The sequence below is a fragment of the Schistocerca nitens genome, chromosome 5 (assembly GCF_023898315.1).
Source record: "Schistocerca nitens isolate TAMUIC-IGC-003100 chromosome 5, iqSchNite1.1, whole genome shotgun sequence".
Lineage (NCBI taxonomy): Eukaryota > Metazoa > Arthropoda > Insecta > Orthoptera > Acrididae > Schistocerca > Schistocerca nitens.
In genome coordinates this window covers 351,358,291-351,480,186 of record NC_064618.1, presented here as the reverse complement: position 1 = coordinate 351,480,186, position 121,896 = coordinate 351,358,291, and the positions used below count along the sequence as shown (strand labels likewise).

General features: G+C 42.1%; 1 protein-coding gene across 1 annotated transcript; it reads left to right on the top strand.

Moving 5' to 3' along the window:
- The first annotated feature begins 792 nt into the window (after positions 1-792).
- LOC126259966 (trypsin-1-like) lies at positions 793-62,867 on the top strand. Its single transcript, XM_049957080.1, has 7 exons — positions 793-898; positions 11,899-11,972; positions 13,776-13,867; positions 26,099-26,240; positions 44,592-44,705; positions 57,763-57,912; positions 62,477-62,867. Exons 1-7 carry the CDS (start codon positions 844-846, stop codon positions 62,654-62,656), a joined length of 807 nt encoding a protein of 268 aa, XP_049813037.1. The 5' UTR covers positions 793-843; the 3' UTR covers positions 62,657-62,867.
- Positions 62,868-121,896: the final 59,029 nt, after the last annotated feature.

Here is a 121,896-nt window from a genome sequence, read left to right as displayed (position 1 = left end):
GAAAAAGTACAAAGAAGGGCAACTCGTTTTGTATTATCGCGAAATAGGGGAGATAGTGTCACAGACATGATGCGTGAATTGGAGTGACAATCATTAAAACAAAGGCGTTTTTCGTTGCGACGCGGTCTTCTCATGAAATTTCAATCACCAGTTTTCTCCTCCGATTGCGAAAATATTCTGATGGCACCCACCTACATAGGGAGAAATGATCATTACAATAAAATAAGAGAAACCAGGGCTCGCACAGAAAAATTTAAGTGCTCGTTTTTCCAGTGTGCCGCTCGAGAGTGGAACGGTAGAGAGACAGCATGAAGGTGGTTCATTGAACCCTCTGCCATTCACTTTATTGTGAATAGCAGAGTAATCACGTAGATGTAGAAATAAAACCGCAGTGATAAAGCGTAAAATCAGATGTCCCTTATCTGCATTAGGCCTCCAAGAAATCTATGGACGTAACCGCGAAGGAAAGACGTAGGAACCACTTCTGTGAAGTTGGTTGCTTATCTTTGAAGACGTTCATGAACTTCGGAGCCAGATGGCTTGATACATAGAGATACAGGAAAATGATAACCTCTTTCTAACATGCCTGTATTGTCTTAAGGCCATTACTAAGATAATAATCTTAGCATGACGAAAGAAGTCCATACAGGCCTCATTAATTGATGTTGATTGAAGAACAAAGATATTATTATTCGCTTTTATTAGCGAAAATACGTTCTTGTTTGCGTCATTTCTGGGCTGTTATTTAACGGTATGGATAAGATTAAGCTCATATATTAATGAGCACGTATAATTTTGGATTCGTTAGTTTCATAGAAGCGGCCGACCACAGAGACAAACAGCATGACTCCTTTGTTTCTGTTCCTTTTGTCGTCGCTGGTAGCTACCACCTGCTGCGGTATGTAGAAATGGTGGTGAAAAAGGTATTTCCTGTGTTCTGGTAATATGTTTACCTAAATTCGCGATGTGGAACGTTTCTGTCTTCCAGCTGAGCATTGTGTGTGGAGAGATTCCCTGCAGATTTTCATTCTATCTTTTGCTGTTTCTTTCTAAGTTTCATGTGTACATTTGCATACATACCCTTTACTTTCAGCGTCTGTCTCTCCATTTACGTTTCTCTGTGGTTGTTAAAATTGTAATCGCTATCCTCGTAGCACTTGCTTCAAGTTTCATATGTTAAATTCGTAACTTACCTTCTTATAATAACAGTGATTCTTTCTGTGTTTTATTGAATTTACGCTTCTTAGTGAGTCCTTCTCGCAGTTATAAGTAAATTCAAATACTTCATGACGAGTATTTTGTAGTTATAGTCGTAGGTCTAAAAACGAATTTCATGAAGTATTCAACACTTAATTATCGTTTCTATTTCGGTACAGATTCTGCAACCGTTTCAACTTTCGCTGTAATTAAATTATTTTGAAAAAATGAAGTAAAAATGGCAATACCAGAAAGTAATTGACGAACAGTAATTAAATTTCTGGAATACATTTGTCTAGGTAAAATACTTAAATGTTAACACTGCAAGATTAGTCTTCAACACTTAATTATCGTTTCTATTTCGGTACAGATTCTGCAACCGTTTCAACTTTCGCTGTAATTAAATTATTTTGAAAAAATGAAGTAAAAATGGCAATACCAGAAAATAATTGACATACAGTAACAAAATTTCTGGAATACATTTGTCTAGGTAAAATACTTAAATGTTAATACTGCAAGATTACAGGTTAATGTAAGCATGAGATAAGCCAATGCGTATGTGAAACTAAGGTCCATTAATAGCCGATGTAACCGCCAGAATGTTGAATGCAAAAGTGCATCGATAGTGTCGTACGTGTGCCGGATGTCAGTTTGTGGGATGGAATTTAATGCCTGTTGCACTTGGTCGCTCATTACAGTCCCGGTTAATGCTAGTTGTGGATGACGCTGGAGCTGTAGTCCGATGATGTCCCATATGTGTTTGATTGGAGACGGATTTCGTGATCGAGCAGGCGAAGCCGACACGTAGATACTCTGTAGAGCATATCGGGTGACAACAGCGATACGTGGCCGAGCATTATCCTCTTGGAGAACACCCCCTGGAATGCTCTTCGTGAATGGCTGCATAACGTATCAAATCAACAGACTGACGTACAAATTTGCAATCAGGTTGCGTGAGATCAGCTCCTTGTGCTGCGATTTTTTTTGTCAGTGTATTTGCATTCTACGTTAACAGTTTCTCAGGAAAGTTTCTCCTTCTATAGCCTGCCTTCATTTTATATTCTCTTCACTGCCATAGTCGTTTATTTTCCCACCAAATTACCTGAAGTCGTCTGCTAGTTATGTTATCTCACTAGCTGACAAAAAAATCGCTTTTGTTGGTCTTCATTTTCATTTATTTTCTGAGAATGTTCCACATCACTCGACCGCTTGGTAAAAGTGAACATTAAATGAATCTTAAAAATGTTAGTATACAAGGCTTAATAATTCTCTCGAATGCTCAAAAATGGCCTTAAACACATTTGACTTCATTTAAGTATTCACAATACCCTTCAGAGAGGGAATTTATTAACGTAAAAACAAGATAGTAGAACCTTCTTCATGAATCAGAAATGTACGCGTCCATGCAACACTCATGGGACTACGGGAGTTGGTTATATAGGGTGTTAGAAGTACAAGAACAAATTTTGTGGTTGTTGTAAACTTAATATGTACCCTCTTCAATGTGTTAGTTGTTTTTTCTTCGTATCTAACAGTCTTCCCGCAAACATGTGACGTAATTTATTACCTGATATTTTCTGTGCGGTCATAACTACACCATGAAGTAGACTATGCTTCTCCACGCGTCCCCACTTCAGCACCTAACCTGCTGACCAGGGGAAAATAGCTTTAATGGCTTGCTCTTGCCACACATACACTCCTGGAAATTGAAATAAGAACACCGTGAATTCATTGTCCCAGGAAGGGGAAACTTTATTGACACATTCCTGGGGTCAGATACATCACATGATCACACTGTCAGAACCACAGGCACATAGACACAGGCAACAGAGCATGCACAATGTCGGCACTAGTACAGTGTATATCCACCTTTCGCAGCAATGCAGGCTGCTATTCTCCCATGGAGACGATCGTAGAGATGCTGGATGTAGTCCTGTGGAACGGCTTGCCATGCCATTTCCACCTGGCGCCTCAGTTGGACCAGCGTTCGTGCTGGACGTGCAGACCGCGTGAGACGACGCCTCATCCAGTCCCAAACATGCTCAATGGGGGACAGATCCGGAGATCTTGCTGGCCAGGGTAGTTGACTTACACCTTCTAGAGCACGTTGGGTGGCACGGGATACATGCGGACGTGCATTGTCCTGTTGGAACAGCAAGTTCCCTTGCCGGTCTAGGAATGGTAGAACGATGGGTTCGTTGACGGTTTGGATGTACCGTGCACTATTCAGTGTCCCCTCGACGATCACCAGTGGTGTACGGCCAGTGTAGGAGATCGCTCCCCACACCATGATGCCGGGTGTTGGCCCTGTGTGCCTCGGTCGCATGCAGTCCTGATTGTGGCGCTCACCTGCACGGCGCCAAACACGCATACGACCATCATTGGCACCAAGGCAGAAGCGACTCTCATCGCTGAAGACGACACGTCTCCATTCGTCCCTCCATTCACGCCTGTCGCGACACCACTGGAGGCGGGCTGCACGATGTTGGGGCGTGAGCGGAGGACGGCCTAACGGTGTGCGGGACCGTAGCCCAGCTTCATGGAGACGGTTGCGAATGGTCCTCGCCGATACCCCAGGAGCAACAGTGTCCCTAATTTGCTGGGAAGTGGCGGTGCGGTCCCCTACGGCACTGCGTAGGATCCTACGGTCTTGGCGTGCATCCGTGCGTCGCTGCGGTCCGGTCCCAGGTCGACGGGCACGTGCACCTTCCGCCGACCACTGGCGACAACATCGATGTACTGTGGAGACCTCACGCCCCACGTGTTGAGCAATTCGGCGGTACGTCCACCCGGCCTCCCGCATGCCCACTATACGCCCTCGCTCAAAGTCGGTCAACTGCACATACGGTTCACGTCCACGCTGTCGCGGCATGCTACCAGTGTTAAAGACTGCGATGGAGTTCCGTATGCCACGGCAAACTGGCTGACACTGACGGCGGCGGTGCACAAATGCTGCGCAGCTAGCGCCATTCGACGGCCAACACCGCGGTTCCTGGTGTGTCCGCTGTGCCGTGCGTGTGATCATTGCTTGTACAGCCCTCTCGCAGTGTCCGGAGCAAGTATGGTGGGTCTGACACACCGGTGTCAATGTGTTCTTTTTTCCATTTCCAGGAGTGTACTTGTAGATACAGAGCAACCTAAAAGCATGCTGCTCCTGATAGCTGCAAGTATCATACGTGTTGGTGTGCAAATGAAATAAGTACTGATGTAATGTTGTTCAGGTCACCAATTATACCACACACTGTATGTATACACATTCAGTAATTGTAGGAACAAATTAATGATGTAGAAGTGGAAGTGTTTGTAGGAGTATATTTGTATTTTCACGACTTTGGGTTGGCATCACGGTAATGAGCAGAGAACGGGAGATGGATAATTCATTTTCTTATAAAAGTTTTTGTTTGTAGGCTCAACTCTATACTTAACGAAGGAGTGTCCGCTTGAAGCTTCCACATAATTTGAAAATCGTTCATTGATCCTTGTTTTCATTTCTGAAAGTGAAAAACCGGCTAAATTATTTTCTGGAATGATTTTACAGCATGGTGAAAGTTGTATGAACTGCGGAAAACTTCATAAGTTGGAAGATCAACGCAAAAACAGTCGAGCCTTACTGACTGGCTAGCAACGTCCTGGCCGGCCAGTTGAAGTGTCAACCCCTTCGCTTGAAGCCCTCATTGATGTCATTATTCGTGAACACCGACTTTTTACACTTGACAATATAGAAAATTCAGTTGCAGTAAGTGTCGGCATAGCGTAGTTAGTAACAAGCTCAAATACAGCAAAACAAGAAAAAGGTGCGTCCCGAGAGACTCAGAGTTTGTACATACTTTAAAGAAAGTTATGATCATATTTAAACGTGTGAAGATAGTTAGGTTCCCCATTTTTAATCAACGTCCAAATGACAAAGAATTTGTGTGAAAATGGTTCAAACAACAAAACAATGACCTCTTTGCATCAGATAAAGAAAACCTAGTTCGTCGTTGGTAGAAGAGTATTAATACTAGTGTGGGTAATGTTGAGAAGTAGAAAAAATCTCATTTCATAAAAATGCACAATGTTAGTTCTACATTAGTTTGTCTGTTTTATTGCTGCTGGTCGTATATATAGATATTTCCCATTCTAATTCCCTCAACGTTCCATGGCCTAATTCTACTACCCTCCTTGCCGTTGTTCTATTTTTGTTGGTCATTTTATAACCTCTTTTCACGACACTCTCCATGCCGTTCAGCTGATCTACCAAGTAATTTGCCCACTCTGACAATAGTACAATGCCAGTGGCAAACCTCAAAGTTTTTATTTCTTCTCTCTGACTATAATTCTTTTTCCAAAGTTCTCCCTCGCTTCCTTAACCGCTTTCTCTGTGTATAGTTTGAATAACATGGATGATAGTGTTGGGTCTTATTTCAGGCCCGTCCCAACTGCTGCTTTCATGTCTTTCGACTCTTAACATTGCAGTCTGATTTCTGTAAAAGTTCTACCTTCCGAACTTAAAAGAATGTAATGAAGTCATCATTCTCAAAAGAGTTTTGTAATTCGCAGTTGTTTCACACGTAAATTTGTCTTTATTCAATCTACCTTGGTTAGGTCGTAGGAACAGTATTACCTCCTACGTTGCTTAGATGTTACCGGAATGCAAACTGATCGTCTCCCAGGCAACTTTCTCCCAGTCGATCCATTCTATAGATGTTGTTGTGGTCTTTAGTCCTGAGACTGGTTTGATGCACCTTTCCATGCTACTCTATCCTGTGCAAGCTTCTTCATCTCCCAGTACCTACTGCAACCTACATCTTTCTGAATCTGTTTAGTGTATTCACATATTGGTCTCCCTCTGCTATCTTTACCCTCCACGCTTAATGCTAAATTTGTGATCTCTTCATGCCTCAGAACATGTCCTACCAACCGGTCCCTTCTTCTCGTCAAGTTGTGCCACAAACTGCTCTTCCCCCCAATCCTATTCAATACCTCCTCATTAGTTATGTGATCTACCCATCTAATCTTCATCAATCTTCTGTAGCACCACATTTCGAAAGCTTCTATTCTCTTCTTGTCCAAACTACTTATCGTCCACGTTTCACATCCATACATGTCTACACTCCATACAAATACTTTCAGAAACGACTTCCTGACACTTAAATCTATACTCGATGTTAACAAATTTCTCTTCTTCAGAAACGCTTTCCTTGCAATAGCCAGTCTACATTTTATATCCACTCTACTTCGACCATCATGTTATTTTGCTCCCCAAATAACAAAACTCCTTTACTACTTTAAGTGTCTCATTTCCTAATCTAATTCCCTCAGCATCACCCGACTTAATTCGACTACATTCCATTATCCTCGTTTCGCTTTTGTTGATGTTCATCTTATATCCTCCTTTCAAGACACCGTCCATTCTGTTCAACTGCTCTTCTATGTCCTTTGCTGTCTGACAGAATTACAATGTCATCGGCGAACCTCAAAGTTTTTATTTCTTCTCCATGGATTTTAATACCTACTTTGAATTTTTCTTTTGTTTCCTTTACTGCCTGCTCAATATAGAGATTCAATAACATCGGGGAGAGGCTACAACCCTGTCTCACTCCCTGCTGCTTTCCCAACTGCTGCTTCCCTTTCATGCCCCTCGACTCTTATAACTGCCATTTGGTTTCTGTACAAATTGTAAATAGCCTTTCACTCCCTGTATTTTACCCCTGCCACCTTCAGAATTTGAAAGAGAGTATTCCAGTCAACACTGTCAAAAGCTTTCTCTAAGTCTACAAATGCTAAGAATGTAGGTTTGCCTTTTCTTATTCTTTCCTCTAAGGTGAGTCGTAAGGTCAGTATTGCCTCACGTGTTCCAATATTTCTACGGAATCCATAATGATCTTCCCCGACGTCCGCTTCTACCACTTTTTCCATTCGTCTGTAAAGAATTCGCGTTAGTATTTTGCAGCTGTGACTTATTAAACTGATTGTTCGGTAATTTTCACATCTGTCAACACCTGCTTTCTTTGGGATTGGAATTATTATATTCTTCTTTAAGTCTGACAGTATTTCGCCTGACTCATACATCTTGCTCACCAGATGGTAGAGTTTTGTCAGGACTAACTCTCCCAAGGCTGTCAGTAGTTCTAATGGAATGTTGTCTACTCCCAGGGCCTTGTTTCGACTCAGGTCTTTCAGTGATCTGTAAAACTCTTCACGTAGTATCGTATCTCCCATTTCATCTTCAGCTACATCCTCTTCCATTTTCATAATATTGTCCTCAAGTACATCGCTCTTGTATAGACCCTCTATATACTCCTTCCACCTTTCTGCTTCCCCTTCTTTGCTTAGAACTGGGTTTCCATCTGAGCTCTTGATATTCATACAAGTGGTCCTCTTTTCTCCAAAGGTCTCTTTAATTTTCCTGTAGGCAGTATCTATCTTACCGCTAGTGAGATAAGCCTCTACATTCTTACATTTGCCCTCTAGCCATCCCTGCTTAGCCATTTTGCACTTCCTGTCGATCTAATTTATGAGACGTTTGTATTCCGTTTTGCCTGCTCCATTTATTGCATTTTTATATTTTCTCCTTTCATCAATCAAATTCAATATTTCTTCTCTTACCCAAGGATTTCTACTAGCCCTCGTCTTTTTACCTCCTTTATCCTCTGCTGCCTTTACTACTTCATCCCTCAAAGCTACCCAATCTTCTTCTACTGTATTTCTTTCTCCCATTCCTGTCAATTTTTCCCTTATACTCCCCCTGAAACTCTGTACAACCTCTGCTTCTGTCAGTTTATCCAGGTCCCATCTCCTGAAATTCCCACCATTTTGCAGTTTCTTCAGTTTTAATCTATAGTTCATAACCAATAGATTGTGGTCAGAGTCTACATCTGCCCCTGGAAATGTCATACAATTTAAAACCTGGTTCCTGAATCCCTGTCTTACAATTATATAATCTATCTCATACCTTCTAGTATCTCCAGGCTTCTTCCATGTATACAACCTTCTTTCATGATTCTTCAACCAAGTGTTAGCTATGATTAAGTTATGCTCTGTGCAAAATTCTACCAGGCGGTTTCCTCTTTCATTTTTCCCCCCCAATCCACCTACTATGTTTCCCTCTCTTCCTTTTCCTACTATCGAATTCCAGTCACCGATGACTATAAAATTATGGTCTCCCTTCACTATCTGAATAATTTCTTTTATCTCATCATACATTTCTGGGATTTCTTCGTCACCTGCAGAGCTAGTTGGCATATAAACTTGTACTACTGTAGTGGGCGTGGGCTTCGTGTCTATCTTGGCCACAATAATGCGTTCACTATGCTGTTTGTAGTAGCTTACCCGCACTCCTATTTTTCTGTTCACTATTAAACCTACTGCTGCATTACCCCTATTTGATTTTGTATTTATAACCTGTATTCACCTGACCAAAAGTCTTGTTCCTCCTGCCACCGAACTTCACTAATTCCCACTATTTCTAACTTTAACCTATCCATTTCCTTTTCTAAATTTTCTAACCTACCTGCCCGATTAAGGGATCTGACATTCCACGCTCCGATCCAAAGAACGCCAGTTTCCTTTCTCCTGATAACGACGTCCTCTTGAGTAGTCCCCGCCCGGAGATCCGAATGGGGGACTATTTTACCTCCGGAATATTTTACCCAAGAGGACGCCATCATCATTTAATCATACAGTAAAGCTGCATGCCCTCGGGAAAAATTACGGCTGTAGTTTCCCCCTGCTTTCAGCCGTGCGCAGTACCAGCACAGCAAGGCCGTTTTGGTTATTGTTACAAGGCCAGATCAGTCAATCATCCAGACTGTTGCCCCTGCAACTGTTGAAAAGGCTGCTGCCCCTGTTCAGGAACCACACGTTTGTCTGGCCTCTCAACGGATACCCCTCTGTTGTGGTTGCACCAACGGTACGGCCATCTGTATCGCTGAGCAAAACCTCCCCATCAACAGCAAGGTCCATGGTACATCAGGGGAGATAATACATATATATTACGAGTTATTTGATACCCACGACTGATGCATTGGTAATAGTCACACCTTCCAGGTCATGGCTTGTTGTTGGTAACAATCTTAGATTTGATATAATAAAACAAAACACTTTGTGCTCATATTTTATTTAGAACATAGCTTAGACCCTACACTATTCTTAGGAATCTGTGATCATAAAATTAGACTGTGTAGTCAAATCTCCGCCTTCTTCTTTCCCACCTGCAAATGAGGTGCCGACGAGGTGTAGATTAACTGGGGCTCATTCAGCGCAACAACTGCGATAATGATATGAAATTTTTAGTAAAATATAACGGAATTCCAGGAGGGAATTTTATCCATTTTCTTTCCTAAACAGATGGGAACCGCCAGTCTTCACTTCTGCATCATCTTATTCGATGCACAGATGGGAGAAAGACAGTAGTAAAGCACTGAAGCAGGTGTGGCAGAAATGTATGAAGAAAGCAGTGCAATATTAAAATGACTTTGTTAATGATATTTACTTTTTACTTAACATTTGTACGACCTTTTTCCTGCCCCTTGCTGTGTCAGAGTTTTTTGATTAAGCCATCACAAATATTTATGTAATAGCATGTTTGGTATACCAATTCTGGTTCACTTCGGATTAGCCAAATGAACAAGTGTGGATATTGGATTCGCCAATGGGTAGTAAGAGTAGAGCAATATTGAATCTTAGTATGAATCAGTGCTTCGTTGGCATGAAAATACGAGTACTATACAGGGTGTCACAAAAAGGTACGGCCAAACTTTCAGGAAACATTCCTCACACACAAATAAAGAAAAGATGTTATGTGGACATGTGTCCTGAAACGCTTAATTTCCATGTTAGAGCTCATTTTAGTTTCGTCAGTATGCTCTTCCACCTACGCTCAATGGAGCACGTTATCATGATTTCATAGGGGATACTCTACCTGTGCTGCTAGAACATGTGCCTTTACAAGTACGACACAACATGTGGTTCATGCACGATGGAGCTCCTGCACATTTCATTCGAAGTGTTCGTACGCTTCTCAACAACAGATTCGGTGACCAATGGATTGGTAGAGGCGGACCAATTCCATGGCCTCCACGCTCTCCTCACCTCAACCCTATTGACTTTCATTTATGGGGGCATTTGAATGCTACGCAACCCCGGTACCAAATGTAGAGACTCTTCGTGCTCGTATTGTGGACGGCTGTGATACAATACGCCATTCTCCAGGGCTGCATCAGCGCATCAGGGATTCCATGTGACGGAGGGTGGATGCATGTATCCTCGCTAGCGGAGGACATTTTGAACATTTCCTGTAACAAAGTGTTTGAAGTCACTCTGGTACGTTCTGTTGCTGTGTGTTTCCATTCCATGATTAATGTGATTTGAAGAGAAGTAATAAAATGAACTCTAACATGGAAAGTAAGCGTTTCCGGACACATGTCCACATAACATATTTTCTTTCTTTGTGTGTGAGGAACGTTTCCTGAAAGTTTAGCCCTACCTTTTTGTAACACCCTGTATATGAAATTAGTTTCATACAAAGTACAACCTGGAAGTACAAACTGATATGAAAAATATGGCCTTTTCTAAACGTGAGCATACGTTCTTGGGTTAGCGCCCATACTGGCAAGTCATTCGTAGCCATTTGTGGAACACTGAAGACACAACTGTGGACAGCAAATAAAAGAATCAATTGATTTTTTTATTCTCCTACGTTATTTCATAGATATTTATTATTCCTACTCTAGTTCTCCTAGACTCAGGTTCGTAGATTGTTGGGACAGGTTTAGTAGTGTGCTTAAAGAAAGAGAACTTTTAAGAAGAAGTAGAAACCAGTGTCTTATAATGAATAAAGATGAAGCAAGTGTTAACAAAAAAGAGAACGTTTTATATCTCAAGAATGTCTAATACCTTTCGTATATTACCCGGCGTGTTCTTTGACTTATGTAAGATTAAACTGGGCTGAAAAGTCTGTGCTGTAGGTATAAAAAGTCAGCGACTTAAACTTAAGTAAAAGGGTGAAAACCGTAACTGCTGGCCTTTTGAGGTTTTCGTCTGAGTTATGCTATATATATGACCGTATGAAGCGTGAGACTACATAGATAAATAGATCAGAACTAGTTTTACATCATTTGTCTTTCTTTCTTTGTGTGTGAGGAATGTTTCCTGAAAGTTTGGCCGTACCTTTTTGTAACACCCTGTATATATGCCTGTTTAATGCTCTCCAATTAGTTTTGTGTTTTCTTTTGAGACGGTATTTTACCTTCAAAAGTACTGAGAAAAGCAAAAGTAGCCACTTTTTTAAATACGTGGTGGCATAGTGTGACATACACTGTTGAGTATTTAAATTACAGATAACTCCCTAATACCACGTAGCATTCTATAACCTTGAGGATGCGCACGGTGAGAAGGGGGAATCAAAACATGTCTGCTATCCATATTTTATACACGTTATTGATCGGATGAGTATTTTTTGTTTAAATTTATAATTTTTTATAGTTACACACATTTTTGTTTCTTTAAGAATAAGAATCACAGTCGCAGATATGATTTGTCCTTGCAATATATGCCTTATATCCTCAACTTATAAGTCAAATACACGAAATGAATTAAGAGTTCAATGCTTTTAGTTGGAAACATCTTCATGCAGTCATTTGTTCATGTGCGGATATGTGGATCACGATATTCTGATTGAGCAGAGAATAAGAAAATAAGGTCGTGTGTTTACTGTTACAGGATTACCTCCAGGAGATCATCAGTCAAGAATAGTGAATGGCACAGACGCTGCAGACGGCGAATTTCCTTTCGTGGTAAATTAATATCGACATTCTAAAATGAAATATTTGTAACGGCACATTTGTTAGCCTCGCTGAATTCCATTGTAATTACAGAGACGGAACAAAATCGCAACACCAAGAAGGAGTTGTGCAACATAAACGAAAGTTCGTACGCGTTTTTCTATTTATGAAAGATTATATCTACTCAAATTTCGCATAAGAGTGGCGCTAGTAGCGCCACTATGAAAATGCAAATCAATTTTGCTTTAAATACAGATTGTAGCGGCCGTGAGCGTTTGTTACCTATGAATTTGAGGTGATGAGTTAACGTTAGTCAAGAATGCCTTTAAGGTGACAAAGACGCGATTATCAACACATCACTGAGATTGAACGACGTCGTGTAATAGGGCTACGAGGAGCTGAATGCTCCTTCTGCGATATTGCAGAAAGACTTGGCAGGAATGTAGCGACTGTACATAATTGCTGGCATTGTCGGTCGTGAGAATGTAAAGTAGGAAGAAGCCCGGCTCCGGCTACCGAGAAAGGAGACCATCGTCTTCAGCGCATGGGCCTGGAGCACCGTACTGTATCTGTACCAGCAAACTGAGCAGCAGTTGGCACCGTAGTGACACAACGAACTGTTACAAATCGGTTACTTCGACAACAACCGGTCTGCGTGCTAGATACTCTGGACCTACACCTAGATTATGCTCTGGTGTGTGATTTCGTATGACAGCAGGAGCACTCTCGTGGTGATGAACTGTTGTGCTGTCATTCGTGAACAGCATTCCAGTTGGTGTTTTCTAACAGCATAACGCTCGCCCACATACGGCTTTTGCAACCCAACATGCTCTACAGAGTGTCGACCTGTTGCCTCGACCTGCTCGATCACCAGATCTGTCTCCAGTCGAGCACATATGGTACATCGTCGGTCGACAACTCCAGAGTCATCGTCAAACAGCATTAATCGTCCATTTACTGACGGATCAAGTGCGAAAGCCATGGAACTTTGTCCCACAAACTGACATCCGAAACGTGTACAACACAATGAACGCTCGTTTGCATACTTGCATTCAGCATATTAATGTACCAGCATTCCTCATTTGGAGTGGCTTATCTCACGCGCCAATAACTGGTGCTTGCAACGTTAATCACTTAAATATGTTACCTATACTTATATATTCCCTAAATTTCATTATTGTTGGTTAATTATTTTGTGGTGTTGCGATTCTTTTCCGTCAGTGTCTTAAGCAAACAGAGCGTATGATAAAGAACAAACGTTCTCTTTAATTTTTCCGTAGATAGACACTCATAGTCAGGGCTTAGTAGTGCCCTGTGTAAAGTGCAACAAATTTCTTCGTCTTCGTAATCATATTCTGCTTTTCTTTCTCAGAGTAAGCAGGTCATTCATCACGAACAACAACAGCTGCATTTTATTTCATTTGATTTCTGCATAGAAGCATTTTCCGTGGTGTTGTACTATCAAAATTTTACTGTAGGACTTTTTTTTTAATTTTGTGTTAATACAATGAAAAAAGTTCGCTGGACATACACATCGTTCATTTAGTATTTACGACCCACATATTCCTGCCGAACATGAGTTACATAGTAAGTGCGACATAACCTATAGACGAACCTGTGTAGAGCATAGTTTTGTACTTGGCAATGTATAGATGGAGCTATTCTTGAACTCAGCAATGGTAATGAGAATCTTGAGTGGAATCCAGTTCAGTACAGTACAGCACGCCGATACGGGGTATGAACTGGTTGAAATAAATTCAGACAGCTAAATCGTAGAGAGCAGATTACCGTCTAAAGGCCTTTCATCTGTTGCAGGTGCAGTACGTTTATCTGCTTGGATCACCGGAATGCGGCGCCTCTGTCATCAATGAGTACTGGGTGATGACTGCAGCCCACTGTGTATACCTGTAAGCAACTGAAAAATTATATGCATGCTTAAATTGTTATTAGTGAAAACTGGCATTTTAACCGCGTTCATCGTGGCAGATAGTTTCCAGAATTATTTAGTTAACTAATGGAAAGCTCTCCAAAGTCTAGTCATGTGGCAGTGTTAAGATACCACGATGTTTCGACGAGTGTCATTATCTTCTGGAGAAGTTCATACACTCCATTAGCTATTTAGGTTTGAAACGTCACGTGGTCAGCATTTTATCAGAAGTTAATATTCCAAGGTCTGACACTTTGATTTTCGAAGTAATCACATTTTCTATTACGATTACCTTTGTTGAATTTTACTCTTAAGAGATAGCTCGAAATTTATGGAATTGTAAACTTGACAGATGAGAATCGAATACTCTTCACACTTCGCCCAACCGGGACTTACAATTTCATATCGTGAGAAAACTAAATAATCTTTCGCGTCAGAGGCCTGGTGTTATTAGCGAATGGCGGTTTGATACGGAGATTTGCGTAGCAAATGATCGCACAACTAGTGTAGCGATTTCCTTACACTACAGAGAGTCGCGATGCCCCAGCGTGGCACAGGATTCAATTTCCATTCTTCTGTCCTGATAATATCTGTATCTCGTTGTTTTATCATCTCTAGGAAGAGATACTTCGACCACGTCTCAAAAGTTACAAACTTCGTGAACTGACGCTGTTCAGATCTGCAGATTATAGAGCTGTGATTTCATCACCAAGTAGATCTCACTGAATTAGCAATTCTTACCGTTGTATTCGCGTATGTAGTGCTGATAGAATCAGTATGTGTGCGCTGCAATTAATTTAATTCTGTCTTCTCGGTACCTACTGTGTGGAACTGGGCCCGTAGTGCATTCCTAGGTTCCGAACTTAATAATGATTCTTGAAACTTTGTAAAAAGCCTTTCGCGGGATAGTTGATGTTTATCTGAAAGTGTCTGCCCGTTCAAGTGCTTCAGCATTTCTAGATCGCTCTCCTGTGAGTCAACATCCTGTGACCATTCGTGCTGCCCTGCTCTGAATACGTTCAGTATTTCCTGGTATCTTACACAATATCCTAGGATGGTTCACACGAGTGTTTGTAACCAGCCTCCAGTTCCGCGTTTTGTGAAGTACTTCATTTTACATTTCAAAAATTTTATGCAAGTTCCTAATTTTTGTACCACTTTCAAATAAAAAGCTTTCTTTCAGACAGCACTTCATTATTGATAACTACGTCATCTGCAAACATTCTGATATTACGATTAATATTATCTACTCGGTCATTGACATTGAACATGAACTGAAGGGCCCTAATGCCCTCACTCTAGGATCTTGCATCAAGACAAATTCTGAGTCCATCTTACCAAAAAATCCTACTTTCGTATGTAGTATCACATATTATCGCATGTGTCTTTCTTCCAACCAACACCCATCGTTGTTTTTAGACGGATCTCTGGTATATTATGGTTAAGATAGCAGCTACCTCAGTTGCTAATTCTGCTTAGAATGTGACAGGACTCCGACGCTTATTCAGTTTTAGCAATTTCATCTGTTTCTCAACGACACTGACACTAACCTTTCTATCACTCATCTATTTACCGGTATGGTAATGAAACTGAACAGTTCTCGATCTTCTTTGTATTGTATTTTAATACTTCGTCATATCTGATTACCTTTGTCTTTCCTCATTTTTGGTCCCTTGTCATCCGTGATTGTACTTCGGCCGCACTGACACATGTAACCGTCAAAACAGCCACATCCCTCTCATTTCGCACCTACCTATAGTCCAGCGTCTTATTCTATAGCTATCGTGTAGTGGTAGACTATGTATCATGTACTTTCCCTCCCATCGCAAATCCTCGTACTACATACTGTTCTTCTAAACTTTAGCCGGCCGCCGTGGCCGAGCGGTTCTAGGCGCTTCAGTCTGGAACCGCGCTGCTGCTACGGTCGCAGGCTAGAATCCTGCCTCGGGCATGGATGTGTGTGATGTCCTTAGGCTAGTTAGGTTTACGTAGTTCTAAGTCTAGGGGACTGATGACCTCAGATGTTAAGTCCCATAGTGCTTAGAGCCATTTGAACTATTTTTTCATCTTCTAAACTTTAAACTTGAGCAATAGTACCTCTAGATGCTGCTGACGGTAGATAAATGTTTCAGCTTTTCAGATTCGAGACAATTGTTCAACTAGTCTACTATATCAATTGCCCATTATACTACAGTAACTATTGAAGCGATAACTACGTCATGATTACTGATATTAGTTTCAATGTGGAAAGCCTGAACGCGGTTGGTCAACTCGTTGTAATTAGAGATGATACATTTCTAAGTATGACCATGGATCACAGTTGACATGCAACGTTCATTCCATCGTATGTCACCACCAGCTACTCACTGTACCCTACTCCCTTGAGAGAATGGCCCCTGTAAAGAGCCTCTTCAACTACTTGAATGAGGTGTCCAGACGCACACACTATGATCGCTAGGTGCTCCTTCTTACCCCTTGCTGCCATTTACTAAAAGGGTTAAATTATTCGTCGTACTTTGTATTTGTTGACAATTAACAGACCCTCACCGTCTGTGCCTACTTGCCCCTTACAGGCTTTCCAATAGTTGAGATACGTCTCCCTGGCTCAGTTTCAGTTTCAGTGGGAAACAGCACTTCGGACTTGTTGGAAAGACGACTGAATATAGAACCTACAGCCAAGTCGGCGAGCAGTGATAGGTACTGTATTTTCTACAGAGGAGAGTACCCATGAGACATGGTAGTACATCAGGTATTTTTGCTGCTATTACTGTATGTCCCAATATATCCTACAGTATTTCATAAGCAGGAACCTCAGTGGTGCAGTCCAGTCCATTCCTTCCTGAGACGTTAAATTAAGTCTTAAATCTTCCGTTCGGCCGCCCTTCTAAAACGCCCTGATTGGTGCCTCACGTTTAGTGGATCTGTAGCTATATCCGGCTCTGTCATCTTCCTTGTCATAGTCTAAATGGCTGTTTTCGTTGGAGCTTCCTAACCAACTACAGTAAAAGAACCCAACTATGAACCTCTGCACTTATTATCTTGAAACAAAAAATGCACGAGTCTTACTATTGTCTTCTTTCTAAACCTGTTTCCATGAATGAATAAATAAAGAATATTTACTTATGTTTCACTAAAATATTCCTGGCATAAAAAATTGGCTTAATTAATCTACCTTTTGATGTCAAAACAGACACAATATTGAGCGCGAGAAGTTCTACGGAATCTCTATATGTAGCGCGAACTTCAATGCGAAATGCTTTTAATACTTTCCACAAAGTAACTCTCTCTCGAAATCTGTATGAAAATCCACAGAGATTCTGGTCGTATGTAAAGTACACCAATGGCAAGACGCAATCAATACTTTCACTGCCCAAAACAATGGTGATGTTACTTATAACAGAGCCACTAAAGCAGAGTTACTAAACACGGTTTTCCGAAATTCCTTCACAAAACAAGAAGAAGTAAGTACTGCAGAATTCGAATCAAGAACGACTGATAACATGAGTAACTTAGAAATAGATATCCTCGGCGTAGCAAAGCAGTTTAAATCACTTAATAAAGGCAAGTCCTCCGGTCCTAATTGTATACCAGTCATGTTCTTCTCAGAATATGCTGATAGAATAGCTCCTCATTTAGCAATCGTATACAGCCGATCGCTCGTTGAAAAATCAGTACATTGAGATTAGAAAGTTGTACAAGTCACACCATTACCCAAGAAAGGAAAAATGATTAATCCGCTAAATTACAGATCGTCGATTTGCGGCACATACACTGTGTTGGAACATTATGAATTATCTCGAAGGAAACGATACGGATTCAGAAAATATCGTTCTTGTGGAACACAAGTAGCTCTTATATTCTCACGACGTTATGAATGCTATTGACAGCGGATGTCAATCTGATTGCACGTTTTAGATTTCCAGAAGCGCCTTCTAATTAGATTTCGTACCTATGGACCATCGTCTCAGTTGTGTGACTGGATTCGTGATTTCCTATCTATAAAGGTCACAATTCGCAGTAACTGACAGCAAGTAACATCTGGCGTTCCTGATCTACATAAACGGTTTAGGAAACAACCTGAGTAACACTCTTAGATTGTTTGCAGACGATGCTGTCATTTGACGTCTTACAAAGTCATCAATTGATCAAAACAAATTTCAAAACGATATACACAACAGATCTGTATGGTGTAAAAAGTGGCAACTGACTCTAAATCATGAAAAGTGTGAAGTCATCCACGTGAGTACTAAAATGAATCCATTAAATTTCGGTCACACCATAAATCACATAAATCTCAAGGCTGTAAATTCTTCTAAATGCTTAGGGATTACAATTACGAATAACTTAAGATGAAACGATCACATAGATAATGTTATGGGCAATGCAAACCAAAGACTGAACGTTATTGGCAGAATACTTAAAAAATGCAACAGGTTTGCTAAAGAGATTGCCTACATTACGCACTTACGTCCTCTTCTGGAGTACTGCTGTGTGGTGTGGGATCCGCATCAGATAAGATCGACGGAGGACATCGAAAAAGTTCAAAGGGCAGCTTCTTTTGTACTATCGCGAAACAGTGGAGAGCACGCCACAGATTGATATGTGAATTGGGTGACAATCATTGAAACAAAGGCGTTTTTCGTTGCGGTAGGATATTCTTAAGAAAATTCAGTCATCAACTTTGTCTCAAGGTGTGAAAACATTTTGTTAGTGCCCACCTACACAGGGAGAAATGATCGTCATAATAATATAAGAGAAATCAACCTCGCACAGAAAAAATTAAGTGTTCGTTTTTCCCGCGCGCTGTTCGAGAGCGGAAAGGTAGCTTGAAGGTAGTTCTATGAAACCTATGCCAGGCACTCAATTGTAAATTGCAAATGTGGATAACACCCCCCGAATCTCTCACCTGTAGCTAGTTTCAAAAGAAGAATTAAGATTAACTTGAAAGACTGTATCAAGTTTGGCAATGATGCCAGTTTGGCTACGTGTAAACAAAAACAACACTCACCTTTATCACGCTTGTAACCGCTTATTTTGTACCGACTTAGATATATACTGTCAGGAGAGTGAATTAGTAGTTGCTTTGTTCTCACAGAATTCGCGTCACCAAGATTATTGGTCACTTTTTTAAAATATTTTAAATCGGAAAATTTAGGCCTAGGGTGCGTCTATCCAGCTAGCAACTGACAGAAACGTGTTCACATTGGAAACTACTTTTATGGAGAGCGTGAACGCTACTGAAACTAGTAGCTGCCTTGTGTTAAATAAATTTTTGCTATTATAAATGCAAATGTAATATTCTATGTTTATAAGACACAATTTTTAGACCTGCATCGCAGCTTTCGGTATTTCAAATAACACAAGTTTTTTTTTTTTTTTAATACTCTTAGAACACTAAATATTCACTTGAGCAAGAAGAATAGACACTACAGGAAGTATGTGATACAGAATAAAATTGATTTTACACTATTTACTCTCAAATAATCATGTTTTTATGACGGGCTATAACTGTGCACCTCACTGGGCCCCCGTCTTCAAACTTTTGTGTCACCTATCAAAACAATACTGTTAATGGCAGTATACCTTGTCTGTCTGTTCTCGTGTGTTTCAGTGGGATCATGTTAGTTAATGCCACAGTTCTCTTTTAAAGCTCTAAAAGTCGTATCGCTAAACAAACAGTTGTATTTATCTTCTTCCTGATTATTTGCTCATGCTCTCTTGGGGTTTAGAATATTACTAGAGTCGGCTGCTGCTAGCAACATCGTGATGTCATCCTGGCATGTGTGTGCTGTAATTGGGGAGTTGGTAACACGTTTGTTGTGGACACCGTTTGTTAGCAAATCATAGAAATCTTTTCCCAAATTTTTAAAAAAGTGACCAAACAATCTTGATGGCGCGAATTCTATTAGAACAAAGCAACTATTAATTCACTCTCCTGACATTATATCTCTAAATCGGTACAAAATCAGCGGCTACCATCGCGATAAAGTTTAGCGTTGTTTTTGTTTATACGTAGCCAAACTGACGTCATTGCCAAACTTGATACAGTCTTTCAAGTTAATCTTAATTCTTCTTTTGAAAATGACCACGAGTGAGGGATCCAGGAGGTGTTATATGATAGTAAGTAGCGGAATTTGTTGGTAATATTTACACTGGGGAGGGAGTGGGGGGAGGGGGGCGTAGTGTGGAGAACATTGGGAAAACGGAAGTGCTCTCTCCAGGAACTGCAGCGTATGCAGTAATAATGTTTTGATTGGGGAGCAGGAAGGGAAAATTTGTGCCCTTCAGGCACGCTTGGAGGAAGAGAAGAAGGAATTGAACAGGATCAAGGTAGACAAAGAAGAGGGTGGTTAGCGCGAACTTGCAGTTGGTAGAAAAGCAAGAAGAAAGAGAAAGTGATATGATAGTTTCATTATCAATACTAAAAACAGATATCAACCACTACCACGGTTAAGTGCAGCCACGAGGAGGAAGCCTAGAAATGTGCAAAACGTTAGGAAGAAGTAATTGTTGCTGCTAGGTACGAGGGCAATTCAATAAGTAATAAAACACATTTTTTTTCTGAAACAGGGGTTGTTTTATTCAGCATTGAAATACACCAGGTTATTCCCCAATCTTTTAGCTACACAACACTATTTTTCAACGTAATCTCCATTCAATGCTACGGCCTTACGCCACCTTGAAATGAGGGCCTGTATGCCTGCACGGTACCATTCCACTGGTCGATGTCGGAGCCAACGTCGTACTGCTTCAATAACTTCTTCATCATCCGCGTAGTGCCTCCCACGGATTGCGTCCTTCATTGGGCCAAACATATGGAAATCCGACGGTGCGAGATCGGGGCTGTAGGGTGCATGAGGAAGAACAGTCCACTGAAGTTTTGTGAGCTCCTCTCGGGTGCGAAGACTTGTGTGAGGTCTTGCGTTGTCATGAAGAAGGAGAAGTTCGTTCAGATTTTTGTGCCTACGAACACGCTGAAGTCGTTTCTTCAATTTCTGAAGAGTAGCACAATACACTTCAGAGTTGATCGTTTGACCATGGGGAAGGACATCGAACAGAATAACCCCTTCAGCGTCCCAGAAGACTGTAACCATGACTTTACCGGCTGAGGGTATGGCTTTAAACTTTTTCTTGGTAGGGCAGTGGGTGTGGCACCACTCCATTGATTGCCGTTTTGTTTCAGGTTCGAAGTGATGAACCCATGTTTCATCGGCTGTAACAATCTTTGACAAGAAATTGTCACCCTCAGCCACATGACGAGCAAGCAATTCCGCACAGATGGTTCTCCTTTGCTCTTTATGGTGTTCGGTTAGACAACGAGGGACCCAGCGGGAACAAACCTTTGAATATCCCAACTGGTGAACAATTGTGACAGCACTACCAACAGAGATGTCAAGTTGAGCACTGAGTTGTTTGATGGTGATCCGTCGATCATCTCGAACGAGTGTGTTCGCACGCTCCGCCATTGCAGGAGTCACAGCTGTGCACGGCCAGCCCGCACGCGGGAGATCAGACAGTCTTGCTTGACCTTGCGGCGATGATGACACACGCTTTGCCCAACGACTCACCGTGCTTTTGTCCACTGCCAGATCACCGTAGACATTATGCAAGCGCCTATGAATATCTGAGATGCCCTGGTTTTCCGCCAAAAGAAACTCGATCACTGCCCGTTGTTTGCAACGCACATCCGTTACAGACGCCATTTTAACAGCTCCGTACAGCGCTGCCACCTGTCGGAAGTCAATGAAACTATAAGAGACGAAGCGGGAATGTTTGAAAATATTCCACAAGAAATTTCCGGTTTTTTCAACCAAAATTGGCCGAGAAAAAAAATGTGTTGCATTACTTATTGAACTGCCCTCGTAGTAGCCATGGATGAGATGTAGGCCCTTAGTTACAGGAAAGCTTGGGGTCAGCTTTACAGGACACCAGAATTTTCAAATGAAATATAGAGCTAAGTCACAGAGGATTAGGGTTTTTAAGTAAGGAATTTTCAGAAGAGCACCTTGCAGTGATACTGGGTGGCGTAGGAAACAATTTGGTTAAGGATGAGTCATATGGCATAGGACATGATAGCTTTCCTGACTTCCCTGACTCATGATACACTTTTGTCGATCTGTTCGGACGTCGTTATCGGCTACGCCTTAATGAGGCAGGTTAATGTGGGGCTAGAATTGGCACTGGTGGCATCCCAACTTGCGCATGTTGCTTTGTTATCAGTGAGCACTACCAAGATATGAGGTTTCACGACACTTGGTCTGCACCTAAAAAGTAACAGGAAGGGAAAATTGTTACAGCTTATTAATGAAAGTATAGGGGGTGGATCTTGGGCCATGCATGGTGAATTACCTGTCGTCATGGGTAAGCGAAGTGCTTCTCTTTTAAGATAAATCCAGACAAGGGGTTCCCCTGCCTAAACAGCATCTCCAGTGGTTTAAAAATTTCCGAAATAAGCACCCACAAGACATAGTCTAACACACCGAATGGCATACATACTGCAGTGCTAAAAGTAACGTAGCACATTGCACAGACTTAACAATCCTTCATCAAAATATGCAATCAACAAAAAATAAAATACAGCAGTTTGAAGTTGAGCTCCAATCTTTCAGCTGCACATAAGTTTATGTCAATGTGAACCAGTGTAGAGAGACAGAATTCCATCATGTAGTGTTATCGTTGTATCGAAGGACTGACTGTTACTGTAGGACTACTGTAAAAAATGGAGGATCATGCTTTTATGTCAGAAGAGGAACACAGTTCAGAAGAGATTACGACCTTGATACAGAAAAAAAGACAAATACTATGAAGTATCAGCCATTGAATAAAAGGGCTTTACATCAACAAGAAATTAATCCAGAGTTGAAAATACTGCTGTAGTTGTAAGGTTCTTATATTTAGAACACGACCGGTTTCGGACTCTTATACGTTCATCTTCATGAGTTACAAATTCGTACTGTAACCCCGAGCGCCCTGGTGGACTTGTAGAGGACGCGGTATATTATCAGCGAGAGCAGAGTAGGACCATTTCATAAGTGTACCGTGAATATCAGGAATACGGTAGAACGTTAAATCTCCGACATCGCTGCGGCCGGCAAAAGGTCATGCAAGAGCGGGACCAACGACGATTGAAGAGAATCGTTCTATATGATAGAAGTGCAACCCATCCGCAAATTGCTACAGATTTCAAGGCTGGGCCATCAACAAGTGTCAGTGTGCGAACCATTCAACGAAACATCATCGATATGGGTTTTCGGAGCAGAAGGCCTGTTGGTGTTCCCTTGATGACTGCACGACACAAAGCTTACCGCCACGTCAGGGCTCGTCAACACCGATAGTGGACTGTTGGTGACTGGAAACAAGATGCGGACGAATCTCGTTTCAAATTGTATCGAGTGGATGGTTGTGCACGTATATGGAGACAACCTCATCAATCCAAAGAACCTGCATGTCAGCAGGGGTCTGTGCAAGCCGGTGGAGGCTCTGTAATGGGGTGAAGCATGTGCAATTGGAGTGATATAGGACTCCTGATATGTCTAAATACGATTCTGACAGGTGACACGTACGTAAGCATCCTGTCTAATCACCTGCATCCATTCATGTCCAGTGTGCATTCCAGCTGACTTGGGCAATTCCAGCAGGACAATGCGACACCCCACACGTTCAGAATTGTTACAGAGTGGCTCCAGGAACACTCTCCTGAGTTTAAACACTTGTGATGGCCACCAAACTCCTCAGACATGCATGAACATTATTGAGCATATCTGGGATGCCAGACAACTTGCATCCGTACTCTTATGGATTTATGGACAGCCCTGCAGTATTCATGGTGTGAATTCCCTCCAGCATTACCTCAGACGTTAGTCGGGTCCATGCCACGTGTTGTTGCGGCCCTACGTGATCTTAGTCAAGTGTGCCATTTTCTTTGGCTCTTCAATGTATTAGAGGGTAATTAAGTGATTTATGAATTTGTGCGTATGTTGTATTAGCGAACTATGCTTTCTATGTGGGTCTACATAATTTTGCATTATTTATTCTCAAACATTATAAAACTTATTTCCTCAGATGTTTCGTTCACCTGTTATTTGAAGCAGAGAGTTTCCCTTCATTTTACTCTATTACCATGTGGCATTATTCATTCATAATGTTACGAGGTCACCTCATGGCATCGATCCCCATTTCCTTGACGAGTTTGGTTAAGAACCAAAGCACAGCTTGGAATCATATCTTAATCCTTCTCAGATCCACAACGGCCCATTGCTTAATACTTTTAAAACGATACCTGTAACGAAAAGGCAAGCACATTTGCTCCTAACGAATGGAGCGCATAATGTAATATTCGGTGCACTTTTAGTCTTCGTGTAGGCGTCAAGTATGCACAATGTTCAATCAGTGCTGACTGGGAACGCTTTGCAGACAAAAACCCGTTGCTCTTACGACAGTTCTGTCACGTCTTCATATGGCTTGTACGTTCCAGTTTGAGTTATCCAGGGATGGATATCTGAAAAATGATAAAATTCAGGGTCAAATTTATTCAAAATTGAAACTTCCTGGGAGATTAAAACTGTGTGCCGGATCGAAACTCGAACTCGGGACCTTTACTTTTCGCAGGCAAGTGCTGTACCACCTGAGCTACCCAAGCACGACTTACGAGCCGTCCTCGCAGCTTCAATTCTGCCAGTACCTCGTCTGCTGCCTTCCGATTTTCACAGGAGCTCTTCTGCGAACCTTGCAGAACTAGCACTCCGGGAAGAAAGGATATTGCGGAGACATGGCTAACCCACTGCCTGGGGAATGTTTCCAGAAAGAGATTTTCACTCTGCAACGTAGTGCGCTGATATGAAACTTCCTGGCCGATATTTCGTTCACCTGTTTGTTGAAGCAGAGAGTTTCCCTTTATCTTACCGTATTACCATGCGGCATTATTCATTCATATTGATTCGAGGAGGCCTCATGGCATCGAACCTGTTTCGCGGGCAAGTGCTCTACCAAAATTTATTTGAAGTTGCATTAAGTTTCTTACAAAGATGTTGATTTCAATGTGAGCACGTTTACAAGGCAGTTGTGCACATCAAAGACGACATTGATAATTACTGTATTAAGAGTTCTGTCCGTGGCAATAGAACAATATTTAAGACCAGATTTACATTCACCAAGAAAGAGCAAGCGTAAACCCAAAACAGAATTTTTCTGCCAAGGAGATAATCTGAACAATAAATTGTCCAATGAGCTTAAAGAGATTTTAAAACTAACTTATTTAAAAAGGCAGTTAAAAAGTACCTGTCAACAATATATTCTCTACATTGAAGTGTTACTTAGGTAACACACAATAAGCGTTTGCTAAAAAGTATAACGCAAATAAATAGTAATAATAACAGTGAAAAAATCTGTCATTTCACAGATTTGTTTCGCAAAGCTTTTTCCTTCTTTCTTCTTTTCTTTTTTTCTAGAAAGTCTTACTCTAAAAACTATTTAATGTTTAATAGTAACACCTTATCGTGTTTCTGAACTCTGCAGCTTACTTGGTTTAGATAGATGCTGGCTCCTTTTCCCTACATAAAATGGAAACCAAACCTCGTCGCAGTTGTCCTGGCGTCAGCTGACTGTGTAGTGTGTGTAGTGTGCACGGTGACAAGTAGCGAGAAATGAACGTACAGTGTAGCACCAGCCGTTTCTACCACTAAATAACTTCTTAGCAAAGGAGTACTGCACACCAGGGATAAACCGAATGAGGTAATACTGTTTTAAACAGGCTGGCCTTGTATCGTAATGATGGAGGCGTCAGTTTTCATATAGCCACCCTGTTTTAGGTTTATGTCGTTTCCCTAAATTACTTCAGACAAATGTTCTGATGGTTCCTACTATCTGTCCCATCCTTATCAAATCAGATCCATAAGCATGTAAATGCCTTGACATGTGAATACGTTTATTTTGAGGGATTTAAATTAATAGACCGACATGTCTAATATACTTGCAAAAGTGATGTATGGATGAATAAATTGAATAAAACTACTTCTACTACTACTGTTAGCACTACCAAGCTTGTGCGTTATAGTGCATGTTGTTTATTCTAGCAAAATACCAAGTTTAGTGTGGGACGCTAAATACGTTCGTGTCTCCAAGGTGATTCCAGAGGAACAATTTGGAGCCTGTAATCAAAACTGTTTTGAGATTTGTTCAGGAAGGTTGCGCAACTCATATGCTAATGTTACAGCTCCGATGTGGAAAATATGTACATCCGTCCTGGCACCAACGACGGAAGAGATGATGAAGCACCAATGATCCATGCCAGTGAACGAGTCGTCCACGAGAATTTCAGTATGGTGAGCCTAGAAAACGATATTGCGCTGTTGAAGGTAAATATTTGTCTCTCCGCCTCGTGATCTTAAGGATTTCTTTGCGCAATTGCCACAACTGCTCATCATTGATTGTGTGTGAGTGTGTACTCGCGCGCACGCACGCGTGCGCGAGGGAGCGTGGGGCGCATGTGAAATGGACAAGGAAAGAAATCACCACTCTTACGTAAGAACTGTAATATTGTAATGTATTGATTGATGTACGGGACCAACAGAAGAGCATCTTATTCCTGTGATATGCCTAATTCATGTCTCTGGCTACAAATCAGCAATACCGGATGATCAAAAAGTCAGTATAAATTTGAAAACTTAATAAACCACGGAATAATGTAGATAGAGATGTAAAAATTGACACACATGCTTGTAATGACATGGGGTTTAATTAGAACCACCCTACATTGCTAGACGCGTGAAAGATCTCTTGCGCGCGTCGTTTGGTGATGATCGTGTGCTCAGCCGCCACTTTCGTCATGCTTGGCATCCGAGGTCCCTAGACCTCAGTCCGTGCGATTATTGGCTTTGGGGTTACCTGAAGTCGCAAGTGTATCATGATCGACCGACATCTCTATCGATGCTGAAAGACAACATCCGACGCCATTGCCTCACCATAACTCCGGATATGCTTTACAGTGCTGTTCACAACATTATTCCTCGACTACAGCTATTGTTGAGGTATGATGGTGGACACATTGAGCATTTCCTGTAAAGAACATCATCTTTGCTTTGTCCTACTTTGTTAAGCTAATTATTGCTATTCTGATCAAATGAAGCGCCATCTGTCGGTCATTTTTTGAACTTTTGTATTTTTTGGTTCTAATAAAACCCCATGTTATTCCAAGCATGTGTGTCAATTTGTACCTCTCTATGTACATTATTCCGTGATTTATGCAGTTTTCAAATACATACTGATTTTTTGATCACCCTGTATATCGATCGCTGTTTGGGACGGAAAAGTAACTCATCTCATATGTTTTAAAGTACAGGTTTCAGTCAAGTATGCTGGGCTGCTAAATTGTTGAATCTACTGTGCAGAAGGAGGACACTTGCTTGTTTGCAACAGACATTAATTACAAAAACTATGGTAATGGGTAACAAATAACACAACTCAACTTAAGCTACTGGCAAGATGGCGTGAAAATCGTATTTTTAATTGTCCCACACTGACGAATATTGGCGTTAAAAAGCAAAAATCGGTGTTTGAGGTGTTGTATAATAGTTCCATTAAACTATCTGAAATGTTTGACTCACCTATACTAATCAGTAAGAATTACAAGCAGATTCCGCAAAGTCTGTCATCACGAATGAAGACCGTGCAGTTCTAGGAGCTACAGTCTGGAGCCGCATGACCGCTACGGTCGCAGGTTCGAATCCTGCCTCGGGCATGGATATGTGTGATGTCCTTAGGTTAGTTAGGTTTAAGTATTTCTAAGTTCTAGGGGACTGATGACCACAGCAGTTAAGTCCCATAGTTCTCAGAGCCATTTGAACCATTTTTTGAAGGCGTCTGTCTCTGATGCCCCGATAACCTCATATCCATGTACACAGTCCAGTCATATTAATGTGACCACCTGTCAAAAGCCGCAACGCCATGCGGGATTAGCTGAGTGCTCTAGGGCGCTGCAGTCATGGGCTGTGCGACTGGTCCCGGCGGAGGCTCGAGTCCTCCCTCAGGCATGGGTGTGTGTGTTTGTCCTTAGGATAATTTAGGTTAAATAGTGTGTAAGCTTAGGGACTAATGACCTTAGCAGTTAAGTCCCATAAGATTTCACAGACATTTGAACATTTTTGAAAAGCCGCAACAACCATCTCTTGCGGACCGCTTCGAGACTTACATGGATAGAGTAAAAGAGACTGTGGAAGGTACCGACAGGGATGTGGAGCCGTGCCGATTCCTGCACTGTGCCAACTGTGCTAGATTTCTCGGGTGAGGATCCATGGCGAAAACAGTCCGATCGTGGTGGCCCCACAGATTTTCGGTTGGGTTTAAACCCGGGAAGTCTGGTGGCCAAGTGAGTAGGGTTAACTCATTGTGGTGCTCTTCGAACCACGCATGTAGACTGTGAAACGTCATCGTGCAGAGGAAAAATAAACTACATGTGTGGATGGACATGGACGCCAATAGTAGATGAATACTTGTGTTGATCCATTGTGCCTTCCTGAATGACGTATCGCCCACAGAATGGGACGAGAACATTTCTCAGACGCTAACGCTCCCTCCTTCGACCTGTACACCCCCGACGATTATCGAAAGGTGTTTGATTTCAGTCCGATGGAGCATAAAATGTGATTCAGCTGAAAAGGCTGCCTGTCGTCATTCAGTGGACGTCCAGTTGCCGCACTGTCGTGCATATTCCGGCCTTTGTCACCAAAGAACAGCAGTCCCCATTGTTGCATGAACCAGGTGCTAGTTGTGCAGGCCCATACACAGCAGCCTTCGTTGAGGAGACATTGTTGGTAACCCCTTGGTTCATCTCGGAGATCAGTTGTCCAACAGTTGCCCGTCTATATACTCGTTACGCATCTCCGCACCCTCGTTCACCCCTGTTATCTATGGCCCGTGGTGCACCTCAGTTACCTCGGTATCGGTTGGAGCTCCATTTTGCCACGGCTATACGCGAACAGTTCACATACTTAGTCAACTCGGAAGTGTTTCCACTGTTGGCCTGAGAGCCAATGACCTTGGCCTTTTGAAAGTCAGATAAACCACTCCGTTTCCGAAATGCGACAACGAGTGAACTGTTTTCCCCATGCCGCCGGCCCGCTTTATACAGGGTGAAAAGTACTTAAACCGACAAACTCTGGGAGGTTGTAGGAGACATCAAAACAAATATTTTTCCCTAATGTCATTTTTTCCTATGAAGATTATCTAAACCGGTGGAGATCGTATTACGCTCTTCAGTTGTTAGAGGCCGTATTACGATCTTCAGTTGTTGGAGGGCTTATTTCGCTCTTCAGTTGTAGGTAACTGCTGTCCACCAGTGTAGTAGTGCATTGTCTCTGTTTACTAATGGAACAATATACCTGGAGTGAGTATACTGATATGGTTGGTGCGTGCTACGTAGCGCACCACAACGGACGAGCTGCACAGCTGGTTTATCAACAGTAATATCCTAATCGCCGTATCCCGCATCATACGACCTTGGCTGCCGTGTACCAACGTCTGTGTGAGACCGGGTCATTTAGAAGATTACCTGGACAGGGACTCCGTCGCACGGTAAGAACGCTGCCATTTGAGGAAACTGTCTTGCAGGATGTGGAGCGGGACCCTTCAATCAGCACTCGTGCACTTGCACGTAACATGGGGATGAATCAGACGTATGTAAGACCAGTCCTTCAGGAGCATTTGTTACGTCCATTTTACTTACAGCGTGTCCACAACCTGGAACCAGTTGATTGTCCACCCAGAGCCCAGTTTCCGCAGTGGTACCTGGAACAGTGTGAAATGCATCCTACATTTCCAACCTCTGTGTTGTTTACCGATGAAGCAACGTTCGGGCGTGATGGAGTCTTCAACATGCACAATTCGCATGTTTGGAGTGAGGATAACCCACATGCCACAGTTACTAGCGCTCATCAAGTGCAGTTCTTCGTTAATGTGTGGGTCGGTGTTGTTGGGAACTGTTTAATTGGGCCGTATCCGCTACCTAGCCCATTAAATGCCAGTCACTATTACAATTTTCTCGCCAGAGCATTGCCAGAATTGCTGGAAGGTGTCCCGCTCCCTAAAAGACAACGCACGTGGTTCCAACATGACGGGCGCCTGCACAGTTCAGTCTTCGTGTGCGTCGATTCCTGGACCGACGGCTCTCATAAATGTGGATTGGCAGAGGTTGTGCTGTACCATGGCCTGCTCGATCCCCAGATATGTCTCCTCTGGACTTTTTTGTGTGGAGAGAGATGCGCAACCTTGTTTACGCCAGTCCTGTTGCATCAGAAGAGGATCTGGTTGCCCGGATAGTAGCAGCAGCAGGAACAATTCAGGATATTCCTGGGGTTTTTGCCCGTGTTAGACAGAACATTATCCGACGGTGTAACCTTTGTTTACGTGTCAATGGAGAGATTTTTGAAAATCTACTGTAATTTAAATTGGGTTGTGTTAATGTGTTGTCTCTTGGTCGTAAAAAAATGGATAAGTGTTTGTTGGTTTAATTAATTTGCCGCCAGATAAATTTTCCTCTACCGATTTAAATACTCCTCATAGGAAAAAATGACATTAGGGAAAAATATTTGTTTTGATGTCCCCTACAACCTCCCAGAGTTTGTTGGTTTAAATACTTTTCACCCTGTATACCCCAATTACTAATGCTGTCACCTGGCGACTGTGTGTGCTTACTGCACACTGACGTCAAATACAGCACTGTTCTCGAGTGGCACTACAGTATCACACTAGTGACTCGCGAGAAGTTAGTGTTGAACACATATACCAACAAAATGATCTCAACATCTAATTTGTCCCTAGAAAAATGTTAGAATACCTCTAACACTTTAGTTGAACAATTACTCGGCGTCCTATTTACGACCGGTCTAATCACAGTTCAGGGAATGAAGTCTAAGACGACAACCAGCAAAAGAAAATGGGAAAAAGACCACGAGCGAAAGACATGGGTGAAAGGTTCTTTATGAAAGAAGACGAAGCGCTTGTGCCGGTTCTTAAATATCGTCGATGACAACACATCTACTCCAGTATCAACCATGTTTAGTCTAAAACGAGAAACGTCTGCGATGTTCTAAACCCACAAGCGTTAAACTTACAGTCATCATACAAAAAGGTGCATTTTAGCGTCGGAAATGTTTGGATCTGGTAAACTAACCTAAGTTAAATAGCCAAATAACCAATTTAATAACCACATACTTGGCATATCAAACAAACAAACAAAGTACGCAGAAAGTAATGATCTGTTTGTGATGTCTGCTCATTTAAAGCGAGGTTACACAGTTTTTTTTTAAGCCAGCACATAGACTTTACGTCCTGGTGATTGCATTATTGGCCACTTGAATTAATCTGTGAACTAACGAAAAAACGCTTCTTACAGCCGAGTATCTCTGATGTAGGACCAGACCGATGTTAAAGGATTACGCAATATTGTCATTATACACTGAGGTGACACAAGTCATGAGAAGCAGTATGCAGAGATACAGATGGCGGTGTATCACGCACACAAGATACAAAGGGGCAGTGCATTGGCGGATCTGCGATTTGTACTCAGGTGATTCACGTGAAGAGGTTTCCGGCGTGATTATGGCCGCACGACGGCAGTTAACAGGCTCTAAACGTGGAATAGTAGTTGGAGCTAGACAGATGGGATATTCCATTTGGGAAATAGTTAGTGAGTTCCATGTGTGTCGAGGATACCACATTTCAGGCATTTCCTCTCACCACGGGCAACGCAGTGGCCGACGGCCTTCACTGATCGTCATAGAGCAGCGGCGTTAGTGTAGAATTGTCAGTGCTAATAGACTAGCAACTCACGTGAAGTAACCGCAGAAAACAATGTGGGTCGTACAGCAAACGTATTCGTTAGGCTAGTGTGGCGGAATTTTGAGTTAGTGGGCTATGGCAGCAGAAGACCGACGTTACAGACTTTCCTAACAGCACGGCACCGCCTGCAGCACCTCTCCTGGGCTCGCGACGATATCGGTTGGACCCTGAACACTGTAAAACCGTGGCCTAGTCAAATGAGTCCCGATTTCAGTTGGTAAGAGCTGCTGGTCTGGTTCGAGTCTGGCGGGACACCACGAAGCAAGTGGACCCAAGTTGTCAACAGGGCACTGTGCCAGCTGGTGGTAGCTTCATAATGGTGTGGGCAGTGATCACATGGAATGGACTGGGTTCTCTGTCCAATTGACCCGAATATTGACTGGAAATGATTATGTTCGGCTATCTGGAGGTCATTTTCAGCCTTTCATGGATGGAATTTTTATATGACAATGCTCCAATAGAGCGTGCCACAATCGTTCTGAATTGGCTCGAACAACATTCTGGCGAGTTAGAGCAAGTGATTTGGCCACCTAGATAACCCGACATGACACCCAGCGAATCTTTATGGTACATAATCCAGAGATCAGTTCGTGCACAGTATCATGCATCAGCTACACTTTCGCAGTTATGGACGGCCATAGAAACAGCATGGCTCAATATATCTGCAGAAGACTCCAAAGGATTTGTTGAGTCCAGCCCACAGCGACCTGCCGCACTACGCCGTGCTAAATGAGGTGCGAGACGATATTAGGGGGTATCCCAAGACTTTTTTCACCTCAGTGGAATACGTGTTTGTTGTTGGATTCTGGTTAGTTACCATCTCAAGTGATATCAAAATCCGCCGTCGTGTGAAACTACTTGGCTTACCTCAAACTGTGGCCACTGTTCATATATCTTTCATTTGATACGTCGCATGTCAACGAAATTACACGCTTTTGCGCGCAGTCACCTTTTGAATCAATATCATGAAAACATGGATCATAAAAATTTCCACAAGTTGCAGAAATTTTGCTAACAAAACCACTCCAAAACTTCAATGGCTTCGTCTCGTTAATGCAGACAAATGGTGTGCTCAAATTTTCTGTAGCTTTGTTAGAGTAAGTCAGACTTGAATCACGAAGAAAATAATACTCATGAATAGGCGAAAGTGGTCGTCCTCAAATCCTCAAAACAGCAGAGAATTGATCTACATTGAGTTAACCACGCCGGCCGCGGTGGTCTCGCGGTTCTAGGCGCGCAGTCCGGAACCGTGCGACTGCTACGGTCGCAGGTTCGAATCCTGCCTCGGGCATGGATGTGTGTGATGTCCTTAGATTAGTTAGGTTTAAGTAGTTCTAAGTTCTAGGGGACTGATGACCACAGCAGTTGAGTCCCATAGTGCTCAGAGCCAGTTAACCACCTCCCGTCCATTCGAAAGAGGAATTCAACTGTCAAGACTTTTTCGCCCGTCTCAGTGGCTTGATACCTGCTAACTCCATTCGACATCGACCTATGTCTACCAACCTCCGTCCTGTCCCTCCAACTGGCGGTCGAAAATTGTCGTTAACATACATGCGGTAGTTACGTAGGCACATTCGGAGAGAACCTTTCTTCGCTTTAGTAAGAGCTGTAACTTCCTCCAAAGTGGCTTTTGAGAGGTTCTCCATGACGCACAACAACTTTTTTTGTAGCGTCAGCCACTGCCATTTTTCGAGCATTTCTGTGACATGCTGGCTAAACGGACCCTGATGAAGTGCGCTCCTCCTCTTCCGGTAACTTAACTTCGGAGAGTAACGGACTGTCGAAGAATACTCGAGAATAGGTCGAGCTAATGGATTACAGAAAACTTCCTTCGCATGTGCAATAAATAATCTTACATTTATTCTGATAAATCTGACTCTAGACTCCACATTCTCCTCGGACAGGTGATCTTAGAAACTTCAACCACTGATTCCAGCAACCGCCAATCACATAGGTGAACTATGCCGAATCTTTTCGTCCTTTTATATTTCTCCCAACAGCCGCCATCGCGTTTTCTGTGGTGTTTCGGCAGGTATTGATAAATTACTTTTTGCATTGTGTAACTGGAGTCAGCCCAAAAAACTGCTGCTAACCACGTCTTTGACGCGCCAACCAGAGCCAGCGTAAAACCAGCGTAAAGCGTCTGTAATAAACAAAATGATTTTTGAAGCGGAATCGAAGTGCCCATTGGACGTAGTGATCTCAAAGTAGTCCAGCACGATATTCGGTCTATCGATGCGTATTAACAGAGACAGCGGATCAGTAAGAATAATCAGTATTCCAGCAGTGACTGGGTAGTGCTACTGCTCTGCGCTGTCTGCTATCGCTGTGCGGAAGTCCAATTCAGTCGTTGCTGGATTGCTGGTTGTTGTTCCTATTTCTTTGTCCTTGTTAATAAACATCGATAAAACGAATATTACACAAGACTAATTTGGAACCGCTCTATCGAATGGGCAAGTAAGATTTTTCTTTAAAAATCATTTTGTCTGTGAAGGCATTATCAGTAGTATTTCTTTGGGCTAACAGATCGCAAAAACAAAATTGCAGATATCTACCGAAACTACAGAAGAAACGTGCTTGATGACTCTTAACAGAGACGCCCTATATACAGTATATATACAGGGTGGTCCATTGATCGTGACCAGGCCAAATATCTCACGAAATAAACGTCAAACGAAAAAACTACAAAGAACGAAACTTGTATAGCTTGAAAGGGGAAACCAGATGGCGCTACGATTCGCCCGCTAGATGGCGTTGCCATAGGTCAAACGGTTATCAACTGCGTTTTTTTTCTTTTAATGGGAACCCCCATTTTTATTACATATTCGTGTAGTACGTAAAGAAATATGAATGTTTTAGTTGGACCACTTTCTTCGCTTTGTGATAGGTGGCGCTGTAATAGTCACAAACATATGGCTCACAATTTTAGACGAACAGTTGGTAACAGGTAGGTTTTTTAAATTAAAATACATAACGTAGGTACGTTTGAACATTTTAATTCGGTTGTTCCAATGCGATACATGTACCTTTGTGAACTTATTATTTCTGAGATCGCATTCTGTTACAGCATGATTACCTGTAAGTACCAGTGGCGTAGCGTGAGGGGAGACTTTGAGACTTAGTCTCCCCTGTATTCCTGCTTAAAAAAGATGCAATAGTAATTCATAACAAAAATATAAATAACTTTCTGCTAAGAGCTCTAAATGTGCGAAGACATCAGTTTTGTAACCCGCGCCGCACCCTGAGTATTGGTGTATTTGCCTGCTTGAGACTCGGCTGCTCCCAGTCTCTGCCTCCCTTCCCTTAACTGGCTGTGTGCGCCTGCGCGCTTTAGTGGCTTTCTCGGCTCCCCTCCACTTTCCCTCTTCCACGAAGGCTGGTGCGCTGCACTTGCTAGCAGGTATCGAGACTAGTCTCTGCCGCTTCTATGCCGTCTTTTAACACGGAAGTAAACAGTCGCACGGTTGGTGTTAATAGTCATTCTTGTGTGATTTTAGCGCATATTTTCGTTGTGTCGCCAACATGAGTGAGCCAGCAATTGAACACCTTATAGAATTCTTATTAAAAACGCCTTTTTCTACATTAAGGAACGAAAAAGTGCGAACTGAAAGACAAACGACGTATTCCTATACTCAGTGTAGTTTTAAGTGAAGCCAAACAAAAATGCACTTTTCAGACAGCCTCGAACGAAAAGTATACTTGGCTGACTGCGAATGCAGTTAATAACAGATTATATTGTTATATATGTCTTCTTTTCGGTGGTGAAAAGGAATGGCGCAGTGAGGGCATTTGTACAATAAAGAACTTTGACAGGAAAGCACAAAAGCATCAGATATCAAAACGTCACCTGCAGAACAAAGAATCATTTCAGTTATTGGGCAAAAGTAGAATTGAGCACGCCCTTTCTGAAGCCGCTCGTCTGACGGCAACAAAATAAAATGAACAAGTTGCATCCAACAGGAGAGTACTGGCTCGTCTTATTCAGGCAATTTTATTTATTTGTAAACAAGAACTAGCCATTTGCGGCCATCGAGAAGACAAATCCTCTAGCAACTACGATAACTATCTGGAATTGTTGGATTTACTAGCTCAAGGAGAGCAGTTAATCAGAGACCATTTGTCATCATCTTCAACCTTTAAAGGAACTTCTCCAGATATACAGAATGATATAATATAAACGATAACTTTTGCAGTTAATGAGAAAATAAAATCTGAAATTCAGAACTGCAATTTCATTTCGATTCAGGCTGATGAAACATTAGACGCGTCAAATGATTATAATATTCAGATACTGTATTGCAGACAAAACTGAGGAAAGATTCGTTGGATTTTACGATGTTTCTGGAGATTAAACTGCTGAAGGTTTGTCAAACATTATTCATGCAGTATTGAAAGCATGGAATGTGGAAGGAAAAGTGGTTAGTCAAACAGATGATGGCGCTTCAGTAATGGAGGGCAGAGAAAGAGGACTACAGCACTTGGTGAAGCAGTTCTGTCTCCATGCGCTGTTTATTCATTGTTAAGCACACCACCTGAATTTGGTACTGTTACATGCCTCCAAAATCATATGACAAGAATGCATATTTGTAAGTGGTAGTACTACATTCCATTCGTTTTTCAGCAAATCATCAAAACGAACTGTATTGCTAACTGAGAAAGGATTTTAGCTGCCAGACGCGAGCAACACTCGCTGAAACTTTCGTTCCAGGGCAGTTTCAACAATATCTAGTCATTTCTCCGAGTTACATGGTGCTTTTAATTATATAATTGATGATACAGACTCTCAATTGGACCCAGAATCTTTGAGCTGTGGTGCGGGAATGAAACGACGAATGGATGATCCTACGTTTGTCTACTTGCTTTGCATCTACCGAGGGTGTTTTGTTTACGTCGATCATCTCTTTAATGTTCTTCAGTCAAAATCTGTCAGTATAATTGCTTGCCACGACGAAATAAGAACTGTTTTGAGAAACTTATGACAATTAAGAACGGAAACATTCGTTGATGAATGCATTAAACGCAGCTTCTGTTTGAATGGCAACTTATCATCCTGTGACAGTCAAAAGACACCTCTCAGGGCATTAACTTACGAGATAATGGATTTGCAAATTATTCAGATGGAAAGAAGATTTTAAGAGTTTATCCCAAATTCAGCTTGCTGAACTTCTGAACGAAAAGTGTTTCCCAAACTATCAAAAAGAATTCCCAAAGTTGAAAGTGCTTCAGTTATTAGAACAGTATCCTTTTTACGAACAAGAACAACTTGAGCATGAACTGTGTAACATATATGCTGATGAGAAAAAACACTTATCTCCAAGAATCCTCTTAAAGTACATTGTCAACAATGATTTAAACTCTGTTTGTGAAGAAACAACGAAGTTCCTGCTTTTGGTTTTGACCCTACCCGCAATTATAGCAAGCATAGAAGGAAACATGACTACTCTTAAATGAGTGAAGAATTATTTAAGGAATTCAATGTCCAATACCAGGCTGTCGTGTTTGAGCAAGTTCGCAATAGAAAGACACTACTTGGAGAGCTATCCAGTGATCAGATCTTTGTAGACCGAGTTATAGACTTATTCGTGTAAAGAAAAGACAGGCGCATTGCACTTGTGTACAAGAAAAAACAAGTGGTTCTTCTCTTGCTGCTGGAGTTCTACAAATTTGTCATCCTTTCTTCCACAAGTTAGTTATTATTATTATTAATATTATTATTATTAGTGGTAGTTGTAGTGGTAGTGGTAATAGTTGTTGTTGTTCTTTTATTTGATGCATTTTGTTTCATTTGTTTAAATTATTGTTATTGTACTATTTTGTCTCCCTATAATAACTGTAGTCTCCCCAACCTTTACAACCACGTTACGCCACTGGTAAATACCAAATTAATGCAATAAATTCTCAAAATTATGTCCGTCAACCTCAATGCATTTGGCAACACGTGTAACGACATTCCTCTCAACAGCGAGTAGTTCGCCTTCCGTAATGTTCGCACATGCATTGACAATTTGCTGACGCATGTTGTCAGGCGTTGTCGGTGCATCACGATAACAAATATCCTTCAACTTTCCCCACAGAAAGAAATCCGGGGACGTCAGATCCGGTGTACATGCGGCCATAGTATGGTGCTTCGACGACTAATGCTCCGGACATCTGTCATGTTGGAGGTACATCGCCATTCTGTCACCTTGTAGTAACATCGGTAGAACATTACGTAGGAAATCAGCATACATTGCACCATTTATATTGCCATCGATAAAATGGGGGCCAATTATCCCTCTTCCCATAATGCCGGACCATACATTAACCCGTCAAGGTCGCTGATGTTCCACTTGTCGCAGCCATCGTGGATTTTCCGTTGCCCAATACTGCATGTTATGCCTGTTTACGTTAGCGCTGTTGGTGAATGACGCTTCGTCGCTAAATAGAATGCGTGCAAAGAAATTGTCATCGTCCGGTAATTTCTCTTGTGCCCAGTGGCAGAACTGTAGACGACGTTCAAAGTCGTCGCCATGCAATTCCTGGTGTATAGAATATATGGTACGGGTGCAATCGATGTTAATGTAGCATTCTCAACACCGACGTTTTTGAGATTCCCGATTCTCGCGGAATTTGTCTGCTCCTGATGTGCGGATTAGCCGCGACAGCAGCTAAAACACCTGCTTGGGCATCATCATTTGTTGCAGGTCGTGGATGACGTTTCACATGTGGCTGAACACTTCCTGTTTATTTAAATAACGTAACTATCTGGCCAACGGTCCGGACACTTGGATGATGTCGTCCAGAATACCGAGCAGCATATACACTCCTGGAAATTGAAATAAGAACACCGTGAATTCATTGTCCCAGGAAGGGGAAACTTTATTGACACATTCCTGGGGTCAGATACATCACATGATCACACTGACAGAACCACAGGCACATAGACACAGGCAACAGAGCATGCACAATGTCGGCACTAGTACAGTGTATATCCACCTTTCGCAGCAATGCAGGCTGCTATTCTCCCATGGAGACGATCGTAGAGATGCTGGATGTAGTCCTGTGGAACGGCTTGCCATGCCATTTCCACCTGGCGCCTCAGTTGGACCAGCGTTGTTGCTGGACGTGCAGACCGCGTGAGACGACGCCTCATCCAGTCCCAAACATGCTCAATGGGGGACAGATCCGGAGATCTTGCTGGCCAGGGTAGTTGACTTACACCTTCTAGAGCACGTTGGGTGGCACGGGATACATGCGGACTTGCATTGTCCTGTTGGAACAGCAAGTTCCCTTGCCGGTCTAGGAATGGTAGAACGATGGGTTCGATGACGGTTTGGATGTACCGTGCACTATTCAGTGTCCCCTCGACGATCACCAGTGGTGTACGGCCAGTGTAGGAGATCGCTCCCCACACCATAATGCCGGGTGTTGGCCCTGTGTGCCTCGGTCGCATGCAGTCCTGATTGTGGCGCTCACCTGCACGGCGCCAAACACGCATACGACCATCATTGGCACCAAGGCAGAAGCGACTCTCATCGCTGAAGACGACACGTCTCCATTCGTCCCTCCATTCACGCCTGTCGCGACACCACTGGAGGCGGGCTGCACGATGTTGGGGCGTGAGCGGAAGACGGCCTAACGGTGTGTGGGACCGTAGCCCAGCTTCATGGAGACGGTTGCGAATGGTCCTCGCCGATACCCCAGGAGCAACAGTGTCCCTAATTTGCTGGGAAGTGGCGGTGCGGTCCCCTACGGCACTGCGTAGGATCCTACGGTCTTGGCGTGCATCCGTGCGTCGCTGCGGTCCGGTCCCAGGTCGACGGGCACGTGCACCTTCCGCCGACCACTGGCGACAACATCGATGTACTGTGGAGACCTCACGCCCCACGTGTTGAGCAATTCGGCGGTACGTCCACCTGGCCTCCCGCATGCCCACTATACGCCCTCGCTCAAAGTCCGTCAACTGCACATACGGTTCACGTCCACGCTGTCGCGGCATGCTACCAGTGTTAAAGACTGCGATGGAGCTCCGTATGCCACGGCAAACTGGCTGACACTGACGGCGGCGGTGCACAAATGCTGCGCAGCTAGCGCCATTCGACGGCCAACACCGCGGTTCCTGGTGTGTCCGCTGTGCCGTGCGTGTGATCATTGCTTGTACAGCCCTCTCGCAGTGTCCGGAGCAAGTATGGTGGGTCTGACACACCGGTGTCAATGTGTTCTTTTTTCCATTTCCAGAAGTGTATAACACACACCTGTTGGGCGTTTTGATCACAATTGCCATACATCAACACGATATCGACCTTTTCCGCAATTGGTAAACGGTCCATTTTAACACGGTTAATGTATCACGAAGCAAATACCGCCCGCACTGGCGGATTGTTACGTGATACCACGTACTTATATGTTTGTGACTATTACAGCGCCATCTATCACAAAACGAAAAAAGTGGTCCAACTAAAACATTCATATTTCTTTACGTACTACACGAATACGTAATAAAAATGGGGCTTGTTATTTTAAAAAACGCAGTTGATATCCGTTTGACCTATGGCAGTGCCATCTAGCGGGCCAACCATAGCGCCATCTGGTTTTCCCCTTCTAGCTAGACGAGTTTCGTCCTTTGTAGTTTTTTTCGTTTGATACTTATTTCGTGAGATATTTGGCCCGGTCACTATCAATGGATCACCCTGTATATTGTGGGTCAGCTGCCAATCTGTTAGCTAGGTGCTGGTAACTTCTGATTTTATCCACATTTCGTAGCAGCTTTCTAACTACGTCACCTGCGGATTGTATCTACTAGGCCTTTTGGTGGTTTTTGTACAGTGTGAAGAGTAGCATTCATATCATACTGTATTGAGTTTTTCCCGGATGACAATTAATTAAGAACCAAGCAATTATTTTGACTTGCCAGTCCATTCGTCTATCAGTTGAGATATGACAGATGCAAGTATTCTGTATACTTCTAGACTTTACGGTATTGCACTGAATCTTTGCTGGAAATCATGAAGCACCACATCAACCATGCCTCCACTATCTACTCGTAAGCCAAGAGATAAATCTGGGTGCTGGCCGAACACGAGTCAGTTATTCAAAAGGTGTGATTCTGTCCTGACATCTCTGTTACACACTGGCAGAGTTTGCATGCTTTTTCCTGATAAATGACAAATTTCGTTGATCCTAGATGAACCCTTTCTAGAAACAGGCTAGAGCCCTCGTGCATGCGGTATAAATTATAACGATCACACCTTAAGATCCAGAGCCTTTTTCTTTATCAACTGACTTGGGCTGATCTTCAGTTCCGTGATAAGTTATTTGTACATAAATTATTTTCGCATCTGTATTAGGGCTTCATGATTGAACTTTTTACTGATTTTCGGTTGTCCAAACTCAGAACCTACAATTTTTAAATTTTCGTTTTATATCTTTTATTTTGATGTCATAATGATGAACGACAATCTGGAGAGATTGACTGATATTACGTAGGACTAAATCTTGTAGTTTATTTGACCACTCGGTAGTTAATGTCTTCCACTTGAATTCATTGAACGCTTCTTTCATAGCTGTCATTACAGATGACCTTTTTTCAGCAGCTAAGTTTCATTTGAATCTAAACTATAATTTCTCTCAGCAAACAAGCTCACCAAGAAGCAATAAAATGCAGTTTCAACTGGCAAGTTATGGTTCTAATGTTATCAGTGAGTAACATACTATTCAGAACAGGGATAATATTTTCCCATACAAGCAAGACAATTCCAATTTCTGAGAATACCTTGGCAGTCATTTGAATTTGCCTTCTCTTATCTAATTTGCCCCTTTTCCCAAGTTTTAACATTGGAAATAACCATAGTACTGTTTCCTATTAGCCTCCATTTCTACTTCATGTTACATTGTGAACTTTCTTTTGTTATTTGTACCAGAAGCGAGCGCAGTTTAATAGCTGCGTGGTAGGCTCAGGTGGACAGAAGATGACACTCTCAGGAATTCCAATACGCCAAGTAATAATTTCAGGGTCGTTCAAATTTGAAGGACTTTAGGGAATCTGTTTGCATTTGCTAGTAACTACTAGGACAATGTGAATCTTTAAACGTATAAAATTATCTTTAATCACTTACCTTGTCAACTGCCAATCTAATTTTGCATTCTGTGTAAGAAAAGTCGACCCAAAAAAGGCAAAAAGAAATTGTTCTCTTTAATAGTATGTTAGGGCTTTCTAAGTATGTTGCCAATGTTTCATAGCTAAATAATGTAGTAAAGTATATTTCTTTCCCTTACCCACGCACTACAGCCACACCCACCCGTTTGTGCATTTCTTCTGCTTTCAGACTGGCAGCGGCTTGCAGTGGCTTTTCAGGTAAGCCACAAGCTTGAGTCTAGAAGGCCGTGAGTTTGTTTACATGTGAATGATTAGTTTGTTTGGGAGGGATCTATGACTGTTGATATTGCTTTGATTGCTAAATAGTCTTTTTATCTCCGTTCTTGCTTTCCACCAGCGATGGGAAGCTGATGCAGAGTTTTGGTGAAGAAGAAAAAGACTCTAATAGCGAGTATCTCAACTTGAAATACGTGTGGCATGAGTAAGAACAAATATCTTTTTCACCACAAATTTCTTCAGAATACACTCTATCGCGAAGTGCATCTAATCACAAGTTCCAGGTTGTAGCAGGAGCGCGGTTCCGGACTGAAGCGCCTAGAACCGCTCGGGCACAACGGCCGGAAATGAAAAGGAAAAAATCTGAAAATTTTTGAGAGGGTACTGAATAATATTTTTTTTTACAGCAACCAAATTTCATTTCTATGGCTTTAAAAATAAATAAGAGTAAGATATTTTATTATGGTAGTGTAATTTTCGCTACTTTCTCCTGTAATGCCATGATTCGCCAATGTGGGATAGGTAAAATTTAGTTAATGCATTTGAGTGTAATGAAAGAAATTAATATTTATTTGCAAATTAACTAGACTCTCCATTTTCAACATTCTTCGCTGCTCATTTAGCATCATCAGAAGTTCTATTGTCGGGCAGTTGCGTACGGGTTCATGATCCCCTCCTGCAGCTAGTGCAAATTATTTTTTATTTATATTTATGAGGAAAGTCTAAATGTAATTGAAGCACCTCGCGAAATTTTATTGAAAAGAAAATTACAGATTTGCCCCACAGAAAATACATCAATTTACTATTTAACGACATCATAGTACATATAATTGTTAACTTTAAATATCTATACAATTTTACTACCCTTACATTGCAATTCCTACATTAATTTTATCCAATATTAGGTTCATCCCGAAACAGCATGTAACCACGAACAGGTTTAAGGTAATTTGTTATCTACACTCATGCTCATAAATTAAGGATAATGCTGACAAATGATGAAACAACACTCTTGTGGGCGCTTTGCGGGTTTAAATCATCTCGGTATATGACCATGCGGTGCATTTGACCTGCGGTCGTCGCACGGTGGCGCTGGCAGCAGTCCACATACGCAGAGGTGTATTGGTGCATATCAGAGTACGGTGCAGCGAGTAAGTGTGCAGACGTTTTCAGACGTGCTAATGGGGATTATGTGTTGAAAATGGCTCAAAGAACACGTATTGATGACGTTATGAGGGGTAGAATACTAGGGCGACTGGAGGCTGCTCAAACACATCAGGTCGTTGCACGGGCCCTCCGTGTACCACAAAGTGTGATCTCAAGATTATGGCAACGATTCTAGCAGACAGGAAACGTGTCCAGGTGCTACAGTACGGGACGTACACAGTGTACAACACCACAAGAAGACCGATATCTCACCATCAGTGCCCGCAGACGGCCACGGAGTACTGCAGGTAGCCTTGCTCGGGACCTTACCGCAGCCACTGGAACAGTTGTCTCCGGAATCACAGTCTACAGACGACTGAACAGACATGGTTTATTCTCCCGGAGACCTGCAAAGTGCATTCCACGGACCTCTGGTCACAAGAGAGTCCGTAAAGCCTGGTGTTAAGAACACAGTACATGGTCACTGGAACAGTGTTCACGGACGAGTCCAGGTATAGTCTGAACAGTGATTCTCGCCAGGTTTTCATCTGGCTTGAACCAGGAACCCGATACCAACCCCTTAATGTGCTTGAAATGGACCTATATGGAGGTCATGGTTTGATGGTGTGGGGTGGGATTATGATTGGTGCACGTACACCGCTGCATGTCTTTGACAGAGGAACTGTAACAGGTCAGGTGTATCGGGACGTCATTTTGCACCAGTAGTCCGCCTTCTCGGGGGTGTAGTGGGTCTCACCTTCCTCCTGATGGATGATAACGCACGGCCCCACCGAGCTGCCATCGTGGAGGAGTACCTTGAAACAGAAAATACCAGGCGAATGGAGTGGCCTGCCTGTTCTCCAGACCTAAACCCCATCGAGCACGTCTGGGATACTGTCGGTCGACGTATCGCTGCACGTCTTCAAACCCCTACGACACTTCAGGAGCTCTCACAGGCACTGGTACAAGAATGGGAGGCTATGGCCCAGTAGCTGCTCGACCACCTGATCCAGAGTATGTCAACCCGTTGTGCGGCCTGTGTACATATGCATGGTGATCATATCCCATATTGATGTCGGGGTACTTGCGCAGGAAACAGCGGCGTTTTGTAGCAAATGTGTTTCGGGACGGTTTTCTCAACTTATCACCAATACCACGGACTTACTGATCTGTGTCGTGTGTGTTCCCTATGTGCCTATGCTATTAGCGCCAGTTTTGTGTAGTGCCACGTTGTGTAGCACCACATTCTGCAGTTATCCTTAATTTATGAGCATGAGTGTATATTCGATGCACTACTGGAAATAAATACAGCAACATGAATATTAATAACAAGTCTGCACAAACTTGTAAAACTGAAAAATTTTTACTTTCGCAGCTGGAGCAGCCCCTGTCATTTGGCCCTAAAATACAGCCAGCGCTTTTGCCAGAACCATTTGAACAGACTGCGGCCGGAACAGAAGCCACCGTTGTTGGATGGGGAATGACAGAGGTAAGTTAGCAAATGTGCTACCATGAAGGTAGGACCATGTAGTGACGAAGCAGCCACTCAGCATTAATATTCTCGAACCCAACAGAAAAACGACATATGAAAATTTGTCTCTTAGCACAAAATGGATGTCATTAACTTCAAAGTGTGTCTTTCATTGTGAAAAAAGGTATCGCTCCCGAAAAGAAGCAAAAAATTGGATCGCAATACGTTGAACACTCTGTGTTCGGGCGTCAACAAGAATAAAATCGAGCAAATTGATTAAAATGCAGAAGATGCATGTGCGATATCGGAAAATGCCTCTGAAGGTGATCATCATCATCATCATCATCATAATCGTTGTCGTCGTCCTCGTCGTCGTCGACACGAGCGAGGCTATCTGGCCTTTTCCAGTTTCACAGTCGTTATGTGACTTACCACACTACGTCTTTCTGAGGGGTTTAGACAAAGACAGGTATCGGAAGAACTGAAGATTAGGAAGGACATTTTAAGGTTCAAATGGTTCAAATGGCTCTGAGCACTATGGGACTTAACATCTATGGTCATCAGTCCCCTACAACTTAGAACTACTTAAACCTAACTAACCTAAGGACATCACACAACACCCAGTCATCACGAGGCAGAGAAAATCCCTGACACCGCCGGAAATCGAACCCGGGAACCCGGGCGCGGTAAGCGAGAACGCTACCGCACGACCACGAGCTGCGGGCACATTTTAAGGCTATTACTAACAAACATTACAGTAAGTGGAAGACCTACGTCGCACAGATTGGCTGACCAGTAGAAGGTGATTCAATGCGACTGACGAGCGTGACACAAATTGACTGACGAGCACAAAGCAACAGAAACTGATAAACCACTGATCGGATCCCCTCCATTATACCTCACGACTAAAAGTATTGACAAGGCATATGGTGAAGTGGACCGCTGTATAACCCCTAAGCGAGCGTTTTATTAACCAGCTCGCGCAAAAGGTAGGAACAGCTGATATTGTGACTGTCTGACCGGTATATGATCAGGCAACTAAATACGATGCTCATTACGGTCGGTAACACCTAACCTGTCACTCAATACCTCGGGAAAAATACACATGTCTAGCAAGACATGAGTTTGACTGGGAGGTAGGTGCACCACATGTAAGCCCATACTACAAGTATGGTTATTACATGGGCTCATACCCTTAGAATGGTGGTACAAACGGAACTTCACTTCTGAGAGAAATCCAAAGTAAAATCAGCGGCATGTGTAATTTAACAATATCACATTTCAGTAAAAGATAGGTGCTGAGACCCGCCGCCACTAAAACTTCTGTAGGCCAAGAAAACTCGCCAATGGACAAAAAACGCGTACATGGCGATTTGGGGCAAAAGCTTGACCATCAACGGTCCTACAATGTATGCCTACGAGTTTTAAACTGGCGAGCTTACAAATGTGCTGGTATCTGGAATTCCACCGATTACTCATTAGCGAACCTCTACACCCAGACGATCAAAGCGTGCAAGGGCTCACGATTAACGTAAGAGCAAACGAAAGGAAGAGAATAGTTATTATCACTTTAAGTTTATTACATTGACGTCGCAATACTGAACCCATACCACACTGGGCCGTCTTCTAGCGTGGCCTGTTACGACGTTCCTTGCCGCCGAACTTTGTATTGGTGGGGAAAATGTCCCTGCCTATCACAACGATATCAACGACCTTTAACGGCCGACACCTTATTAGCGGAACTCACTCCTGGAGTAGAAATGGCCAAAGCTTCCGACTACGACCTCTCGCCAACTCTCCTTTGGTTAGCTTTCTTAGGCCCCAGACCATCCAAGTCATTATAGGTCACGGGTCCCTCAGCAAATAGAACCCTTGAACGATTATCCGCCTTAATAGCTTGCAAGATAGTATTAACTACCACATATCAGACTGCTGTAGGTCAAGAGCTACGGCTGCCGTTCGTACTTCACGAATATTGTGAACTAGACCCTTATCCCTCTTCTGATGCTGAAAGAAATAATAACTGACTTGGTCGCTCTTTATCTTAATGGACAAACGCCCCCTCAGAACCCGCACAACGCAGTTCTTTTAAGGACCCCATTCTACTCGTATCTGAAACCGCGCCGACCATTTCGGCCAGGGGCCCCTGGCACAAAGGATAGATCAGCGGGAAAACGGTTTCCCACGACATCTTGAAAAACTTTGCCTTATTCCTTTAGTTTAACGGAAAACCACCAAAAAACTAAGAAACCACTGCTGTGTGTCAACAGCGAGGCGATCTACGCACGCAGCACACTCAGTAACAGATTGGGTAATCCAACGGGAAGTATCTCTATACCTTAGTTGATGGGGAGAGTTCTTGATATCTGGTAACGTTCATTTCCCTGTAAAGGCGCTCAAAGCAATCTGTAAACTGACCGCCCTGTTATAAAGCCGGTCAATGTCAGGTTTGATCTGAAGATCAGTAACCACCGTTGCTAAATGTTCAGCCCTTCTTAACCAATGCGCAGTTTGCGCCTGCATTCGATACGCTTGGCCACAAGATGGAACACTAGTTTTTACGAAGTGAGTGGTTTGCTCAAGCTCAGAGAGCCAATCGGCCCAATATTCAAGGGCGTCACCACCTGTCCTTTCCGCTCCTTCGTCACCAGGATTGGCGACCCCACAGCCGCACGAGGTCGTGCCCATAGTTTGGGAACGTCTTCATCTTCGGTCAATACAGGGATGCGACACTCATACTTTACCTCTTCCTTCCTCAAACAGCCGGCTCCGACCACGAATCTAGACTCCATTTGGAAGGGAACGCACCTGTGGCCCAAATTTCAAAACAACAGCAATTGTGTCTAAACAGAAAAGATACAAAATATAGTATTAAACTGTATCTAAGCGTAGTAACGCGAATGATGCTCAGTAGATTTCAGTCCTTCACTCCAAAGAAAACCATGCTCTCGCTGCCAGAATGGTACGCAATATCAGCGTCAGGCTGTCTGTGGTAGGAATGACAGGGCGGAAGGCAGACTGAACATCATTCGTGTTGTGAATTTTCTCTTTATTTTAAGAGAAATCACTAAGTTTGATTTATTAAATGTCCACTGGAAAAACACCTCCAGTTCCGCTGACTACCAAGAAACAGAATAGTTTACAGTCATAAAATTGTACCAAATTGATTCATAGCAAACAGATTAAATAGTATAATAAAAAATTTGGCAGTAGAATAAAACAGGTAAAAATTCTTTATAGAAAAAACTTTAAAATTTACAATCCAAAATAGAAGTATTCCCCGCAATAAAGCACTACATAAAAAAATCATTGTATCACCGGAAGGCGAGCAAAAGAAATAACCAAACAGAATTGGTGTTAGGTATTGCGTCTTCAATGACAGATCTTAAACCTCCTACTGTTTGGCCAGTCCAAATACCAACAGTGTATTTAACGAGTAAGATTAATAACCATTCAGTTGGCCGACTCACCCTTCCAAAAACACATCTAAGTAAATAAATATAGTAATTACTTAATTAGTAAATTTGCCGGTTAACACCTCAATAATTAAGACGAGCTAGAAAAAAATTTAAAAGGAGACCCGTAGTAGGCCCGCAGTGATTGAGACACAAATCAGTACATCGACATGCTACACAACCCCGTCTTGGCAAGGCGTAGTCCGCTCAGAAAGATTACGTGGTGCGGGGACATCTGCACCCGGCTGGCCGTTGGTCGGACACGGGCTTGGCTCAATTCGGACACCTCGCCTCCTCAATCAACCACGCAGATTTCATCCAAGTTCCACGAGAAGAAACACAAGTGTTAGCCTAATTAACTGAGAAATACAGAATTTTGTACAGGAATTGGTCCAGGCCTCTACTTCGTCGCCGCACGATAGTCAAAATTACAGCATTAAGGAAAACAAGTAAATAATTTTTCAATGAGTTAATGGAATGAGATTAATTAAATTTGTTAGGTATATATGAAGATGATATCTGTTCTTTCGGACATGTCTGAAAGAGCAGATACCATCTTCATATATACAGGGTGTCCCAGCTATCTTGTCCACATTCTAAAACGAAAGCATATGTGTTTTTTAACACAAACTTATGTTTTTTTAAATGGACCTCCTGTATTTTTTCTTCAGCAATCCATAGCATGACAAAGCACATACACAATGGCGTTGATTACATCGCAATATTCCCATTACATCCCGAGATATTACGACGCGAACTTGACACTTGAACACGCGACATGCACTGCTAGCGCATGTCCTGAGGCTCAGGCGTGAACCCCATGCTGCCCGTAATCGCGATGTCATTGACATGCGTAATCACATTTCCATACTTATCAAGAGGCCCGAAACGAATAATACGGTCTGCTGCGCGATTACGGGCAGCATGGGGTTCAAGCCTGAGCCTCAGGACGTGCGCTAGCAGCGCATGTCGGGTGTTTCAAGCGTCAACTTTGAGTCTCAATATCTCGGGATGTAATGGGAATATTGCGATGCAATCAACGCCATTGTGTATGTGCTTTGTCATGCTATGGATTGCTGAAGAAAAAATATAGGAGGTCCATTTAAAAAACATAAGTTTGTGTTAAAAAACACAAATGTTTTCTTTTTAGAATGTTTCCAAATATGTACATTCATTGGCCCCAGCCCTACATTGGTACCGGTGAAAGTCGTTTTCGAATAGCTGTTATTGTTCCAGAGATATTTTGGGTGGACAAGATAGCTGGGACACCCTTTATATAGTTAAGGCTCACCGACCATTTGAGCATCTTCTGTGCGGATGCACAAACAGTGCCCAAATTCTTACGGGAATCGGTAAAGCCGCGAGTAATGAGTGTAATGTGCAGGGGCCCTACGAATATAGTGTGGGATAGTAAGCTGGGAATTTGGGTCTCACAGGAGGCGTGCCAAAGCTAATTCCCTGCAGTCGCACTATCCTCTGTGTCCTCGGCGGCTCAGATGGATACAGCGTCTGCCATGTAAGCAGGAGATCCCGGGTTCGAGTCCCGGCCGGGGCACACATTTCCAACTGTCCCCGTTGACGTATATCAACGTCTGCATGCAGCTAAGGGTATCCATTCCATTGTATTAATTTAACTGTAATTACATTTGTAAGGTAGCCAAAATCTAAATATAGTAAACGAGGAGAAGTTCGACTGCCAACCACAAACTGTACAAAACTCGCACCATTTGGACGAGGGCTGGCTCTGAGCACTATGGGACTCAGCATCTTAGGTCATAAGTCCTCTACAACTTAGAACTACTTAAACCTAACTAACCTAAGGACATCACACACACCCATGCCCGAGGCAGGATTTGAACCTGCGACCGTAGATTTGGACGAGGGGTAAACAAGTAATCGCCACGTGGAGCTAAGCAGTAAACCCCAAGATTTGGCTAAGAACCCCCTACTAACAGCAGGCGGAACATAACCTATCGAATAACTCTACATATACAGTAAGACAGTAGTACCAAACGCAATGTACAAGTTTATGTATGTCCGTTCTTTTGACTGGAGTTCTTGGGGACCACGGCCGTTCACTATCGTAAGAAAATGAAACGCCTACAACCGCCCTTATGATCTTATTTATTGTGTAGCTACCAGTTTCAGCACTTCAGTGCGCCGTCTTCAGGCCTGCGTCACTAAACAGTGATGACAGCGTTATCAACTTATCAACCGTGCAACACAAAGACAGATTAAAAACAGAATGAGAATCAAGGACAAGACTATACAAGTGAATTTACAATAATCATTTGATAGAACAAAGATACATCCATTGGCACTTACCTAAGGTATACCGTAACGAATTTCCACGCAATCATTGTACAATTATGTTACTTATTAATAACTTCATTAAACAATCGTTCTATGATTTTTATTAGCCAGTCGGACATACATTATCCACACTACCCTGAAATAACCTACTGAAAGACAAAACAACTCTATAAAATGATAAATATTTGAAGGAGACAACCACCTCAGAAACAAGTAAAGCGAAAAAACATGATCTATGCGTCGTGTCAAAGTATAAAATGCTGAGTTGTAAACAGTTGAGGGGCATACCTACGTCATTGCATAAAATGAATGTCCAAGACATGTTCAAAAATGTTCAAATGTGTGTGACTTCCAAAGGGGCAAAACTGCTGAGGTCATCGGTTCCTAGACTTACACACTACTTAAACTAACTTACGCTAAGGACAACACACACACCCATGCCCGAGGGAAGACTCGAACCTCCGTCGGGAGGGGCCGCACAATTCGTGACATGGCGCCTCTTACCTCGCGGCCACTCCGCGCGGCTCCAAGACATATCAGAGTACAAAATATAGTACCTCAGACCATAACGTTTGTAGAACATGTGAGAAATCTCCACAAGAAACTGTTTATGGTGAACTACATTCACGTGCGAATACATCCATATGTTATGTACTCCTATGAATCAATCACACACAAGTACACTAAGTAGCCTGCGAGGATGCAGTGCACCATAATATGACTCAACAATATATAAATATGAAATATTACAAAAGCTTTCTGACTAGTAAACCACTCAAAAAGTACTCCTGTGTATTAAACACAAATGAACACAAAGAAATAAAATGACATCTAAAATAACATATGCTTACGAATAAATGTACTGTAACCGGTACACACCATGGCCTTTCCACCACATTAAAAGCAAAAGTCATTACATCCAGGAATTTAAATTTCCAATGGAACATACCGGCCATACATATCGTTAAAAGACAAACCACATTATTAACTGACCAGTGAGGAGGCCATATAACGTGCCAGTAATTAAATCATAAGTAAATCTAATATGTCTGTTAAATGTAAGACTATAAATGCGTGACAGAAGTCTATAAGTTGGCAATACATACACTATTACAACAAAAACACTGGCAATGCCACAAGTCGTATCTAGCGGAACTTAAGTGAGGGAAGTGTAAATCCATGTAAAATTGAAGACAGGTACATACCCACTAAATGTGTCACATATAATTAAACTAATTATATGTTAAAGAGAAGGAGACATTCAAAGATATCTAGTTATAATTCTAGGGCCAACTGACACAGTTCTACCACCAAGCACTTAACTAGTGGCCAATGACAGCAGCGTTCACGTCAGCTAGATTCCTGACCAGTAAACAGCTCAAAAGGTACTCATATGTATTAAACACAAGTGAACACACAATAAATGCAATGAAATTTAAACTGCATATACTTATGAGGAAATGTACTGTAAACAGTACTCACCTTGGTCTTTCAGTCGCATCAAAACTAAATACCATTACATCCATGCAATCACGATTCAAAAGAACCATACTGGCCATATATATATCGTCTAACAGACAAATCACATTACCACTTGATCAGTGAGGACGCCACACAACATGCCAATAATTAAATCGAAATTAAGTCCAATACTTGTGTTTGATGTAAGACTATGAACATATAACAGCAATCTACAAGTTGACAATACATCCACTATTACAACAAAAACCCTGGCAATGCCAAAGTTCTGTCCATTGGAACGTGAATGAGGGTACATGGAGACCTATATAAACTTGAAAAGTCCGCAGTTCGTGGTCGTGCGGTAGAGTTCTCGCTTCCCACGCCCGGGTTCCCGGGTTCGATTCCCGGCGGGGTCAGGGATTTTCTCTGCCTCGTGATGACTGGGTGTTGTGTGATGTCCTTAGGTTAGTTAGGTTTAAGTAGTTCTAAGTTCTAGGGGACTGATGACCATAGCTGTTAAGTCCCATAGTGCTCAGAGCCATTTGAACCATTTTTGAAACTTGAAAACAGGTGCATAACCACTAAATGCGTCACCTACGGCTACGATAATTTTATGTTAATAAGAAGGAGACATTTAAAGATGTATAGTTATAATCCTAGTACTAACACACACTGTTCCATCACCAATCGTCTAACTGGAGACCAATGGCAGCGTGAGCAGATAACCCAAACTAACTCCAGTAACAATTTATCATGAAACAACCAACTATCAGTGTGAGTGGGTAAGAGGCATGTACCTAGAGAATGCTTTGGCCGCCAAGAAAGGACGGAAAAGTGACTTTTAATAGGTAGTGGGCGGAAGGAGGGGTGAAGAAGGGAGAAAAAAGAGAGTTATCGTAACCGCACAGGCACAAGACAGATTGTAATAGACACCCATCAACCCACAATTAAAAATGCTGTGCCATTAATATCAGAACAAGCAGAGACCCGAACAATCACGATGCATTATCGAGAAAGCAAACGTCAATACTGAAAAGCCCTCCCCACTCACACGCCAAATGCGTACGAAAACACCGATAACGCTGAAGTACTCGCCTTGGTTGATGCTGAAGGGGTTATCGCGATCCATATATATGCTTCATCAGTCTCCAAAATAACTGGTTTACGCAGACTGTCTACAGAACGACATAAAAACAATGAATACCAGAAGGTACAACTCAAATAATAACCATTAAATGAATGCCAGAAGCACCTCTAACTGTGTTGTCAGCACTCCAACCATCAACTGCCAAATGACAGGAGAAACATGTAAAATACAACGTCCAAAGAAATGAGTCAGCGAATACTAAAAGAAGTCGGTCGACATCAAACAGTGAAAGTTTGTTTGACTACACCCCGTTTTTGGATTTCATTCTCTTATTTAAATATGTCAGTTACGATATTCCTTGTACATGGCTTTGTTTGCGATTACTGATGTCGATAATGAGACACTAGCAGTCTCCGGAACAAATCTGCCAGGGTCCTAACGACACCACCAGCAAAATCTCGATGTGACAACTGCTGCCAGTCCGGTTAACGCTGTTGATTTATCTAATCCCGAAAATGCAGAAAGTAATTAAGTGCTCTACTTCCATTGTATCTATGGCTTTAACGTCATTGGATGACTTTCCTCCATCATTGCTTGAACTGAAAACTCAGAAGAACCCTATCACAGGTAGTGGAAAAAGTTTCATGACCCTTTGGATAAGCATCGCATGAGGCGTTTCCAACGTGAATTCTGCCACCGCCTCGCTGGTTGGAAAACGGAGCCAATGGAGGACGAGATGTCCGCCTCCTCCAACATAAGTCAAGATGGACTGTTGTTTGAGCTCTGAGGCACTCCGCAGTGAGGACCAACCATCCCACCCACATGGTGAATGGCTGAATTTACGATACCCTCAGTATGGTGGAAACCCTGGCCGATGCATCTGAGCCTCAGAATCAACTGCTCGTCCATGACCTTACGCCTGATAAACTTCAGGATCGAATGATATTCTGGCAGCTGCTGCTGCTCTCAGGCACTGATCATCTCTTACTACACCTCATATTACATCTCACGAAGATGTCCATAGGATCCTCAAAAATGGATCAAATGGCTCTGAGCACTATGGGACTTAACATCTGAGGTCATCAGTCCCCTAGAACATAGAACTACTTAAACCTAACTAACCCAAGACCACCACACACATCCACGCCCGAGGCAGGGTTCGAACCTGCGACCGTAGCAGTCGCGCTGTTCTGGACTGAAGCGCCTAGAACCGCTCGGCCACCGCGGCCGGCCATAGGATCCTCCGGCGGAAGCACGGGCAGCTGGCTCCCAGTTCAGACAACATCTTAAATGAACACCTCCGTCAGCTCCCTCGCAAGCCGTTTCCCCCCACAGCGGAAGCAGGCAAAACTAACTACCACCTCCAAGCCCTCAAAGGATCCTACAATCCCAACCTACAACAGGCCCGTTAGCCTTCTGAATGCCTGGCGAAGGTCCAAGAATCTTTGATCCTGCAAAGAATTTCCCAGCCTCTGGCGGCTGAGACGATTCAACCGGAACAGTTCAGTTTCAATGCCCTCCTTATGGCCGAACTACAAGTTCTTAGGGTCACAGAACACATCAGCAATGACTTTAACTCCACTATGTAGACGCCAGCGGTTTTCTTGGACTTGCAAAATGCTTATTTCAGGAATTGGCAGGACAATATCGTGTACAAAATGCTGACACAGACGACTATCCCCGACACCTCTATCAAGGTCGTAGATGATATCTTCCGTGACGCCACCTTCTTGGTTACTCAGCAGGGAAAACGCTCGAGCATATATCACATGTACCCCTCAAGGCACTGTGTTGTCTCCCATCCTCTTTAACATTTGTGTTAATGACATGCCAGTCATCCCTCACTGCCAGTTGATGCAATACGACGACGATACTGCGCTGTATACGATTGGATGCAACACTGACTAGCTCATCCCTGGTCTCCAGAGACAGGAGGACGCAACAGTCACCTCATATCGTTCAAACAAGATGACCCTCAATGCCGTCAAAACTACTTCACCAAATGGCGCCCTACCCTCCGCAACAACATCACGACTGTGGGCATTCTGGTACCGTAGTCCGCAGATACCAATAACCCAGGAGTCCAGATGAATAAAAAAGTGCTCTTCCATCGACATGCGAAATACGTCACTTATAAGGGACAGAAGTCTGTAAAAGCGTTGTGCACGCTCTTCAACAGCAGGAAACTGCCCTGGGACACCAAGCTCCGACTTTAACACACGGTTTTTCACCCTTCCCTCACCTTTGGCTCCTCTGCGTGGGCCATGTTTAGTGCCCCTCATATGCGGACTCTCCAGCGCCTGCAGAATAAGGTGCTTACACTGAGTGCATGCTCTTCCACTCACAAGGACTTTTACTCTACACGAGGAGACCAACATTGTCCCTCTAAAAGCGTCCATTCGAGAGAAGTCAAGGGGCCTATAAGTCGACCCCCTGTGCAACGTGGTCAGTGGATTGCAACACTTTGGCTCCACGACTCCCCGTGCCAGCACCACCGCGCTGTTCCTCTTACGGATTTGGACCGAGGCTAACGATAGCCAAGGTATGGGCACAAGTAATGCGTGTTTTAATCCGGCCACTCATTCTGTGAACTCCTTGGTGCGACCACGACTCTAATTACCTTTGCAGTAGTGTCAAATCTTATCAGTAACCTTGAACTTACACCGTCGGAGGATGGTCTTGGACTTCAAGTCCTACCGCCACACCTTCTACGTCCAGTACAATGAAGTTATTGTAAGACAGAAAAACATTACTCCGCCACGAAGATACTAAGACAGATCTACACCGGTGACGCTGTACCACAACCAGCAAAAAAAAAGAAAAAAGAAAAGAAAAGGAATCAGTCTCCAGTGGCAGACACTGGCCTGAAGATCGTGAAGATGGCTGAACGGTACCCATCCGAAATATTGTGGCAATAAGTCAACATGATCCGGCTGCAATCCCGAGACCTCACAGAATAAGCAGTAAGGCGTTTGCTTGTGTATTCTGAGAAAGCGTGACATTTCTATAGTGCCTGTGTACATCAGAACACAAATGTGCGCGCTCGCACGCGCACATATATATATATATATATATATATATATATATATATATATATATATATATATATATATATATATATACTCCTGGAAATGGAAATAAGAACACCGTGAATTCATTGTCCCAGGAAGGGGAAACTTTATTGACACATTCCTGGGGTCAGATACATCACATGATCACACTGACAGAACCACAGACACATAGCCACAGGCAACAGAGCATGCACAATGTCGGCACTAGTACAGTGTATATCCACCTTTCGCAGCAATGCAGGCTGCTATTCTCCCATGGAGACGATCGTAGAGATGCTGGATGTAGTCCTGTGGAACGGCTTGCCATGCCATTTACGCCTGGCGCCTCAGTTGGACCAGCGTTCGTGCTGGACGTGCAGACCGCGTGAGACGACGCTTCATCCAGTCCCAAACATGCTCAATGGGGGACAGATCCGGAGATCTTGCTGGCCGGGGTAGTTGACTTACACCTTCTAGAGCACGTTGGGTGGCACGGGATACATGCGGACGTGCATTGTCCTGTTGGAACAGCAAGTTCCCTTGCCGGTCTAGGAATGGTAGAACGATGGGTTCGATGACGGTTTGGATGTACCGTGCACTATTCAGTGTCCCCTCGACGATCACCAGTGGTGTACGGCCAGTGTAGGAGATCGCTCCCCACACCATGATGCCGGGTGTTGGCCCTGTGTGCCTCGGTCGTATGCAGTCCTGATTGTGGCGCTCACCTGCACGGCGCCAAACACGCATACGACCATCATTGGCACCAAGGCAGAAGCGACTCTCATCGCTGAAGACGACACGTCTCCATTCGTCCCTCCATTCACGCCTGTCGCAACACCACTGGAGGCGGGCTGCACGATGTTGGGGCGTGAGTGGAAGACGGCCTAACGGTGTGCGGGACCGTAGCCCAGCTTCATGGAGACGGTTGCGAATGGTCCTCGCCGATACCCCAGGAGCAACAGTGTCCCTAATTTGCTGGGAAGTGGCGGTGCGGTCCCCTACGGCACTGCGTAGGATCCTACGGTCTTGGCGTGCATCCTTGCGTCGCTGCGGTCCGGTCCCAGGTCGACGGGCACGTGCACCTTCCGCCGACCACTGGCGACAACATCGATGTACTGTGGAGACCTCACGCCCCACGTGTTGAGCAATTCGGCGGTACGTCCACCCGGCCTCCCGCATGCCCACTATACGCCCTCGCTCAAAGTCCGTCAACTGCACATACGGTTCACGTCCACGCTGTCGCGGCATGCTACCAGTGTTAAAGACTGCGATGGAGCTCCGTATGCCACGGCAAACTGGCTGACACTGACGGCGGCGGTGCACAAATGCTGCGCAGCTAGCGCCATTCGACGGCCAACACCGCAGTTCCTGGTGTGTCCGCTGTGCCGTGCGTGTGATCATTGCTTGTACAGCCCTCTCGCAGTGTCCGGAGCAAGTATGGTGGGTCTGACACACCGGTGTCAATGTGTTCTTTTTTCCATTTCCAGGAATATATATATATATATATATATATATATATATATATATATATATATGTGTGTGTGTGTGTGTGTGTGTGTGTGTGTGTGTGTGTGTGTGTGAGAGAGAGAGAGAGAGAGAGAGAGAGAGAGAGAGAAAGAGAGCTTAGTTGAAAAACAGATAACGTGTAGCTCACGTAAATCTCTGTGTAGGTGGGAGCTGAGAGGTAAGGAACTCATTACCTGTTGCAGGCGTATCCTTACACAAACGCCCTGCAGAAAGCTGACATCGTGGTGTGGTCAGACGAGGACTGCCAGCAGGCGTACTCGGACTACGACTACCAGCCGCTGCCGTCCAACATCTGCGCCGGACTGCCAGAGGGCGGCAGAGGCCAGTGTAACGTGAGTCATCTACTTATCCTTCCATCGAGTTCTCCTACAACATTATGCGGCACACCTGGCATTAAACAGTGACTCTCTTAGTATTTTCAGAGTTTTCGAAATCATTTGGGAAATGTAGAAATATTCCACGCATTCCGGTGACTTCTTGGTTGGTACTATTTCCCTACACTGCTACAAACAAACTTATGGTTGGATTTTCGACGAGATAGACACTCGGTATGTAGTATTCCTTAGTCATCAAGACCGTTTGTGGCGAGTTAAGCGATGACTAGGCAGCAACGGTGTTGTGACTGCTGCTTATTAAAATAATTTGCTCTTGAGAACCATTCTATGCCATAGAGGAATTCTTGAACAGAAATAAATAATAAATTATAAATTTTAAACGGCCATCATCCAGGCATATAGTTTTTCTTCTTTTTTTTTTAGTTTTTTCAGCAATTCCTTTTCTGTTGACACGTTCAACTTCATAAGATACATAATGAATACGGTCTATGGATTAGGAATTAACTAGCTGTAGTTGTATATGATGTCTCCCAGACTTAATGGAGCGTGTTATATCACCGTGTTCTACTACGGAAACTAATAAATCTTACATTTATCCTTGGAAACATATCAATACAGTGCGACCTTGTCACCACAAATATTTCGGTAATGGCTCAAGATATCGAACGAATAAACTTGCTCTCTGACCTTGTATATTAGAGTGCCCTATTGACACTATTGGGTATCTTTTTACATCAGGTGTCCTGCTGCCCAACATATAAAACATCAGTTACTCCAATGCTGTCACTACTGTCAAACTTTACACTGACACGCTCACGTGTAGCCAACACTTCAAAACAAATTGTGTTGAAACATATCTGGAAAAATTAAAATTAGGTTAAACAAACAAGCAAGAATGTTTCCAGTGACTGTCTACTTTTGATTGCAGTACAATCCGTAGGTAATCGATAAATTTGTGATATAAGACGTGGTATACCTAACGTGATTGAGCAGATTGAAAGTCAATATAACAGGAAGAAGAACACATATAATAAGTGACTTAAACTACAAAGCAACCGCTGAAAAAAATTAATAGTTCTACGTAAATTTAAAGAGAGTGTGTTTGTTTTGTGTCTTCATAAAAGTCTTCGCAGCTCGTGGTCTAGTGGTTAGCGGTATTGCTTCTAGATAGCGCGGTCCCAGGTAGGAGATTTTCTTAGTCGGGGACTGCATGTTTGTGTTGTACCAATGATTTTATCTCATCTTCATCGACGCGCAAGTCTCTTAAATGATATCAGATATAAATATTTTCATAAGTCAGTCGAGCAGAGGAAATCTCCAGTCAATAATGCCATACCATAATCCCATTCAATCACACTTGTTTAGTTATCGTTTTATATGTTGACCCCAGACCATCTGATTAGGTTCTCAGAAAGTAACCGATAGCAGCAATGAAGCGGACTACACCTTCTGTGGTTGCTATTTACGAGTTATTCTGTACGGGCAACTGCTTTGACAACCCAGTCACACACTATGAGATCAAAAGTATCCGTACAAAACCAACAACATACATTTTTCATATTAGGTGCATTGTGCTGCCACCTACTGTCAGATACTCCATATCAGTGACCTCAATAGTCATTGGACATCGTGAGAGCAGAATGGGGCGCTTCCGGACGTCACGGACTTCGTGCGTGGTCAGGTGATGTGCCACTTGCGTCATACGTCTGTACACGAGATGTCCACACTCATCCATAGGTCCACTCTTTCCGATGTGGTAGTGAAGAAGAAACGTGAGGGTAACACGTACAGCACAAAAGCGGACAGGCCGACCTCGTCTGTTGAGTGACAGAGACCGCCCACCGTTGAAGAGGGTCGTAAGTGTAATAGGCAGACATCTATCCAGATCAACACACAGGAATTCCAAACTGCATAAGGATCCACTGCAAGTACTATGACAGTTAGGCAGGAGTAGAGGAAACTTGGAGTTCATTGTCGAGCGGCTGCTCATAAGCCACACATCACGCCAGTAAATGCCAAACGATACCTCGCTTGGGGCAAGGAGCGTAAACATTTGACGATTGAACAGTGGAATAACGTTGTGTGGAGTGACGAATCACGGTACACAATATGGCGATCCGATGGCAGGGTGTGGGTATGGGAAATGCCCAGTGAACGTCATCTGCCAGCGTGTGTACTGCCAATTCGAAGGAGGTGGTGTTATGGCCTGGTCGTGTTTTTCATGAAGGGGGCTTGCACTCCTTGTTGTTTTGCGTGGCACTATCACAGTACAGGCCTACATTGATGTTTTAAGCATCTTATTGCTTCCCGCTGTTGAACATCATTTCGGGGATGGCGATTGTGTCTTTCAGCACTATCGAGCACCTGTTCATAATGCACGGCCTGTGGCGGAGTGGTTACACAACAATAACATCCCTGGCTTGCGCAGAGTCCTGACCTGAATCCTACAGAACACCTTCTGGATGTTTTGGAACGCCGACTTCGTGCCAGACCTCACCGGCTGACAACGATACCTCTCCTCAGTGCAGCACTCCGTGAAGAATGGGCTGCCATTCCAAAAGAAACATTCTAGCACCTGACTGAACGTATGCTTGCGAGAGTCGAAGGTCATCAAGGATAAGGGTAGGCCAACACCATACTGAATCCCAGCATTACCGACGAACTTGTAAGCCCTTTTCAGTCAGGCGTCCGGATACCTTTGATCACATAGCGTATTCTACATTCATAAGACTCCTTCAAGAGAAAATTTATTATCAAAGATGATTTTGTCAGTAAAGTATGATAAAGTTAAGTACACTATTGAAGCAGAAATTAACGATTAAACTGACTTTGGAAACGAGATTTTGGAAAAACATTGATAAGCCAAAACATTAAGAAAACTGCCCACCCGAGAAACTAAATGCCACCTGGTGCAGCGGCAGAAACGTGACGTGGTAATGGACGTACATAAGCGGAGCAGAGACGAATGGAGAATCATTCTAGCGACGACACGTGCTGCACATAGGAAAATGCACTGAAATAAGCGACTTTGGTGTATGACAGGTTGTTATGGGTCGACAACTTTGAACGGGCATTTCGGAATCGGCCAATCTGGTCTGCTGCTCAGGTGCTGCTGTGGTACTATCTACGAGAAGTGACTGAAGGACAGTGAAGCCACGAATAAGCGATCACAGGATAAGCCTCATCACTGGAGTCCGCATACGTGGTCTAGCGCCTAGCGTTGCTGCCTCTGGATTTTCTCCACCCGGGAACTGGGTATTTGTGTTGTCCTTATCATTTCATCATCATTCGGGAAAAGTGGCGTGACTGGACCATGATTGGGAATACGTACGGGCGCTGACAACCACACAGTTGAGCCCACAAACCAAGTATCATCATCGTCAGCATCATCATCACGGGACATGGAGATTAGAGGCTTGACCGCTCTGTAAAGCAGAATAAGTGTAGCTTTAAGACAGATCTGAGGATAGAGTACCATACTGACGCAGATACTTCAGAGCAAACTGTTCATCTCATGTTGTTGAATATGAGGTAGGCGACACCTGCGCTCCCCCATGATGACCCACTGACATGACCAATTATGACTGTAGTGGGCTCTGGATCATCGAGATATCATAGTGGATCAGTGGAAACGTATCAGGTAGTCTGATGATGTTCCCTGTTACGCCAGTCGTGTCCGTATACTCCGTCATCCAGGCGAATATCCGCTCGAACGTGCACACCACCACGGACGTCGGGAGGCAGAGGCAGTATTGTGCTATGGGGGACATCCATCTGCTTTTGTGTGACCAACTGTACCAATCTATGGCATCACGACAGTTGTGGACTACGTAAGCATTATTGAGGACTACCTGTGTCCATTCATGTTTGATGTCTTCTCCGACGATGATGGCGTATTCCAGAAGGATAACAGTGCGTGTCACAAACCAGAATCGTTCTACAGTGGTTTGAATGGCATGATAGTGAATTCGCTTTTAAGTCTAGACCGTCAAATTCGCCTCATCTTATCACGACGGAGCACATCTGGGACGCCCGCAAGACCTTGGCCCCTTCTTAATGGGGATTGCCTGATCTGTGTCTAGACATCTGGTCCCGCATACCTCCAGAATCTTAGCAGGAACTCATAGAATTCTTCTCACGCAGAATAACAGCTGCGTTGCATTCCAAAGGAGGAATGACACCCTATTAAGCATTTTGGCATAATGGTTTGGCTCATTAGCATAAGTTCAAGAAGAAAGGGGTACAATTACGGGGCGATTTCTCTCTAATTCTTTGTGTTCTCAATAAATTACTTCAGATAATTTTTGAAAGACTTTCTCCAAAAGAAGCATTGTTCGTACTTATCCGTCATTCCTCTAGAACTAACCCTGCGTCCCTTCTATAATGGTACCGCTGATGACTGTACTTTTTTAATACACTACAATGTAATTAAAATTGAAACCCATTCTCCTCGTCCTTCTTGCAGTATTCACACAATTTCTGAATCGCAGACTTGCTCCTTTAATCGCATTGCACTACTGCTGTTCATGCAACTTCTTGATTATTGTAATGTCTTTTGCAGGGAGATTCTGGGAGCCCTCTGATAGCAAATGGCTATCAAATCGGAATAGTCTCATGGTCCAGGAAACCTTGCGCTTCTAAAGGATCACCAGGAGTTTTCACAGAAGTTTCTTATTACGTGGACTGGATAAAAGAGAAGACGAGCAACTCTTCCATGGCTGACAAAATTTCATCAAGTTAGTCGAGACACATCCTAATATAAGTTGGATTTAAAATGTGTATAATGTGTATAATGTTTTCAGTTGCTTAAAATAAATCGAGAGAAACCCGCTGTAAATGTCAATTACCTGTTTCGACAAGCTACATTCAAATATTCGGAATGTTGTTAAAATAATGAAATAAAATTTAGAAGTGTGGTTTTAATTGTTTATTAAAGGAATTAGCTGAAATTATTTCCGCATTACTGATTCATTTTCACGATCTTATGTGGTTGTATACCGACAACTGTTTCACAAATGTCACTCAAACTTAAAAAATTTCATAAATATTAGCTTGCGACCCCAAATTTATGTAAAGTGCTTGGCAATATTCGGTGATTTATTTTTATTGCTATAGACATCAGTGTTCAGTGCACGCCGAATGTCAGACTCTCTTGAAAAATTACAATCGTGTTTGTGGTGATGCCACGCTTTCATGTCTTATAATACCTATGCTAAAGATGAAATGATTAAATTTTAGTATATGAAGATCAGTTACATTCCCAAAATATGCAAATGTGATAATTACGTAATTCCAAAATCACGCAGAATGACAGCCCATGGCTAGTAAATTTATTAAAATTCTAATTTATATCATTATATTCATGAAAGTACCAACAAAAATCTTGTATTAAATTATTTTGGGACTCAGTTGCAATGGAGAAGGTCTCGTTTGCGTAATGGACGGCTTCGTAACCAGTTCATTCTGAATACACTCCACAACAGATTGCATGTGATGACATTTATAGATGTGAAGACCGTAAGCAATGTCAACTTATAAATAAATCAACCATTAATAGAAAACGCTTTAAGAGAATTAAAAATATGTGTTCAGTTTACTGAAGCTGTGATATTTGCGGAAGCAAGAGAAATAATAATATATATTTTTATAAAAGTTACATTCTGTTCGTTGGTAAGCGCATCAACTGAGAACGATTGGAGCGATTTGGCTGATTTAAAAAAAGTTCTTAACAGTCGGAATAATTATCCAACAACAACGTTATTATCATTATTACATTACATAAATATCCGTTATTGTATTATATATTTACCTTAAAAGAGTCAGGGTCGAATATCGAGAAGGTTTGCTATTGGCACCGCCGGATCCAGATTATAAATTAATGGGCAATTCACAACAAGAAATGCATTGACGTTGTGCACACAACAGTTCATGAAAAGACCAACTGCGGAACAACTACAAATTTGTTTTTATCGTACAATGAATTGATCGCATTGTTCAAAATTGCACGGGACCGCTTGCCATCTGATTACCACAAATTGTATTTAGAGCCGATAAGACGCCTGCGGTAGAACACGCAAGACGTTTCAATGCACCAATAATTGCTGAAGTCGCCATTTTTATCGTCAGTGAAAATCTGGAACCCCGTGATATCGTTATACATCGCCGGAACGATAAGCTGCAGCGTTTGTACGAAACACCCCGATCATATGAAGCCTTACAACATCCTACCATGTTTTGGCAAGGTTAAGGCGGTTATCATTTTAAGATCAAGATTATAAATCCTTTTACAGGTGAATAGCAAATCTATAATTTTGTAATAAGATTAATTCATGTCAGTGACACAAACATTCATGTAAAGGCTCCGAAACGAACAAAAAAGACACTTCAATGACCTATTATTCGTATCGACTGATAGCTCGTGATAATGAGGACAATCACATCTTGAAATGTCTATTTCACCAGTATGCTGTCAATACGTACGTCAAAGTTGAAACAAAGCGATTGACAAACATCAGAGTGAACCAGACAAAACTCTGTTCCCAAAAGTACATTCACCTTCGAGATGTCACCAATGCTGACGAAAACGCACAGAACGTCTGCCGAATAACGATTGCGACTTATGTATCAGCACGCTCAAGATGCCAGTTCTTCAGATAGAAATTCGACAAGAGTTATTCCCTGGCCAATGACCCATCGGTCGCCATGACATCACCGCGAGAGTCTTCAAACATAACTTGAAATAGCTGATGAATTTCATTGTGAAGCATCGCGTGTTAGACGAGACACACTGCTGGATGTATTCCGTGGGTGGCAGAAACGCGTATTACCACAAAAAATACGTATTTTCATTTGGTTGATTGAGAATATAAGACTGAATATAATCGACGATGTGATATCGGCGGAAATTCTCCATGGAGAAGAAGAACGAGGTTTCCGTGAGGTTGTTCCTAAGACGTGGTTACTTTAATATTTCTCCGCGTATAGTCAACGGAAAATGTTCGAAGCGTTATCCACAGGCATTGCTATAAGAAACCATCACTGGAAATGACTGATATCCACTGTACAGTCGCAGATCTACTGCGGACAATGGAAGATCAACAAATGTCGAAGTGAATCAACAGTACGCTGAGGTAATAATCGTTGGATTGTTCCGTTACTCTCGCCATTACTCTCGAAGAAAGGAAATAACAAAAAATATCATTTGGTTGACATAAAATTCTGTCTTAATTCAAATGGGACTTAAATTCTGAAACAAAATCGATCACTTTCCAGGCACCTAACGCAATTCCAGTACTTCAGCACTGTACGGAATCCCAAAAACCGGAAACCGGGGCTAAAATTTTTGTTTCATTGTATTCCATTGAATGTCCCAATGAAATACAGTGCTCTGCTACTGCCGATTTTGACGGTTGTATCTTTCATGTTCTATACATCGTTCATGGACAGTTCTTGTCGTCTGGCCAATATATGCAGAGCCACATTCACAGGGATTGTCGACGCCTGCTTTCTTCAGCTGTAAATCGTCTTTAACGGATCCAACCAGGGCCCGGTTCTTTGCTGGTGGACGGAAGATAACCTTGATTTTATTTCAGAAGTCACATCAAATACCTTTACGGGGAGGAGATGGTTCAGGATATCCACGTACTGGATAAATTACGTGAGAAAAGAGCCAGGTTGCTGTGTTCACTAAATTTTTTACTGAAATGTAGAGACAATAACTTGATTCCAACTTTCGCCAGAGTTGTTCATTTTATTAATAGTGTGGCCGCCAACAATATAAAACGCAAGGCGAGTCTGGCTTTAGTAAGAGAACGAATCCGTTTTACGCGTCGTGAGTTAGACGCTGTCGCCAGGAATTTATATTATTTACATCTGAAGATTGCAGCAAGATGTTCTTCCCTTAGTTGGGACTGGATTGACGGTGTATCCTGGGCCAAGGCAGACTGGGCTCACAGGGACAGTACGAACAGGCAAAGTGCGAAGTTTAGCCAACTCGTAACACGAAAGCCGCAAGAAGCTATCTCTGGACGATCCGTGGTGGACCTCACGGAGAAATCTTTTGACGATGCGACGATTTCAGTGCTTGCGAAAGGTTTAAACTTCGCTCCAACACCTGCCTCACTGCCTTCAACGGATTTCATCAGTTCCATTGAGGAAGCCATTAGACGTCTCCCTGTGGATTCTGCAGACGAAATTCGACGTGAATCTTGCCGAACGTTGTTGAAATGTGCGCCACAACGGAGTAACATCTCGCCAGCTGAAAGAGCTGCTCTCCGCAGCCTGAGAGAAGATACTAGCACAGTCGTACTGCCTGCGGATAAGGGTAACGCCACAGTTCTTCTGACAAGAGAAGCCTACAACGAGAAGATATATTGTCAGCTAAATGATTCTACGTACCGTAGAATTGAAAAGGACCCAACAAGCCGAATATCAAGGAAAACTACTACCCTTTTGAACGACTGTTCTCTACCTGGACAAGTTATCAAGAGATTGAGACCACACAATGCAGTACCACCACGACTCTACGGTCTTCCGAAGATACACAAGGATGGTGCCCCACTACGATTAATAGTGAGTAATATTGGTGCTGCGACCTATTCTACAGCAAAATATCTGGCCTCATTACTAAAGCCGTATGTGGGTAAGTGTTGCCACCATATACGTAATTCCGAGGATTTTGTCAGTCGCTTGAAGGAAGTTAAGCTTAGCAGCTCGGATTTATTAGTCAGCTTTAATGTGGTCTCACTTTTTACCAAAGTGCCTTTAATGGAATCATTACATCTTATTGGTAACTTATTCAGTGCAGAAATGACGGCCTTGTTTGAACATATACTCTCCTCAACGTACTTTTTATTCAATGACAAATTCTTTGAACAAACAGACGGCGTCGCCATTGGGAGCCCTTTGTCGCCTGTGGTAGCTAATCTCTTTATGGAGGACTTTGAGGAGAAAGCACTTGAGTCTGCTGTTTTAAAGCCTACGGTCTTCTGGCGGTACGTAGATGATACTTTTGCTGTATGGCCTCATGGCAGACAGGAACTGGAGAAATTCCTTCATCACTTAAACTCATTACATGAGAACATCAAATTTACGATGGAGATTGAAAAAGAGGGCACTTTACCATTTCTAGACGTGCTAGTACGCCGTAAAATTGATGGGTCATTAGGACATTCTGTGTACAGGAAACCGACTCACACAGATCTGTATCTCCAGGCGTCAAGCTGCCATCACCCAGCACAAACAGCCGGTGTTCTCAGTACCTTAATACATCGAGCGCATATAATATCGGATGATGAAAACCTCCACGCAGAATTAGAACACTTGGAGAAGGTTTTCAAAGAGAATGGCTACACTTCTCGCCAAATAAGGAAGGCCATGCGCAACTATCATAACAAGAAGCAACGCACTGAGGACGCAGATGACGACTTTAAATCAACTGCGTTCCTTCCATACGCCGGGAATGTGTCTTCGAAAATAGGCCGATTACTGAAGAAAAATAAAATCAAGGTTATCTTCCGTCCACCAGCAAAGAACCGGGCCCTGGTTGGATCCGTTAAAGACGATTTACAACTGAAGAAAGCAGGCGTCTACAAAATCCCCTGTGAATGTGGCTCTGCATATATTGGCCAGACGACAAGAACTGTCCATGAACGATGTATAGAACATGAAAGATACACCCGTCTGCGGCAACCGTCAAAATCGGCAGTAGCAGAGCACTGTATTTCATTGGGACATTCAATGGAATACAATGGAACAAAAATTTTAGCCCCTGTTTCCGGTTTTTGGGATTCCGTAATCAAGGAATCAGTGGAAATACGTCTTGCCAATAATCTTATAAACCGTGACAACGGCTTTCAGCTGGATAAAAATTGGAATCCTGTTATTAAAATTATACAATCACAGCGGAATGGACAGTGTCATTCGATACTCAATGACTAGATGAACCTTTATTTTCACCACCGAGGGCAGCACGTACAACTCGGCTATGCTGCGCATGTCAACATCTGACGCATGCGCTGTAGGATGCCAGTACATTTCGCATGCGCGAGATTCGGCATAAATACCGCGACTGCACCTGGGCTCTTCAGTAGTTGTGTACTCACCTGATGATGGCCGGACGTCTCTGGGCCGAAATATCGTGGCAGAATGTCGACGGGATCCGGCTGCATACCCGGAAATTATTAGAAGAAGAAATACGCCGGGAAAATTTCAGAAGTCACAGCTTTCCACAAATTCACTAACCAATGACAAACACATTTACAAGACAACATCTTTCGAGTCAGCTAGTATGTTAATAAATATGAAAACAAAACAACAGCTACTGAATTAATAAGTACACAATAAAATTAAAAGACTGAAAGAAATTACGACATGACATGTGAGATACATTAAGGGGGAAAAAGTGGTCAATCAAAGCATTATACAGAGCTGTATATTTTACGTCAAATAGGAGCCAGTGATTTAGATGGAAGATAAAAACTAAGAAGAAGAATTTACACTTTCTGACAAAATAAGTGAAACACCAAAAAGGGAAAGAGGAAATGGCACGAAACGTCACATTTTGAGATAGTATCTGACATTATTTCAGTGATTAAAATATCGAAATAAATTTATAAGGACATGGCAGTGTAAACGCACTTATCAGTATTACGCTGTAACCTCTGCCCAGGAACCATGCACTTATTCGGTTTGCAAAGGTACGATCCTTCTGAGGCAAGTTTCCCCAGAAAGGTTGTAACTGGTCCTTGAAATCTTTGACATTGGCATTAGTTGACGACCGAGCTGGTCCCACACGTGTTCTACTGGTGACCGATCTGGGCCAAGAAGTACCTCAACATCATGCAGACAGTTCATACAGGCACAAGACATATGAGAACGAAAATTGTCCTGTTGAAAAATGGCACCACTATAGTGTCACATGAGACGTAGCACATGACGCTGGATGTCAGTGACGTACCGTGTGCCGTTAGAATTCCCTCATTCTCTGCCAACGATGACCTGAGGTCATACCCGATGGCTCACCACACCAAGACGCCAGGAATAGCACTGCTGTGCCTCTTATCACTGAAAAAACTGCGACACCACAAATCGGCAGTCCATGTTTCTATTTATGGCACAGGTCCAAACGCAGCATTTGAGCTGTGATGTTATTGGCACCCTATATGTGGTAGAGTAATTCCCTGTTCGACTGCTGCTCACCAATGGTGCGGACTGTCACAGAATATTGCAGGGGGTCCATTACTTGTTCTCGAATGGTAAACGCAGATGGAAAGGTTTTACGATGAGTCTTGCGCACAGTAGGGCGAATTGAACTTAACGAGACTGCCTGTACTCAAGTTTCCATGCATTTCAACATCGGACCACATGGATACTACACGGTTCCCCCAGTCGTCCAAATGGAGACCCACAATGGGACCCGTCACAAACTCTGTTGGGTACTGATAACGCTATCCCACACGCGTACGTGGTTTCTTAAGGTTCTCCACATTAATCTTTCAACGTGCTATGCTGTTCACATCTCTTATGTTCCTACCAATCCTGGTAACAGCGCTAAGCACGAACAACACTAATGCTCTGAAGTGGCTATTCTACGTGTCACTTAGACTTTTAGCGCTAATCGTTAAGATACCCTTCGATGGCGCGGACGTGCATGAAGTTACATTGACATCCACGAAACAAATAATTGAAAATAAAAACATGCATCCTGCAAGAGAAGGGAATGAATATTGAGGATCTCGCCCCGTTGATGACGAAATCATTACAGACGAAGTACTGGCACGCATTGGGGAAGACTTGTGAAGGAAATCGATCGAGTCCTTTTTATGGGAGCCTTTCCGACATGTAGGTAACCGATTTAGAAAAACCCCGGAACATAGATATCTGGACGGTTGGAGTGGTACTAGAATTCTTAGGAAAACTGTCCTGGTAGGTGACAGAGCGTATCAGATTGACAGCAATAACGACTATGCAAGGACGCAATGTTGTTAGGGATGGCTTTGACCCGCGATATTGACGAGATTCTGGTATTCGGTGTCTCGGCATAATTACTGGAAACAATATGGACGTCGACGGTTGATCGTAGCCAAAATAATATCAGTTTTGTTGAATTTGAGGAAGAATAATGTGATTAACGGCGTAGGAAAATGCTTCAAATATCTTTCAGGTCGCAGAGAAATTCATTAATGAATCACGTTGAAGCCTGGCAAACGACACCCGTACTTTCGAAACGTGTGAATCGAAATTACAGCGACATAGCAGAAGCAACGTAATATTGGTTCTATTAATGTAGGTTTCTCTCAAAATTAAATTTAAAATATCTACATCAGTTACTAGACTGCTCCAGGTAATCTGCATAGATATCACATGAGGGGAAACGAGAGGTCCCTTCTGAGTAACCGTGTGCTCTCCTCTTCCTCGGTCCCGGCGGAGGTTCGAGTCCTCCCTCGGACATGGGTGTGTGTGTGTTTGTCCTTAGGATAATTTGGGTTAAGTAGTGTGTAAGCTTAGGGACTGATGACCTTAGCAGTTAAGTCCCATAAGATTTCACACACATTTGGACATTTTTTCATCTTCCTCTAGATTTTTATTCTCAATTCTTCTTTACCAGTTTATGAGTAGGAAAGCAATAAGAATAAAGTTGGCATGCCACCAGCTCCTGTAGAAGAACATTTGCCTGCATGCAGGACAATAACGTCATAACCCACAGTCACTTGTCTATGATATCATCATCACGTGACTTTCCACCCTTTTAATGACGTCATCATGTTTGTCCACCTCCCCGCCCCCTCCTTGGACAGAGAGAATGGGCTGTTTTATCATCTGTTTTAATACATGAGTATCTCACATCTGAGAAACAAAAATCTGTGGTGTCACCGCCAGACACCACACTTGCTAGGTGGTAGCTTAAATCGGCCGCGGTCCATTAGTACATGTCGGACCCGCGTGTCGCCACTGTCAGGATCGCAGATCGAGCGCCACCACACGGCAGGTCTCGAGAGACTTACGAGCACTCGCCCCAGTTGTACGGACGACATTGCTAGCGACTACACGTACGAAGCCTTTCTCTCAATTGCCGAGAGACAGTTAGAATAGCCTTCAGCTAAGTCCATGGCTACGACCTAGCAAGGCGCATTAACCATATCTGGAGAGAGTCTCACTTGTATTATCAAGAGAAATGTACCACAATGAATTAAAGTTAAGTATACGAGAAGCTCCGTTCTTTTCTTTATAGCTTTCATCACGTATCCTGTTTCAGACTTAACGCCAGTCGGCGTGTGTGTACGCGTGCCTTTCGGTTACCCGTCACTGTGGACTGGCTGCCTTGTCAGTCCACTACAAAATCATTGTAAATTTACGTGATAATCTGAAACTCTTTTGTTCAGTTTCATAAAAGAAGTTAGTCAAAAACTAATATACATAAATACAATACAGTTACAAGAATCGTCTCTTTCGGTTATCTATGAAAAGTATACTGGCTTACACAGAGAATTCCGCCTTATTTGTAGGCAACCAACCGAACATGAGCGGCAGAGGACCGCTCTTTGCAGGCGAACTAGAAATCACTTTTTGCTTGGACAGAATTTCGCATCAAGTCAACATCGTGGTACCTATTTACGGATGAGATTCCAGCTCACCTGAAGATTAAAAGACGGAACAGTCAATCTGGCTATAGACATTTGCCTTAAGTGATTTATGGAGGCAACGAAAGAAGAAACAAGGATTATTAGTCCTTTGCTTTAACCCATGTCCCACATCACTTGTTACTCGGTAAAGAAAATTTGTGTATGATATATTCTCGCAGTACTCATTTTTGATAGCTTTGTGCTTAACAAACAAGCTAAAGCTCTAAAAATATGAAGTATTCAGAGTAATGTGCAGTGTTTTCCGAAACGGAATGTTTGGAAATCATTTAAGAGAACCAAAAGGAAATAAGGCAAACGTACAGGAACTGCTTATCAATACGCGTTGAGAAGTAGAAATCAATGAATTTCCGACTTATCCGTGTAGTATTTCATTGGATCTGCCTTGTCGCTTTAAAACACTCCAAAAAACATTCACATTGTCTGACGATTAGCAGAACATGCACCGTTAGTTATTAAGTACTCAGTATCCATAATGTATTTTTTTGTGGTACAAACCCCGTTAAATAGTTTACAGCACACTATCCTATGATAGTTTGATCGTTGGAAGACGTTCCTTTCTTAGTGAGTTATCGAAATATCAGGACGTGCTAAAAATTAATGCCTTAGAATATTTTATGTGAGAGCTCTTAAGCCCTTTATCATGGCACAAAGGTTATTAACTTTCTAAATCTTTATTCTTACTGTCTACATATTTATTTCTCAACATGGTCACCCTGTTGACACATTTCTCGTATCGCGAGACCAGTTTGTTACCGCCACTTTAGAATTTTTGACGTTGTCGATAGAGCCACAACCTCACCTCTGCTTGCACCGCTTCGTCACTATCAAAGTGAAGTCCTAAAAGATAATCAAATTTGGGACTGTGCGGAAAATGAAAGGTGACAGTGAAGCTAATAATCCAGTAGAGTAAGAATCCAAATCGGAAACAACTGCTACAGAAGGTTTTTCTTTTTCAACCGCTCCCGGCGGTGTTGGCTTAAGTTTTGGGTAGTGAAAATGTACCCCCAAAAGGTGTATTTTGCGGTTTTAAGGTTATATCTCATAAAGGACTCACAATATCTAAAACATGGCTAGTTAAAAGTTTTAGGACATTAAATTCTGCATTGAATGAGACCAGACACACATTTTTTTGACCATCCGTTCTCTTCCTAGTGCTCAACAAAGTACGACAAATTTTACATATTTATAAAATATTTTCGTTTTAACTTCTGCTTTTTGATAATATCATCTAAATTAGCCCTTCTGTCGATAAAGTGGTACATATAAAGATTAAAGATGAATAAATTCTGCGATTGTTGAGTCCAAAAGTGAATTTATTGGACCATCTGTTTCCGTACATCTCCATCTTAAAGTGTGTGAAAATGACGGATCTGTATCTTGTACGTTAAATGACAATAGAGAAGAATGAGAAAGTGAATGTGAAAGTAAGGGGAATCAGGACTTTGTTGGAGTGCAGTGAGAAGGAACATAATAGAAAGGACGCACTTTTTAAGACATATGATACCGTAAAACTTCTGTTATTAATCTTAGACCACAGATAAAAAGGTGGCTGACGCAAAATGGTTCAAATGGCTCTGAGCACTATGGGACTTAACATCTGAGGTCATCAGTCCCCTAGAACTTAGAACTACTTAAACCTAACTAACCTAAGAACATCACACACATCCATGCCCGAGGCAGGATTCGAACCCGCGACCGTAGCGGTCGCGCGGTTCCAGACTGTAGCGCCTAGAACCGCTCGGCCACCACGGCCGGCGTGGCTGATGCAGAGAAAGCTAGTGGAAGTAAAGTTGCACGTCGAGTCGGATCACATCAGCCTGCGTTCAACTTTAAAATAACATGTTTTCTTCGTAACACAGATACCAGTGACGATTTCAGTTGCCAATAGATAAGACTGAATGTCCATCAGGGGATTGCTTTCAGTACTGTAACCTTTCTTCTACGTCGAGTTGTGTGGAGGAATGGCGAAATGGCTCTGAGCACTATGGGACTCAACATCTTAGGTCATATGTCCCCTAGAACTTAGAACTACTTAAACCTAACTAACCTAAGGACATCACACACACCCATGCCCGAGGCAGGATTCGAACCTGCGACCGTAGCAGTCCCGCGGTTCCGGACTGCAGCGCCAGAACCGCTAGACCACCGCGGCCGGCAGGAATGGCGAAACAGTCCATTTAATCCTCACCAAATAAACTGACTACCTAAAAAGACAGTACAACCGAAGTGCAACAAGTGGTTTTAGATAGCTATCCAGTAGACCTGCTCACCCAGAACATCAAATACGTTGAGCTCCTCCGCCGAAGCAAGAAGCATTACTCCCGAGGTTGTCATTGCCGAGTTAATGGTGCTGACCATGACTCAGGAGCAATTGCTTTTTAACGACAGAGATAAAGAGTGTCTCATCGGCTTGCTTACTGAGAGACTTTAAGGCTTTTCAGTAAAGCAAGCTAACGAAGACACAGACCACCTGATTGTTATCACGGCTTTAAAGGTATCACAGGAGCATGAGAAAGTTGTGGCAGCTGGTGAGGATACGGACGTTCTTATCAATCTCAGTGCCTTAGCTATATAATAAGCAGACACGTATTTCTCAAAACCTGGAAGAGGAATGACCTCATCAAAAGTATTTGGTCCGAACACCTTCAAACTGGCAGACAACATCAGAAGGCCTTAAGTGAATGTGACACAGCTTCAGCATCCTTCAAGCATGGCAGGAAGAAGATGATCAAACTGTTGGTCGAAAAGAAATGTCTTCTAGAGAAAATCAACTCTTTCCTCGAGAATGATACTCAAGCTGAAGCTATTGCCGAAGCTGACCTACGATATTTAACAATCCTCTACGGAGGTAGGGCAGGAGGTACTTCACATAAATTGAAATTCAACCTGCTTTACAAACACCCCGTGAAATCCAAATTCAATGTAGAACCAGCTCCAGAAACACTTGTCTCCACAATTTTCTTCAAATGAAACAAGGTGTGGGCAAGCGGTTGTGGGTGTCGGAAGTCTGGCAGTCAATGTTTACTGATTTGTGCCAGCGGCAAGAGGAACTCTTGCACTAACTTCCTGCGCCCAAATGAAACTGACGACCCAGAAGTTGAAAAAGTCCTGGACAGCGTGTACCGGGCGACGAAGATTACAGACTTTGAGGAGCAGACTGTTGGGGCGACGGACTCCGAATCGGAAATTACAGACATTGAGGAGCCGAGTGGCCCAACGACAGTCAAACGTTACATCTGTGAAATCTGTCTACCTGCCTATGGGTTTATTATCCTGTTTCCAACGTCACGTCACTTGAATGGGTTTCATCACATTCCATGAAACAATGTTTTAATGTTATCATTTTCTATATTCTACAATTTTAATATTTTATTGTATTACTATACGTGCTAAGTACAAGACTAGTAAGATGGAGTGCTATTGTACTGTGTTTAATATAGTTACAACAGCACTTATTGACGAATTTCAGTTCAAACAGTCTTCATTGATGATAAATGGTTCAGCTTTAAGGTGGGGATGTACGTTAACGAGTGGTCCAAAAAATTTACTTTTTGTCTCGTCGAACGCAGAATTTATTCATCTATAATTTTTGTATGGACCACTTTATTGATATATGAGTCAGTTTAGATTACATTACCGAAAAGCGGAATTTAACATGAAAATGTTTCAAAAATATGTAAAATTTGTTCAGCTTTGATGAGCACTGGTAAGGGAACGGGTGGTCCTAAAACCATGCGTCTTTCATTCAATGCAGAATTTAATGCCCTACAACTTTCAATAGGGCCATGTTTTGGATACTGAGTCCTTTACGAGATATAACCGTAAAACCGCAAAAATACCGATTTTGAGATTCCATTTTTCTCTTCACCACTTAAGCACAACTCCGCCGGCGGAGGGGTGGGGAGGGGGGTAAGGTAACCTTCATAGTCATATTGGCCGACATATGAAGCCCTTATAACAATATGACCTTTTGTAGCAATCATTTCCGATTTCTCTACTTTTTTGGTTTTACTACTGGCCAAAAGGCGTCGTACTGTTGTAGAATGACGCAGTGCTCGTGTGTCATCTGGAAATGCCATGCTGAAGCAGTGGATGCTCCATGTGTGGAAGAACACTCAGAATTCTAAAATCGCTTACAATACGCTGTTTCTCATGCAACGATATTGTTATGCCACACCGCGCGACTGCTTCGGTCGCAGGTTCGAATCCAGCCTCGAGCATGGATGTGTGTGATGTTCTTAGGTTAGTTAGGTTTAAGTAGTTCTAAGTTCTAGGGGACTGATGACCTCAGCTGTTAAGTCCCATAGTGCTCAGAGCCATTTGAACCATTTTTTGTTATGTGACACGCCGCCATACTACACGCCACAATTCGGAGCCCTCTAGTGACAGATATGTATACATGAAGACTAAAGACGTAGAATATTAATAACATTTGTTTTATTTAAAAACTCGGCATAAATCAGGTTACAATATGTAGTCCTTAAGGTCCAATGGACGTTCTTCAGAAGTGTGTAGCTACATATAGGTACATAGAATTACTGCTTCTGTGATTTACTTGTCCAACGTATCTCCTTTTCTTTTTACTCTTAGCACGTAAATTGACGTAAATTGATATATGTTGTGACACAAAATGTTTAACAGGAATTATCATATATTCCCATTGTTTCGTTTAGTCATGATAGTAGGTTTCAAATTGTTTTCCATATATTTCTTGTTTTTAATCGATAACATTTTTTTCGGTTTTTATCTTATACTCTGCTAGTGGTAGCTTTGGGCTGACAACTTACTCTCATATTTGCGTCTTGCCATGACTGTACAATGCGAGTCATCACAGACGATTTTTTCTGCTCTGATGAGTGGTATGCTGTTTTCATCGACATATAATGTGCTTAGTGTCTTATACCGCTTATTCACCTTAACTACTTCTCTAAATGGGAAGCTGAGTAAAACTCACAGAAAAAAAACAGTGTTTCAGCGAAAGACAGTTGGTCATGCAGAGCAGCTTTTATAAGCATGATTTCAGTTCAAATGGTTCAAATGGCTCTGAGCACTATGGGACTTAACATCTGTGGTCATCAGTCCCCTAGAACTTAGAACTACTTAAACCTAACTAACCTAAGGACATCACACACATCCATGCCCGAGGCAGGATTCGAACCTGCGACCGTAGCAGTCACGCGGTTCCGGACTAAGCGCCTTAACCGCGAGACCATCGCGGCCGGCTCATGATTTCAGTGCAGGCTCTGTTGAATTCAGCAGAACTGTAGGGCCCCTATTCATCAGGAAGTGATCACATTTTTTAAACTTTTTAAGCAGACGCCACATAACAACAGGAGGAAACATTTGATAAAATTTTAATCCACATTTGACTTCTATTATAAGGATTCACGTAGCGAGGAAAAAAATCAATTTATTCAAACAGCTGAACGTCAGTCCATGTTCTGGGTTCCTTCCCAATAAGAAAATTGTCGAGGCGCAGAAGTACTATGCAGCAACGTATCAATATTGTCACTTTTTCGGGGCGAGTACTGTTTCAATTCGACCCAAGGTCATTTCGAGTCCGTTTTGTTGATCAGCCTCACTTATCAGGTTGGTTTTCAGCCTGTTTTCTGCTCTCGTCTACGTTCTGGACGGCAGGATGAGCGGTTTTTCAACAGTTATGCGTTACCCTACCTGTAAGAAAACGAAAAAGCCTTCTACATTAGACCACTAATTCACAGATAACGTTCAATAGTCGGGCATCAACCTGTAGATTTACTTTAGACGTAACAAGTACACAATGACATACAAGTGGCATTCAAATGAAAAAAGTAAAGTAAAGAAAAGTAAACTGTTCATTGTTTCAAAAGTAATTGCCCCAACAGTTAATAAATTTACCCAACACAGTACCTTCATGTAAAAACGTTTCCGATTGCTTACGGAAGCATGATCGTACACTGGCGTGCACCTCTTCAAAAATGGTTCAAATGGCTCTGAGCACTATGGGACTCAACTACTGAGGTCATTAGTCCCCTAGAACTTAGAACTAGTTAAACCGAACTAACCTAAGGACATCACAAACATCCATGCCCGAGGCAGGATTCGAACCTGCGACCGTAGCGGTCTTGCGGTTCCAGACTGCAGCGCCTTTAACCGCACGGCCACTTCGGCCGGCTGCACCTCTTCTCACGAAGCAAATGCACCCCCACGAATGTCTTTCTTCAGGCCTCCAAAATTATGGATACCGCTCGGGGAGAGATCTGGACTGTGTGAAGTTATGTGCAAGGGCTTCCCAGCGAAACTTCTGCAGTGTAACCGAAATAATCTTAGCAACATGTGTTACCGCCCACACATCTTCCATCCTACTCCAGGAGCCTTTTCAAACTGTTTCGTTACGCGAAGGGTTTGTGCCACGAGGTGGCCATCCCTTATTGTGTTCTTATTGCTTAATATTAAACTTTCACTTTTGCAACATTGTCTTTGTTTCCAAACTTTGTCTCTTGCCGTACCATCCCACTCGCAGAAATAACATTAATATTTTGCGTAGCCCTACTGTTGACCTAATAAAACAGATTACTATCAATCTCCAGGTAACAACCACAGATGTTCAACATATTTAATTTTCTTCATTACATGCTTCAGACTTTCACAAGTCTCCTTCAGCTGCACTATGTGTGCTGCTGGAACTGAAGATAAAGCGTTACCACTGTGTAGCATCACACCCTTAAGACATATTTTACCAGAATCGATGTATAATGTCCAGCCATTTGGAACCTATGTAACAGTGTCCAGTTTGTTTGTTAAGTTTGGAATGTTATTACAGTAAATTAGATTTTCTTCGACACTGAAGTGCTGCAAGATATCTTTTTCTCTGTTACTATAGGAAGAGACTGATATATGGGCTTCAAGTACGTTGTTTTGCTGTAGCCTGGAACCTAACAGCTGAGCTGCAACCTTGTGAAGGTTTGCGGTTATGGTTGTGGCGCATTTGATGTTTCAGAAGCGAATTCGTTGGTCACCTCGAGCAAGCCAAATTGTAGAATGTGATCTTGCAGGATGACGGTAGTAGTGGAGGAAAATTGACATTTTCCTTTATTGTCGTCATCCCGCGACGTTACAGGCTACAACCTGATTTGGTCTATGATGTTTTTAAAATACATACTGTCACTTATATTTACGAATGCACGTCATTGCATGACTACAGCTAATGATGCTTTCCAATGCATGTTCACCGCTTTTACATTTTGAACGATGAAGTTAGCAACTGAAACTAGTTATCGTACTTCAATTGAAGTAGGAAAATTGAGAACTGGGTGTTAAAAGTTATTTTCCTTTGAAAAATTCTTAAATATCAAGACAATGGCAGTACGTATTTTAAAAACATGCACAACAGGCTGGAACTCCTACGCGAATCGGCGAAACACCGCGAGTAATCAGTACAATGGGCAAGAGCACTATATTGCGGAAAAGTCGAGAATTTAGGTTTGACGGGAGGCGTAGTCGGGTAGTGTGTGGAGTTGCAATGATCACTGTGTCCGAACTGCTTAGTGCTCAGAGCATCTGCCTAGTTAGCGGGAGACGCGTGTTTGAATCCTAGCCCGGAACAAATTTGCAGCTACTCCATTGATTTCAATCAATTGCCGCTCGCAGTCAGTGTCTGCGATTCCTTTGTGATTTAAAGAGGCATCTGTTAGAAGAACACTTGGAAAATGCAGTACATCTGTAAAGGGAAGTGGTCTGACTCTTCGCTGAGTTTTGTGCAGCACGTTGCTGCGTGGCGTTTGCAAAGGAATCCCAGCACTGTATGAATTATTATTATCTACAATATCTTTTAGCATTACACGAGTACATCACAACTTACAGGAGGGGCATCTTTTGTAAATATTTGTTTGGCGTTTCAAGGAGTATTACATGCAGGCCGCTAGTGGCTTGTTTAATGTAGATTGTGTCCGTGTGTATTCCCTCTTCAGAATTGTTTATCTCATATTGGTCGTTTTGAGGTTTCTTTCGGAACTCGTGTAGTTCGCTTTAACTAGGTAAATTTGTTCATGGTCCGCAGGTGGCTCCTCTATTTGGTAGTGGTCGTTAATGGCGTAATTAGCTAAACACTGGGACTTGTGTTTATGAAACTGTTAACTCTATGAGTGTCGGGCGTTAACGTTGTACGGCCTAATTGTAAGAAGTGGCATCCTGACATAAATTTGAAGCTGGTACTTCATGTATTAGACTAATTTAATGTTCTTACCGAAGTGACAACCAGGGATTGCGATATACATATTTTGTATATTGTATTTTAAGAAATATCTTGTAGTGATTAGTAGTCATTTATTTTACATCTACCTGGTTGACCTGAGGTTTCAGAATACAAGTGGGGGTCATAATAAGTCATGTCTTGCGGTACAATTTTAGTTATTTCATTGCTATGCATGTTAAAAGTCGAACCTCGATATGAGTGAGTTTTGTCTTAAGCCATGTTCTTGTGTGTTCAACAATTATTCCTCCTAGCATGGTTTGTGGAGCTGTTAACGCCGCCAAAAGAGTTAAGTCCGAGTTGGAACTGGATTATAATATCAATTTCCTGGGCAGTGCTGAAAGGAAGTTAATAGCCATAGGTGAAAGTTATTTCGATAAGAATTGAAATATACTGTCTAGGGCAGTCTTAGTATTGTTATTTTTCAGAAGGCCAGAGTCATTCTCTCATATATAATCTGTAACTGAGTGGTCAGTATGGACGTCTTATATCCTAACGACGCATCAACCCATTAAGTACGTATCAGTGCTTCTCATAATATTATTGTATTATGTAAACTGTTTTGCTCTATGCCATGGTTTATAATCTTTGTTATTAACAAATTCCTTATGTTTCACCAATTAATGTTTCAGGTGTCATTATGCGCTTTTAATAACACACACGTCGCTCCACTGCACTCTCTGCTACACTGCGAATCCTTGGAAGGAAGACGACTAGTTATCGTAAAACCCCGTTGAGTGAATTTAAAGAACCTGCATGTGAAGAAAACACTGCGACCACTATGCTGCCACCGTCGTGTACCTAGTAAAAATAAGAGAGACTAGGGCACCTACAGGGACATATAACCATTAATCCATAGCTCAATTCGCGGATGGAGTACGACAGAAAATCTATAATATTGGCACCATGTATCCTCTATCCTCTGCCATGTGCTGTGCAGTGGCTTGCGGAATATACATGCAGATGTCTACGTAAGTCCCACTTTCTATTGAATCGTAAAAGGTCTCTAGCCTTCGTGACGCAAAGCGAGGGATCCTTTGCTAGCGTTTAATACCGTGGGAAACCGTGCTGCTTTTTCTCTCATCCCCCCCCCCCCTCTCTACGGAAAAATATCAGCTACTGTTTTGACTGAAGCATGTAGCATAATTGACATATGTCACAGAGCTCAGACACAGAGAATTTCTGGCCGGCCGGGGTGACCGAGCGGTTCTAGGCGCTACAGTCTGGAACCGCGAGACCGCTACGGTCGCCGGTTCGAATCCTGCCTCGGGCATGGATGTGTGTGATGTCCTTAGGTTGGTTAGGTTTAAGTAGTTCTAAGTTCTAGGGGATTGATGACCTCAGCAGTTAAGCTCGAAAGTGCTCAGAGCCATTTGAACCAGAGAATTTCTGTAAGCACTTCCAGCGCTACCTGACTGTCACCATTCGAGGACGCTGGACTGGCGGAGGAGGAGCATAAGATGAACTTCATCGCCGATGGCCTCCCAGGTCTCCAGAGCTCATACATTTTGACTTTTATCTGTGGGATACGTAAAAGATGATGTTTTTATCCCCCCTACGCTTGACATTGTTGAAACTTAGCGACATCGATTGTCGAAGCTGTGAATTCGATAACGAGAGAGCAGCTGCTTCGTGTGTGGCAGGAAATGAGCCGTCGTTTTGATATTTGTCGTGTTGTTGTGGTGCTCACGTTGATTCCATGAAAATTTGTACTTTTCTCTTTCCAGAAACGTTCGAATTGTGTTTCTATCTTTTGTAGTTTGGAAGGAATAAATGTCTGAAATCTGTTCCTTCGTTTTGAATAGCCCTGTAGAAACAACGAGAAAAACAAGCCATTTTTCAAAGAATGCAAAATCTCCAAGGTTGGCTATGTTCACAGACACTTGACACTTAGTGCGGACATAAAGGTGAGATGTTTCTCGTAGTTTCCACAACGAAACTCTATCTCGAGCTCTTGCAGAAAGTCCAAACAGATTTTATTCCGATAAAAATTATACCAGCGTCAAAATACAACAAATACCTTCACTGTGCGTTTGCAAATGTTATGTTAGTGATGACAGCAGGACTAAAGCGGATTTACTAAACACGGTTTCCCGAAATTCCTTCACGAAAGATGGCGAAGTAGGTACTCTCGATGTAGCGAAGCAAATTTACAGGGTGTTTCAAAAATGACCGGTGTATTTGAAACGGCAATAAAAACTAAACGAGCAGCGATAGAAATACACCGTTTGTTGCAATATGCTTGGGACAACAGTACATTTTCAGGCAGACAAACTTTCGAAATTACAGTAGTTACAATTTTCAACAACAGATGGCGCTGCGGTCTGGGAAACTCTATAGTACGATATTTTCCACATATTCACCATGCGTAGCAATAATATGGCGTAGTCTCTGAATGAAATTACCCGAAACCTTTGACAACGTGTCTGGCGGAATGGCTTCACATGCAGATGAGATGTACTGCTTCAGCTGTTCAATTGTTTCTGGATTCTGGCGGTACACCTGGTCTTTCAAGTGTCCCCACAGAAAGAAGTCACAGGGGTTCATGTCTGTCGAATAGGGAGGCCAATCCACGCCGCCTCCTGTATGTTTCGGATAGCCCAAAGCAATCACACGATCATCGAAATATTCATTCGGGAAATTAAAGACGTCGGCCGTGCGATGTGGCCGGGCACCATCTTGCATAAACCACGAGGTGTTCGCAGTGTCGTCTAAGGCCGTTTGTACCGCCACAAATTCACGAAGAATGTCCAGATAGCGTGATGCAGTAATCGTTTCGGATCTGAAAAATGGGCCAATGATTCCTTTGGAAGAAATGGCGGCCCAGATCAGTACTTTTTGAGGATGCAGGGACGATGGGACTGCAACATGGGGCTTTTCGGTTCCCCATATGCGCCAGTTCTGTTTATTGACGAAGCCGTCCAGGTAAAAATAAGCTTCGTCAGTAAACCAAATGCTGCCCACATGCATATCGCCGTCATCAATCCTGTGCACTATATCGTTAGCGAATGTCTCTCGTGCAGCAATGGTAGCGTTGCTGAGGGGTTACCGCGTTTCCATTTTGTATGGATAGAGGTGTAAACTCTGGCGCATGAGACGATATGTGGACATTGGCGTCATTTGGACCGCAGCTGCAACACGGCGAACGGAAACCCGAGGCCGCTGTTGGATCACCAGCTGCACTAGCTGCGCGTTGCCCTCTGTAGTTGCCGTACGCGGTCGCCCTACCTTTCCAGCACGTTCATCCGTCACGTTCCCAGTCCGTTGAAATTTTTCAAACAGATCCTCTATTGTATCGCTTTTCGGTCCTTTGGTTACATTAAACCTACGTTGAAAACTTCGTCTTGTTGCAACAACACTGTGTTCTAGGCGGTGGAATTCCAACACCAGAAAAATCCTCTGTTCTAAGGAATAAACCATGTTGTCTACAGCACACTTGCACGTTGTGAACAGCACACGCTTACAGCAGAAAGACGACGTACAGAATGGCGCACCCACAGACTGCGTTGTCTTCTATATCTTTCACATCACTTGCAGCGCCATCTGTTGGTGAAAATTGTAACTACTGTAATTTCGAAAGTTTGTCCGTCTGAAAATGAACTGTTGTCCCAAGCATATTGCAACAAACGGTGTATTTCTATCGCTGCTCGTTTAGTTTTTATTGCCGTTTCAAATATACCGGTCATTTTTGGAACACTCTGTAGTAAAATAATGAGAGGAAGTTTTCCGGCCAAGATTGTATACAAACCAGGTTCCTCCCCCAGTACGCTGATGAAATACCTTCATTTTTAACGATCAAACACCAGTGTAAGCTCGACGAAATATTCGTACCTAGAGTAAAGAGTTACACAGTTCACATCAATAAAGAAGAAAGAAAATAGGGGTAATTATCTGATTTACAGTCCCATATCACTGACATCGATTTGCAGTAGGATTTTAGAACATGTGCTGTATTCGAACGTATGAAATACGTCGAAGAAAACGTCTATTAACATATAGACGGGTTCAAAAAATATCGTTCTTACAACACACAACTGGCTCTTCTGTCTAATGAGCGCCATTGGCAGAGGAGCTCAAGCTCGTTTCGTATTTCTAGACTTGCAGTAGTCATTTGACACCGTTCCTCACAAGCGGCTTCTAATCACATTGCATGGCTATAGAATATATTCCAAATTGTGTGATTGAATCGGTGATGTCCTGTCGGAAAGTAATAACTTTTGTGAAGTCACTGAGTGAAACGAAAGTGAGAGGTCATTGCTTGAAGCTCGTGATGTCGACCACATCTGGTATTCCCCAAGGAAGTGTTATAGGGGCCTACTTGTGTTAATTTAGCAGCACTTTTAGATTGTCTACAGATATTGCCGTAACTGAATAAGTACAATTACCAGCTACATCTTTTCCTTTAGATTTATTTATCCCAAACAAGTTTCGATCTTTCACCCAGATGTGAGCACTATAAGGCAAACTGGAATATACCTATTTAATAAATGTATGCAGATATTCGACCTGTGAGTCGATTACACGCCTGTTTTGATCGGAAACACGATAGTAAATGGATATGTAAAAAGGCTGCATTTGTAATGTCCAGTCAAATCTAACGCGTCAGTCAGCGCAAATGTCTGCGCTTTAACTGTACACACCATATAGCATTGTGAGTGGCATGTTATTGACACGTAAGAATGATTAGTACCAAACACCATGAGGTGAATTAAGGATGCACGACGGTTCGAGACGTCTACATGAAAAAAATGTGTTAAGTTGGTTTCTTGCTATATACACTCCTGGAAATGGAAAAAAAAACACATTGACACCGGTGTGTCAGACCCACCATACTTGCTCCGGACACTGCGAGAGGGCTGTACAAGCAATGATCACACGCACGGCACAGCGGACACACCAGGAACCGCGGTGTTGGCCGTCGAATGGCGCTAGCTGCGCAGCATTTGTGCACCGCCGCCGTCAGTGTCAGCCAGTTTGCCGTGGTATACGGAGCTCCATCGCAGTCTTTAACACTGGTAACATGCCGCGACAGCGTGGACGTGAACCGTATGTGCAGTTGACGGACTTTGAGCGAGGGCGTATAGTGGGCATGCGGGAGGCCGGGTGGACGTACCGCCGAATTGCTCAACACGTGGGGCGTGAGGTCTCCACAGTACATCGATGTTGTCGCCAGTGGTCGGCGGATGGTGCACGTACCCGTCGACCTGGGACCGGACCGCAGCGACGCACGGATGCACGCCAAGGCCGTAGGATCCTACGCAGTGCCGTAGGGGACCGCACCGCCACTTCCCAGCAAATTAGGGACACTGTTGCTCCTGGGGTATCGGAGAGGACCATTCGCAACCGTCTCCATGAAGCTGGGCTACGGTCCCGCACACCGTTAGGCCGTCTTCCGCTCACGCCCCAACATCGTGCAGCCCGCCTCCAGTGGTGTCGCGACAGGCGTGAATGGAGGGACGAATGGAGACGTGTCGTCTTCAGCGATGAGAGTCGCTTCTGCCTTGGTGCCAATGATGGTCGTATGCGTGTTTGGCGCCGTGCAGGTGAGCGCCACAATCAGGACTGCATACGACCGAGGCACACAGGGCCAACACCCGGCATCATGGTGTGGGGAGCGATCACCTACACTGGCCGTACACCACTGGTGATCGTCGAGGGGACACTGAATAGTGCACGGTACATCCAAACCGTCATCGAACCCATCGTTCTACCATTCCTAGACCGGCAAGGGAACTTGCTGTTCCAACAGGACAATGCACGTCCGCATGTATCCCGTGCCACCCAACGTGCTCTAGAAGGTGTAGGTCAACTACCCTGGCCAGCAAGATCTCCGGATCTGTCCCCCATTGAGCATGTTTGGGACTGGATGAAGCGTCGTCTCACGCGGTCTGCACGTCCAGCACGAACGCTGGTCCAACTGAGGCGCCAGGTGGAAATGGCATGGCAAGCCGTTCCACAGGACTACATCCAGCATCTCTACGATCCTCTCCATGGGAGAATAGCAGCCTGCATTGCTGCGAAAGGTGGATATACACTGTACTAGTGCCGACATTGTGCATGCTCTGTTGCCTGTGTCTATGTGCCTATGGTTCTGTCAGTGTGATCATGTGATGTATCTGAGCCCAGGAATGTGTCAATAAAGTTTCCCCTTCCTGGGACAATGAATTCACGGTGTTCTTATTTCAATTTCCAGGAGTGTATTTTGTTCGGTGGTGATAAGTTACGTACACTCCTGCAAATTCACTGCTGAAAAGCACTGAGGAACATGTTCCAGACACCAGTGCATTGTTATTACAATTAATACAACAAATGGGACAAACACAACAAAAGCTTCAAAAGTTAGACACAATGGAACAAAATCTTCGAAAGTTAGACCAGTGGAACAAAATCAGAGACAAACACAGCAACAGTTAGACACAATGGAACAATACCAGAGACAAACACAGCAACAGTTAGACGCAATGGAACAAAATCTTCAAAAGTTAGACTCATTGGAGCAAACTCTTGAACAAACACGTGAGGATTTAACTACTGAGTTACATCACATTGAATCGAAATGTCAAAAAGTCTGTAATGACGTAAAAACACAAATTTGTGAGCATTTCCAACCTATTTTTTCGCGTCATGAAAATGCACTACAGAATCATGAAGCAGCCATAAAAGAACTGCAAACTACTGTTCATGAAAATCATGAGACCTTGCAAGCTAAATTTGACTCAGTTGCATCTACCGATTCGGTTACGCAACTTGCAAAAACTCAGGAAAACTTGAAAGACACAGTAGATTCGATTTCAACACAAATGGACACTCTGAAACTTGGTTCAGAAAAACACACTGAGGAAATGTGTTCACTATCGGAGAAAGTAGCCGAACTTTCGGATCAGGTCACTAACTTATCTACAAAGGTAGATGATGATCTGAATGACACAAGACCTGTAGCCTTCACTGACACAGAAGAGTATGAACAAATTAGAAAATTGAAACAAAATCAAATCAATACACAGTACAAAAGAGAAATCCGGGAAGTACAAGATCAGTTGACGCAGGTAATACAATAATTACATATTTCAGAGGACACTCGCGCTCCACTACGGGAAGAGGGACATAGAAATACGGAACAACCACAAAATAATAACACAGGACATTTCGGAAATTATGAAAGAAATTGGCAAGGCGCATTGGCTTTTGAGAGGGAACCGCCGACACGACGTAACAATGACCGATATGCTACTCGCCGACACGATGATTTTGACTATAAGCTGTTCATTACTACACGTAAATTCAAAACGTTTAAGAATTCTGCCAACGACATTCATCCACAAGCGTGGCTCCATCAATTCTCTCATTGTTTTCTTCCCAACTGGTCATTGGAGCACAGGTTAGAATTTATGTGTGGCTACTTGGAGAATGAACCAGCTGTAAGAATGCGATCGGTCATTCACGATTGTCACAGTGAAGGAGAATTTTATCATGCCTTCCTCTCAGCGTATTCGTCTCAAGCTACACAAGACCGAGTAAAACATAGCATCATAATGATGAAACGTTTCGAACAATCTGAATTTTCCAGTCTTATGAAATATTTTGAAGACATGTTGCATAAGAATCAGTATCTTTCAAACCCATACAGCCCCTCAGAACTCATCCGCATTTGCTTAATCAAATTACCTGAACATTTACGGCATATTATTTTAGCAGGACGTTGCAAAGACGACATTGAAGCTTTTCAGGGACTGTTACAAGAACTGGAAATTGACACTGACAATCGCGGAACGCGAGAACAGGAGCACAACAATTACAGGTCACATCTGTTACAATTCCGCGATGACAGAAATAATACACGACAAGGCTATTCTTATAACGTAAATCGTGACCAAAACAGACACCACCCGTATGACAACCGTTGGCAGAGTAGTAATAATTACAGGGAAAGATCACCTCTCCGCGGTAATGACTATTACAGAGACAATCAGAGAAACAGACAATATGGGAACCAAAATAATTATTATTACTGGAGACAGAATAACTTTAGACACAACGGTCCAGCGCGCAGTTACGATTCAGGGAGAAATTCTCCACCACTTAACCGACAAGAAAGAAACTACAGGAACTACCAACATGACGACAGACGATGTGATCGTAACGACAGACCTGAATTGCATCAGAACTGGCGGGATTTAAACAGGGCAGGGCCCTCTCGTCACGGTGAATTTGTAGAAGTTAGGTCTCCAAATCCCAATAACGACGCGCGCCAACAAAGAGACAATAGGCAATGACTCATACCGCAGGCAGCCACAAAACGTTCGTATGACACTAACGACGCAGCTGCCGTAGCTAGTAATTACGTAAAAATGGAAGACATTAGGGACATCTTACTCCAGGAACACGACGTAAAACATAACAACATTGCATATCCTGTGATTCACATTACTGTAAATGACGTAAAATTTACGGCAGTACTTGACTCTGGCGGTCCCATTTCAGTAATTAGTGAAACAGCTTTTAGAAAATGCAACATATCGAACGATTGCCCCACACTTCCGTTACGTAAGATTAAATTACAAGGTGCAATCTTTGGAAAAAGTGTAGATGTACGCCAACAAACCAACTTAGAATTCTTTTGTCAAAGCCACAGTTTCTCTATGAACTTTCTTATTGTTCCATTATTGTCAACGGAAATTATACTGGGAGTAGACTTTTTGAATGAATACAAAGCAACCTTAAGCTTTCACGATGCTGAAATAAGTTTAGAAAAAGAAGGTAAGTCAGTAGCTTTGAAATTTGAAGATTGGCTCTCAAACCGTGACGAAGAAATTAATCGGCTTTACCTCCTGTTAGACAACAGTTCGGAATTTTCGACGGAACTTGACACTAACAATCACTCTGCAAGTACTGACAGGGGTGATATCGACGGCGCATTTGATACTAATGAGTTAATTCAGAATAAAATTCAAACAATTGAGAATTGTAATGACAATGATAGGCAAGACCTTTTTGAGATTTTACAAGCACATTCCACAGTTTTTACTCACAAAACAGGAACAATCAATGGATTTCAATACCAATTTCGTGTTCGTGAGCATACTAAATTTTGTGTTAGACCATACGTAATTCCGGCGCATTATAGGGACCGTGTTAGAACAGAAATACAATCTATGCTTGACGAGGGCGTTATTGAGCCTGCAGTAAGCTCATACAACAATCCATTACATGTTGTTGAGAAGAAAAATGGATCAATCAGGCTTGTCTTAGATTCGAGACAAATCAATACTATCATTATTCCTGAAACAGACAGGCCGCAAACGTTGGAAGAACTTCTTCAAAATTTTAATGGTGTAAACGTGTTGTCTTCCATTGATCTCAGATCCAGCTTTTATCAGATCGAACTTCATCCAGAATGTAGAAAATACACAGCTTTCCTTTGTTTCGGCGTTTGTTATCAGTTTCGGAAACTTCCTTTTGGTTTGAACATTTCTTCAGCAGCATTCATTCGCGGGCTAAATTCCATATTACCTGAGTTCTTAAAACGTCACATCACCTTATATGTGGACGATATTCTAATAGCAGAAGCTTCATGGGAACAACATAATCGCATCCTCAACAGTTTGTTACGTATTTTTGCAGAATCTGGAATTACAGTTAACTTGGAAAAGTCTGAATTCGGTAGGTCAAAGGTGAGGTTTTTGGAACATATTATTTCTTCTGAAGGCATTCAGCCGGATCCTGAAAAGTTAGAAGCAATCAGAGCCATTCCAGTTCCATCCACAAAAAGACAAGTCCGCAGTTTTCTAGGTCTCGTAAATTTTTACCGTCGTTTTCTGAATATGCAAATTCTTGTTACACCAAAACTTTGTTCTCTCACTGGAAAAAATACTATTTGGAACTTGGACGAAGAAGCACAGTTGGAATTCAATTCTTTGAAAGAATCGCTACTTAACGCGCCAATACTAGCTCATCCAGACCTGTCACAAGATTTCTGCCTTAGCGCGGATTCTTCTAAAGTCGGTCTTGGTGCCCATTTATTTCAAGAAGCCATAGAAAATGACATTACTGTTCAGAAAACCATTGCTTTTGCTAGCCGAGTGCTAACAAAATCTGAAAAAAATTATTCCGTTACTGAATTAGAAGCTTTAGCTATCGTTTGGGCATTTAACAAATTCCGTTTCTTTCTTTCTGGTAAGCACGTAAAAGTATACAGTGATCATCGTGCATTACAATTTCTTATGTCTTCAAAATTAAATCATGACAGGTTAAAACGTTGGGCATTGTTTGTGCAAGAATTCCGCTTCACAATAGTCTACATTCCCGGCAAGGAGAACATTGTTGCGAACGCGCTGTCACGCGCACCGGCTGGGCTTGAGAAAAGTAACACAGAAGGCAACATTGAGAAAAATTTCAGTATTCTTTACATTCAGAAAGTCGCCTTTGAAAACTTCATCACCACGTCTTTAAAGGACATTGCTCGTGAACAAGATAAAGATCCGATTTGGAAAGACATCAAAAGTAAATGGCATGAAAAGACACACACTCAGATTCGGCATTATTACCTGGTTAGAAACAACATACTCTTTAAACGCTGCACTGTTGATGACAAGCTATGGGTACTTTGCATTCCAGACGATTTTGTTAATAAGCTCATTTGGTACATTCATTTCAGCTACGCACATTTTGGTCCACGAAAATGTTATCATATTCTTCGAACGACTTGTTATTTTAACAATATGGAAAAGAGAATTCGAAGAGTCTTGTCTATTTGTAAACTTTGTCAAAAGGCGAAACCATCTACTATCTCCCATCGTGCTCCGCTGTTTCCTATCATTCCTTCTAAATTAAAAGAATTTGCTGCTGTTGATCTCTTGGGACCGCTTGTCAGAACATCTAATGGATTTTCGTACGTTCTAGTCGCTGTTGAACTTACTTCAAAATTTGTTTCTTTCACACCGTTACGTAAAGCCACTGGACGGTCTGTATCCAACGCCTTTGTTAAAAATTTCTTACGTGAAGTTGGACACGTTAGTAAAGTCATTTCAGATAACGGACCGCAATTCAGATCTGCTGTTTGGTCACGCATGCTTCGCAACCATAAAATCAAACCTGTTTTTATTTCATTGTACTCACCACTTTGTAACCCCTCCGAACGGATTATGAAAGAAATCAATAAGCTTTGCAGACTTTATTGCCACAGAAAGCATCAGCATTGGGACAGATATTTACACTTATTTCAAAACGTGCTGAATGAAATGCCTCATGACTCCACTGCTTTACCACCTACTCTTGTATTGAAGAATGAAGAACCACCGAACAGAATCAGAGAGCTTGTACCTTTCCCGAATACACGTAAACTTCGACACAAAGACATAATTGATTTGGCTATTAAAAATATAAAATCTGCAGCAGACAAAAGGAGAAAACTACACGGTAAAGCAAATGTAAAGAAATTATATATTGGTCAGAAAGTTCTCATTAAAGCTCATTCATTGTCACATAAGAAGAAACACTTGAGTCACAAATTCTTTCTAGTTTACAATGGACCTTACAGAATCCGACGTATACCACATGATAATTGCGTTGAAGTTGAAACTCTGCGTACTAGGAAGAGTAAAGGTTTACACCACATTTCACATGTAAAACCGTTTATAGAAAGATAATCTGCTTTTTAACTTTGTCTTTGCCATATAACTTTTCACTTCACGTTTCTAGTATGCTTTGTCAGACTTAGAATCTGTTAACAAGCAACAATGTTTGAAGTTAAATATCCAGTCAAGAACCAAGAGAACTTATTGAAACAGAAATTACGAATGCATTGTTATAGTGAACAGACGTCACAGTGTTATTGTGTGTGTACATTCTTGCTTGTTAGTTCCACTATCACGTAACGACTATAAGGATCGCATACTTAGAACATATACCGGCAACGCTAATGAGATTTTCATGCAACATTTTGGTTTACTTAAAATAAAAAAAAAAACATATGGATTTAAAGTACTTTCTGTGAGATACCAGAGGACACAGTGGTTAGTTTATGTGACAGCTACACGATGTTATCACGACGCTACTAATGAGTGACAATTTACAATGTTGCTTTTGCAGTGTATCTGTTTTATATCTGCACAATTTTTCTGAATTCTTCTGGAAAGTAAAACATGTTTTAGTATTTAACTTTTGTGGTATCGCTACAATGAGACAGCCTTTTCCGTGGCACAACAATACGTCACAGCACAGTACTTTCTTCATCACAACAATAAGCGTAATAACCAAGATATCTATACGCAAAGCATTTCACTTTTGTTTATCATGAGGTAAGTACATTGACTTCTGCAGAACTTAGCTTTCGGAGGACGATAACTACGAGACTTCCACAGAGATTATCTTACAACATGACGCACAGTTTAGCGCTACAGGACACGTATTTGAGTGATTAATTTTGTACTTAAAACATTTATTTTTTTTAAGATATTTGAAGTGCAATGATACAAGGGTTTTCCGTGATACATTTCATTCCATTGCTGTAATCTGTAACACCTGAGGGTATAATTACATTAATCCTCAGGGGGGTACACATTTACTTTGTGTACCATGTGTTTGGCAAGCACAAGGAGCCCTAGCTAATATGGTATTTGCTTATACAACTTAACACATCGGTACCATATTTCTCTAACACAGAATTACACAGCTATCTGATTATTTACCTGAGAGAGACAAACATTTATTTTACTACATCAGTGACAGATGTTTACGTAATTACACCGTTGTATAACTTCACACTTACAAAATTGTATTTTGTCTGTACTTTGTGAACTGTTCATATTTTTTCGGACCCATTGTGATATTATGAGAGCTTTGATTGATATATTTGGTATGGGATCACGATTTTTAAAGTACGTTTGAGGCAGATGACACTTTTGACATGAGCAGAGAATTTTTTTTTTAGGTTTTGAAATTATTGGAGGAAGCTACGACGTTTTTGAGTTTTGACTGTGGTGTTATGATGTTATTATTACGATGACTATGTGTATTATGCTGTTGCAGTATGTTTATGATCAATAAGCTGATGCTATATGAGTTATTTGAGTATGCTACGTATCTGTTATCATAAAATATTGAAGAAGTGTATGTAAATGCGTGAATGTATTACAATGCCGACGCAAACTTTTTGGACACTGTTACATCAATAGGATTTTGTTTCTACAGATTTGTAACGCAAATTCTTGACCTGTGAAATATTTTTATACGAGACTGCCACTGTAGCGGAAACTGTTGTCGTAAATATTTCGGTAAGAAAGGTAAGTGACCTTGACATAATGCGTCTTGAGCGGCCACCTGTGCCAGCCACCTGGAGAAACAGCCATTAGGAAAATAAAAGAGGCCATTAACATCGCTATTGACATTCCTTTGTAGAAAGCATCGCAAATACGACACGCTCATTACTTGGAAACATATGATTACTCGTATTTTGTGCTACTTACTGAAATGCTTATGAATTGATGGGAAATATTCGTACAACTGCACACCTGATTAGGACAAGTGTCTTTCTACGAGAGTTGAGAGAATTTCTACTAACTTATGAAATGTCACATGACAATTGAATGATATTTTTATGCTTTGCTTTTCATAGTTGCTTATTTCATTTGATATCTAGTTTCCAGCTGTGTTGCAGCATTGCTTTTATAAAATAAAATGCATTTGCTAATGTGAACACATTCTGTCAACAGATCTATTAAATAATAATTTTGTAATCCACATTCTTAAAAAAAAGGAGCTCTTGGAATGGAAAGAACAATAAGAAGGGACTAATAACAGCAACTGCATATATAATTTTCTTTTCAAGTACTTGGTAATTTTTGTAGAATTAGTTTTTGTGGTGCACCACTTTAATTACTTAGACATTAAGATGTGAATAGACATTTTCCTTGTCTGTGTTGTTATCTTTAGTGTAATATTTTTTTCTCCTTGAGGTTTGTCATGTTTAGATATAAGCTGCTGTTTGCCAGGCATAGTGTTACTGAATTTGACTTTGTGTTACTCTGCTAAGCCAGTTTACTACTGATTTATTTTTCTTGTTTGCTGCTCATTGCCTTATATTAGTCGTAATATTGCAATTGTTTGCCAATGTCCATTTTTTTGTCATTGCTGTTTGTGTTAATTGTTTTGTGCTGCTGCATTGCCTTGCCCCTTAGTTTAGCATCTGAGCTCAATAGATTTAAGTTAGCTTAAGAGGGGGTAGACTATAGAAGAGAATGAGTTGTGATGAATTGGAAGAAATGCATTGAGAAGTTATACGAAAAACGTAAAGAAAGCAGGTATAGGTAGGATTTTCTTGAAAATAAATAATGAGGTAAGAAATATGTGAACATATAAATACAGAAAGCATGCTTGGATAGGATTTTTTTGGTGGAAACAAATGTTGAAATAAGACGAATGATCTATGGAATGAAGTTTTGGGTTGGACTGCAGTACCAAATGTTACACTGAAAACAAACCCTGTCCTTTCCTCCTGTGTTATTCTGGTATGTGTTTATGTACCCTTGTGTATTTGTCTTTTTCCTGTCTTTATGTGTTTAGCTAATAAGATTTATGTTGTAGAAATTTTCAAATACTATGTTATTTTCTTTGTAAAGATGTTTAGACATTATTTATTCTGTTCTGTTTTAATGCTCATGTGTGAAATTAATGTTTCGAAAACTATTATCATTATTTTATATATTCACTTATGTCATAATTCCTGTAACACTGATGTATATATTATTTCGATTCTTTTGTAAAGTTTGTTACTACAAATGTTATCTGTATTGTTATGTTCTTTAATGATGTATTTTGTACCTTTTTAATTGTATTCTTATGTTATAAAATTGTAATTAACACCAGTTCATCATATTATTAACTTGTAAGTTCCATTTCACTGCACACGTTTCTGTTGGTCATAGTATATGGACAATATGTGAGAAGTAGGGACTGTTAGTGTTTGCGCGTGTGTTAATAATTCAGCAAGGGACTGGATAACAGCATTGCTGGTTCTAAGGACATTTCAAACAAATTTTTTTGTGAGTGGACAAGTGGTGGTTTATGGACTTGCTATATTCTCCGCAAGACTCTTCGATGGTGATTGTGCACCTGCACAGTCACAACAGATGGCTGCTGACCATCGCTACAAGGACTACCGTGGGTCTGCATCTTTGATGACCCACCAGTACCACAATCTCTACCAGGAATACACTGGGTCTGCACCTCTGGTGGCCCACCAATACCGTAATCTCTACCAGGACTACAGTGGGTCTGCTCTGTGGTGACCTACCTACCAATATTCTTCAAAACGTCGAATGACTCTGCTGTGGGTTTGCTCTGTTGTGGCCCATTACCTGTCAGCATGTCAAGAGTCAGCACTGTCTTTCCGTTTAGCGTTGCGCAGTTGGAGGTGAGCCGCCAGCAGTGGTGGATGTGGGGAGAGAGATGGCGGAGTTTTGAAATTTGTCATGAACTGCTCTCTCTCTCTCTCTCTCTATATATATATATATATATATATATATATATATATATATATATATATATATATATATGATATCAAGGTAAATACATTGTTTGTTCTCTATTAATATCTTTCATTTGCTAACTATCCCTATCAGTAGTTAGTGCCTTCCATAGTTTGAATCTTTTATTTAGCTGGCAGTATTGGCGCTCGCTGTATTGCAGTAGTGGGAGTAACCAAGATTTTTGTGAGGTAAGTGATTTGTGAAAAGTACAGGTTAATGTTAGTCAGGGCCATTCTCTTGTAGAGATTATTGAAAGTCAGATTGCGTTGCGCTAAAAATATTGTGCGTCAGTTTAAGCACAGTCTTGTAAAATTATTCAAAGGGGACGTTTCACAGCATTGCCACGTTGGTAACATTGGTTCCTCCCCGATCACCGAATTTAAGCAACATTGGACTTGCCTAGTACTTGACTGGATGACCATGAGGCAAACAGCGGGTGCCGTTGGTTCTCAGGACACGTAAGTTGCCGAAGTGACGTCCAATTGGGATACTTGCACCAGTCGGGGCGTCACACGACATTTATTTATTTATTTCATCCTGACTAATAGTAAAGTTTAGGCTCCTCTGTGCGTCGGTCAATGTAGAACCACGATGTAATGAAGGCATAACGTGCAAATTACCATCTGGTTTTAATATTTCACTTTTCCAAGCGATGAACAAAGATTCAACGTATGATATTGTAAAGTAAAATTTGGAGACTTTAACTCCTAAAACGATTTCAAAGTGCGATGAATCGCTGATTTTCTGCATTCCATAGACCAAATTCTACGTTTTTCCCGAGACTTTCACTTTGAGGTTCTAGCAACGCATGTGGGAACGCCGCCTCATAAAACATGATCAAAATAGAGATTTGGCAATATGATCAAGTGCACTGAGAAACTTAAAAATATCGGTAGTTATCCGTTCTTTTCCTTCTGAATAAATAATAGAAAAAAAAGACTACGCATTGTGACACTTGTCACTTACAAACGAAATCCCTATGCACTTATCTCTTCAGAGCCTTGGTTAAGTTCATACCAGATATCGGATAGTAATTACTACTTCGCTCACTATACTAGGGATCTAATGACATTTAGAAGCTGAAAAGGACTTACAAAGGAGCCTTGCCCGCTTCTCAGTCAGGTGAATTTCGGATTAAACATACGTTGGCGCGTCTGTTTCTGCATCTGAATGTTGGCTGCAGATACTCCTGCTCTATGGTAGAGGTTACTGATTGCACGATACGTACTAGCTTGGCGTACTCGATAGCAGAGCATGGAAATTCTACAAATAAATAGTATCAAACTCTCAATTCCAACTCAACATTTTAAGGGAAAAAACAGGGAACACGAAAGGGGTACCACATAGGTAAAGCGCTCGTTCAGGAAGGAAAGTGAAAGGATAAACAATTCTGATCACAGCGCTACAGTGAGGCGGATAATAAATAGCCCTACCTACCGTAGGGTAAGTAACAAACTTATTAAAAACGTTAAATCGGTAACAATTTCCTATTTCTTCAACAAGGGGCATGTTAGTCATATTGAACAGCATGTGCTTGCTTTGAATAGATTACACATCAGTACTTGACATTATTAAAATGCTTTCTTTTCTGTGCATTATTTTCAGTTCCAGACCAAGATGGAAGCTCTATGCTAACTGCTCTTCTACTAATAGTCCTTCTTACACCGCATCAGAGAATACTGCAAAATGGTTCAAATCCTGTATGTCTGACAACAAACAAAGTGTGTCAATAGGAAGTAAATTTGTATTACGCTATCAGTCATCAACCAGCTGGGAACTAATTGCATGTGGTATCCCACAAGTTTCCATCCTAAAACCCCTACTTTTCATTGCAGACAAACGCCGTAAAATGATTTTTCTATTTCATAATGCGTGGCCACACTAACGTAAGAATTATCGTATTAACGCAATTTGCTGAAAAGCTACACATTGTGTGACAAGTTTCTTATTATCTTTTAAACGAAAATATGTATACGATTTTTGACCTATTCCGCATCCATGACGACCATTTCACTTGAGATCTGTGGAAGGTATACTAGCACATTTGTTTTCCTTTGTAATTATTTATAGTACTTTCTGGTTTTCTGGGGTGTTATTCATTCTGGAGAATCTCCTCACTAGGGATCTATTGGAACGAAACGTACATCTACGTGGACGCTACCAACCCTCCAGCAGTGATGGCCTCAGCGGCTACAGGCACCGTTGGAACCGTATCCGGCGGAACTTGTTGAATCAACTGCAGCCATCATCATTGTACATTAATGCGCCTCATGTGAGACAGTGATTTAACGCTGCCGTATCGTTTATCTTAAATTTTAAATTAGTTCGTTACTTTTTTTGGCACAAATGTGATGTTTATTAAAAAAATATCGTACAATAATCTAGCGGTAAAGGTGTCGGCCTGTTTAGACATCAGGTAAACAGGTCTTTAATGTTGTATTTTTTTTTTTTTTTTTTTTTTTTTGTAAGTAGTGTCAACCGTAGATGACTTCGTTGGGAAGCAGCAGTGTGTTACGTTGCGCCGCCTGAGATAACAAAATGTCAGATGACGCAACATTCTCAGCACCGCTTGCAACAGCTTCGTGGCCAGCTGCAGCTCCAGATGCCGTTCGATGTGTTGTAATGCTACTAAAAATCTCTGAGTGATGGATGAGAGAGAGCCTTTTCCTGTTTTCATCATCAAAACGGACCCATGGGTACGTCATGTGATAGCGTAAATTTAGCATGAAAGAAAATTAACTATCAAGGGACTCCGTAATTAAGGTAATGGAGTCTTACTGAAGAGTAAATGGGTAAATCCGGGACTGGCCTTTCCTGTCGTAGTCGTTCCTCAAACACCACTCAAAGCGTCTTTATTCACCATCGTCCCGTAAATCGTGTTATCGTCTTCGTGAGCCGTCTCCAATGATCACAGCGTTAACAATTAGTTGAATTTCATTATTCACTGCATAAAATAATGAACTCATAAAATACTGAATCAGATATTTCAGTGAAAGCCACAATAACTAAGACAAAGAGCGTCGATGAACTTAGCGTGGTAGCTTAATCAGCAACTAACTACACTAATGAAAATGATGCAAGTCTCAATCATATACAACACGGAAAAAAATCCCAACGCCAAGAAGATGGTATGTGAGTTAAACAAAAATTGGTAGGCGTGTTTCTACATCTGAAAATAGCGCCAATATGAGCATGCAAAACAGGTTTGATTTAAATACACGCGGTGACGATCGTGAGCGTCAGTTATCTTTGAGACTGGAAGCGATGAATTTATGTTAGTCCAGAATGCCTTTAAGATGACAAACACACTATCATTAACACCTGACTCAGCTTGAAGGCGGTCTTGTAATACAGCTGCGAGAAGTTCGATGTTCCTTCTGCGATTCTGCAGAAAGACTGCAGGTGGGCAGTCATTGTTTATGATTGCCGGCAGCAGTGATCAAGGGAATGTACGGTGGGAAGAACACCGGGCTCCGGTCAGCCGCGTGGCTCTACCGAGTGGGAAGATCTTCGTGTTCAGCGTATGGCTCTGGCGCATCGTGTTGCATCTGCAGCAGCAATTTGAGCAGCAGTTGGCATCACAGTGACACAACGAACTGTTACAAATCGGTTACTTCAAGGACAGCTCCGAGGAAAATACCCTGTACCGTACATACCACTGACTCCAAATCACCGCTATTTGTGACTTCAGTGGCGTCAAGCGAGAGTTCATTGGAGGGCAGGTTGGAAGTCTGTTGTGTCTTCTGCTGAAAGTTGGTTCTGTGTCGGTGCCAGTGATGGCCGTGTGTCGGTTGCAATGAGGCCTGTTGATGGGCTGCAATCAAATTGTGTAGGTGTTAGACATACTGGACCTTCACCTGGAGTTATGGTCTCGAATGCGATTTCGTATGACAGCAGGAGCACTCTCATGGTTACCCCATGCACCCTGACTACAAATTTGTACGTCTATCTGATGATTCGAATTGTTGTGTTATTATTCATGAACAGCATTCCAAGGGGTGTTTTCCAACAGTTCTACAGAATGTTTATAGGTTGTATTGGCCGCCTCGGTCATCAGATCTGTTTCCAATTGAGCACATATGGTACATAATCTGACGACAACTCCAACTTTCATCCAGAAACTGCATTAACCGAACGTTTATTGAACGACCAAGTGCAGCAGGCATCTTCTCCATCCCACAAACTGATATCCGGCACCACACAACATGACGCATGCCCATTTACAGTGACTTACCCCGCGCTTACATTAACCCGTGAACTCGCAATGTTAATCACTTAAATATATCACCTAGATAAATGTATTACCTAAATTTCATTTCTCTATATTAATCGTTTTTTTTTTTGGTATTTCTTTCCGTCAGTGTATTACTATACGGAATAGATTTTCGCGTATCACATGTATTCGTCCTGGAAAAATAAACAGTACTCGCCAAATCACGGCAGAGAATCTTTAGTATATTATAGAATCTGAAGTAGATCACAAATCCTTCGCTGTTAAACCATGTAGGTTTGTGAATAATCATAACAAAGTATGGTTTCCTTCGATACACGACCGCAGTGGGTGGACCTTCGGCGAACGCAACTAACTAACGTTTTCTCTTTGATACAATACAGCGTAGGGACACAAAATCGGTTGAAGAGTCTTAGAACTATTCTAATCTCAGATATAGCGATGTATCACGAACAGAATGATCTCCTCCACGCCAAAAAGTATGCATTCCGAAAACATCTGTCATTGCGAAACCTGTCTTACGTTTATCTCACATGAGATTCTGATTCCCACGGTTCAACGATGTCAGGTAGATGCTGTGTTTTTTGACTCCCGAAAACATCTGATCCAATATCGTCAAATACTGTATCAAATGAAATTTGTGATTGAGTTGAAGGTTTCTTGGTAGGGATGACACAACATACGTAGAAGCAACTTTAGGAGTGTCTCTGGAAAGTATGTTGGAATCCTTGCTGCTCATGTTGTACATTAATGATATGACAGACAATATGAAGACTAAACCCTGAATGTTTACAGATGATGCAGTAAATCATACTGTAATGAGATACCACCTTAAAAAGCTGCACAAATAGTCAATCGGATCTCGATGCGATTTCAAAATGTTGCAAAGGTTGGCAACTTGCATCACATGTCCAGAAATGTAAATCGTTTCACACAACGTAAAAAAGTAGTATCCTTTAGCTACTACATCGATTAACACATCCGAAATCAGTCAACTCAAAATCAGTCAACTCATATAAATATCTGGGTGTAATAATTTGTAAAATGTGAAATGTAAGGCTCACATAGGCTCAGTATTAGGTAAAGGAGGTGGAAGATTCCGGTTCGTTGCTAGGATACTGGGAGAGTGGAATTGTTTTACACACTCGTGCGACACATCGAATAATTAGTGAAGCCCGACCTTGTAAGAAAGGATTGAGCTGTGTTAACGTCATTTACTGAACAATATAAAAAAATTTACTGAACAAACCACAATTTTCATTACACAATCAAAAGTAAAATGCCACAAGCCCATCAACCTAGCAAGACACATCAAAATTAAGAGTTTAGATTTAACTTTTCTTGCCAGACAGGTTGGGTTTGAGCCATTTTACTTTTAATCTTTAGTTTGTGCACATTTTAGAAGTATGACTATTGTAAACACCATGATGGATCATTCCCTTCCAGCCAGGCTATGGAACAGCTGAAAATTCTCGTTACCATTGCAAATATTTTCCTCACTTTAATATCTGCCGTACAATTCCATATAACGGGCATCTGATGTAATTTTTTAATTGTGCAACTGACCATTTTCCTTCCTTATTACCTGCATCTTGGGATATTATTGTTCACAACCCCGCTGGCTCTCGATGAAGCTTTTAACTGCCTACTGTCCTAGCATTTTGATCCATAATACGAATGCATGTCATTGCATGACTCTTGCAAGTAATGATGTTTTTCAATGCATATTCTACTCGTTATTACGATTTGAACGATGTGAAGTTGGCTATTGAAAGCAAGTGACATTAGTCATAATGCTTCAATGGTATAATGGTAATTGCAATGCAGGCAATAAAAGTTTTTTATATTACACATTTTGTATTCAATACATCGGATAATAGTGTTGAAGTGTCTGGGTTCCATACCAAAGAGGACTAATGGGAGGTACTGAACATATTTAAAGGAAGACAGAACAAAATGTATTATAATTGTTTGCACTTAGGAAGAGTGTCGCGCAGATGCTGGAAAACGTGAACTGGTAGACGCTGTAATAGATACACCAACTATCCAGTGAAAATCTGCTTACAGAGTGCTAAGAACAAGTATTGAGAAATTCAGTGAAATATTATAACTCACTACGTATCGCTCCCGCAGTGACCGCGAAGACAAAATTAATTACAGCACAAACAGGCAATTTTTCTTCCCACGCTCCATTCACCAATGGAACGGTAAGAAACTGTAATACATCGTACAATGGGAAGTATCCTCTGCCAACTCTCTCTATCACGCACGTCATCACCTTCGCACTGGTTTGCGACGTGTGGATGTACACGTTGACATCGAACAATTTCACGTATCTGCGTTTCCACTGCTCGCTGGAGGAGACGAAATGTTTAATGCACTGGAATCGCAAACCTTATATCTCCGTTCGAATTTCTTTATTTAGATGTTTAGGCGTGTCCTCGAGATAGCTCTGATGGGATTATTCTTCCGTTAAACGCATGGCAACTGTTATTACCGTTCTCAACATACTGAACGATGAGTACATCCTTAGGTACATTGTAATGCTTCAAAACAAGCATTTTATGATTGATAATTCTCACACAAAGTCATACAGAATATTGATTTGGCATCAGATTGATATCACAGTTGTACACGGGTTGTTGGTCCCTTATTAAATAGGTTACTTCAGCAGAACAGCTGCAAGAGACTTGATACAATTCATGTGCTACTCGCAGTTTCTTTCATCATTCAACAAACTTATCATAATATGATCTTCAGTATACTATGGTAAAGCTACTCTGTAAAATTCAGGAAATCGTTGTCAGGTACACACTTGCTCCGTTGCTAAGGTCTCTGATACAAGCTAGAGCTCTGCTTCGGCAGCAGGAGCAAGCGGTTCGAATCTCGCAGTGGAAAGATGCTTCGACATCACTATAATTTCAGGGCCACGTATGGAGTCGTTATTACCAGAATGTGTATCTAAGCTCTGTAGAAGTGGAGATTATTACAGTTTGATCTCGCATATATGTGTCTGTGACTACACGTGTTCTACTGAATAGTCATATTCAAAAGCACATGACCTAAGTCTTGAGGCATGGATGCGTCATAATACGTCGAGCGTGACAATACTGTGTGTCAAGTCCTTAATGTGTCACCAGTAACCTTAGGAATGGAAAGACTGGAAGAAGATTTTGTTTTAAGGTTCCGTCGACGCTATTAAAAGGGAGCGCCAGCTACGATTAGAACCAGATGGGGGAGTAACGCGCCAATTTAATTCTGGTATTCTCCTAACTGACTCAGGTAAATAACGGAATGTCTGTGTAGATGAGCGGATGGCTTTTTGGAATCACGCCCAGAATTAGAGTTCATGATGTGGAGACGTGATAATACTGTTCGCGAATATTCGTGTGTAGATTAGGACGTTAAGTTCGGTGCTATTCGAGAGAAGCGGGCTGCATGCGATACAAAGTGCAATTCCCCCTCTTCTATTTCTACAATTATCTATGACCTCACAGACACAGCACTGTCGTGTTCAAGCATTTATCAAGTCACCTTCATACGCTGATACACCCGTGGAATTGGGAAAATGAGAGGAGTTCTACAGCAATGTTTCACCATATCTTACCAATGTTGTTGCAGACTGTATAAATGAAAAATATCAAAATCTAGGTTCGAGTCTCTCATCAATGTGGTTAGTTGTTCGTATCAGTTACAGCTACAAAAAAGATTCCATCCATATTGACCTTGCTGAGCGCATAATACATTCAATTTTTTAAGCATGGTTCTGAAGAACGACATTTTACGCAATTACTAACGACGGTAGAGATCATAAAATACCTTGTTTGACATTCGTGCCGAGATGAGAAAGTCTTCCACGGCTTCTGTTTGGACGAAATGTTAGCGCCATTAAATACACGTCACAGGCTGCGTCAGCGAAAAGCGCAGCGTGACTTTGACGTAGTCAACGGAAGGAAGGGAGTCACATGAGTACCCTACGATACAATGAGCTAATTGAGCTTCGTTAACACTTGTTCACAATCATGTGAGCGTCCTAGACACAGAATACAAGAGAGGTCGTTGACAAACGCGATGCACCTGACTAGTTATCACCCTGTTCAAGGAGCAAACATTTAACATCCATTGCACGACGCAAATTCCAAATTCTTTTTGTTTACAGGTCAAATAAAATAAAATTACTCGGAAGAGGGACAGATTTTTTTTTTCGATAGTGCTCGGACTGAACAAGATAGGCATGTTTATTTGCATGATTTGTGATTAAAATTCCTAGTCACAGTTTGATATTTCCATTATTAAATTTGAAATTTATATTATTGCATATGTGACCGAGAAGTATTACAATGTCGTTATCTGTTGACAAAAACAAATGAAGTGAATAAAATAGCCTACTATGAAGATGTAAAAATGAGTGTGCTACGAATAGAGTCACACAGTATGCTATAAACATATCAGATCTTGTGCAATGCCTTCAAGAAATGATAAAATTCAGACTGTAATCAAGGATGGCCGAGCAGCACTCTGAGGTCTCGTGTCAAGACAATGACTAGAAAGCCCCAAGCCTTTAGGATAGCGGAGGCAAGTATTGCACAAACGATTAAAGCGAGTAGGAAATGGATATGCAACAATTTCTCAGCTCTGCAAATCGCTCCACGTCAGATAACACGAATACGGGAAAAACAGGAAGGATTTATAGAAGGAACCTGAAACACAGTGAAAGTTTCTTATAGCTTCATCACGAACTATTGACCAGGAAGTGGTAAATTATATTTTCAAGTATGATACCAGGTCTCACATTCCACACCGTGGAAGCATGAAAAGAAAACAAGGCTGACTTCGAGCCAATGCAAAAAAAAAAAAAAAAAAAGAACCTATAGCTCTATCTCCGTGTCAAAGGATCCGCCTTGGGCGTAGCAAAGAACATAGCTCTGGGCCCTAACAGAATACTGCTGCAAATAAATTCTGAATCGGAATAAATTCTCCTGGAATCTTTAAAGATCTTATTCTCAGTCAAGCAAAAAGAAAATATCCAGTCCCCTTATCCCTATTACAAAACAAACGAGATACCGAAAATCTTCAGATAGTTATCCCAGTGCAGATCTCGCAATCTGTGTAGGAAACATAAATGAGCTATTTACCAAAAGCGGCCCTGTGTGAATCCTAGAGTAAGGTTTTGCTATGAGTCACTTACAGTGTGGATTCGGCTATTCTGGGCAACGTTAATCAAACGGCGATGGCCATAAATGTGTCTCTCCTTGATCTATGTAACGTATGCGATACTATCTGGAGGTACAATTTCGCAGGTCAGATTCACGAGTGGTCATTATATGGGCGATCCCCTAATTTTCTTATGATACTTCATTTATTTAATGCACATTTGAAAGTACATTTTCAGGGAATGTTTCTAGCGTTAATCTCTCAGTCGTAATATTTGATGGTATATCATCCACGGAAAAAAATCCTGTGGATTCCTAATTGGATTTGTGCGCTTTCTGTAAATTCTCCAGGTTTTCTGCCCTTCTCTTCAGCTTCGTGAGGCTCATAAAGGTGGAGATGCGGACAGAGAATATTTTTTTTAAGTTTCCACAGACAAAAATGTGTTCTTTATGAACAGATTTCAATGTTTGTTCGTGATTGTACTTTATATGCTAGGAATTTTTTCCCCAAGTTATCCGCTATCTAACTACTTCATTTTCTCCGTTTGATTCCATAAGTCCAAGGCGTTTCGGAGCTACAACTCAATTCGAAGATTACGAAGATTTTTATGCGTGCTTCATTTCCTTTATTTTATCACCTAGCAGTAAACGAACGACACAGTTGTTAGTTTTACAAGGAAAACATCATAGACAAGATTAACGAACAAATGCAGTATTTATAGTGATCACCTGTATTTGCTCACGAAATGTTCGATGTCCGCGTGGGTGGAAAATTTTCACATTTACACTTGCACTGAGGTGGCAAAAGTCATGGGATAGTGATACGCACGAATAGAGATGGAGGTAGTATCACGTACACAAGGCATGAAAGTGCAGTGCATTGGCGGAGCTGTCACTTATATCGAAGTGATTCGTGTGAAAAGGTTTCCGATGTGATTAAGGCGGCACGACGGGAACTAGCAGACATTGAACACAAAATGGTAGTTGGAGCTAGACGTGTGGGACGTTACATTTCGGAAATCCTCAGGGAATTCAATATTCCGAGATCGACAATGTCAAGAGTGTGCCGAGAATGACAAGTTTCCGGCATTACCTCTCAACACGGCCAACGCAGTGGCCGCCGTGCTTCACTTGAGGACCGAGAGCAGCGGGCTTTGCGTAGAGTTGTCAGTACTAACAGACAAACAATACTGCGTGAAATAACCTCAGGAATCAGTGTGGGACGTACGACGAAAGTATCCGCTAGGGCTGTGCGGCGAAATTTGCACGCCATCGCCTTCAACGCCTCTTCTGCGCCCCTGACGATGTCGGCTGGACGCTAGATGATTGGAAAGACCGTGGTCTGGTCAGTTGGTAGGGGCTGATGGTAGGGCTCGAGTGTGAAGCAGGCCATGGATCCAAGTTGTTCACTAGGCTCTGTGCAAGCTGGTGGTGGCTCCATAATGGTATGAGCTGTATTTTCTTGGAACGGACTCGGTCTTCTGCTCAAACTGAAACGATCATAGAATCGAAATGGGTACATGCGCTACTTGGAGACCATTTGTAGCTACTTATGGACTTCATGTTATCAAACAACTATAGAAATTTTATGGATGCCAATAAGCTATGTCACCGGACGACAATTGTTAGCGATTTGATTGAAGAACGTCCTAGACATGTCGAGCGAATGATTTGGCCACCCAGGTCACCCAACATAACTCCCATCGAACATTTATGGGACATAACCGAGAGGTCAGTACGTACAAAAAATCCTGCACCCGCAACACTTCCCACATTATGCACGGCCATAGAGGCTATGTATTTATAAGTCGTTGTCAGAAACATAAATAAAGCACAGTATTTGTGCTGAATACAACGTTTACTGCAAAAGACAGAAATACACAAACCAAACAAAATAAATTTAAAAACAATGGTTTTTTGTGACACAGTGTTTCAGATACTAGTTCTGTAAAGGCAGTAACTCTACGAGCTGCCCATTCAGAGAAAGCATTGGAATCACATCTTGAAGGACTAACCTAAATTATAGCTATTAACTCCATGGAAACATAATCTAAGCTAATGTAAAATAAAATAAGAATCTTGAATGTATGCATGAGACAGGCTTGAATGCTTTCATGATATAGTAGGTGTGTTCATTTCGGCAGCATGTGTTTGAGAGCTCCTATTACCAACTATAAAACTATTTGATGATACTTATGTAGCACTCCTTTACTGAGTTGTGCTATCCCATCATCAAGTATACAAAATGAGTACTAGTTAGACGATGGATGAAACTATTCATTCACTGGAGCATGAAGCTACACTTTTCCCCCCTCTGTATAATAAAAATGCCGCATTTCTTAAAGTACCTACTTATGATTAAAAAATAAACGCCACTTTTGCAAATTCGTATATACGCGCAAAAGCTAAAAAACAGGCACAGGTTGTTACTGCACAACACCCACATTTGAAGATTCTTAACTCATTATATTTAATATTTACAAACTGCCACCCAAGTTCCAAACCTACATTTCTATAGCCGTGTAATATTACATTTTAATTTCTCCCTTAGCGAAAAAAGCATTCTAAATATATCTACACATGTTAATTACCGTTCGGTACGCTGCACACATGCAGTATCAAACATTTTATAAGAAATATTATAAAAAGTTGCGCGAATGGGCTAACCACCCGAAAGGTAAACAATGCCGAGCCCTCAGAGTTGGGGACAACATGGCAGGCGATTCACCTTATTACGTGGGAGCTTTAGCCCTCGGCGTTATGCCAACTTGTTGCATCACTACATCTTGACGCAGCGTTGTGTCGATCGTCCACGCATACCATCACCGTCAAACAACAAAACAACTCAGTACGAGGACGCCACAAATAGGTAGGCTCGATGGCCCACCGGCTGCGAAGAGTACAGCATACAGTAGATGCAGAATACAGCGAAGTGTTCGGGATACAGTGCAGAGCACTTGTTTGCCGGCACAGACAGCTTCGTGTAACCAGCCATCTGCCACACACACACACACACACACACACACACACACACACACACATACTCACATCGGGGCCTGAGCCGCGACATGGTCGGGCTCTTCATGGAATCCAGAGAAGCCTCCACCTAAACGCCCCACGCTTTGCGAAACGCAGTCGCTCCAGCCTGCAAGAACGCACCGGCTGTCCACCACTCCCTCAATCACTGCTTCGGCCAGTATCGCACATCATATTTCTTTGACAAAGATGATATGTCAAACATTTATGACAAACAGATTTAGTGGTGTACCAGGGAACTTTGTTCAAATCTCGACTGACGTCATAGAAAAATGATCAAATCTAGGGCCTCGCCATAGATTTGATCATAAAAGTCGTTTGTCTTCTGTTCACTGAATATGTAAAATGTAACCACTTGCAGCGCTGGCGTCGCTACAGCTACACTACTGGCCATTAAAATTGCTACACCAAGAAGAAATGCAGATGATAAACGGACAAATATATTTTACTAGAACTGACATGTGATTACATTTTCACGCAATTTGGGTGCAAAGATCCTGAGAAATCAGTACCGAGAACAACCACCTCTGGCCGTAACAACGGTCTTGATACGCCAGGGCATTGAGTCAAACAGAGCTTGGATGGCGTGTACAGGTACAGCTGCCCATGCTCCTTCTACACAATACCATAGTTCATCAAGAGTAGTGACTGGCGTATTGTGACAAGCCAGTTGCTCGGCCACCATTGACCAGACGTTTTGAATTGGTGAGAGATCTGGAGAATGTGCTAGCCAGGGCAGCAGTCGAACTTTTTCTGTATCCAGAAAGGCCCGTACAGGACCTGCATCATGCGGTCGTGCATTATCCTGCTGAAATGTAACGTTTCGCAGGGATCGAATGAAGGGTGGAGCCACGGGTCGTAACACATATGAAATGTAACGTCCACTGTTCAAAGTGCCATCAATGCGAACAAGAGGTGAGCGAGACGTGTAACCAATGGCACCCCATACCATCACGCAGAGTGATACGACAGTATGACGATGACGAATACACGCTTCCAATGTGCGTTCACCACGATGTCGCCAAACACGGCCCGCATCTCGTGGTCGTGCGGTAGCGTTCTCGCTTCCCACGCCCGGGGAACGCTAGGGGCACAGTGCATGCTATTAATTTTGTGTTGACGGGCAGATAAAAATTGCAGCAGGCGACGTCATACCTATAATCACAGTTACAGCCAGCCACCTCTCCATCTGGAAACATCCAGGCAGATTTTTAGGAAGCCGGAGTAGAGGATGTGGTCACACTCTACAATAAAATATTCTGTCTTAGTTTTCCATTCTACGTTGTCTATTTTTGAACTCTGGATGCCACAAGTTAAAAAGCGCTTCATCTCTTTCGTACTTTTTGTTAATTTTGTGTTTGTTGGAACACTAATTTCATTAATGAAATTATTCAAAAATAGTTTCTATTGCCCATACATGCACTAAACATTTATTTGCCTTCACATATTCCCCATTCAGCTCTTTATAAATCGCTTCACACGTTTCTGGAATTATTTTGGTTAACGTGCAACGTGATATTCGAGTGCTTTGTTGTAAACTTGGGTAGCTCTCTACTGTATCAAGAAATTGCAGTGTCGCAGTTTGCCTGTCTGCTGCACATACAGCATTTCTGATGAGAATATTCTGTTTTGTAATATGAGAAGCCAATTTACTGCGCTATAATGAGCAAATACACTCTCATCCATTCGTAGGTAATTGATATGTAAGACCTGACGTCCTCCACTTGCAGCTCTCGTAACAAGTTTTGCTGAATGCTTTTACTGTCTCGACGTAATACCTATGGCTTCATAGAAGAGTGTTTCCTTTCTTCCGCCTCGTTTCTTCCAAATGCACACACAATGCAATTGTGATACAAGCAACTGTAGCTGTTATCCACCATCTTGAAATCTGACGAAAAATATGACGACAGTGTAATACCCCTTTTTAGCGCCACGTCAAAGATCTTTGTCAAAGAAATTTGACTAATATTTGAACACATTTCTTAGTCAAAGAAATACGATAGTATAACTGGCCTTAGAACTTTTGACAGCACACTACTACCAGCAGCGTGTGTTGCTTCGGGTACGACTACTTCCACGGCACCGGTATGGAGACGTTATGGATCGATACGACGGCTTTCGGACGTCAACGTTGGGCGTGCCGCGTTCTATCGAAAAGTACATTTGCTCCCTCTACCATACGATAGTCATTCTGATATGTATGTAGAATATATAAATAAAAACTTCAATGTCCATGGACACGTTATAAAGCAAAAAGTAAAGTATCATGTCCAGTCACTAAGAACATTGGGTTATAAAAGTTCAATTACATGAAGTGCTATAAAAACTTGCAATAATTCTCCATATAAGATAAAAATTATTTCATCACTAGCTGACCCGACAGACTTCGTCCTGTCAAAAAGATTTGTAATATGGCAGTTTTTTTGCCTACGTATTTAAAAAAATTCTCCTGAACAGAACCGTCACCCTGGTGATGGGGCATCACTGTCTACATAATATTTCGGACAGTGCATGGAAATGAGTATCTTACAAAAGATTTTGACATCGTTTGCGGGTTACCATGAAATCCTTCTCCCTCTATAATGCTAAATGGTCTCAGGTCCTTAGCACACATTTCGACGCACTTTTCGGCCACTAAATCTTTGTCCTCTTTCAAGATATTTACGGAGTGAGGGAAACCAACACATTTTGCGATTCATTTTAATATGAACTTTATACCATAGCAATAAAGCTCAAATTGACTACGTTTTAGTTACAAATCATTTGTATAGGAAAAAGAAAAGGGCTATTTTTAGGGTTTTTCCAGCAATAATTCTAATTTTTCTCGCCGTAAAAACCATCCTTGAACTTCAACGAACATTTTAAAAAAAGATTTGGCCAAATTGGTCGAGGCGTTGTTGAGTTATGCGCTTACCAACACATTTTGCGATTCATTTTTATATATTAGATTCTCACCTTTTAGTAAAATTCTTAAGTCATTCTCACTTGATTACCGTCCCTTTTCAGCAGTACAATCTTTAAAACATGTGAAATACAAAACTGTGTTATCAATGAAGTCAACTGAACACAATCACTCCTCAGAAAGAGCACACATAAAATAGAATATTGTAGAACATACTATCCTTAACCCAATAAGAAAGTATCAGGACCTTTTTGAAACCACAAAGGCTAGTATTAAAATTTTTGAATCCAGTGTGACGCGACTAGCGACACGTCACCCGATATCTTACAATTTTCTCATTCTGCTCGTTGCACTACATCGTCAGTAAGCATTGTATGCCCAGACCAAAGATCTTACCGTCTCCTGTAAGCTTAAATCGTAGATATATTATCAACTGAAATTTAATTATAAGAAATTGTACCAAGACCGCAGCATTTTTTATGGATCACCAGAGTGCAGTTTCCTGGAAACGACATACTTTCATTATACGCAATAATTCTTTAACCACCAATATGACGTTTCAGGTCATTTTATTACATCAAATCATACAATTAACGACGGCTTTTTGATGGATCTTCAGTTTCCTGATGCTTCGAAACGGCATATGTACATATCGGCAACAACTGAAAGCCAATATGGCGACTCGTGATTCTGTAATCAAGATGGATGGCGTGCATGTGACGTAGGTGGAGTTCTTCCATCTCACTGGTCAACGTTCAGACGAACGTTCGGAATATTTGTCGTGCTAGATATTGCTCTCCACGTTCGAAAAGATTCCCCCATTTCTTTTCTCCATGCTACGACGACAGAAACTCGACACGCTCAACGCCCAATGTTCGAACGTACGGTCCGTGTGCTGACGGTTTACGCTGTGATAGTAAACGTGAAACCAAACGTCAGCATGCCAGGTCGGCGTCAGATGATGCTACACCGACACGTTGTTGAGTATGAATAAGGCAGAAAACTCGGTCTCCTAAAACTGGACTTGTGACGACAAATGGCATCTCGTACCGGACATACAGTTTCGAAAGCGATGCGTCAGGGAAACTAGCAGATAGAGGACGGAAGAAAGGAAGATTGCAGTTCAAAGTCTCGTCGACACAGATGTCGTTAGAAAGGACCACAAGCTTAGACTGGAGAAGAATGAGGAAAATAATCGGTTGTGTCCTTTAAAAGGAAGCTTCCCATCATTCATCTTCGTCAATTCGGGGAAAACCGGAAAATCCTAAACCGGGGTTTTAAACTACCGCCCAGCAATATCTTATCACTGAGCTACCTCACTCCATAAAAGAAGAATAAAGGAGGTTCTTACTCGGCAACGAGTGGTTAGAGGACCTCAAAACGTCAAAAATACACAAGATAACTGCGATTTTGTTCAAATGGCCGTGACGCAACACACAGCTTTACCCATCGTGTCAGGTCGACTTTAAATGGTTGCGTCGGTTGTGGACCTGTTCGCGTTGACAGGCCGTGATCACAATCTCTTGCCGACAACGGACGTTGTATTAACATCGCAAGCCCTTTGGATAGTAATGGAAACACAAATGCCTTCGCTAGCGTGCTCCATGGAAGATTTCAGACAATACGTGTAAAAAGATAACGTGCTGATCGCAATTTGGTAGCCTACGTGGCTGAATAGCGCAGCACACGTGTATCGAATACGTATGGTCATGGTGCGTGCCTCAGCGATACAGATGGCCGTACCGTAGGTGCAACCACAACGGAGGGGTATCTGTTGAGAGGCCAGACAAACATGTGGTTCCTGAAGAGGGGCAGCAGCCTTTTCAGTAGTTGCAGGGGCAACAGTCTGGATGACTGACTGATCTGGCCTTGTAACATTAACCAAAACGGCCTTGCTGTGCTGGTACTGCGAACGGCTGAAAGCAAGGGGAAACTACAGCCGTAATTTTTCCCGAGGACATGCAGCTCTACTGTATGATTAAATGATGATGGCGTCCTCTTGGGTAAAATATTCCGGAGGTAAAATAGTCCCCCATTCGGATCTCCGGGAGGGGACTACTCAAGAGGACGTCGTTATCAGGAGAAAGAAAACTGGCGTTCTACGGATCGGAGCGTGGAATGTCAGATCACTTAATCGGGCAGGTAGGTTAGAAAATTTGAAAAGGGAAATGGATAGGTTAAAGTTAGATATAGTGGGAATTAGTGAAGTTCGGTGGCAGGAGGAACAAGACTTTTGGTCAGGTGATTACAGGGTTATAAATACAAAATCAAATAGGGGTAATGCAGGAGTAGGTTTAATAATGAATAAAAAAATAGGAGTGCGGGTTAGCTACTACAAACAGCATAGTGAACGCATTATTGTGGCCAAGATAGACACAAAGCCCATGCCTACTACAGTAGTACAAGTTTATATGCCAACTAGCTCTGCAGATGATGAAGAAATAGATGAAATGTTTGACGAGATAAAAGAAATTATTCAGGTAGTGAAGGGAGACGAAAATTTAATAGTCATGGGTGACTGGAATTCGTCAGTAGGAAAAGGGAGAGAAGGAAACATAGTAGGTGAATATGGAGGGGGGGGAAGGAATGAAAGAGGAAGCCGCCTTGTAGAATTTTGCACAGAGCATAACTTAATCATAGCTAACACTTGGTTCAAGAATCATGAAAGGAGGCTGTATACATGGAAGAAGCCAGGAGATACTGACAGGTTTCAGATAGATTATATAATGGTAAGACAGAGATTTAGGAACCAGGTTTTAAATTGTAAGACATTTCCTGGGGCAGATGTGGATTCTGACCACAACCTATTGGTTATGAACTGCAGATTGAAACTGAAGAAACTGCAAAAAGGTGGGAATTTAAGGAGATGGGACCTGGATAAACTGAAAGAACCAGAGGTTGTAGAGAGTTTCAGGGAGAGCATAAGGGGACAATTGACAGGAATGGGGGAAAGAAATACAGTAGAAGAAGAATGGGTAGCTCTGAGGGATAAAGTGGTGAAGGCAGCAGACGATCAAGTAGGTAAAAAGACGAGGGCTAATAGAAATCCTTGGGTAACAGAAGAAATATTGAATTTAATTGATGAAAGGAGACAATATAAAAATGCAGTAAATGAAGCAGGCAAAAAGGAATACAAACGTCTCAAAAATGAAATCGACAGGAAGTGCAAAATGGCTAAGCAGGGATGGCTAGAGGACAAATGTAAGGATGTAGAGGCTTGTCTCACTAGGGGTAAGATAGATACTGCCTACAGGAAAATTAAAGAGACCTTTGGAGAGAAGAGAACCACTTGTATGAATATCAAGAGCTCAGATGGAAACCCAGTTCTAAGCAAAGAAGGGAAGGCAGAAAGGTGGAAGGAGTATATAGAGGGTTTATGCAAGGGAGATGTACTCGAGGACAATATTATGGAAATGGAAGAGGATGTAGATGAAGACGAAATGGGAGATAAGATACTGCGTGAAGAGTTTGACACAGCACTGAAAGACCTGAGTCGAAACAAGGCCCCGGGAGTAGACAACATTCCACTAGAACTACTGATGTCCTCGGGAGAGCCAGTCATGACAAAACTCTACCATCTAGTGAGCACGATGTATGAGACAGGTGAAATACCCTCAGACTTCAAGAAGAATATAATAATTCCAATCCCAAAGAAAGCAGGTGTTGACAGATGTGAAAATTACCGAACTATCAGTTTAATAAGTCACAGCTGCAAAATACTTACGCGAATTCTTTACAGACGAATGGAAAAACTGGTAGAAGCCGACCTCGGGGAAGATCAGTTTGGATTCCGTAGAAATGTTGGAACACGTGAGGCAATACTGACCTTACGACTTATCTTGGAAGAAAGATTAAGAAAAGGCAAACCTACGTTTCTAGCATTTGTAGACTTAGAGAAAGCTTTTGACAATGTTGACTGGAATACTCTCTTTCAAATTCTGAAGGTGGCAGGGGTAAAATACAGGGAGCGAAAGGCTATTTACAATTTGTACAGAAACCAGATGGCAGTTATAAGAGTCGAGGGGCATGAAAGGGAAGCAGTGGTTGGGAAAGGAGTGAGACAGGGTTGTAGCCTCTCCCCGATGTTATTCAATCTGTATATTGAGCAAGCAGTAAAGGAAACAAAAGAAAAGTTCGGAGTAGGTATTAAAATTCATGGAGAAGAAGTAAAAACTTTGAGGTTCGCCGATGACATTGTAATTCTGTCAGAGACAGCAAAGGACTTGGAAGAGCAGTTGAACGGAATGGACAATGTCTTGAAAGGAGGATATAAGATGAACATCAACAAAAGCAAAACGAGGATAATGTAATGTTGTCAAATTAAGTCGGGTGATGCTGAGGGAATTAGATTAGGAAATGAGACACTTAAAGTAGTAAAGGAGTTTTGCTATTTAGGGAGTAAAATAACCGATGATGGTCGAAGTAGAGAGGATATAAAATGGAGACTGGCAATGGCAAGGAAAGCGTTTCTGAAGAAGAGAAATTTGTTAACATCGAGTATAGATTTAGGTGTCAGGAAGTCGTTTCTGAAAGTATTTGTATGGAGTGTAGCCATGTATGGAAGTGAGACATGGACGATAACTAGTTTGGACAAGAAGAGAATAGAAGCTTTCGAAATGTGGTGCTGCAGAAGAATGCTGAAGAGAAGGTGGGTAGATCACGTAACTAATGAGGAGGTATTGAATAGGATTGGGGAGAAGAGAAGTTTGTGGCACAACTTGACTAAAAGAAGGGATCGGTTGGTAGGACATGTTTTGAGGCATCAAGGGATCACAAATTTAGCATTGGAGGGCAGCGTGGAGGGTAAAAATCGTAGAGGGAGACCAAGAGATCAATACACTAAGCAGATTCAGAAGGATGTAGGTTGCAGTAGGTACTGGGAGATGAAGAAGCTTGCACAGGATAGAGTAGCATGGAGAGCTGCATCAAACCAGTCTCAGGACTGAAGACCACAACAACAACAACATGGTCATGGTATGCAGCATGCTCTCTCGAATCCTACATCTCGATGGCAGTCTGACAAACAGTCACTATGTAAGTAGGCTGCTTCTGTGTTGTTGCCGGCCAGAGTGGCCGAGCGGTTCTAGGCGCTACAGTCTGGAACCGCGCGACTGCTACGGTCGCAGGTTCGAATCCTGCCTCGGGCATGGATGTGGGGACTGATGACCTCAGAAGTTAAGTCCCATAGTGCTCAGAGTCATTTGAACCATTTTTTGCTTCTGTGTTGGCAGCGCTGTGTAGCACTTTGCATTGGATCTGTGACTGCGCTTTCATTGTAAGAGACTCTGTGGCTGGTTGTACTCGTTGTTCGAAGTTAATCGCCAGCACTGTTGGGCAGTTGGAAGTTAGTCGCCAGCAGTGATGGAAGTACTGCTGAGTAGTTGGAGGTGAACAGCCAGCAGTGATGGATGTTAGATGTGAGAAGTTAGCACTGATGGAGGACAGGGGTCTGAAGTGTTAGCGTAGGCTAACGATCTGTACATGTTCGACTTGGAGGTTGAGTATTATTGATGATTATATACCTTTGTACTAGATGTCAATGACGATTTATATTCGTGTTTGAACTGGATGTCACATTATTAAGGTAAAAAATACATTATTTGGTTGGCAACAAGATCTTTACTTTGCAAACCACATGCCTATTAGTAGTTAGTGGCTTTAGTAGTTGGAATCTTTCATTTAGCTGGCAGTATTGACGCTCGTTGTATTCCAGTAGTTCGCGTAATGAAGATTTTTGTGCGGCAAGTGCTTAATGAAATGTATAGCTTATTGCTAAAATTTCTTTTTAGTCAGGGTCATTGTTTTGAATTAATTATTTAAAGTCAGGATGTAATTTTTTTTAGCAGTTTGACTGTGTTGTGCTAGAATGTTGTGGGTCAGTGTTGACATGATAAGAAAAAGTAAAGAGAAAGTAGGCTCAGCACGTTCAGTTTTATTCAGCTGTTTCAGAATCAAATAACGTAGAAGTTTCATCTTCTCAGTCATTCTGAAATTTAAGTACAGACACACACATTTAAACATAGAAGTTTCAACTACAATAAGGGGGTTGTTATAGGCAGTTCAACACGCCGTGCAGAACAATGGCCAGTCGCATGAAATGTGGAATGTGTAAGCCTTCTTCGAAGAGTGGCTGGTATCACTGCCTCCCTGGCCTACAGGACCACCTGGTACATTTGGGATATAGCTGACTGACAACTGTTCGTCACAGTTTTTCAGCAGTCTACGTTAGCCTTCTGTGGCCTCAAAAACAAACAGCGAGAAATGAGATTTTCCAGGAACATATCCATTTAACCTTTGGATCCATAGAACGAAATTTAGGTGTTACAACTGCAGCAAGTGTGGGCTTCGCAACTAATGAATTCTGAACGTAAGAAATGATGAACAGTTTGTAATCATAACGGTTTGTATATAGACATGCACCTGACGAATGGAATACAGTTCCTTTCGCTCAGACGTATCTTCCTTGACTTTTCAGTTTTCATGAACGTTATTATTGCTGATGAGACCTGTTTATTGCCTGATATTATACGTACAAGTACTGAATATGCATTTGTCCAGGAATAATTTAGAAAATTTTAATCTCGGTCGCAAAATTAAAAGTTGTTTTATTAACCTTCTAACTAACTACCGTCGCCACTGCACTGTGCTAAGAGTTGACGTCTGGCCAAGACCTCCTACACATTTGAACGTCCATCTGCTCAATGCCGCCTAGCCATTAGCACGCCCCAAGGGCGAATTCGCTCAGACATATATTAATGGCTGGCTTCCTGGACCCAGGTAAACAGCGCGTTTTAGGAACCAGCGACTGCGGGGGAGCTGTTTTCGATGCGTCACTACACCTGGATTTACTGCCGTTTTCTGAAGGAAATACACTAAAGGAAAAAGACGCAGTAATAGGAATTAGTTGTGCGACATAAATAAAGTTAGTAGACGTGTTTCTACGTCTGAAACAATATGTCTATACAACTCTCGCGCCAGTCGCATAAGAATGGCGCTAGTGGCGCAAATATGAGGATGCAAAACAAGTTTTCTTAAATACACTTTGTAACGGTCGTGAACGCTAGTTACCTTTGAGATTGGACGTGGTGAGTTGATGTTAGTCAAGAATTTAACGCCATTATCAGTACCTCAATGTGTTTTAACGAGGTCGTGTGATGGGCTAGGAGAAGCTGGATGTTTCTTCTGCGATACTGCAGAAAGACTTGGCAGGAATGTGGCCGCTGTACATGACTGCTGGCAGCGGTGATCATGGTAAAGTACGTTCGCTAGATGACCGGGCTCTGGACGGTCACGTGGCACTACCGAGAGGGAAGACCATCGTGTTCGGCGTATGACTCTAGCGCAGCGTACTGCATCTGTAGCAGCAATCTGAGCAGCAGTTGGCACCACAGTGACACAACGAACTGTTACAAATCGGTTACTTCAAGGACAGCTCCGAGGCAAATGCCCTGTAGCGAGCATTCCACTAACCCCAGACGACAGCCACTAGCGACCCCAATGATGTCAAGCGAGAGCTTTCTGGAGGCAGGCTGGAACTCTGTTGTGTTTTCTGATGAAAGCTGGTGTTTCTCGGTGCCAGTGAGGGTCGTGTGATTGTGTTGCAGCCTACAACCAACCTGTCTCCGTGCTAGACACAGTGGATCTACACCGGGGGTTATCAACTGGGATGCGATTTCATACGACAACAAGAGCACTCTCGAGGATTTCCCACGCACCCTCACTGCAAATCTGTACGCCAGTTTGGCGACTGGATCTGTTGTGCCTCAATTTATGAACAGCATTCCAGGGGATGTTTCCCAGTAGAATATCGCACTCCTACATAGCGCTGTTGTAACCCAACATGCTGTGCAGAGTGACGACATGCTGCATTGGCCTGCTCGACCATCAGATCTGCCTCCAGTCGAACACATATGACACGTACCTGACGACAACTCCAGCGACAGCCACAAACTGGAGTATTCGTCCCTGTTCAAATGGTTCAAATGGCTCTGAGCACTATGGGACATAACTTCTGAGGTCATCAGTCCCCTAGAACGTAGAACTACTTAAACCTAACTAACCTAAGGACATCACATACATCCATGCCCGAGGCAGGATTCGAATCTGCGACCTATTCGTCCCTGCACTGACCTTCCAAGCGCAACAGGCATGGAACTCCACCCCACAAACTTACATCCGCTACCTGTACAACACAATGCATACACGTTCGCATGGTTGTATCCAAAATTCTGGCGTTTACATCAGTTATTAATATAGCAGCATTTCACATTCGCAATGTCTTATCTCTAGCTTACATTAAACTGTGATCTTACGATATTAATCACTTAAATATGTCACCAGACTAATGTATTCCAGAAATTTCATTACTTAACAAGAATTTTGTTTTCGTGTTTCGACTTTCATCTGTCAGTGTAGTTCTTAAAATATAACAGAGTTCAGAAATCAAGGAGCATAAAGAAAAGACCTTCTTCTGAATCAAACAAAATAAATTAAAATAAAAAAAGAAAAGGCGAGATCCTAGGTAGATATGCCATTTTTAAATAGTTGCGTCACCTTTTACGTGGGCCTGTTACATGAAATTTCATGCTTACATTCATTGCCACAGAAAGCAGAGTGATCATATTTGAAGGTCCCACGTTCGTTTCCGGCAATTTCCTCTGACATGCTGACAGGTTACCTACAAAGCTAAATAACAATTCAATAAAAATAAAAGTTCCTCATAAAATCAATGCCACCTTCCAGATTAACTGAAACAAAAAAGGGGGTTGAATGAATGGTCTAGCTGGACAACGGAAATCGTTACTGTATGATGAAGACTGAGACACTATAAACTAAAAGTGAATATAGCCTTCTTAGCCCTAATGTCTTTATGCCCCTTGCGTTACACCAAACGTCAGGGGCAAATTACTCATCTTACTTCCTATTATACGCTGTGGTAGTTGAACAAGAAATCCTTGAATTCGCTGAAGATATTGGACAACTTCAAATTCAGACGGGAAGCTGTCGTTAGAGGAACCAGAGAGTAGTGGAGTAAAACATATACGTATTTTGGATAACATTAAATAATCTTACCACTGTTCCTTCTTGGACTTTTCTTATTCCGATACGTGCTCCTCCCCTAAATGAATGCCATTGTAAGGCAGAGCAAACTTGAATGTGGTACACGTAATGCACCAAAACACCAGACAAAAGCCCCTCCCCACCTCCCCAACCCGTCCCTGACACACCCGCGTGGTGGCTCCCACGAGGAACGCACAAGAGCTGCTTCAGAGGCTTCGGAGTACGTTTAAACGAAGTCGGGCGTAGTAAGTAGCGGTGAACGATGATGTCTTGAAATAGGCATGTTACGGTTGGTTCAGATGTCCTGTAAAATGTGGTTCACGCTGTCTGAAATGAACAGTCCATCTGAGTGATGCGCCATAGATTTGTATATTATGGGCTCACGGCATTGCCCTCCAGTGAGAACTACTACCAGCGGACGATCTACAATAGAAGGTTATCGCGTTGTCAATGCCATGAGAACAAGTACTGATAATGTAATTAGCAGATACGAAGTGTATTCATTATCACTCCTGCGTTTATAGTGAATTTTCGCCAAGTATATGGACTTCATAACGTTTATTAAATTGCTAGGGTACGTACTACCTGCTATTATTTACAAGTACTTCCTTGTCTTAACATTGTCAACAGCTTTGGTAAAGTCTGTAAAATCTACGTGTGTTTGTTAGTTGGTTATTGCTGTTTCATTGTTCTTGCCCCACGCGACATGTCAGTGACATACTTTTAACACTTATATCCAGTCGTCAGCTAGTGAGATTGAAAATACGTAAACATGTTTTAGAAAATTTTCAGATATGTCATTATACGTTTGATTCATACGATATGCTATTCATGAATTTCTTTGAGTCGTGATTAATAGATAACCATCGATTTTTGTGAGTACATAAATAAAACTGATATCGTCCAATGGTGTTCATCATCGTTGGTTACGTGGCAGATCACTTAGACCTGTTAGGGATAGGTAAAAAATGGAATTTTTTGAGAAAGACGTGAGTAGGAGGACGGCATATAGGCTCCTCAAGAACGATTATAGAGGCCAGGACGGGTTAAGTAGCCACTTCGTTTAATTTTCTTGGAGATTGCTGCAGCCCTGTGCAGAAAATTTGAAACTATTTAACCTTTCTATTGTGAATGGATCTAACTGACTCAGTTCGTTTACTAAAATTAACATAAATCCGCGAATAATATTTATTTTGTGACAGGACCTTATGTAACCCTCAAGTACGTAGTAATTTACGTTATTCTTATTTTTTGTTTCAAAATGTCAAGTACCTTTTTAGTTAAATAGCTTTGACACTCTTTTTGTGAATGGGTCTTTTAGACCCAGGCGGGTATTCATCTGAATTCTTCCAACAGATTGTTTGTAATACACGTGATTGTTGTCGTATGGTCTACAATGCCTCAGAGGTATTTCATATTGTTGTAAGAATTGGTATAACAAGTGCAACATCAGTCTGATTCAGTATGCCAACATGACTAGCCGTTTTCTAATCAGAAAGGCTTCTGAATGAGTCATATTACAAAACAGTAGATGATACTGTCAATGATTCAGATTTCCAAGATTCTGTTGACAGTTCAAGTGATGTTGATAATGTATCAGCTGGAAGCGAGGAGAGTGATGTTATTGAAGCAGATGAAGGTGCAGCTACGTTATCTAACGAAACTAATGTAGCTGGAAACGTTTATAAGTTGCGTAATGGTACAGAGTAGTCTACATATCCTCCAGCTGCGTCAAAGCCAAGGTGACCATAATAAATACATTTTATGTAACTGAATTTTACGAGTATATCATTGTTATTATAGGTCAGCGTCGTAAGGAAGTGTCTAACACGGTAGGTTATCACCACTGTGGTCTTGGATTCGAAACTCGGGTCGGCCAAAACTGATTTTTGTGGTAGGGAAGGCAATGTGCTGATTGTCTAGAAAGATGTAAACTTTCATCTTCCGTAATCTCTTGGGCCTTGTATGCAATAAATCTTTACTTTTTACCTGATGCCAGATTTACGTTTTTTGTGTTTCTTTGCAGTTTATCTTTTGTGGTTGACTCTCAGCTAAATTTTTTAAATATTTTTTTTTCTGTTTCTTTATGGCTGGAAACATTCTTCGTCCTGTTCCAGGACCTACCGAGTTTGCTCTTCAGCGAATTAATGAAACGAAAGTATCCTCATTTTCACTGTTTATAACTGAAGAAATGTAGGCATT

Excerpts from the sequence above, each read along its gene's own strand:
- LOC126259966 (XM_049957080.1), top strand. The coding sequence starts at position 844 with ATGACTCCTTTGTTTCTGTTCCTTTTGTCGTCGCTGGTAGCTACCACC. Across the intron at positions 44,706-57,762 it reads TTGGATGGGGAATGACAGAG|GCGTATCCTTACACAAACGC; the intron begins GTAAGTTAGCAA and ends TACCTGTTGCAG. Across the intron at positions 57,913-62,476 it reads GCGGCAGAGGCCAGTGTAAC|GGAGATTCTGGGAGCCCTCT; the intron begins GTGAGTCATCTA and ends TGTCTTTTGCAG.